General features: G+C 37.1%; 1 protein-coding gene across 2 annotated transcripts; it reads left to right on the top strand.

Annotated features, from left to right (window-relative positions):
- Positions 1-48,049: 48,049 nt before the first annotated feature.
- Positions 48,050-130,450, top strand: GABRG2 (gamma-aminobutyric acid type A receptor subunit gamma2). 2 transcript variants are annotated; one of them, XM_087955506.1, is made up of 10 exons: positions 48,051-48,323; positions 73,488-73,636; positions 79,350-79,417; positions 80,206-80,426; positions 82,854-82,936; positions 84,156-84,293; positions 118,744-118,896; positions 124,585-124,790; positions 126,761-126,784; positions 128,153-130,450. In XM_087955506.1, the coding sequence occupies exons 1-10, from the start codon at positions 48,214-48,216 to the stop codon at positions 128,426-128,428; spliced, it is 1,428 nt and encodes a 475-aa protein (XP_087811632.1). In that variant the 5' UTR covers positions 48,051-48,213; the 3' UTR covers positions 128,429-130,450. The 2 variants fall into 2 exon arrangements, with proteins under 2 accessions (XP_087811633.1, XP_087811632.1); XM_087955507.1 differs by lacking the exon at positions 126,761-126,784 and having other exon boundaries at positions 48,050-48,323.
- Positions 130,451-144,179: the final 13,729 nt, after the last annotated feature.

Here is a 144,179-nt window from a genome sequence, read left to right as displayed (position 1 = left end):
CAAACGGAGCAGAGGCTCCCATCGCATTTTTCTCACGAACTCTAGCTAAAGCTGAAAGGAATTATAGTCAGCTGGATAAAGAAGCTTTAGCTATTGTGGCTGCAGTTAAAAGATTCCATGAATATGTGTATGGGCATGCATTTACCATAATTACTGATCATAAACCACTATTGGGGATTATTGCGGGAAATAAACCAACCCCGTATATATTGTCCCCCAGAATGACTCGTTGGTCTGAATTCTTAGCGGCGTACAACTACACCTTGCAACACCACCCAGGAAAAGAAATTCTCCACGCTGATGCATTGAGCAGAGCACCACTCCCAGATTCGGCTGAAGATCCAGCACCGACCATTACAACGCTACAAATTGAGGCCCTGCACACGCCGCCATTAACTGCGAGGGACATTGCCCTCGAAACAAAATGAGATCCGGTCCTGCAACACATCCTACGCTGGGTTGAGCGTGGGTAGCCAACAGAACAACTATCACCAGAATGGGCGCCCTTTAAAGCCCGCCAAACTGAACTATTTTCCCAAAAGGGCTGCATCTTGTGGGGAGATAGAGTTATAATTCGAACAAACTGCAACGAACTGTGTTAGCGGTATTACACGACGGACATCCGGGCATAGTACGGATGAAAGCACTCGCACAAGCTATGCCTGGTGGCCGGAGTCGACAAGAAAATCGAGGCCTGGGTCGCTACTTGTCAACGTTGCCAAGATGTCAGTAATGCCCCACCTAAAGCAAACCCAACCGAATGGGAAACCCCAAGGGGACCGTGGTCCCGTATTCACATTGACTTTGCGGGGCCTACAAAGGGACACACCTTCCTTATTACAGTCGACGCCTACTCGAATTGGCTCGAGATCCATCGGATGAATACAACTACAACGGACTCAGTTATCAGCAGATTAAATAGACTATTTGCCACACATGGGTTCCCGGACGTTTTGGTCTCGGACAATGGCCCTCAGTTCACTGCATTACACTTTGAACAGTATCTGGCTGATCGGGTATCCGCCATGCGCTGACCTCGCCTGCGCACCCTGCGGCAAACGGACGTGCAGAACGCATGGTACAGTTTGTAAAAAAACCCTCCACAAAATGGAATTGGCGACATCGATGAAAAAAATCAATCGGATTTTATTGTTGCAGCATATTACGCACCACAGCGTCACCAACAAAACGCCCGCTGAACTTCTCATGGGCGGAAACTCCGATCGCACCTTGACCGTCTCCACCCCGCATACGCACCCGAAAAACCTTTCGGCTCCAGCAGCAAATGCCGGGAATTTAAGGTAGGCGATCTAATCTTTGCAAAAAACTTTTCCGGCGACCCTTTGTGGATACCCGCAACCGTCACCCACCTCACAGGGCCCAGATCTTACCGCCTACTAACAGAAGATGGGAGGGTGGAAACGCCACATAGACCAGCTCCGTTCGAGATTGCCACCCAGCGGCCATGCATTCCCGGGTTCCCAAACTGAGGGGGGAGGAAATATCGAGGAAATTGACTTCGATATGACGGATTGCAGGCCAACGGATACCTTTCGGCCCAGGGAAGGACCGGCAAATGAAACGGGGAGGGAGTTGAATTCTCCTGGGGACTTGAACTTGGGGGAATCCGAACTGCAAAACCCCGAAGAACCATTAGTTAGTAGAAACAACCTCAACGGAAGCAGCACGGAAGCACCGTGCAGCGAAACGGAACAAAATAGAGACTATCCAAACGCTCCACCGGAACCGGACTTTGGGCAAAACCCGGTGGAGCCACGAAAATCATCTAGACAGACCAAACGGCCTGTCTACCTTGAGGATTTTGTTACAGCTCCCCTCAAACGGAGCCCAAGAGGGAGGGGTGTTATGAATCAATAAAGTAACTAGCATAAAATGCAAAGTAGGGTTTGAAGGCCTGCACACCTGATTGGTCCTCAAACAACGAACAGGGATTGGTCAGGATGAGGCCACTCCTTATTGGTTATTATTTGAACTTATCACAAAGGTTATTGGTTAATAGGGTAGCAGCCAACCCTATAAAAGGGTTACTGCTGCCTATAGAGTTGCTCTGTTCTATTCCTATTCCTGTTATTATTAAAGAGTTGAAGTCACTGGTCAGATGTCTGGTCTCCTTATTCTTCAAACTTAACAGAGACCTCTGCCAGTGCCTTGAGTTGCTAAGCAGTAAATCAGCAGCTGAGGATAAATCGTTTGACTCGCTAGATGGGCCCATGGGACAGCTCATTAACTGTTTTTCTAACTCAGCTGAGAGGAAAAAGATGGCACTGATTTAGGATGGAAACTTTAGCAAAGGAATGCTGGGGAAAACTCTCTTGATCCTGGCAGAAAAGATCCCTGAACCAAAAGGAAGAAGACAGTGAACGCATGGGATAGAGTTTTTGTAGGGCCACCCAACATCTACAAAAGGACTGCAGAGTTGATACGTTAGTTATTGGCATCACTGCTGTAATCAGCAAGTGACATAACATTGTGACGATGATAATGCAAGAGACTTGAAATTCATTACTATGGGAGAAAAGAAGAAAACATGAGATTTATGAAGATTGATTGCCATAAAGTAACAATAGTTAAAATGAATGTAATTTGCCTCTGGAATCATGTGCCTGCTTCAGAATGCAACATAAAAAATACAACAACCCAGTCCTAAACTGAATAGATTTTCAAAAAGAAAAAAAACGTTTAAATGAGCTTCTCCATCTGACATTCATACTTTCTGCAAACTCCTGGGTGAAAATGAAGTAATGGGAACAATTTTGAGAGAAGTATCATGTATTTATTGATATTAATTCACCAGTAAATTTCCCAAGAGTCTCAGGGAGTTTAGCATAAAAAAACAAGAGGGGGAAGAAGAGTGGAATTTAATGTTTCCAATGTTTCCTTGTAAGAAAGTAGTTTTCACTAACAAGAGTTAACCCATAGGCCATTGTTGAGGTAATTCCTTGTTAGGAGAATGAGCGCATATAGGGAGACATATTGAATAATACACACACAGCACACAGATACGCTGTACATTAAATGTAGAGTTTTACTTTCAATAAAGGTTTAAGCAAAGTTCAAGATAAGCAGTCCAAAGTCATTCATAGGTTAAATCAGTCACTTTTCAGTCCAGGGATAATCCAATAACAAATTCCAGTGTCAAAAACAGTTCAGTATCAGACATCAAATCCATGAATATCAGTCAATTAAGAGGAACGGCAATACTCTCCAACAGAAGGAAACAGAGACTGACTCACACTCTCTTCTGAGACTAAGACTAAGACAAGCCAGGTTTCTGGCTCCATCTTATGGTTGTTTGAGAAACTACACCCAATTACAATTTTATGATTCTCTTAAAGAGACAGTATTAAAATGTCTATCCTGGTTTATATATTGTCCAACCCAAATAGCTGTTAGGTGACTCATATTCCTAACAGCCATTGTTGTCCTAGGCAAAAAAAAACAAAAAACAAACTTTGGGTCTGAGACACCTTGGCTATTGCTAAGGTCTGGAAAGGTTTCAGTCCAGACTATAGGTTACCACCATCCTTCAGTTCCCTTGCTTTGTATTCTCCCAACTTTCTCTTCTAGAAAAAGAGATGGATATGGATACATATCTAAATTTAAATCACATTGATATAAACAAGGTTAAAAGCATTAAAATATAATGTATGCAGGTACAACAACTACCTTCAACAACCTATACACACAGACCCACAGACATACGTGTAGCACACACACAAACATATATGCACATATACATATTGTGTCCTGTTTTCCTAACTTTACTTCAAGAAAATCTGTTGACATTTCTTATAAGCATAGTAGGTCTTTCTGAGTGGTACAGTGGTTGTACTACTTGATTGACATGCTTAATGAGCCTGGTTCAAAACCTAGAAGAAGGTTGGTTGTTGTTGTTTTTTCCATTCTTATTTCTCTGTGCTATTTCTTTTCCTTTTCGTTTGTGACCCTAGCCAAGTTACAAGGATATCAATAGGGTACATTCTGTAGCATTAAGCCATACACTCTCTATAGTATAAATAAGATTCTCTGACACTCTTTTCTCCACATGCTGCCTAAAACCTGAAGTGCTTCAGCAGGATGGTTGTGTGATGCTCTTTCAGATCATAGCTGTAGATGATTAGATAAGAAAACTTGTTGATTATCTCCCCCCCCTTCTTTTGGATCTGCAGGTGTGTGGTATTGTACATAAAAAAATTGTTGTTAGTCAATTGCTCTATCTTTCTTATTGCAGTGATGTGGACAACCAAATCTGGAGATCAAATTAGCTAATGTTATTGATAACATATTTATTATTTATTATTATTGATAACATGATTTACCTGACTGGTGTATCTGACTGATGATTTACTTGACTGGTGTACCAGGTACTCTGGAACTAAACATTGCTATTTTGGGTTTCAGACACAGATACATAATCTATTGGCAGCATTACATGCTGCAGTGCCAAAAATTATTCTTTCTGAAACATTGTCCAAGATAAGAGAAACCATTTCTTTAAACAATTCATTTCTACCTTATAAAAATCAATCTCCGTCTATGCACAGGTTTTAAAATATGCTTTATTGGCAGCCTGAATCCCCCTTTAATAAAAATGCCTGAGCACTTGCTATAAATAGATTTGAAATGAGCTGCATTCACCTGTTGCTTTGCTTTAGCAGATAATCGTACTGTCACGAAAAGTTTAGCTGAAAGGTTCTGCAAAGCTCTGCTGAAGGACTATTGTTTCAGCCTTAGCCAATGAGCACTAAACCATAATCATCATGCTTCACTGATAATTAATTCAGGCTATATCCAGAAGATATTCTTTCTATTTGGGGAAGCTATTTATCTTTTTTTTATATTGACATTCTCCATTTGCCAAACAATCTGATAAATAATCCAGTAATTTATTCACATCCCCCTCCCCCAATTATAACTTGCAATCAAACATCACAAGTTTGTTTCTTAGGCTGTTTTAGGAAGCTGTTGGCTTACAGTTTGTTTTTTTAAAAATCATTTCCCCCTGTAACTGAACCCAAGTGAACTGTGAACTGTAAAGTGGCTGTGGTTTAGCAGCAATAACAGCTGCAATGAGTAAAGTGCATATCCTTGAAGGAGAGGTGAAAGCTTTATATCTTCATGGCATCAATCTATTGGCCCGATCTATCTTGTAGGGCTGACAGTGTTAATAGAGGCAACACTAAGCTGTTCCAAAGGTGTTGATCAGATGATCTTGGATCTGAGCTTCTCTTCTGATACTTCCTATAAAAACCTTGGGAGACAGGATCAAAAGTTGCTTCCTAGGGAACCATCAGATAAGAGACTGCATAACCCACAACCAGATAATAGATAGGCAAGAGGGTCACAAGAGACCTTCACTAATGTCTCAGACTGTAAAGGAGATGGTGAGAGAATTGTACTTTAAGACATGCAAGATATGTAGCATTTCAATCAGTGGTGGGATTCAGAATTTTTTTACTACTGGTTCTGTGGTTGTGGCTTGGTAGGTGTGGCATGGCTTGGTGGGTGTGGTGTGGTGTGGCTTGGTGGCCATGGCTTGGTGGCCGTGGCAGGGGAAGGTTACTGCAAAATCCCATTCCCTCCCCCACCCCACTAACTTGCTTTCTAGCTCCATTCTCCTATGCGGGCAACAAAAGAAGACCGAGCTGATCAGCTGGGACTAGGGAGGCAGAGAATAGATGGGGGTGGGGCCAGTCAGAGGTGGTATTCCAAACTTCTCAAAATTTCTGCTACAGGTTCTACTAACTACTCAAAATTTCCACTACTGGTTCTGCAGAACTGGTTAGAACCTACTGAATACCACCTCTGATTTCAATAATGTTGAATAAACTCATCTGGTTGTGTTTCCTGTCTGGTATACCTAGGAAGGCTGACATCAATATTGCAAGTCTGAAAGGTCTCCCAAGGCCTTTCCCACCCACCATTATACTTCCCTTGCCCTGGAACTTTTAGATGTGTTTCTATAACATGGAATTCTGAAGAAAGTAAATAGAGAATTTTGGAGGGAAAAAAATCCTTCGGTTTCTCTTGCATTTAGGATCATTGCATAAGAACTCAGAAGGATTAAATGCCTTTTCTATACCCATGAAGAAGGAACCTCAATATCAGCATCAAGGTAGCAGTACCACCTTGTTTCCCCCCTAAAATTCCATAGACCTGACCTTCACACACTCCACTGTAAGTGGTAATGGCCTTTTGTCATAAATTAACCATGGTAAATATATCTTAAAGCTTCAGGCTGTGTTTTTATGAGATGCTTATCCATGCTTAACTGAACCACAGTTCTGCCAAAAATTGAATTAACTCAAGTTTTCTAGCTGTGCACAATACAGACAATATACTTTAGCTAAATTGTGGTTAGCCAGTCTAGTTCAAGATATACTATGAACACAGCCCCAAATTCTAGCTAATGGCTTCCATCAGCAATTAAATTCTATGTGTCAGAAGTGGAACCTAATGTTCTCATAACTCATTTAAAGAATGAATCCCTTACCACCTTGCCATTTCTTGCTTGCTAAGTAAAAAGTCAATTGACCTGAATTGAAGAAATTCCAGAGAGTAATCATAAAAAGGTTATATGTATCTTATTTAGCTTTTTTTACTTCCCTGAGAAAAATAAGGAACAATTTATATTAAGAGAGAGCATCAATGAGCATAATGCTCTAATTGAAGTTTACATTCTGCATAGTAATATTTTAAATTCATAACATTGCACTTGTAGAATGAAGTTGTCAATCACACGTCTGGGTTGAATATAGCTGGAAAAAAGACCCTAGATCCAAGCTTCAAAAAGATTGTAAATAAAGTTAAACCAACAAACCTGAAACATAATTCCTTCTCTTCTCATTAAAACAGAATGCAAGCCCACGTAATACTTTCAAAAATAACTAACATGATTTGAGTATACTCTTTTTTAGAAGTGTTGTGGCCAGTAAAGAACAAACACTTTAAAACATTAAAATGGCACATCTGATTATTTTAAGCTATGCATAATGCAAAGGAGGAAATAAATTGTACATTTCTTGTGCTACCAAATTGTTTTAAAGCCTTTTGAAGTCAGAGCTCCTCACTATCCTAATCCCATAGCATTGAAATAAGCCACATACACTTCCTTTCATCTGATTAAACCTCCTCCACTAGTCTATATAAGCATAGAAAGATTCCAGTGCTGTTTAAAAAAAACAAAAAGCGGAAGCTTTTGGTTAGCAATTCTTTCTGTAGAATCAGCCATTTGAAAACTTCTAGGTTAATATTCAGTCTAGTGTTCTCTGAAATAATTTAAGGGTCTATTTCCACAATATCTTAAAACAGGCTATTCTGGTGGGGACCTGACAGCATCTTGCATGGGTTCTTTTTAATGCACCCATCCCTTCATGAAGCCTTCAGACAGTTTCTTCCTTAGTTTAGAGCCAATAATAGCTTCTTTAGATTAAGGGCATGGAAACATCTTTGCTTTTACTTTATAAAGGTATTTCCCTGCTGCTTACTTTTTAAGAAGAATTCAAGAGCTAAAGGAGATCAGGAGGAACTAATTCCTAAGAAAGGAGTGAGTTTGAAGTAACTTTGCATATTTATTCTTGAGAAAAAGAAGACTGGGGGGTGGGGGGGGAGTTATGTCACACCAAAGAAAGTCAAGACCTATCTTCCATTATTCCTGGTCACATGATCAGAATTTGGGTGACTGGCAACTGCCATGAATTTATGAGGGTTGCAGTGTCAGGGGAGCCATGTGATCACCATTTGTAACCTTCTTAGTTGGCTTCAAACAATGGGGGAAGCCAGGTTTACTTAATGACGACATGATTCCCTTAATGGTTTGCTTAACAACTGTGGGAAAAAGATTGGAAAATGAGGTGAAATGGAACTCACTTAGCAATGGAAATTTTGGGCTCAGTTGAGGTGGTAAGTCATGGATTACCTGTACACCATCCAACTATATCCAATGTACCACATAAAACCCCATTTACAGCTCTTGAATTCTTAGTTGTTTGGATCTTTCCCTCATGACTTTCAAACAGTTCTTGCTTTCTATTTTCTTTCTCATTCTGGATCCCCTACTATCCATTTTTTTTGAACTTTTCCAACTCACACAAGAGTCATCATAGCGCAGTGGTTAGAATTCAGTACTGTAGGGTAATTCTGCTGATTGCCAGCAATTCGATTCTGAGTGGCTCAAGGCTGACAGCCTTCCATCCTTTTGAGGTGGGTAAAATGAGGACCCAAACCGTTGGGGGCAATATGCTGACTCTGTAAACAACTTAGGGCTGTAAAGCACTATAAAGTGGTATATAAATCTAAGTGCTATTGCTATTCCAGATAGCAAGATATGGAAGAATGGATTTACTTCACAGGAAGGCATATTGCAACTGAATGGTGTATGTGTGGGGGGAGAATTCCCAACAGTAAAAGCAGTTCAACAGCAGAACCAATTGGGAAAGGAAGAAGAGGCTCCTTTTCACTGGATGTGGTCAAGCAGATCACATATTTTCTCCATGTTGGTTTAATTTGGATACCTGCACTGAATATGGGTTGGAGTCAGTGTCCTAAATTGCCCTTGTAAATTTATAATTCTGTGATTCTTGTATTCACTAATCTCCTTCCCATAGCAGAAATTACATTAGTCATATATTACATTCTGCAATGATATTAGTGAAAATAGAGGGAAGGACAGCTTGAAAATAAACATAAGAGCAATGAGAAGCCTTTTCCAAGCTTTCAGCCTAAACACACGCAAAAGCAAATAAAAACTATGTGAAACCTTTTTTTCCCCCTTTGCATGTATCTCTCTCATTAATATCTGGTCAGTTTGGTCTGAAGTGGAGTGCTTACACATAGAGACTGGAACTCTGCTCATTTGGGACTGCTGTTTCATGGAGGAGGCTACTTGGATGGGCCACCCAGCCTGTAATAATAGCACCATCAGTCACATGGAGTAGCTCAGGGGTATCAACTCGTGGCATCACATTGCCATCACAATGTTGCAATGTTTTCCTTTGCGGAGCTAGGGTGGGCGTGGCCTGTGCATGACACATCCGGCCCATGGGCTGCCAGTTTGACACCCCTGAACTTGCTCCTCCTGCAGTTCTACTTTCTATCTGGTGTTTCTTTTCTTCACAAACACTGAATAGGAGCGGCATGGGTGGACTACAGAAAACATATAACATGCATATAAAATTGATTTTGGGTTGTGTGTAATTTAAAGCAACATAAACCATGTGTGATACACAATAGAAATAATGAAGCACTGAAATTGTCCATCTAAGTGGCCCATGACAATTTCAGTGTAAAAGACTTTCTATGGAGTCTGTGGTGCTTTCTATGGAGACTGGTGTTCTCTTAGTTTCAGACAAAGCAGCCATCATTAGACACATAGCGTTAAACCACATTTACCTGCCACCCAAAAGAGACAATACAAGAAGGAAACAAAAAGACCAGAACACACCCACTCCAGAAGCCAATATCCAAAGAATTAGGGATTAGCACCAGACAAACAAGCAGAAAAGAATAAATAATCAAGAACTATCAAGGAGAAAAAACATACCCCTACCTGTATTGTACATAAACAGGGAGTGAACCCTACACTTTTGGGTACTGAGGATGTTATCTACTTTGGTAATGAACTATCTGTTGCAAACAACCAAGCTCATAGAGCACCAAGGATTCCACAATTCAACCCTGAATTATCTTCTATTAAAAGACTTGGAGTTGAGACCCCCCTCTTCTCTCTCTCTCTCTCTCTCTCTCTCTCTCTCTCTCTCTCTCTCTCTCACACACACACACACACACACATTTTTAAAAAGTGGATTCTAGTTTCCATAGTGACCAGTTTTAGCAGCTCTCTTCTTTTTTTTCTCCTTCTGGAAACATCTTGGATTTTTTTTTCCTCCTAAGATTCAGTACAGAATAGTAAAGAATCTATAATTTGGTATGCTATCATCAATTCCATAAATCTTGATTAAAAATTATGCAGTTTTTGAAAAAAAATTTTAAAAGGTGGAATGTAAGAAAATCACAATCTACTCTTTATGGCGGCTTCATTTCATAGCTAATTAACCAGGCTATGGAAGTGGGTCATTACCAGACAGACTTTTATAAAGAAGACTGCAGTGATGATCTTTTATGCAACTGCATAACTAAATGCATAACTAGATTAGGTGCAAAGTAACTGAACAGTTTACTATATTGTTCTATTTCCTTCGATCTGTCATGCTGCCATCTAGTGGAACTATTTCTTACATACACAAATTTTTCACAATTTTTTTATATTTTTGGGTTAATTGCAACATAGGGAGCAATGTAACCAATTTTAAATAATCTTTAAATAGAGCTCAACTGCATTTTGGGATACAGCACTGCTGCTGGGGGGGAAAAACACCTCCATAAATTAGCTAAGCATTTGATGCTGTCAATCACATTTTCCATCTAGAAGGAAAAGTAGGAATGTTGTAAGAGATATGAGATTGCTATCCAGGGGGAGATAGATTGTGTTTTCTGTAGACATTGAGAAGAAAAAGATTAAGTATATGATAAAATAAGAATCATTTCCATAACTCAAGTAGAAAAAATTAAGAAATAGTTTGATTTAGAAGAATATGATACTTCGTTTTTTGAAAGCGGAAGATAAATTACATGAAATTCCTCCTCCTCCTCCTCCTCCTCCTCCTCCTCCTCCTCCTCCTCCTCCTCCTCCTCCTCCTCCTCTCTTATCCTTCTCCTTCTTCTTCCCTCCTCCTCCTCTTCCTCTCTCCATTTTTATATTATCCCTCTGAATGATCTGGTAGGTACAGATAAATAGATGAATTTTAAAGGTTGACAAATTGAGTGGCATTTAATATTCATCTGAGCTTCAGCAAACCATCATTGTCACACACAAACACACACAGAGAGAGCTACAGTCTTCATGTATCTTTACAGCTTTGACTTTAGAAAGACCTTCAAATAATGGATCTGGATTAATTAAGGAGAGCACAGCCACACAAACAGCAACCAGTGGAACTAATGTTATTACAAAGCCTAGATGTAGCAACTTCAATGTGCTATGGTCTAGTCTAATTTCATGTCTCTTTTTTCCAGTTCCTCATAACCAATAATCATTGGTTCAAGACTTTTATAGAATTTCTACCTCTACCTCAGATGAGCCTGAGCTCACCAATATCTTTTCTGTTTATGGCTAAAGGAATGCACACTATCAGTGTTTATCATATGGCCATAATCCTGGTTTTCTTATTGTGTTAATATTTTTTTTTAATTATTCAAAATTAATCTTTATGCTGAAAGCTAAATGTTGGGTCAAAGTGTCCCAAACCAATTTTCTTTTTGACATGCTTTTTTTCTATGTCCAGAAAGCAATATTCAATCACAAGAGAACCAATCTGTGTTTGTGATGTTATAGAATAAATGCAGGTTTTCCACTGCAGTGAAATGTGACCCAGAAGAATAACATTAAAGGGCAGTGTTTGTTACTTCTGGAGGGTTCAGGTGTTGTTTTTTTAAAACAGTTGCACATGTTTTTGTAATAAGAATCAGTGTGCTTCTCTTCAGTAAAACAAATACAGCTCTGCTTCTGTAAATTGCAGTAGATTTCCAGACACAAAAGAGGTACATTCCTAATACATATATGTTTAATGAATTCAGTTTATTGGGGGATTAACTGATAGAATGTTTTGACAGAACTTAATTATTCTTAGTGTGATAAAGTAACAAATTAGAGATGACTGGGAGGATTAGTAAATAAAGCATTTATTTTCTATAATTAAGACCTTGCTTACAATTAAAAAAATAGGTTACATTATCTACAGATAATTGACTAAATTTTATTTATTTATTTTATTTATTTGATTTGCCAATTGTTTACAAGATAATAAGTATAAGTGTATACATAGTTGTGAATACATAAAATGGGTACATATAAGAAAAATAAAAGAAGAATAAGAGAAACAATAGGACAGGGACGGTAGGCACGTTGGTGCGCTTATGCACGCCCCCTACAGACCTCTTAGGAAAGGGGTGAGGTCAATAGTAGACAGTCTAAGGTTAAAGTTTTTGGGGTTTGGGGAAGAAACTACAGAGTCGGGTAGAGTATTCCAGACATTGACCACTCTATTGCTGAAGTCGTATTTCCTGCAATCAAGTTTGGTGCGGTTAACTTTGAGTTTGTATCTATTGTGTGCTCTTGTGTTGTTATGGTTGAAGCTGAAGTATTCATTGACAGGTAGGACATTGCAATGTATGATTTTATATACCATGCTTAAATCAGACCGAAGACAGCGTAATTCAAGGTTTTCTAGTTCTAGAATTTCAAGTCTGGTGGCATAAGGTATTCTACAACGAGTAGAGGAGTGGAGAACTCTTCTTGTGAAATATTTCTGGACTTTCTCAATTGTGCTAATATCAGATATGTAATGTGGGTTCCAGACTGATGAACTGTATTCGAGTATTGGTCTAGCAAATGTTTTGTATGCTCTGGTTAGTAGTGTGATATTACCAGAGAAAAAGCTACGTAGGATTAGGTTAACAACTCTTAATGCCTTTTTGGCTATGTAGTTGCAGTGGGCTCTAGCACTTAGATCATTAGAGGTGAGTATTCCAAGGTCCTTTACAGAGCTTGGGTCATCAACAAGATCTTGACTATTCAGCTTGTATTTTATTTTCTGATTTTTTTTGCCAATATGTAATTTTTGCCAATATGTAATTTTTGCCAATATGTAAATTTTCTCTGTTTGCTTGCATGGCCCAGTTTTCTTTTCAGAAAACTAAAGGGGTAAATGCAATTATAGGTAGAACAGACCAATCCAGAGCTTTCACCCAAGGCTTAATTTTATACTGTAATGGTTTCTATCGGATTCCTAAATCATTGGCTTCTCTTGAGAAGCCCATAATGCTGGAGAAAGTAGCAGGAAAGAGAATACAACAATGACCAGCAACAAGATGGATGGACTTGATTGCAGTGGTGGTGAGTACATAATTGAGAGACCTGAAGGACCAGGTTGGTGACCAGTTATTCTGCAAATCTACCTATTTGACCACTAAGAGTTGATACTGACTTAGAATCACAATCAATCAATCAATCAACCAAAGCTCCATATAAGCTATATTTATTCAGCTTAAAAATATCAATCCAATGCTACCAAGCATGTGTCAATATAATGTACAGAAACTCTTCTAAAATGCTGATGTCCCAGAATGATTTTCCATCAGATGGGCTGAATTGGGAAGAGGAGCAGGGACTACTTCATAAGATAGTGATGACACCGAAGTTCAAACTGAGTTACATATATATTTTTCTATTGACACAATATTTGACTTGGGATCTGACTTTGAATAAAGTGGAACTACCACTTGTTATCACTTGGAAACTATACTTTGGTTCATACAACCTAAACTTGTATCAGACTTTTTTTGCAGCTGCATCATATTGCTCATACTGATTGGCCTACAATTAATTACTATAGTGGGACTGTTTTCATAAATATTATTAACAAGACATATACTGTCTATCCCTTCTGTGTACTTAATTTCTGTTTCTTAATGTTTCTATTATAGTATTAAATCACACTTGCCTTTGTATACTGTGTTAAATGTTCAATAAAGACAAATGCTCTGAGCATTAATGTATAGACAACAATGATTTTCTTCATTTGTAATTCTTGTCCAAATTATTTTTGAAGTGCTGCACTGCCCTATTATTTATTTATCTGTTGTTTACTTATTGAATTTTGAGGCTGCTTGGCTCCACAACAACTCTGAAGAGCTTACAATTTTTGTTTTCAAAGAGGAGTATATATCAAAAAGGATAAGAGAACATCTAGAACACAGAACCAAAAAGAGCAAAGAGCACAAAACCAAATCAAAGGGATTCAATTTACCATCCTAACTCAAGGCCTGGAGAAAAAGTTAGGTCTTGAGCAGTTTGTGGAAAGTTGAAAGGTTGGGAACAAAACGGATCTCTATTTGGTGTTCAGTGAAAGCATTTTCAACCCAGTCACCAACAATAACAAATAAGTGCAGTAAACTATATTTTCAAGTCTTTAACGTACACTTGATACAGAAAATATAGTGGTCTGGCTACTCTACTTTTATAATCAGTGTGCTATAATCTCTAGTCATCCAGGTGGATATTCACTTGATGATATTGCATTAGATGACAATAACCCTTTGGTTTATAGACATGGATAATTTGTAACTTTTTCAAGGTGACTTCTTTTATTATGGCAAATTGGGAGAACAAAGAGCTGGAACGAAAGCATGGAAATCTTTTCCTATCAACCTTCAACAGGCTGTTCCATGCAGACAAGCCATTCTTTGATTTGGTGGTGGCATGAATTAAAAGCACATTCATCTTTTGGTAAAGAACATTTTGTCAACATAGATTAAGATTCCATTTTGTCATCCTTACTATAGCCAGTGAGTGAAAAAAGCAAGTGTGTACAGCCAAAGAGGAAAAATGAGATTGGAATGTAAAAGACTTTATTAGAAGCTAAAGATCAAAATAAGTCTGAATTGTGTAAATGAAATGTGAATGTTGGCTGCGTACAGATAGTTTCTTTTTCAGAGAAACTTCTTCCTCCAAGAATGATAAAAGTATCTTCCCTGTATATCAACCTTTTGCTGTAGGCACCAGAGATTATTACAATATGTAATTCTGAGGTCATATTGATCTGTGGGATACTAGGAATGACTAAGCAAGTCTATGGACAATTAAACATGTCTGTTTCCACTTAATTTTGCAGTACCTATTCGCTGATCTCCTCCTGGTTAAACCTAGTGTATTTAGGTAATTAGCTTGCAAAATACCCTCCTTAGTTTGACACTGATGTTTTCAAAGGGAAAGGGCAATCTTGGTAAGTTTATTCTAATAGAAACCTATGTTTTACGTGTATCATCACAGGTTTTCAGAGACAGATATAGTAGCTTCCAACTGCATAGGTTTGTCTTCCTAAGTCTCTGATTAAAAATAGTAGGGTAGAAGAAGGAACAAAAAGAATAATGGTATCATATTCTCCTTCCCTAGTCTTCTGCAATACCTCAAGTTTTCCACTGGTACTCAAGCAAACTTGGATTAATCTAATGACTTAATTAATCTAATATGTTGTGGTTCACCAGCAGCAGGTGCAGATGGCAGAGGTCTCTGACAGCGAGGACAAAGGGGAACCAGTCAGGGAGTCTGGCTGAAGCAGCAAGGGTGACTTGGGAGTAAGGCTGGAAGGTGATTGCCCCTCCCATAAGGGATAAAAACCAGCCCTCGGGGATGTGCTCTTTTCAGGAAGCAAAGACGTTCTTTAGACTCTGAGTCCTCGTTGAAGCCCTGCAAACTCCGGTTTGTTTTTGAAACTTCTGTCGGTTGATATTTATCAGTAATTAGACTTCTGTTCTTGGCAGCCTTTTCCAACCTTGAAAGGACTTGCTTTTGTCTCGGACAATTGGGTTTAAATGACTCTTGGCTGGGAATGCAAATAATTCCCAGCACCGCATTAAAAAAAGGTTTGCTTTTACACACAGTTTGTATTTGTTTAATTTGAACAAGAATTGGGTCAGAACACAATATTTTATTGTAGAATCCATTTTTAAATTAGTCAAATTTCTTTTATATCAGCCTTATTGTCTTTCTCCAAGCTCTTACCATATTGGAAGAAAGGGATTTTTGAGGTTGGCGGTGATTTTCTTGATTGGATCAGAAAAGTATGACCTCAGGAATTAAATGTTATGGTGAGATTATGGGCTCTGCTTTGTTAGTTTTGGCAGTAGGGGTAGCTGGTCTATAGCATGGCTATAAATCTCTGGTCTCTCAGAAATGCAAACCTAATTCAAGAATTAGATAGCAGTAAAAAAACATCAAAAATTAACTATTGCTTAGATAAGCTGCTTTGTTACAGACAAGAAAGAAGTTATATACAGAAAAAATAAATTAAAACAGGGATAAATAAGGTTGCTATTGTGGGATAAATTAAAACAAGGAGTGCTATGTAGACTATCTTCAGCTTCTATCCAGAAGACAGAGTATAAGATGTATAACATAGAACCCTGCCCCCTCCATATCTTATACTCTGTCTTCTGGGTCGAAGCTGAAGTTAGTCTACATACTGTTCCTTGTTTTAATTTATCCCTACAATAGCAACTTTACAAAGTAGCTTGTTATACTTTGATCATGAGAGCTGATTCACTCAAAAAATCAATCATGCCTGGAGTGATCAGTGGAAAAAGGAGAAAGAGCTGCCTTAGTACCCCTGGCTGGAGACTATAAAGGATGACACTGGGATGACCAGGGCGGATCTGAAGGAGGCAGTGCAAAACAGAAGGACATGGAAAGTGCTGATCCATAGAGTGGCCAAGGGTTGGACATGACTGAATGACTTAGACCTAGACAACCTAGAACTAGGCCGCCTTCGGTCTGATCTAAGTATAGTACATAAAATTATATATTGCAATGTCCTATTGGTCAATGAATACTTCAGTTTCAAGAGCACACAATAGATACAAACTTAAGGTTAACCGCACCAAACTTGATTGCAGAAAATACGACTTCAGCAACAGGGTGGTCAATGTCTGGAATACTCTACCTGATTCTGTGGTTTCTTCCCCAAACCCCAAAAACTTTAACCTTAGACTGTCTACTATTGACCTCGCCCCTTTCCTAAGAGGTCTGTAGGGGGCGTGCATAAGTGCACCAACGTGCCTACCATCCCTGTCCTACTGTTTTTTTTCTTATATGTATCCATTTCATGTATTCATAACTATGTTTATACTTATACCTGTTATCTTATAATTGCTTGACAAATAAATAACAATGAAAGTAGCTTGGGCTGAGAAACTGTAATTGGCCAAAAGTCACTCAGTGAATATTTATGGCTAAGAGTGAGCTAGAATCTGGGTCTTCCTACTTGTAATCCAACACATATCCACTATACTGCACTGGTATTTTATCACACAGGCTGTCTCTTCCTTTCACTCTGACAAAAATTTAAATCTTAAACCTTTCTCTCCTACACATTTGAGTAAATGGACTCTTGGCTATTCTTTCTCCGACCTTCCGCAGAAATGGCATAGCAATAGCACTTAGACTTACATACCACTTCACAGTGCTTTACAGCCCTCTCTAAGTAGTTTACAGAGTCAGCATTGTTGCCCCAACAATCTGGGTCCTCATTTTACCATGGAAGGGTGGAAGCCTGAATCAACCTTGAGCCGGTGAGAATCGAACTCCTGGAGTGAGCAGTGAGTTAACCTGCAGTATGGCCTTTTAACCATTGCATCACTACACACACACACACACACACACACACACAAAGCAAGCAAGAGAGAGAGACAAAAACAAACATATGGCCAATAAAGTTCCAGAAGAAGTTTGAAGTCATGTTTGCTTAGGGGGATGATAAAAGCATGAGATGGAAGTCATAAATTATGGTCTCTGCATTTCTTGTAAGGACTGCTGCAAATGAGATATTCAATTTAATTACATATTAATTTACAAAGTATTTTGTTACTTTAATTTTAAATGTTATAATTGTAGAGTCTTTGTTTACTGATATTTTATTCTTCATCTATGTCAATTAGTTTTATAAAAAATAAAAAGAGAAAAATCTGCAATTACAGCTTGTAAGACAGGAAAGAGGAAAGATTCTCTAATTCTCCACACAAGACACAGCTTGGTTCTGTAGTGCTTAAGGCACCAGGCTAGAGACTGGGTGACCTTGAGTTTTAGTCTTGCTTTAGACACAAAGACAGCTGGATGACTTTGGACAAGCCACTCTTTCAAAACTAGGAAGCAAGCAGTGGTAAATTATTTTTAAAAAACTTTGCCAAGAAAACTGCAAGGAGTGGTCCAGGCAGTCAGCAAGTATCCAAAACTGACTCAAATGCATCTCCTCTCTCCAAAAACACCTCAGTACATACAGTGTATGGCTGCTTCTGCTATCAAGAAGGTGAAGGCTGTGTTTGGACACTGGGAAGTAGAAAGACAGAAAAGCATATTTTATGTACTTGCTCCAATTCATAATTTATTTTTTCTGATTTATCTCTCTCCCTAATTATTTCTTCTGGAAGATCAAAAAAAAGAGAGGCTAACTAGTGAAGAATTTCAGTGGGCTTACATGTCTTTTTGGATATAAGTCCATGCACTATGGAGAAAATTGGAGGTGTCCCAGTTGTGGGGAGGAGAGTGTGTTCAATTTATAATGATTGTCTGTCGGTCTCTGCCCTTCATTATACAACCAATCCTTCTCAATTTCTTGATAAAATAAAACTAAACCTTTCAATTCTTAGGACTACTTTACTGCGCTGCAAAAATCAGAATGATCACTAGATTGGTAGCAAATAATTAAGAGATTTCATTATCTCTCTATTTACCCTACTAATGCTCCTATATATTTCAGGCATTATTTCAATCTTGCTCCGTCCCAAACTCCATGAGTCACCCAGCAAATTGGAAAGAAGAGGGGAGAATTGGAAAGAAGAGGGGAGAAAAGTTTAACAAATTAAGATTAAACCTAGCCAAGGATAATGGATGTCTACTGCATTCTGAATGGCTATTTGAACAGGAGTTCCTCCAGCTTTTGGGAATTATATTTTGCCTTAGGCTTTGGCAAACTTCCAAGTTGTGATGAGGATGCTTATTTGTGTAATAGGCAGAGATATTGGTGATTTTTTTTTTACATATTCTCATTATGGACTTAATATGTTTAGATTGCATCAAGAACCAAATGTTCTTGTTTGATGTTAGGAACAATTAGACAAGTGCATTGTATGTTTCATTACACATTAAATTAGCTTCAGGGTTGGTAGGCATACCACTGTCTTGTATCCAGTTGTCTGCTGTCATTTTAAAGATCCAGGCTTAAGACATTCTGAGTTTCATTGAATTATGATAATTGGAAGCTCTCAAATAAGATTGTTGGAGAGATTTCTATCAAGGTAGCAAGTAGCACTTAGATTTATCTGCCAGTATCTGCCAATTTGTTTACAATGGGTTCTTCAATTGCAGATAGCAAGAGGCAGGGGGAAGGAAAGTAATTTGTTGATGGTGTGGAAAACAGAGTCATCCAACTTCACTTTCCTGCTGTTTTTCTGGAAAGATATTTAGCCAGGAGGCAAAAAATAGTGATCAATCCTGCAGTAACAATGCATGAGGCTGTGCTCTTTTGGTTTTCCTGGAGCACTTTCTTACTTGGCATTCTTTATGGAGGATTGCAAACTTCTGCTCTTATTTTAATGTCTTCACAGTGACAAAGCTCCTGTGGCTAGATCATTTCTAGGTGTTCCTCTCTGCATTGAATTTAGGTATGGAGTACTTGATGAGCTTTGAGTTTGCTTGTTGGCTTGCAAATGTTTCATTACCCAAATAGGTAATCCCACCAATGTCTGATGATGTTATCTGATCACTGATGAAGTTACCTGGTCTAATAATGAAATGTCTGCAAACAAACGATCATGCTTAGGGAGCACCAGGGACTCCACAATACAGTATGATTGTTGAAATCCTAGTCAAGGCATTCATGTATGTCAGGACTGTCAAACTCACAGTCCATGGGTCAGATGTATCACAGACACAGTCATGATAGGTCACGTGACAATACCATGACAATGCAAATTTGACATCCCTGATGTATGTGAACTCAGTGTGCTTTGTCCTTTAAACTGCATACTGTGTCACATATTACTGTACATTCTGTCTTTCTCCCTCTCCCTTCTCCTTCCCCCTCTTTCACATACACATGGATACATTTTAGAATTCATTTTGGGTAGTGCAGTGTGGGATTACCCACAAACCTATTTGGGGGGAGCTATAGGAAAGAAGAAGCACTATGATTTTAGATAATGGCAAATAAGAATGTAAGTAAGCATACAAATGACAGCTTTTTAAATTAGTAGTTAAGAGATTTTCAGAGTAAAAATACAGAGAATATAAACAGGCAATTACTGTTTACAAGCAAGTGTGGGAAACAAAGCCCATATTATCATTACAGTACAGGGAAATACAGGGAGAGAAGATTCTGGCTTTGAACTAATAAATAAACTCTAATGGATTACAGATTGGAATGGCTACTTTTCCTTAGTTACAGTACAATGAAGAATTAATTCTAGTCATATCAGGTTACATTCCTAGGAAGTTTCAATCAAGCTCATGCCTACTTTAGGACACCCTGACAGCAAATAACTCTATATAACATGATGTTCACTGAGGAAGAGGAACCAATAGTTGAACTACACATGACTATCACTAAGTGTTGTATCTTATGATTCATGATGAATGTATTTATGATGACTACGATCATGATTCATCACATACATCTTTTATGTACACTGAGAGCTTATGCACCGAAGACAAATTCCTTGTGTATCCAATCACACTCGGCCAATAAAGAATAAAGAATTCTAAAAATAACAAAGTCTTATTCATGCAGGTCCTGCATTAGGAATCTCAGATACATTATTTATTTATTTGATTTATTGGTTTTACAAATCTGCCCAGCTCACATTTGTGATACTAGGAATATACATGTTTTGAATAATTCCATGATAGCCACTGTATCTCTAGTTCATTCAAAATTTACTGATATTGTCTTTTTGTCACTCTGCATTTGTTTAATTGAAATGCTAGATGACCTAAATGAAGTTTTTAAAAGATAAGGATGGGTTACATTTTATATTTTTAAACAATTGAATATATTTAATTTGCATTTCTTCATTTAATTCAGTCCATTAATGTATTTTAATGCCATTAATTGTGGGTGTGATAACTATAAATAATGACTTGGTTAATTACACACTGATACCCCACTGGTTTTAGGTCTTCATAAATTATTCATATAATTCAAGCTAATAGCATCATTGTTCTAATATGACAATTTATAATAAATATTCATTGTTCAGGTATGTGGGTTTTTTTAATCCCATCCTTTGGAAAATTCTTTTAGAAACTTACTGCAATGTTATACTTACATGTTTGTGGGGAGAATATTATTGCTTGTCTATTATCTTAAAGGTTCTCATACCTTTCTCGAGAATCCTACAGTATATGTTGTATATTTACTCATTCATTAACATTAGTTTTAATTCAAATATTTTTGTAAAGAGGGACTAAGTGGGAATATACCACAAGTGGAAAGACTTTAATCCTTTCAGCTTTTGAACCATTCAACCTTGATCTATTTTGCCTGTTTTGCCTATTTTGCCAGCTTCTTGTTATGGGTTAGTAGAACTTCTACTACCACTATTCGCCTTCCTAGAAGGAAATATCTGAACAAGCACCTTCATCTTAAACCCAACTTGTGTGAGATGGAGTTCTCCCAATCAAGCAACTCCCCCATAAACTGAGTATAATAATAGTTCTGTTGTTGATGATAATAATAATAAAAATGGAAAACCAATTATGCAGTGTCATATCCTGAGGTAGTTTTGAAGCATGCAGCCAAGGATAGGTGGTCTTATTTCCATATGAGGAAAAGAAAACCTCCCAAAAATATGAATAAACAAATTTGTTTTATTAAAAATAATAAAAAAGAAAATAACAATAACAAAAAAAATGAATTTAGATCTGAACAGTCAATGGTCCAAGCAATGACAATTGGGATGAATAAGTCATGTATGTAAGATGAGCAGTTATATAAATCAAAAATTAATATGTTTGCTATGGGGAGACTGGATGCAGACTAATATGGATAAGGATCTAATGTTTAATTATTCTGATAGAATTATCTGATATACAGGTAGACTTCAACTTCAAATCCAGAAGTGTAAAATTTACTTTATCTTCAAAAGGAAAATGTCTTCATTTTTATTGAACTCTAATTGAAAGACTAAACTTGACGCTTCCCTGATACTCCAAACGTTTATAGTCCTAATATAATAAAGTGCTTTTAAAATAATATAATCAGTGTTGATAATAATATTTACTGTAATAAAAATATGCAGGAACCATGAAACAGTCTATAAAGAATAGCAGTCTATAAATGAAGATATTTTTGCCAATGTAATAACTTCAAAACATTTGTCCTGAATGAGAGCAATGCCTGCTATTAGGTAATTTTCTATTTATATCAAGTAACAACTATGCTTTAGCTATGCCCGGCCCTCTGGCAGAATTGCCCATATGCTACAGAAGTGAGCTGATAGGGTTTCCTCAGGATCTGTAACAGGGCCTCTTGTTACAATTGGTTGATATGGGAGAGAGGAAAGGGGTAAACAAGGTGTAGACCTCTGTAGGTACCATCCTTGTACAGTCTCTGTCATCTTGATTCCAAAGAATGAACATCATGACACAATCAATTCATATAACTTTAAAGAGATTGTTTCCATGAGAAGAAATATAAACCTAAAATATAAACCTCCAACAGGGGAACCTTAAGTGTGGGAACACTTAAGGAAATGATAAAGGAGGAAAGTTACTGAGGTGCCCTGAAAAAAATCTATTTATTTTAGAAAGTAAAACAATGCAAACAAATGAAATATCACAAAATGGTCCCCACAGTCCCTATAGTTTTCTTGGCAAGGTTTTGGAAGAGAATTGCCACTGCCTCTTTCCTAGAGCTGAGAAAGTCGGATTAAGTCGGATTAAGCTAAGGTCATCCATCTGCCTTCATGCCTAAAATTGGATTACAATTCACTAGTGCCTCTATGGGTCATAAATAGAAAATATATTTATATTTTTGATATCATGAACAAGACATTATTTCTTGCAAAATATCTTTATCCTTTATTTTTGTATTTTTAATGAATATTTTTTATTAACAGGTTTTCCAAAGTTTTTTTTTGAAATGAGAGAAACAGAAGAAGAAAGTGAAGAGTAACAAAAAAAAATCAAGAAAAAGAAAAGTATCTAAAGAAGCAATTCCATATCCTACTTGCAACAGTTACAAACATAGCAATCATCATCTCTACCCTCCTCTAAATATCATAAGTCCCTACTTACCATAAAAAACCTTTTAAAACCATAAATATTAACATGAGTAGTTCATTTTTATCCATTTTCAGTAAGGAGTCTACAAAGGGTCATTTACACTTCTTTAACGTTTATTACAATTACAAGACAAATCAGAAATTCTTTTTCTTACTATCTAACTAAAAACAACTAGTGGATATATTCTGAAAAATTATTTTAAATAGGCCACTCTGGTTATATATGTAGTATACATAAAAGCCTATACTATACATCAAGTCTTCCTAAAACTGATTCTAACTGGAATGCCAACATTCCAATCCATTGAAAATACTAATAAGATGAGTAAAATCTATTCCTTTGAGTATGCCAAACAAAGAGTTGAAGAAGCTTCTTGGAAAAGAAGCTAAACATCTTCAAAGAAAAACAAGGAAGTCCAGTTGCCTCTTGATAAAGCACCTTTGGGACAAGCAAGGAGTTCTTACAAATCATTTTGAGCAGAGAATTCTTATTTGTATTGATTAGCTGATAAAATTACAACTAATAGCTTTGCTCCTTGACCTATTTTTTTTAAATGAATACATAATGATTTAGTCATTAGTTTTGCCAGTCAGCCTATAATAATACTGTGAAATATGAGTGCCTTGTTTCTACAGCTAGAGCCAAAAGGCCAAGGGAAAAGCATGGACTTTTATTTGGAGATTGCTGTAAGTGGAAACAAAGGCATTTACTTCCTGGGTAAACATTTACTTAGTAAAGCTTAATTTAACGTCAGTTGTACTATCGCACTTATTAAGTGATTCCTAATGAACCAGAAACATCCATGTGATCAACCCAGAAATCATTCTAATTTGATTTCATTTGTCCCAAGTGAAAGCACCAAAGAGCCAGCTACTTGGTTATGTAATGTTCTGGTGCATCATGTTCAATATAGGATCCCCAGTGGTTTGTCATTAATCCCTAAAACAATTGCCTCATGACAAAATGTAACAAAGTGATAGATGAAATGGCAAACTATGATATAACAATATAGGAAGAAAGCAACTATAGATTTGTTTCAGAAATTATGTAACTACAAGGAACATTTGAAATAGCTGTGAATTGTTATATTTTCCATTTCATGGACTGTAGAAAACTCTGAGGAATAGTCCTACTGCAATATGTTTCTTATGATGAAAGACTCTGTGAATCCATAACATGTTTATTTTCATATACAAAAGAGTAAGTGGGATAGCAATTCAGACAAGGAATCTGAATATTTTTTTTGGGGGGGGGGGGGGAAGTATTTTCCTGATACTGCTGTTTTTTCTCCCCCCAACACCACACAAAGAAGTCACACAATTCTACACACTCCTCAAATCCTGATTTGTTTTGTCTTTATCTAATTATATTCAATTTGTTCATCATTCCTTTCCATTTTCTACTTCTCTATGTTTTTCCCTTTTGCCTTGAGGACATAATAATTGTAATAAATTCTGATAAGCAACCACTGTTGAAAAACTGAGAAGAATGGCCAGTTTTTTCTCATTTTGCAAAGTAGATTACTCTGTGTGCCACGCTGGTATATTGTCATACATTTCAAAGGATACTGTTTGTATTAAAGAGAATTCTATTAGCAGACACAGAGATGGTTAACATTTCAATTTATTGGATAAGCTGAAGTCAATTAAACAAAGAGGAAATGTTCATCAGCCCTAAGAAAGGAACTTTTCAATAAGCACAAGTGAATGCTATTTTTTATAACTGCTACAGAATACATCTATGAATTATGATCAGATCACTAGGATAGCAAATAGGAGTTTTTTGTGTGGAACTTCAATGGAATGGGGGGAAAAGAAAAAAAAGTGGTAGAGCTAAGGAGATATATTTTATTAACTAATTGATGCTGAAGGTTATTACCTGATTGTTCCTGATTGTAGAATTAGATATTTCTTCCTGTTGACTTGGTGAGGCAGTTTCAGGAGACTTACAGGAATGTTACAAATAGTTTAAGGATCTAAATAAATATGAAATAAGATTTTGGAATTAATTATAAGAACCCTTCCCATGGGAAAATGCTATTGTTTTGTGTTCTTTACAAAAATGATATATAACTTTTAAAATTGACACTAGAGGGAATTAGAAGGAACCAAAGATTATAATTAAAGGAGAAACTCAACACATTAATATAGAATGAAGCAAAATATGTTAACATTGGATATATTGAGGGGTATTTTTGAACAATGGACCCAGAAGTTAATTCTAAGATTGTCTGATTCTAAAGATAGATTAAAAGTTGTTATGGAAAAGGAACAAGTATCATCTGACATGATTAGACTGATTTGAAAGTAGATTTAAAAATGATAAGCTACAAATATGATATGGAAAAATGTTACCCTGAACATCTCTAGTTCTCCCAAAAACAAACAAAAAAAGTCTAATGTCTTAATATTTTAAAAGGATATACAAATAACAAACCAAGAAATAATTTTCCTATATTGGATTTAACCAAAGAGGCTTGTTAAATTGTTGAAGAAATTTGTGAGAAGGGACAACAAAAAATGAAAATAAATCAAGTTCTAGGACATTATTTCATCAACACAACCCATAAAAAGAATAACACAGCCATACATAGAACATATCATAGAAACTACCAACAGACTACTACAACCATATGGAATCACACACAAACTAACTAAAGCCCTCAAAAACATCCTAAGTAAACCAAAGATCCATCAGCCCCAGAAATAAAAAGGTGTCGTCTACAATCTATAGTGAAAAGAGTGCTACAGCATGTAGGACAAAAAAGCAGAATGCATCCATTAACAACCAAACTAGAAGACAGAAGATACGATGAAAACTCTTTTTATTTCACAAGTTATGGTCAGACTTAACCATAGTTTCAATTGTAAAACTGTGACTAACCTAGACCAAACCAAGTCCAAAAACACTAGAGAATTGCTGGAAGCCTGGCACTCTGACAAATAGACCATCAATAGACATATAGACATAAAGAACATCTACATACTGTGCAAAAGAGACAAGCCAAAAAGGGATTAAAAGGATCAACAATATCATCTCCATCAGCAACCTAGATAAACCAAGATTAATCATAAATCAAGAACTGTACCCCCATCAAGGAACTGCCAAACAAGCTAACAGTCCAACCAAAAATCTCCAAGACTTCTCCCTCCAATACTAATTGGGCAAGCCACTAGAATATAAATTGAGGGCAAACCCCACTATTTACTAACAATTTTTGGGTAATCAAACATCTGCAAGAAAACAACCAGGCCCAATACCCTTCATTTCAAGCATGAGCTACAAATAGCCGTCTCCTTTATTGGTACTTTTCAGTTAAATTTGTCACAGTAAGAGTACAGAGGTAGAGTACAAGATTTCCATACAGGAGGTTTCAAGTCTTTTTAATTAACATGATTATAAACAAAAATTTGAAATGGGCAGGATGTATAGCTGCCACCAAAACTTACAGTTCTAAGCTAGAGCTTTATCTCAGATCAAGGAAACAGTTTTGATCAATACCCTTTTCCTTATTTTGCATCAGAGAAGGAGAAGGAGAGCATTTGGTTGATTTCAGTTTCTTGCCATTTGTTTTTCTAATGAATTTTTGAACCATTCCATAAAATTTCTCCCTAATGTTATTATCCTCTTATTCTGGCCTGATTAGAAAAAAAAGGAAAATCAAATCATTTTTATCTATACAAGTGCTTTCAATTATGTTGATTTAAGAAGATCACTTATTGCAAGTTTAGTTCCTTTTTTCCTTTTCATTTTTTCAGTCAATTCATACACTAAAAAGCAAAGTCTTTTATAATCAAGAAATTAGCAAACCACTTGAACTTTTTCCATATTTGGAGATAGGGAATGTTTGATTACATATGGAGAACATATTTCCCGCACCTCAAACCATGTATTAAAATACTCTTTAGTAAGAAGACTTTTAGAAAACTATTTGATTTTACTGAAATACAATACAGGGAGTCATACATAGACAAAGTATATTTATGTTCCATTAATATATGATTGAAAAGGGTAAGAGGTTGAACAGATGTTTACAATACTTCCTTTCAACTTACATATTTAAACAAGTTAGAGGTCTGCTCTTTCGTCATAAGTGACGAAAGCATACAAGGGTTAAAACTACTACAACTATAGTTTAACAGAAAACAAATGCCCGAAGCTATAACCAATTCATAAATAATTCAAAGCCACATTATTTATTTAGTAAATTTATATGGCTACACATATACATACACATAGCTAGATAGCTACACAGCTAGATAGCTACACAGCTAGACAGCTAGACAGACAGACAGACAGACAGACAGATAATATATAGATAAAAGATATATCCTCGGTCCCCTGGGATGTCCAGGCCGGATGACCAAGCCAGGTCTTGAAGAACTTACAGAACATTGAAAGGGATGGAACTAAACTTATTTCATAGGAAGGAGGAAGAATGTTCCATAAAGTGGGTACCAAAGCAGAGAAGACTTGCCTCATGAGATCCACAAAGTGTAAGTCCTTAGCAGATAGGACCCAAAGTAAGACCTGTCTGCCTGTAGGGCACAAGCAACCAGAACCACTCATGAATAGGTCCAAGTAGATATTTTATTGCCGATCACTTAGATTACCAGAATCTTGCCAGTCTGTCTGCCTTCTCTTCAGAAATGGCAGATGTACACCCAAGGGTTTGACCTCATTGAACCAATTCCAAGCGGGAATGTCTCTATTCCCTCTAGAAAGGACCTATCTCCTTCAGCCAGTGAATCTACCACACTAAAGGGATTGGCACATTAACCAGAAGAACTTGCTTAACCACATAGCACAAATAATTGGGGGAACAGCTAAATTTACAATGCTTTATAAAAGGCTAACAGGGTCAGAATAATGCTAATTTCCAGAGAGATGCTGTTTCACATGGCAAGTGTTACCACAGAGAATGCATAATTCTGGGATTCAATAAAATATTATTGTTTAATAGAAAGAACCAGGAGCATGTTCTCTCTTCTAGATCTGATGGTGCAAAAAGAGACTATGGGAGATAGGATAGGGGGTTTTTCCCCCTTCTTTTATGTTTTAATAGACTTTTGTACTATTTTGGTTATTTCTTGGGTTGTTTTTTGTGTTTTTAACTTTGTAAGCCACCCAGAGTCCCATATGTGAGATAGATGGTTATATAAATGGAATGCTATAATAGGATGGGATAGGAATATGCAAATAGCCTGATTCCATGTATCTAGAGCTTTATAAGTAGCAATCAGAACTTTGAATTATATGCAGAAACACATGGTAGCCAGTGTAGCTTGCAAAAACAGTGCATATAATAGCATATAACAGTGGTTATGCTCATTTTGGCATAATGAGGAATGGCAAAAGCTTCCCATGCTGCACCAGCTGCAGTTCTGCAAGTTCTTTAAAGGCACCCTCCCCCCCACTTTGTAGCATGTTACAGGAAGTGTCTGCAACATGAGTCACCATGAACAAGGCCTCTAGATCCATTAAAGGGTAAAGTTGGTACAGAAGATGAATCTACCTATGATTGCTACCTGCTCGTTGGCAGAGATTGTGAGTCCAGGAGGACCTTCAAGTTGCACACCAACTCAGACTATGGAAGCAGCCCCCCCACCCCCACAGGTGGTTAAAGATTGAGGATTGTTGGATCTGTAGAACCTTAAAATCCATAATCATTCAATCTTTCCGGGATTTTGAGCCAAAGCCTGTTCTCCCATATGAGAGCCACAAAGTCTTGAAGCATTGAGAAAAAAAAACAAAAAACCTTGATGGCATTGCGGCCCAGGACAGAGATTATTAGTGAGTATTGTCAGTTTAACTGTGCCAACTGATGACCTCACCTGGTAGCTTCATGCAGGTGTTAAATAAGAGCAGAGAGAAGTAGAGCCTTGAGAGCAGAGCCTTAGGCTCTCTCTCTCTGACCAACACTGACTGGAACTGGTCCTGTAGAAAGGAAGAGAAATCAAAGCATTTTGCCTCCCATTTCCATTCCTCTAAACTAACCCAATAGGATACCATGATAAATGGTATTAAGGGCTTCTGAGAGATCACAAAAGATGTATTACTATATCCCAAGCCTGTCAAAAGTCATCAACCATTAATGCTATCTCATTATTACTGTATGGTCAGGTCTGAATCATGAATTAAAGATTAAGACTTTTATAGATAAAAGGAAAAAAATATAAAGTTGGTTTATTTGATCAAAGTTAGAATTAGGTATGTTGTTACTACTGACAACCTTTTATGGCTTTTCTGTTGAGATCAAGGACTAAACAGAGGATGTTAATGGATTTGTTTACAAACAAGAGATAGGAAGTGGGATGAAGAGATAATTGTAATCTTATAGGGGATAAAGAGTCATCAATTTTTTTGATATCTGAGATGAAGTTTGGAAGTCCTTCTTTATATATTTCTTTTTTCTGTATTGATTCTATTCTTTCTTTGTTTTTCTTTGTTTTTCTTTTTCTTGCACTTTTTACTCCATTTTTCTCTGCTCTTTCCTTAAGCTTACTTTGTAATAAATTTTACTATTATAATCAAAATTCTCAATATACATTGACATATGGTTGAGAATGATGAGAATTGTAATCCCATCATATCTGATGATTGCTCAAATTAGGAAATAAGCTCTAGAAAATGATTTAGTTAAACACAATAATAAACAATGCATTATCCTATTGATACATATGTACCTCTACATCTTACTCAGTCATTTATACACATTTTTCCTCATTTTCTTCCTGGCTTTTTTAAAAAAAATCCATAGCTCTTCTTTTTAATAATGTGACACAAAAACTGATATGCACATATTCCAAATTAACATAGTTTAAAGAAAAACATTTTTAGTTTAAAATGTTCTGAAAAGTCAAACAGATTATACTAATCATGATTTAAACTAAATCAGCTAGCTGTACCTGACCACACGTATAAATGGATCATAAGTTTCCTAACCAACATGAAGTAGTAGGTGAAGCTAGGCAAAATCACATCAGATACAGTATCTGAACAATTAGCACAGGAGCCCTCCAGGGCTGTGTGCTCTCTACTTCTCTTATCTCTACATACCAATGACTGAATCTCAAAACTTCTGTTAAAGTACAACAATGATTGGCCTCATTTGAGATAATGATGAATCTGCAGACAGATGGGAGGTTGAGCAACTAGCCTTGGGGTGCAACCAGAACAATCTGGAACTGAACACACTCAAAACTGTATAAATGGTGGTAGATTTTAGGAGAAACCCTCCTATACTACCAACTCTTACTATACTAGACAACCCAGTATCAACAGTAGAGACCTTCAAGTTTCTAGATTCTATCATATCTCAAGACTTAAAATGCACACCAAACATCAAAAATGTCATAAAAAAAGCACAACAAAGAATGTTCTTTCTGCGCCAACTCTGAAAGCTCAAACTGTCCAAAGAACTGCTGATTCAGTTCTGCAGAGGAATCATTTGAGTCTGTCATCTGCACCTCTATAACTGTCTGGTTGGGCTCTGCAACCAAACAAGACAGACACAGACTTCAACGGATAATTAGAACTGGAGAAAAAACAATTGCTACCAACCTGCCTTCCACTGAGGACCTGTATACTGCACAAATCAAAAAGAGAGCTGTGAAAATATTTACAGATCCCTCAAATTCTAGACATAAATTGTTTCAATTTCTACCCTCAAACAACGCTATAGGGCACTGCACACCAGAACTACTAGACACAAGGACAGTTTTCCCCCAAATGCCATCACTCTGCTAAACAACTAATTCCCACAACACTGTCAAATTATTTACTAAGACTATATTACTATTATTCTTCTCATCCTTCCTAGTACCTATTTCTTCCCACTTATGACTATAAGTATGTTACTTGTATCTTTACAATTTATATTGTTTTATTTGTTTCCTAGTATGATTTATTTGCTTCTTGGTAACCTATGACTATCACTAAGTGTTGTATCTTATGATTCTTGATGAATGTATTTTATTTTTTCTTTATGTACACTGAGAGCATATGCACCAAAGAAAAATTCCTTGTGTGTCCAATCACACTTGGCCAATAAAGAATTCTATTCTATTCTATTCTATTCTATTCTATTCTATTCTATTCTATTCTATTCTATTCTATTCTATTCTATTCTATTCTATTCTATTCTAGTCATAATACCCAGCTACACAAATGTTGGTACTTTCAAAAATCCTTGGTTTTAATATTTATGTCATAAACAGCATCAACAATAAATAGACCAGGTCTGGTGTGTGTGTGTGTGTGTGTGTGTGTGTGTGTGTGTGCAAGAATGTGTTTGGATCATCAGTGATACTCTGTTCAGGGTTATTCCACTCATATTGTTCAGTTCTTTTGCAGGGTGATTTCCTACATTTTGTTTTTGAAATGTTATTACTTAATTACATGGTTCTAAATCTATTGTGGATTCATTTTCACAAACTCTCTCCTATTATTATATTACCATCTGCTTAACAAATAGAGCCAAGCCATGTGCTTTTCATTTCCTTAAACTGATTTACTCCTTTGAACTGACATTATAGTGGAAATATACTGACCTCTTTACACATAATTTCAGAGCATCCTTCAAACTGTTACGTGGAAATGTATAACAATTATTAGATTTTCATTATCATTTTGATTGATGACCCAGCCTAATGTGATATTCACCAAATACAGTAACTTAATGTGCCCTCTACATAGTGAGCAAGTTTACAAAACAGAGAGTTCTTATAAGGAAGCATCTCTATGATTTGTCAACATGCATTTTTTTTAGATAGTAATTGTGTGCATACCATACAGTATATATTATTCTTTATGGCCAAAGGGTGATAAATGTTACTATTGTGCAAGGGGCATACCATGCAGTAGGTATTATTCTTTATGGCTAAAGTGTGGTAAATGTTATTATTTATTTAGTAATTTGAATATTACTATTTATATTATTTCTGGACAAGAAGAGAAAAGAATAACTAATAGTAAAGTGGGTGAATTCAATTATACTGGTGATGGATATACTGTTGGAAGACGTAGAGAATCAAATTGAGGACAGATTGTACTGGGGAAAATCTATCTATGTGATCATTGAGAGTTGATATTTTCTTGATAGCACACAGTCAATCAACATTTACAATTTTAAGTCCCTTGAGGCTTCTATGAAGATCTGTTTTTAGCTTCATAATAACTTGCTGGCATACATCAAATGGTTTGGAAATTCATAATGATTCCTCTTTCCTCAATCATTTATCAGGTTTGAATGAATACATTTCTGATTTCACTTGAACCTGCTAAAGAGTCCTATCTCTTCTGATCTTGCTTGCATACAATTTAAGCAAGGTAAGAGGAAATAGGAATGTTTAATCAGCTTGTTCCAAAGTGCCTGCATGTACATATACACATATACATAGATGCATTCATATACAGTATTATCTCATACATTGGCTCATACAGTATGAGCCAATGTGGCATAGTGGGTAAGGCACCAGACTGGAAAGTGGGAGATGGTAAGATCTAGTCCCACTTGAGAAATAAAGCCAGTTGGGTGACCTTGGGCCAGCCACTTTTTCTCAGCCTTAGGGAGGAGGTAATGGCATTTATCAAATTTGCCAATAAAACTGTGGGGACTCATCCAGGAAGTTGCCAGGAATCAACACTGAATAAAGGCATACACACAGACACCCCCCGCCCAAAAAAAACAACACCTGGCATACATATGTGTACACTGTGAAGGAATATAGACCTTGGAAAGATGGAAGGGAGCAATGAAATTTAAGAAAGGGGAAAAGTTTACTCAGCTCTGAGAAAGAGGAAACCATGAGATAGACACTTAAGCCTCTCTTGATTATGTATTGTATTAAGTGTGGTAGAGAGGAATTATGTCAGGCTTTCAAGATTGATATTGGTCTCTCAAGGTTGGTATGATCAAGAAATAAACATCTGAAATTTCACAAATGATTTATATTGAGTAAGATAAAAGATTTGTACCTTTCTGATCTGGCAATGAGTCAAGGTTGGTCCCTTTGATGCATGCTCCAAATTCTTTGACCTGAGCAGAATGTCAACATTTCCTGGAAGGATCCATCCACCTTGTATACAGGTACATTCAGATCACAAGAATTTGGAGTTTCTAGAAAAGTCTCAAAGTCTGACTCAGTGCCAGATCAGGTGAGCACAGTAAAACTGTTCATGAAATCACAGCTGCTTCTGTTTCCTGACCTTGCCAATCTCAAAGACCTGGCAGATATACATTCGCATGCAAACTAACTTTGTATTTTCAAATAATTTACTCTGACACATGCTTTAGAGGAGATGGAACCTTAGAATAATTTTGGTGTCCTTTTTAAAAAATGCATGAGGCTTGAATAGGAGCCTGTGGGAGGTATTGCCCTCCATAGATAACAGAGGCATTGTTTACGGATAATACGTCATGTTTCCAATTTAATTTTAATTTGACATTGACAGCCTAACTAAAATTAATATAATCTTTGCAGCAGCTGAAATTACACTCTTATGATCAACATTGGCTATTAAAAAAATGCACAAAACATTTCCTGGCTTCCCAGAAGACAGTAGAATATTGTCTGAAGATTGAAGACGAACATTTGATACACAATTGATACACACAGATATACAATATCTGGAAAAGATTTACAGAGATGGTGCCTTTCTTCTAACAACAGCAACAACAATCTAATGGAGAGAAACCCTCTCCAATAGACTAAGAGTTCTTGATATCCAACTTACCAAAAGTAATGGTCCATATTTCTTGATCATACAAGTCAAAGCTTTGTTGCTATGAAGATAGACTAAAGAAAGCATATTTAAAGCCCTTCCATTGTAATGTGGTAGGCTCACAGTAATGTATACATTTCAAAAATTAGTGGCATTTGCATTAGTAATTGGTTGTCTCTTCATTAAAGTTTAATCTATAATATCACTTGGACATATCAGATAAAGATTTATAGGTTAATAGGTAAAATAATGTAGATAAGAAAGGTACTAGAAGTCAGGTAATATCTGATGTGGTGATTGATGATGATCGAAACTTTGGGATTTAATGGAGCAATCTAAAATTTTGATATAGCTATGACTATTCCAATACCTAATACCTACCATTTGGATCATAAAAGGTATTTAAATCTTTGAATGACCTAGGAATTTTTATTATTTAAGGGGCTGCCTATTCTATTACAAAGCTTTTAAAATATGCCAGAGAGGGTCTTTTGAAGAGGATTGTAATGTCACAAACTTTCTTTCTGGTCTCTGGAGAAAATCCTGTTCGTGTATGGAAGACTTTCCACTAGAGACTGTCTCTGTGCGTACATATCAAATCTATACATATCTCTTTTTCCCCTCCTGAGGTTTTAACTGTAAAATGATTTTATCATTAATTTTAGCCTTACTGTCAACTTTTATTTTATTTTAACTTTTTTACCTTCCTTGGAAACTTGCAAACAATTAGATAAGGACAATTGACATAGGAGCAAATGACCAAATATGCATCAGGCTGTGGGGGCACAAGGCACATGGCTTACATACTGGTGTAATCAGGACACAAATACAAAATACCAGGCTGTGCAATGTGACATTGCAATGCATGGTTTCTCATGTTTTGTTGTCACAGTTTATAACAGATGCGTATGAAAATAGGCAAGAGTAAGAGAAATACAGTAAAACTTCCTAAGAATCTGTTTAGAAGAAAAAAGCAGACTGTGCAAAGAAGCAGAACACAAAGCAATTCTTGTGGATACAGCTTTTTTTTTTTAGTAAACAAATATTCATATGAGTAGCTTTATTGAGCACATAAATATAAGGAAAAATTGAGATCTAAAAACAATTGTGTGGCTTCTCACAAACTGTAATATTTCTCTGCACACAAGGGTAATATATTGAGATCCCTGGAACCAGAGATGGTATTCAGCAGGTTCTGACCAGTTCTGGAGAACCAGTAGTGGAAATTTTGAGTAGTTCGGAGACCTGGCAAACACCACCTCTGACTGGCCCTGCCTCCATCTATTCTCTGCCTCCCAAGTCCCAGCTGATTGGCTGTATCTTCTTTTGTTGCCCTGCACAGGAGAACGGAACAGGAAAGCAGGTTAGTGGGATGGGAAGGGAATGGGATATTGCAGTATCATTCCCCTGCCACACCCACCAAGCCACGCCCACCAAGCCATGCCATGCCATGCCCACCAAGCCACACCCACAGAACCGGTAGTAAAAAAAAATTGAATCCCACCACTGCATGTCCAATTCAGTCAGTAATGCTTTTTTTTCACTGTCTGTTTCAGAGAATGTATGCTAATTCTTAAATAATATCCATTACTAAAATTTTAATGAAATGTAAATAGTAAATATGTCAGCCCAATATTATAGTGAGAGATGGGTGGTTAAGAAGTTTCATATATAGAATAAATAAATAAAATATTGGTATATTCCATTTTTACCATTATTGTGTTCAAGTTAGGCCTACCAGATCTAAGGTGCAAAAATCCAGATGTCTATGAGATGGCAGCAAAGATTTACAATAGCATATTTTTACTTCCATCTTGTGGGCATCTAAATTGTTGCAACCAGGTGTGGGTCCCTGTTATGGCTATACATATGGCATATGTCAACTTCATAATAAATATTTACTTATGACTAAATATCTGATTAGCATACTATTATTTATATGTGTATATATATATATATATATATATATATATATATATATATATATATATATATATATATATATATATATATATATATTATTTATTATAGAATGAAGATATCCAGAAATTGAACTGCTTTGATTTTTAACTACAAAACAAGGAATTTTAAGAATGTTCATCCACAGATTGGTCATACGATTTGTTTTAACAGCTTTAGATAATAAATATAGAAGCATTTATCACTTTTTAAATGGTGTCTGGAACATCCAAAGAACTTAAAAGAAAGTAGTTTAAACTAGGTCATAAATTATAAAGAATATAAGAGAAAAAGAATCTTTTGCTTATTTTACATTATGGTATTCATAATGTATAGTCCATAGCATAGTCCTTTTCTTTCTACTGAATTTAAATTAATAGCAATAGCAAAAGCATTTAGATTTATATATTGCTTCACAGTGCTTTACAGCCCTAAGCCCTAAGCAGTTTACAGAGTCAGCATATTGCCCCCAACAATCTGGGTCCTCATTGTACTGATCTCAGAAAGATGGAAGGCTGAGTCAACCTTGAGCCGCTCAGAATTGAACTCCTGCAGTGAGTTTGTCTGCAGTATTCCATTCTAACCACTGCGCCACCATGACTATGGGGAAGGTTCTATAATGGGTTTGAATGATAATTTTAATCTTCGGTTGCCAGTAAAATTGTACTTTCCAATATTTGAACATATGCATGGTTCACAGACTTCAATAACCTGACAGCTTTTAAAGGAATAAAAAAAACCCTATTTATGACCTCAAAGCTGTTCAGAATTTGTGAAAGCTTGCAAAAATGGAAACATTCAATTCTAAATAGGATCAGCTGACCTCTTACAACCTACTGCCAACCCTACTAGTTTTAAAGAGAGGTCCAGGCTTCAAGTCCCCTTTCCAAACAATGTTTGTGGAACTCAAAATCATGCCATTTCTATGGCAGGACCTATTCTGTAGAATAACATGACTTTCTAGTGATTTGGATGGCCTCAATCTGTTAGCCTTTGGCAAGGCATAGAAGACCAGGCTAAAACAGCAGGTATTTTAAACAAGTGGATAGATAAACTCTGTTATTATTGATGGGGGGTTTTGTTTTGTTTTTGGTCGGTGGGGTTACTGTTATATTCTTGAGTATTGAAGTAGTGTAGTGAGTTTTTTTGTTAATTTTTATAAGTAGCCCAGTCACTTATGTGAAATAAGAAGCTTTATACATCGTATAATAAATCATTTTGATGCTCAGGGAGTGCTTTTCAAGACATGCTGACATGAAAAGCAGTTAGTGATGAGATATCGCACTAAGTCAAGAAAGAATATGACTCTAAGGATCTGAAATGCTGGCTGACTATATGGCAAATTTTGATCAACTTCCCTATGCACATTACTCGACTCTTGTTAAGCAGTTGTAAATTGTGATTTGTGGATTAGCTATTTCACAAAACCAGACAAATCTGATCTTGTATAGTGGACAATCACTTTAACATGAGTCAGCAATGTGTGGTCAGCAGCCAAAAGAGCTAATACAATTCTTGGTTGTATAAACAGAGGCATAGAATCAAAATCACGTGAAGGATTAGTACCAGTTTATAAAGCCTTAGTAAGACAACACCTGGAATACTGCATCCAGTTTTGGTCACCACAGTACAAAAAGGATAGCAGCTAAGACTATTAAAGGCCTGGAGATTAAAACATATGAAGAATGGTTGCAGGTTTTGGTTTGGCTAGTCCAGAGAAAAGAAGGCTTAGGGGGGACATGATAGCAGCATATTTGAGAGGCTGCCACAAAGAGAAGAGGGTCAATTTATTTTCCAAAGCACCAGAAGGCAGGAAAAGAAACAGTGGATGGAAACTAATCAAGGACAGAAGCAACCTGGAATTAAGGAGAAACTTCCTAATAGTAATGCTAATTAACCAATGCCACAGCTTGCCTTCAGACATTGAGGGTGTTTCATCACTGGAGTTTTTTTTTGTTTTTTTTAAAGAGTCACTTGTCTGAAATGGTATAAGACATCCTGCTTGAAAATGGGAAGCAATGGCTCAGTGGCTAAGACACTGAGCTTGTTGATCAGAAAGGTCAGCAGTTCGATGATTTGAATCCCTAGTGCCGTGTAATGGAGTCAGCTCCCATTACTTGTCCCAGCTTCTGCCAACCTAGCAGTTCAAAAGCATGTAAAAATGCAAGTAGAAAAATAGGGACCACTTTGGTGGGAAGGTAACAGTGTTGTATGCACCTTCAGCATTTAGTCATGCCAGCCACATGACCATGGAGAAGTCTTCTGAGAGCACTGCTCTTCGGCTTTGTAACAGAGATGAGCACTGCCCTCTAGATCTGGAAACGACTAGCACGTATGTGTAAGAGGAACCTTTACTTTTACCTGTATCCTGCTTGAGCAGGGGCTGGATTAGAAGATCTTCAAGGTCTCTTCCAGCTTTATTCTGATTCTGATTCTGAAATGCTGTTTCTTGAATAAGGCCATTATTACTAAATTGTGATTAGCCTACAATATGAAACAATCTGTGAGAGTCAGAAAACAGAGTGAGGAAACTATACCATCTAAGAGACCTCTCATTATCTTTTTATCTTTTGTCTTTTCTTCCATGTTCTCAGCTATCTTCCCAATCCTCACTGGACAAATTCTTCCAGAAAGACAAGTATTGCACATATGGGTATGCTTTCAACTTCTATTAGCTACTAGAGTTCCGGTGGTGTTTGTTTTTTTGTATGATGTACAGCATCGTTCTTTCTGATATTCTAAACCAATTGTCAATTTGAATATCCTGCTAGGCTAAAATAACTAAAATACTTTTGCATTTCAAATACTCCTTTCCCCCAATTAGTCCCCTTTATCGTGCCAATTTGTGAAAGCTCTGTGAATTGGCAAAGCAGACATTTAATTGAAGTGAGTGCTGAACCCAGATGTCCCAGGTATCTGTAAGACAACAGCAGCAAACTGATAACCTGGAATGCTGGAGAACCTGGTTAACCTGGTCCTTAATCTCCAAGCAATGTAAAAGTTTTAAATAAATCATTATTTTCTAGCATAAGATTAACCTACTGGAGAAATAAAATGAAATTGTTATGTGATTACCATGGTGATAGTACTAACAATAACAACTACAACAATAGAAAATAAAAATAGACAGGAACAGAGATTGTGATACCTCTTTAAAGAGGAAATAATCTCAAGTGAAAAGATAAACATTAATGTCTAACATTTTTAGCATATATAATTTTCTAGCAAAGACAGACTTTTTTTATTGTGCATTACATCCTCTACCACCTTCCAAAAAAAAAAACCCACTCCAAAAGCTATGAAAGTAATCAGAGTGAATAATATTAACAGTACTGAGCAATACTAATGTGATAGTTATTGTTCTGCTATCATACATATATTGATATGACCACCACAGGAAGAAATTTGTAGCTTCTCCAGCTTCCTAAGGATGAAAAAAAAACCAAATTCAATTCAATTCAATTGATGAATTAACAATTACTCAATGTCATCATCATTATCACAGCGGAAGCTGGATGTTTTACTGGATAACACTGCTATATAAGATTCCATTGCATAAGTAAGTAATTACAGGAGAGCTGTGGTGGGTACAAATAGCACAAGACACAATGGCAAAACTATTTGCAGGTGACATCAGAATATGACTGGACAACCATTTGACCGGGATGGTATAAGGCCTCCTGCTTTGAGTAAGGCATTGGACTAGAAGACTTCTCTTCCAGCTGTATGATTTTAGGTTCTATATGCTATAATTATGAAAGAACAGAATGGCCACAATGCAGTGGTAGGATTCAAATTTTTTCACTACCGGTTCTGTGGGCATGGCTTGGTGCGAAGGATACTGTAAAATCTCCAGTCAGAGGTGGTATTTGCCGGTTCTCCGAACTACTCAAAATTTCCGCTACTGGTTCTTCAGAACTGGTCAGAACCTGCTGAATACCATCTCTGCCACAATGCACATTTCATTAGTTTGGTACCAGACTCCTATGGTTACATAAGAGATACAGATTTATTTTGCAAAACTTAGAAAATGATTTTTGCAGTAATTAGCATTCTACTTTTGGTTTTTTGATTCCACATTTTTAAACATTATCCTTCACATGCTGTAAAAATTCAACTTAACTACCAGTTTATTTTAATATATTAGAAGTGTAGGTTTGGCTTTTAATAAGATGCATTCAAATACTTGTTAGGTATTCTGTGTGAATAGCTAATTGCATTATTTTGAAAGCATTTAAACATTTAACTACATGAAGCAGAAAAGATTGTTCATATAGTTTTCATTAATCAAATGTAGACTTTAAAGCAGAAACAGTGAACAGCAATTGATGCTAAGTCACTTTCACACCTCCCCCCCCCACATCCAAACTGATAAAAATAATAACAGTTTAAAAAATTGCCCAGGATTTTCTGGATATGGAACTGAGACATGCTGAGGATATAGTACCCTTGATGTGAAGGGGAGTGTGCAATGACATCTAATTAGCATTCAACTGAATCCAGGTAATAGGATTTGGCCTTCATCATTGTAAAGAAAAGAAATGTATGATGATTATTGGATGTTAACTTAAATAAACGTTTGGCATTAGCACAACATAAATAGATTTGTAAGATTCATCTCTGCTTATGATGACTCATTGGATCTATTATGCTTCATTGCACAGTCAACCAGATATTTAGACTGGATTTGGCATCCCCCCCGCAACTATCAAGACATTCCCAAGAACTTGGGCTAGTCAGATGTAGTTGTTTAATACTATTGAAGATATCATCACAGAACGTAAGCTGTTCCAAGTAAAACTGCCTTTTGCAACTGACTGATGATTTTGTCAATTTTGATGGTGTTCAAGTGCTGCTACAGATATTTTGGGATTGCGTTCAAGTCACCTATTACTATTAGTATATCTTTGCTTTCTTTTGTCATAGTAGATGTACTTCTATTTGCAGACCTTTGTATTTTGTTATTTTCTTCAGTTTTTCCCGCCCTTTTCTATTCTGCTGTCTTCATGTATTGCCACGTGAACTATCTGGAGTCTTTTGCAGTCATAATACAGTGACATAAGTCCCAAAATAATAAAAAATAAACAAATCCAAGTGCTTGTCCAGGTTTCAATAAGACTGAATAATAGATTTCAAACAGAGTAATAGGTTACAAAGTGAGGCCAATTTGGAGCTGAATTCTGACATTCTTTATTAAACCACTGACTGTTCATCCATCCATCCATCCACCATCATAATAAGAGGATAGTGTGTTCAATATATTTGCCCTCTTGGTTTGTTTGTAAAAAATAATAAAGGCAGGATAGAAATAAATAAAAATAATAAAAAAACAAAAACTGAAAAATTACGTCTATATGTTCCAGAGGTGGTATTCAGCAGGTTCTGACCAGTTCTGGAGAACCGATAGTAGAAATGTTGAGTAGTTTGGAGAATCAGCAAATACCACCTCTGAATGGAGATTTTACAGTATCCTTCCCCTGCCACGCCCACCAAGCCACGCCCACAGAACCGGTAGTAAAAAAATTTGAATCCCACCACTGATATATACAGTGAAAAATTTTGAGGAATATCCTCCTCCAGGGAAAGATATTTAATTTTCATTAACCATTTATTTATTAAATATATATCCTGGATTTTTTGTATAGGGATTCAAGGTGGTATACATGCACTTCCTCTTCTTTTTTTCTTACACTAACCATCCTGGACTTGGGCTGAGAGTCACCCAGTGACTAGACTAGGATCTGGATTTCTGTGCTCCCTAGTCCAACATCTCAATTGCTATGCCACATAGTTTCCAATTACCTTGAAATAGTGTTGGAAATGAACAAGTTTGATGAAATGAACAGAGTTTTCATTTCATTAAAATATAAATCAATTTTATTTTTTTATGAATCACATTTGTCTTATCTCAAATATTTAAAGTTATACTAGGCCATTAGTTTTATCTGCATAATACTGATGACGTTTAAATCCCCATGATGAGAAAATTTCCTGGGAATCTTCATACTAAAGCAAACAAAAGAATTAGAGCTTAGAATCATAAAATATGTCAAAATCATTACAGAGATTCCAGAGTAACAGACTTAATCAGCTCAAATTTATTGAGTATGTACATGTGATGGCAAAGCAAGCCCACAAATTAATGAAATGCAATTACAAATATGAATTTAAATCTTAACCTGTGCAATACAGCACATCATTCACATGTAACAGAATCTTACATATTACCTTCCTTATTATATTTCTTTTAATATTTCTAAAATTTATAACAGTGCAAGCAAGAAATTCTAAACCAGATGAAAAAGAAAAGCTGAGCATTCATTATAGGTACCACAAATCAACAGTGACAAACCAAAATAGATGTGATTAGTAATCACATAGTACTGAAAAAAAATGAAACATATTAATGCAGAACAAAAAATTAAAATACATAATGTCAGAGTTCATTTCAGAAACAACATTGAAACCATTTCCAGGATCTAAAGAAATAACACTGCTAGATTTTCTCTATTTTGAGTTACATTGATTATATTGAATTAATTAATTACATTGATTAAAAATGCCACATTACCAGACCTTACATAAATCCACCCTCACCTGACCTCAAATAGTTTTAAAGACTAGCTTGTAAACAAAATAGCTATTAAACCTTATTAGCTTAATATGCAGTTTTATTAAAAATGCAGTTTTATGATTGGAATAAATAATAGGATCCTTCCTAAATTCTGAGAATGTAATACTTTCTTCTTTAAAATTAAAGACTGGATTCTGTTTAGAAAAGCTTTGAACTATGTCTCTAATCAAATGCAAGGTAAGAACCCAATATATAGTTTACAGCAATTAGTTGAAAAAACATATGGCTCAGGACCCTTCCCAATTTTAGTACTTTAATCATCAGCAAAAGTTTTTAAAAAGTAAAAAGTAAAAGGAGGCTAGTAAATGGTTGCCCGATTGTAGTTATCAGTAAAGGGAGGTGGTGGTGGGAATCCAAGAATCCATCGATAAAAAATAAAGTTTGAGTTAAAAAAAAAATGTTGATTATTTTTTTTTTACAAAAATCATGGCTTTCTGATAAAATTTTTCTGAATAAATTTGTTCTATAAAAATGAATATTAGCATAGGAATACGGAAGAATAATTCTTCGATAACCTACACAGGAGCAGAAAAGTGTAGCTTTTCAGAAGAATCTTCATTTCTCAAGACAATAAAGCAGCAGTTTGACCATACTCCTTCATAAAGCAAAGCCTTGTGATATAATCTTTCTTAGAATGAAATAATTGAGATAAACCCGCTACCATTTTCCTTCTGTTGTGTAGGTTGTTTATCCAAAATATTGAAGTGGAACACTTTTTTGGATTGTGTTTATGCGCTAGCATTTAATAATATTTACACAGTGTTCAACATTGCTCTGGCCCTAAACAGGAACTCAACCATCTTTGTTTCCCCTGTATTCATAGGGGGAAAAACGTGAAAAGAAAATTGCCAGAATATAAAGATATCTATGGAGTTTTTCAGTCATCCAGGTCATGGTTGTCTCAAAGGAGCTTTTTCAAAAGGCAACTGGACTTTGATTTTTTCCATTGAGGAAGATGTTTCACTTCTCATCCAAGAAGTGAAACCTCTTCCTCAAGGGAAAAACAAAGTCCAGTTGTCTTTTGAAAAAGCACCTTTGAAATGTCCTACAGATTCTGTAACTGAATAATTACATTAAATTCCTCTCACATACAGTATATCCCTTGTACTTTCTAGGGAGTAAAGAAGAACATCAGGTTTTGTCCTGGTAATCGGAGCTGTAAAAGGGTGTACAGGTGTACTGTGTTAGAAGCTACATGCTTCTCCTTTAAATATGATGCACTTGATCAACATGACTGAAATAATAGCTTCATTGGAAACTTGAATTACATCCCTTTCTCAATCTTCCAGCAGAAAGCTTTTGATCTGGTTGCAACAAAGAAAGAAATAGGAAATCCAAGTATTTCTTCCCAAGATTATTTTCATTAGGGTCCACTTTTCCATACCTGTTATCTAACAGCAATCATTTCATCCTTTCATGGCAGAGAATGAGCTATTTGGTCAACTCTTCTGGAGCAATATCTCCATGTGGTTCATCTTTTCCCTAAACAGTATTAATTCATCCTTGTAATGAAAGGGCCTGTACGAGTTTGCTTCTTCTCCTTTCATCTATCTTTTTAAAAATATTTTCCCTGGGTCACTCAAAGTATAGAAGGCAGCACCTAATCCTGAGATGTTGCTGCAAGGATTAAGGGAGTCTTAGACAGGAGATGTTTACAAAAGTTCCTTTTTCCATTCAGATCCAATCTCTACAGAGCTGACTTTTTATCAAATATCTAAGAAGGCAAAATTAAATCTACAGATCTAGTCTATGAAGAGCTGGCATCATGAAAAGTTATTGAAAGTATTTTCCTTGACAGAAATGTCTTGAGTGAAAGAGCAAAGGAATCCAAAGGAATCCAAAGGAATTCCCTCTCTTTGAAGAGTTCTAGTGTTTTGTGAAAGTAGGGGATACTATAGTTTATTGGAGGCTGCATTTATCAAGCAAAACTGCATCTTCCTCACTAAAAATTTTTTGGTTACTTTTGCTTGACGAACCCAAAGGGACATTTCCTTTAGCTCTATTCTGGGTAACTGTCATCTTTTATGTTCACATGTATTTTACAGATGACTCATGTAATCTTATTGCTAAATAATCTCATTTTAATATTTACTGTATTCCTTTGGTATGTTTGAGACCCGATTTTTAGAGTGCAACTTTGTGCAGATATGCATCAGCTGCCATAAAATTAGATTGCAGCAAAAAATTGAACAATTTTAGCAATTGCAACATTAAAGGAAACAGCTGAGAAAGAGTTAATATTTTTAGATATTTTTATAGCATTATTTCCAAGATTTCCCCATTTCTTAAATAAAATAGCACCACCCAGAAACTCTGAATTAGAAAATGCTGAAAGTGAATACAAGTTACTTTTAAGAAACTACTGTAAAGGGATACTGACCCTGGCTGAAGGCATCATTTGTTTATCGGATTAAGTGTTGGGTGGAACTTCTTTTCATCCTAATGTGGTTTAAGTAAAAGAAATCAGGGCTTCCAGAAAACACTAAAAGGCTGTAGTATAGAAATAGTCCTCAAATATAAATCTTCCAGATGCCAATCTTTCTCTCCATTCACATGAGTGAAGATAGCACTCGCTGATTGCCAAATGACAATGGTGTTGAAAGCATGGCTTCACAGTTATGGAGCACATTGTGAAATTTCCTAGCAGGTTGGAATAACTGTTGGCAGTGCAAGCATCTACACACAAAGGGAAGGTGTGAGAGCAGCAGGACTCAGCTCTGTAACACATTTATTCCCGATTAGTAATCTCATGTGAATGTTACAGAGATTCTGTGACCTTGCTTACTTTCAACAGATGAACTGAAAGATATCCCTTATGGAGTCACAACATAGCCTTGACACAAAGTGATTATGTTTTGGCCAAGTCAGCAGGTAATTTAGTTTTCCAGCAGAGAACACTATTTAGTACTGATGCCTGCTTAGATCTCTATTCAGTTAAGATGGGGGAAGTGGTTAAAAGCTGCCCAGAATGATATTATGTGACAAATGTATATTTAAGGTGCTGTTTGGCTTTCTCCATTTGTGATGGTGCAGGAATTGCACTACCTTCTTATCTGAATTCATCATTTAAAAAAAATATGTGGTCTATAATGTTCTGCTGAAATAGAATATTGCTATTACTCAATATGAAATTGACTAAAGTAAATTCCATGGAAATCCATTAAATATTGAAGGAAATATAGTCTGTGTGGTGTGTTTGCTTACTTCCAGGCACCGTCTTGTAGATGTGCAAAAGAACCTCAAGCACAGCATTTGCCAACCTCAGCACTTTTAAGAAGCATAGACTTCATTTCCCAGAGTTCTCCTCTAGCATATAGTTATATTGGTTAGTTTGAGTAAACACTTTGGGGGAATCCATTTGGAAAGATCCAGTGACCTTGGGAGGGTTGTCCATTCACATGTAGCTGCTGCAGTGAGTATGGTCAGTCACAAAATTAGAGTACCCAGATCTGAGTGGTTAAAATCCAAGTGACTGGATAGCACATCCAAACTTTTTCTTCAATGTAATGGTTGTTTAGATATTTTCACTTCAGGCCTACAAGATTTAATATACCAAAAACAAACAAACCTCAAAGAATTTCCCTTCTCACTCTAGTTATCAGGATATAAAAGCAATGCTACTATAAATATACTGGTGGCTGACGCTTTGCTTTGTGGCATGCCCACATCCTAATTAATTTTATTTTTATAATACCGGATTTATATGTTGGATGGGACTAGAAATTTAGTAGGCATTAAAGGGTGGATTACACTGGTGATTGCAAGCTAATTATACCAGCAGCTACTTCAAAAAAAAAGAAGACTTGCTGATTACAAATTTGAGTTGCTGCTTTACTGTATAGTAGTTAAGAATATTGCCATTTCATTTCAAAGTTCAAAATCTAATTTTATACTTCAAAAATTTAACTCAAGTAAAACAAAAGTTGCTGGAAGTTGCTTAGGGCGAAGTAAACTGGCCTCAATAAAATTTCTGGTTTTGTCCTCTCACCAGCACTCTTGAGTGTATAAGTAGAAAATAACCTGTAGGTAGACTAGGAAGTTGAAAAATATTATGAAAGAAGGCAATGGCAAATCAATCTCACATTATGCTGAGCAAATTATAAAGACATGAACATGAAGTCATCAAAGCCTCAGAGGAGGCTTCCCTTAAAAGTGTTAAGCTGTGTCGTGTGGTAAGTGCTCTTCCTGACTTTTTCATGAACTTTGGATCAGGCTTTTCATTACTGAACTAAACATCATGGAAGTGAAAGAAAAACTAAATCCTAAATTAAAATGATGCCTGTCAAATTATCAATGAAAAATGATATATTTTGCTTCTCTACCTAAATGTTCCCAAATCCTGATATTCTACCCCATTGACAGAGTTGCTTTCTCTTTTCTTTACTTTTTTTCTTCCATTTTTCTTCTTTTCTTTTTCTTCCATTCATTCATCTTCAGTTCTTGGAGATTGCCTAGATAAGTCTTCCACTCATGTGCAGCTCACTGGTTTGTTTCTCTCCCTGTCTACTCACAGATGACCCAAATAACCCACTTTACTTGCTCTTCTGCCCATGTCTTACATATTGGAGGAATCTTCTGCAAGGCAAAATTTTGTCTGGACATACCAGTATGTCTGATGTACTATCACTCAAACTTCCTTCCTTCCTTCCTTCCTTCCTTCCTTCCTTCCTTCCTTCCTTCCTTCCTTCCTTCCTTCCTTCCTTCCTGGTTTGTGAAATGTCAGCAAACAAGTCTACTTATTTCAAAATGGAATAGAAACAGAAAACATGTACAATTCTTCCTGCCCAATTTGGATGCCCCTGAAAACAATATTTTTGACCTCAGTGCAACATGTATCTTATAATGTCACCCTCCCTTTAAACAGCCACAAATATTCCTTGAAACCACAAATCCATTTCTGTGCATAATAATCTCCATTATCATGCTTCTCTCTGGCTACACCAGAGCAGATTTATTCCTTTTTCCCACCCCCACTCTCCATCATGCCTTTCAATACACTTGTTTGAACTTTGTGCATGATTCAGGGGACAGGTGATCCTTGGCTCAGGTAGAGGCAGTTATATGAATGACTTCCTGTCATTGCAAAAGCTCAGCAGCCCTGAGGCCTGTTAAATCGTTGGGAGCCAGTAAGAAATCTCAGAACTATGGATTCCATTGGGAACTCAAGAGAAAGACTCCGAAGCTGTTGCCAAGCAAACTTTATAGAGATCAAGAGCAGAATTGAACTGGAAAGAGACCATACTTTTAGTTTACTTTAGAAAAAAGATCGAAAGAGAAGGAAGATTTATACCTGGCTAGGGTGAAAAACCACTCGGTCCTGCAAGACGGCCCGGCACGCGTATGCTGAAAAGGGAAGGGGGACCAATTGCATAGCTGATATTACGCATGTGTTAAGCAGTGCTGCGGCAGTAGCAACAACCTCGGGTACCGCGTCTCCCCCTCTGACCTCGCGACTTAATCCGGGCAAAGGCCTCTCTTTACCCCTCTTTCCGATCTCTTTTCCCAGGCCGATCCCTTCTGGGGTGGGGGGATAGATCGCAGAGAATCCGCTGCCTCTCTCCCTCTCCACTGCAAGTGTGTGTGTGTGTACGTGAGCATCCTTCCCTCACATGCACACGCTCGCTGGCTTCTAGTCTTACAATTTATGCCAACTCGGAAGGTGCCGTCTTTTTTCTTTTGAACCTATACATAAAAAAGAATACGATTTGCTTTTTGAACCCCCCGCCCCAAAAATTAATTCGGCTGAGAGGAAGAGAGCGAGCGAGCGCAATGGCTCATCCTACCAGCGGGACTTGGTAAAGGGAGGGAGGGAGAGACGGGGGGGGGCTCTCTCTCTCTCCACCACCTTCCACTCTACAAATCACTAAATAAAGAAGGGGACGGATTTGTCTGCGACCGAGGAAGCGGAGGCGGGAGAGTGTATGTGTGTGTGTATGTGGTAGTGGGGGGGTGAAGAGAGGAAGAGAGAGAGAGAGGGAGAGAGATGAGTCCTCCAAACCCGCCGAGCCCAGGCAGCTTCCCGTTGCTGGTTACAGCAGTGTCTCCTCTCAAAATGATGCTGCGGACACTACTACTCCTTTCCCTCTTCCAGGGGTAAGCCGCGTTTCTGTTTTGCTACGGAGGGCTGGGGAAAAGCTGGAGGGGGGTGGGTGGGTGCGAAAATGAAGTGGGGGTGCTCGACGAGAAATACATAAGGCTGGAAGGAAAATGCTGGAGAGCGCCTGCCTCCGATATGTATTTATCTGCTTTGGGGTGAGCCGTACGTGCCATTCCTCCCCATAATCCGAATGGCTTACATTTGCTGTTTATAATGCTGCAGAGGCGAGGGAATCGAAGGAGAGGAAGGGGAGCGGGGTTCTATTCCAGGGAAGGTTACCCCCACCCCCTCTACTCACAGCATTTTTACCCGGTGCTTCAGTGCAAGAAAATCTACTAAAGCTGGCAAGGGAGGGAGGGAGGGAGGCGGCGTGGGGTTGCTTAAGGCGGCCATAGCGGGACTGCGTGGTCGGTTTTTTTTTTTTTTTTTTTTAATTTTTAAATCCGTGCTGCAGCAGCGTGGCTTCTTCTGGGCCAAGGGCACCTCTCAGAGCCAACCATCTCTCCCAGAACAGGGACGCCGCTTCTTGCCGCTAGAGCCCGCAGCCGTAGTGATGGCATGCGCTGCATTAACCTCCCAGCCTCTTCACTGTGGGGAATGTTGACGCGGAGACTGGAAGGATGTTTGGCTTTCTCATAGATTATACATGGCATATGTGTGTGTACACGCGTGTATGTGTGTACGGTGGATGGGTGTGTGGCCTTAATGTCAAAATAAACAAGCCCAAAGGTTGTAGTTGGGAGTTGTCAGGCGACGGAATGGGACACGGGTGTTTGCTACTCTGCTTAAATAAAGGCTGTGCTATAGGACTCGGTGTCTTACACTTAAAACATTGTGGAGTCTCTGATTAGCAGGCTGGTGTCAGAAGTAGCAATGCCCTGCCAAATACAGAGCTGGACTTATCCCAAGAGCCTTGTCCATAGTGCTGCAAGCTCTATCTTTCCTCCTTCCTTTTGTTATAAATATTTGGCAACAGTAAAGCAGATGCTTTAATGCTTCGTTTGCCTTTCACCTGCCATATTGAAGAAGAGCTAATGTGATTCTTTGAGAAATAGCCGATCCTGGCATGCTGGGCAAGAGTTAGAATTTGAGACCAGGAAACACTCATTATTTGCCTCAGACCCATTACTTCCCATTTGGACCCCACTTAACATTTTTTTTCCAGTCCTTGCTTTTATTTCTCCCGTTTCTCTATCATGTTTAATAATGGCAAACCTATAATGGAAGTTTTACTTTAGAAATAAATGCAACAGGGAAAAAGGATCCCCCCCCCTCAAATGGCTGTTTTAAGCATTGATTGGTTTTCCTAATGTCATATTTTGGTTACAGGGCCTTAAAGATTTAGGCTAGCTTTTGGCTAGAAGGTTCTGCTTGTGTTTAGTTTGAAATTTTTTTACTGATACTACAATTTCCCCATTCTAGTTTGGAAAGATTTGCCTTCTGAATTGTGCAGTTAATAGTTCCAACTTAAAAGACAAATTAATACGTGAAAATTATATGTAATAAATGTTCTTGTAGCCATTTCAAATCTATTCCTTTAATCTGATAAATTTTCAGAAATCAGTTGCCTGATAAAGTTATAGGCCTCAAACTGCAATTATCATCTCCCTTTGATACCTTTAATATCTTTGATATTGTAGGCAACTTTTTCCAACATTTAAAAAAACAATCATGATTGAAAATGTAATAAATACTTTGTATACACTTTGCATGGGGGCTTCTGTTGAAATTCGTATCTTTATAGTCATCACATTTTAAATTGTTGAAGAGGCAATATTCAGTGAACCATCTTGAAAACTTGTAGATTCTCAACAGACTAATTTTAAATTTGCTCATTTTTATCTGGACTTGGTATCTTACTGGAGTAAAATTGTATGGCTGTTTTCAATTGCAAGCTGCTCAGAGTCAATTGAGTGGGTAGCTGTTTAAACTTTATACATAAACACCAAAGGAAAAAAGAGCAAACATTGTTAGCCACCTTGAATTTAAGGTAAACCAACCTGTATGTTTGTCAGAAATTTGCTTTTCCACATTAGAATTCCTTAAAGATTCCTCTTAGAATGAATGAATAATCCCAGGAAACCAGCTTTTGGACATAATTAATTTTTTATCCTAATATGATTTGTGCTGATACACCTTCCCATCAGGATTGGGGGGGGGGGGCTTGCACTATATCTAAAAGAGTCCAGTTAGTCTGTGCAATATTCACTTTAAAGTTTTGTATAAAGGATTATTTTACTTGATTATTTAAAAGGCTAGATGTGCACTGGTGTGCCATCCTGGTCCCAAGAAGTAATGTTAATCTGATTTCTTAAATAAACTAAGTTTTGTTTCCAGATTGCACCTAATCATGGCACAAACATGCCCTGGCAGCTTCCCCCACCTTTTTTTTCTGCTGTGTCTCTGTGACATTACTTTCATCTCACCCTAGCTCATGAGTGAGACAGGCTTAAAGTTGTCCTTAGCTATACCTGTGTGGCACAGCAAATTTCATCCTGGAATAGTTTTATCCTGGAGTAGTTTCTTGCTGGAATAGTTGGGCTGTGAGCATTTCACCAAAGGAGTTAAAAAAAAAGGCCCTAAAAGGTAGCAAACATTAGCTAAGCCATTTCTTCTTTTAGCATTTTCAGTGCTGTAGATTTTCTCAAAAGTCTTCTTACATACCAAAGGACTTAAGAGTCCTTAAGATTCAGTATCTTTCTTTTTCACTGGGTGACCACCCCCCAAAAATAAGCCTTTTTTTCCCCTTGACTCATAAATGGCGCCAAAGCAAGGAACCTGACTCTTGAGTTTTTTCTAATCTAAGAAGGGTTTTGCAGATGGGTAGGTTTGTAGTCATCATGAAATGTACAGGACATGTTTCTATCCATGAATTATTTGAAAACACCCAGATCTCAAGAGAGAGATAGACACCCAAAGGTGTCTATGGATATTCTCAGTCATCCAGGTCATGGTTGTCCCAAAGGTGCTTTTTTTCAAGAGGCAACTAGACTTTCTGGTTTTTCTTTGAAGAAGTTTCACTTCTCATCCAAGAAGTTTCTTCAGCTCTGACTGGATGGTGGGGAATGGAAGGATTTAATAAAATAACTGGATACTTTCTGGATAAGAAGTGAAATGTCTTCAAAGAAAAACCAGAAAGTCCAGTTGCCTCTTGAAAAAAGCACCTGTGGGTATCCCAATGGTGTTTTGTCAAAAGGCAACTCGACTTTGTTTTTCCTTGAAGATATTTCACTTCTCATTCAAGAAGCTTCAGTCAAAACTGAAGAAGCTTCTTGATGAGAAGTGAAACATCCTCAAGAAAAAAAACAAAGTCCAGCTGCCTTTTAAAAAAGCATATTTGGGAGAATCATGACCTGGATGACTGGGAATCTCCATAGACATAAAGAAAGGATTGTGCAGAAGGCCCTCTACCAGCAAAAGGTCTTTTGACACTGCTTTCTATTTTATTACAAGGATAGTGAACAATAAAATTAACAACTCAAGCCCACTCTTTTTTTTTTTTTTTTTTAAAAAGTAAGATAACATTGTGTAGCAAATCAAAATGTGATAAAAGCAGGTTTTTGGCAAGACATTCAAAACTCACCAGTGTGGGAGTCAATTGCACTTTCCTCAGGGAAAGAATCCCCTGTTTGAGTGTTAATACCAGTGCTAAAACCAAGAAGGCCCTTTCCTACATCCTCACACTATCATAGCATACATTGATCCAATAAGAAATATTCCAAATTTGGTGAAATGCAAATGCACAAGTCTACTTTGTACACAACATGCATTTTCATGGTAGTATCTGGCTATCCTTATACATTTAAGTTTATGTATAGTATGTGTTAGTATGCTAGTTTAAGTGAACCAGGAAGTATGAACCATAGGATAACAGACTACAGACATATACTCAAATACAATCAAGATCACAAAAGAAACCAAAATGCCACACTGAGGAGCTATCTATAATCAAAATACTCAAAGGATTTAGGAATGCAATAAGACCGAGAAAGGAATAATTGCTTTATTATTATTATTATTGATGCATTTGAGTCAGTGTTGTCTTCTAGTGTTGATTCTAAATTGGAAAAGTCCTGAAGTATTTTTGGCAAGATTTCAGAAACGGTTTGCCATTGACTCCTTCCTAAGATTGAGAAATAGTTTAAGGTCAGCTGGTAGGAGTACTAGGACTCGGGATCTTCCCATTTCTAGCCTGGTGCCTTAATTACTATCCCAAACCTCAACTCTTATTAAAGTTTAATTCAGTATTGCACAATCTCTACATGGCCTTATTATATATGAATTGAACTATTTCATCTTTAGTTTCTGCAATACTCACCTTATAATGTTAACTTTCAGAAACATTTGAAAATGTTTGAGTTCATTTGGATGAACTTGAGTTACATTTTCCTTTTGTACAGCTGTACGCACAATATTGTTTCTTTGCAATCAGAGTTGCAGCAGAGTCATCCACATGCAGATGCTTTTCATCTTTTTTTAAAAAAATATCATTTGCTGATGCACAGTCCACAGATATGCTGGTGTTGTGGATGTGAGCAGCAGATGTAATTCCTTCACGTTTCCTGGCTCACTGGACATATTTAATAAAAACAGTTGAACAAGGTTTAATTCTAAGCAAAATAGCTTATTTGCTGGATATTCTAGAATATGGAATGTGAGAACAGTTTAAAAGTTCATACTTGAATCCTGCCATTCAAATGCATACTATAGTGACCCAATCTCAAAAATATTAATGACTACTTATCTTCATTTATTATATTTACATAATGAACTCTGTAAGCAACCAAGTTCTTGACTTCTGACTCTTTTGTAGTGGGTGAGGTGCTCAGGTGATAGAAAGGAAGGTCTTGAGTTCAAACTAAAGCCTCCTAAAATGTTTAATGCTTTTGCACCAAAAAAAAAAAAAAAAAAATGCAGGATAGTTCAAAACATAGTGAAAAAAATCTCTCATCCACTACTGTTCACATCTGTCCAATTTGTGTGCCATTTCACAAAATAGTTGTGGCCTCTATACCATTTTTAACCCTAATAAAATGGTTCCTACCCCCAAAATATTCTGCTGCATTAGGTGATCCTACTTGAAAAAAGATCACACTATGAATGATAACATATCATAGAATTATGGAGCTCCCTGGAGACTGATGACATGAGTGGGAACAATGAAAGATTTATGTCCTCCCTGTGAATTTCTGATAGCACTTTAATCACCCAGCTCTAATTGTGGTGTAGAATACACATAAAGAGAAACAAAGCCCAGAAGAGAAATATAAACACTCACATACTTGTTGAAAGACACATCTGAATGCATACTCAAATGCACATAGTCCAATACTTCAGTGAGACAAATTAGGAACAAGTTGCCAAGACAATCAAAATGCATTATTTTTAGTTTTTTTTTTAAAAAAATTATGTTCATAGTAGCTATGTTTACACATCTGGGATACTTGGTTATTGTCATGGTTGCACATTGTGAGATACATGCCATATGGTTTTGCAAGATACTTTGATTAAAAAGGAATTAGGTGTTGGTAAATTTACCTGAGAACGCCCTTTCTATCTATGCTGCTAGAGAGCCCAGGATGGGTATGACTCCTCCTGATGACATCATCAAGCTGAGTCCGTCTAGTATAAAAGTAGCAGCCTGTGGGAGAAACCCCTCAGCTTTGGCGAAGATACTTGACAGACTTTAGTGAGTGTCTCTGAAAGCCAAAACAAATCGTGAACCATAACATACCTTACCACAATCCGGATGCATTAAGGGAGGGGCTGGGCTCTCTAGCAGCATAGAAAGAGCATTCTCAGGTAAATTTACCAATGCCCATTCTCCTCCATGCTGCTGCGAGAGCCCAGGATGGGACATACCAAAGCCTTCATGTCCTCAGGAGGATCCTCATCCGGTCTCTCACTCTGAAGTAGGCACCACTAGCTGAAGAACCCGTCTGCAAAAAGCCGCACTTGTGGAGGCATAGGAATCCAGGCGGTAGTGTCTGATGAACAGAGACGGGGATGTCCATGTAGCCCCTCTGCAAATCTCCTCTAGGGGTGCCTGGGTGGCCCAGGCAGCTGAAGTTGCAGCACTTCTAGTGGAGTGTGCTGTCAAGCCATGTGGTACTGGCAGAGCTTTGGCTTTGTAGGCCTGTGAGATGCAAGCCCTGATCCACCTGCTTAAGGTGGCGGGAGTGGCCTTGTTTCCCCAGTGGGAAGGGGAAAAGGATACAAACATAGCCTCTGTCTTCCTAAACATTGAAGTGCATTTGATATAAATTCTAAGAGCGACCCCCTCCCCCATGAAAGGGCCGTTTACCCACAGCTTGTTGTCTGCCGGTAGCCTCACAGCGTTGATCTTGATGCTGATAATACGCTCTCTGAGGTCTGGAGAAGTGAGAAGTGTTTTCAGGCCTGAATGAGGGAGGCCTGTATGGGGTAGGATGGAAGTCTGCCCTCTTTCCTGTTGATGAAAGGACTTTCCTTTTGTCTTTTGTTTCAACAACAAATGGGTCAAGGGCATCTCCAAACAGCTTCTCACTGGTACATGGGGCAGAAGCTAGTTTCCACTTCTGTCGAGGCTCTGCTTGCCAATTTTGTAGCCATAGCAGTCTCCTAGCTGCCACTGATGACACCATGGCCCTGGAAGAGAACTTGGCAGCGTTGAGGGTGGCGTCCACCAAGAACTCTGCTGCTGCTATGATCTTATTGAGGTCTTGATGTGACCTACAGTCTGATGGAGGTATGCAGCTTGAAGTTGGCATAGCCAGTGAATGGAAGACCTTGTAAAAATGATGCAGCAGTCAAGGCCCGGATGGCCCAAGCCGAGGCTTGATGGTTACGCTTCAGTGTTTGTTCGGAGCATTTGTCCTCTGCCTTTAGTACATCCTCAGGCTCAGTTGGAGTGCTTGAGGAGAAGGAGGCCACAACTGGGCCGTCTACTGGGGGAACTTCCAGAGCCATAGCTAAGGAAGGACCCACGTGGTAGAACCGCCTATCTTGGGATGATGGGGGGAGGGGCTGCAGTGGGGAAGGCAAATTGTTCCTTGACTAAGTCAAGAAAGATGATGGGGAAAGGAAGGACCTCCGAATGAACAATGGGTTTGGAGAAGAGGGAATCTCCATGCCCCGATTGTACCACTTGAGGCTTGGGGGCAATTTCCTCCACTGACAACTGGGCTGTTACCAGTGCCTTGTGTAGGAGAGGTTTGAATAAAGTGGATTTGAATACAGAAGCTGAAGGAGGCTGATCAGGCCTCAGGTCTTCCTCTTCATCCAAGAGGTTGGGGTCCCAGATTTCACCCTCTTCCAGATCAGAATTATGGGAGGGGCTGCACTCAGATGATTCCTCATACTCTCCCTGAATGAGGTCCACTCCTTCTGTATAGGTAAGATGGGCCTTTTGTTCTACACGGCAAGGTAGTCCCCTTTGGGAATCTGCGCTAGAAGAAAAGCTGGGAAGGAAGGCTGAAGTCTGTCTGAAGGCCTGAAGATGTGTTGAAGCCTTTCTGCCAGACCCTGTCTGATGGCTAAGGAGACTACTTCGTTGATGTCAGAAGATCTGCCACTCGATGGAGGATCCGGGGGCGGAAGACCTGCTGCTATTGGAGTAAAAGTGGCCTCTGGGCTTGATCAAGAGCTGCTTTGGGCCACAGATGGGATAGATGAAGAAGAAAGATTCCAAGGAGTCTGGGCGAAGTTGGGACCTGACCTGCTCAAGTCTTGAGGTCCTGGTTGGATTTCAGGTTGCTCTGGGGACCAGGATTGGAGGTGGCTAAGAGGAGCTGATGTATCTTTCCTCTTCCTAGAAGTAGCTGGCTGAACCACTAGAGGATTGGCTGATTGGAAAGCCTGTTGTACTTGACCCCTCATTTGTTCAATAGTTTTGTTGAATTGCCTTTCTAAGGCTGCATGCCTTTGTTTCTCTGCCTTTAATTTGGCCTGGGATGTTTTCTTGGGGCCCAAAGCTTTGGCCCTAATCTTGGCCGCCACCTCCCTTTGAACAGACTGAGAGAATTGTCTCCTTCTCTTTCTTTTGCCAGCTTGGGGGCCTTGAGAGATCAGGCCTGAAGGCTCTGTGTGGACCTTGTCTTGATCAATAGTATGCATAAACAGACACAAAGGTGCTGGAAGCGATCCTGACTATGTGTTGTCTATGCAGTAGCCTGAATAGGAGCTTATGAATGGTAGAAGCTGGCCTTTGGGGGATGATGCCACCTAAAATGGCCACTCGCTACTTTCTTTAGAAGAAGAGGCTTTCAAAATGGCCGCTTGCCACGTGCAGTTGAAGAAGAAGGTTCCAAATTGGCCGCTCGCAAGAGCTACAGGCTAATCAGAGGTTAAATCGCTCCTTAGGCTGCAAACAGCCCCAAACAGTGAAATCGGCAATAAAGTGAAAACTGCAGTTTTAATGATCAGCTGAGAGGTGCTGTTATCGCCGATGCAATTTTAACGATCGTGGCGGCCAAAATCGCTAAGGGAAGACTGTGGGGGAGGATCAAGGGTTGCTCCCTACTTATCGTCTCCCTTGGATGAGAAACGTCAAATTCTCGGTGTTTCAGGAGAGTGGAGCCCCACTCTCCTGAAGGCACAGCTAGACTCTCATTGGACTAAATTTGTATGGATGTGCAAATTGTTTTACATGTCGCACAAACTTGTACATATATATTATGTAGTTTCATATAATTATCTTCTCTAGGTCCTTGGAAAAAGAATATTAAACAATAGATTCTACCTCTGTTCCTTATTGGAATAAATATGTGCAAAATTGAAGCAAAGACAGGTAATGATGCATATGTAAACACACATTTAGCATACATAGCAAATCCCTTTAGAAGAGGCTGATAAGCATGTTTAGGCAAATGAACATGTTATCAGATGCTTTGCTTATTGCTGTTCCTCATCACAGGAGAAATATCTAAGCATGTTTACTCTCAACATTCATTAAGTCCTCCACAAGTGGAGCTGAAAAGTATTGTATAGTCACTTAAACATTAGCAAAAAAGGAGAAATTTTTCATCCTCCCCAAAACAGAGGATGCAGATTTTCTTTTAAGTCTAAAAATCTGGGTGCAGATTTCAAGACTTCTGGAGTCTGGTTGGTTCTTTTATTTGTTTTCTTCATACTTAGATTGAACAGATCTTCAATAGAGGACTGTCTTCTAACAATTCTTCACACAGAACATAAAAGAGAATGCAGGGCCTTCAAGAATTAATAGCCTTATATTTTATCTATATCTGTCTTCCCTCTATTATATTTACCTTTTCAAATGGATGAGAGAGAAGATAATAAAACCCCCAAAATTACTGATTTAACTGAGAAAAAATTAAGAGTCAGTTTTCACTCCATCACTTTTTATGTGTGTGCATGCATACCACAGACTGACAGCATAAATAGGCATATTATTCTTTTGCTAAGCTGAATCAAGTACCTCCAGCAAAAGTCTTTATTCTTTAACAGGCTGGGAATATGTAGTAACAAGCATTTCCAATTGCTTAGTCTTTTACCATAATATCAACTTATCAAGTCTTGTTAAATATAAAAATGACAGGTACAGTAGGTGAATTAATTGGAATGTCATATTCTTCCTGAGAAATGTAAACTGTTCCAAATGACCTTGTTTAACAGTAAAATTGAGGGTTATGAATGGAAAATAGTATATTTCTGTTCCTTCTGTATTTCATATATGCAAGTATTAGAAGAGCTGTGATACATAAACATCTATTACTAAAAAGTTTGTATTGCACTGAAAAGTCTATAGTTCTTTGCTTTGAAAAACAGGAGAATTTTCCAGAATATCACCAAACTTTGCCACCAGGGACAGAGCCAATTGTCTTAGTTCATGGCGACATCAATAGACCTGGATATACAAATACTAATAATATCAGATAGAGAGTTACATAGTGATTAAATAAAAGTAAAAAGACTACATGTTGAGAAGAAAGTAAGTTTCATGTTAAAGGGACTGTTTAAAAACTGTCAGATTGCCTTGCTTTGTACTTCTTTGAAGCATCTCTCTGTCAAATATTGTTTTGCTTGCCAGAATTATAATTAAATCTACTTATTTATTAATAAAGGTCTGGAGCTGCTTTTTGCATATTAGATGATAATATTTATGAACAGTTAATCAAGCTTTGTGTTGACACACACACACACATTACAGCAAGTTCAGAAAGTCTGTGAATGCTGACATTCCTTGGTAAATCCTACATTATAATGTAGAAGGCCAGTGGGAAATGTTAGAATATGCAATGGTGGCGAATATCTATACCTTGGCTGTAGGATGAGGATGGAGGTTCATTCTCTGAGCTTGTGGGTTGGTTTCTGAATGTTTCATTATCAGGCCTACTAACAAAACATTCGGAAACCAACCCACAAGCTTGGAGAATGAACCTCTACCCTCATGTTAGAATCGACAACGTTTCCCAGCCTATCTCAGCAACAGTTGAACATAATTGACAAGCAAGGTGTTTATGTTCTTACAGTACAGTAATTTTTAACATTTCAGAATAATTATATATCATATAGTGACAAAATTTCCACCCATGGTCACTGACATACAAGATGTTGACATCCATATGTTTCTTTTGCAGGGTTACAATAACTACCCTTTAAGAGCCAGTTAAGAAGAAAATATATATTCTCAATTTAATACTCTGTCCCTTTTTGTTGAACGATATGCAGTTTGGAAAGAAAGTTTTGACAGCAGGGCTGACAACCAGTTTTTTTCAAGATAAAGGACCAACTTAAGGAGAAATAGTAATGAAAAAAATGGACTTTCCAGATAGATTTTAAAAGGTTTGCATTGTGCTTGTAGAAATCCACTATCATGATATTGGATTCCAAGTAATCTCTATGAATCAAGATAAGGAAAACAATATTTTATGTTTCTGATGCTTTTTCAATAAGGATAAATTATCCAGAGAAATATTATCCATGCAATATATATTAAATATTCTAAATTTTGTCATATTTTATCATAATATTGTCATATTAAAATCAAAGCATCATGTTCAAAATCACTTTCTGTATTTTATTTGAGGGAAAAGGTTAGTATACATTTAGACTTAACATATGCAAAAAGGTTACACATATTACAAACAATATCAAAAAAATCACATGCTTATTCCAATATTTAATTCTAAATATCAAAAGAAAGAAAAGAAAATATTATCTGGATATATATTTTATATAAAGAGCATGAAAAAATATAATTTATTTTAAGTGGACATTGTTTTTAAAAGAATGTTTTCACAATCACATACCCTCTACCTGTTATTTTATATCCCTTTCTTCATGTTATATTAATAGCATTTAAAGACCATTATTGTACTGTACATTCACAATGAACAAATACATTTTAATGATTGAATTATTTCAATTACACTTTTCATATATATTCACTTTTCATATATATTCACTTTTCATATATATTATATTTTAAGAGTGACCCTTAAAAGAAAAATCAGAGTGAATGCAAAACGCATAATATTTACGTAAAGGTACCTATCAAGTTTTTCTTTTCTTGGAAATCTAACTTTGGACAGAGAGTTCCATGGATTTCTTATTATAACTGAAAAAGCAATGCCAAGATTATTTGTCATTCACAAAGCTACTACAATAAAAAAAAATACAATAAGTGTTTCTGCATTTTGAAAACATAGTGGATATAACTTTTCTTAGAATTGGGTGTCGTTTGTGAGAGATACAGACCATTGCCTCAACAGCAGCTGTCTGCCGGACTGCATATCACAACCACTAAGTAGTAATTATGAGCATGGCAGGATTTTTGAAGAAATCACTAAAACATCATAATGTGATGTAATATATCAACCAATTTTAAAATATTACCTAAATTGCTGAAATTTTATTTTTAAAACTTTATAGGATGATACATATAGAAGTGAATGTAACTGGAAATACTGAGCATCATTATAATAAAACTGTGGAAAGAAAAGGAAAAGAAAGGAAAGGAAAGTCACTTTTTGAATAATTTTGCATAGGATCTCATCTGCCACATTTAATTAACTTCATGGAAGACTTGTATTTAGGAGAGAATGTTTTCCTCTGTTGCAAAAACTCTTTTTGGGTAGTTGATTCTTGTTTTAAGGGGCTAAATAGGATACCCCACCCATGCCCCCAGTAATGCAAGCAATCAGAAAAGACTTTTGATTCTGGACTGCAATGCAAAAGACCTCCTCCTTCACTTTCCTATTTTCCTGAAATTTCAATAATTATTGGCAGTCTTGATGATGGCAGATGAGATTCTGCCGAAACGTTGCTACAATTTTAAAAGCACAACTATAATGACATGGGAAAATACTCGAACAAAGCTGAATACCATACATGTAAGTACCCGCGAAAACTTAAGAAAACAAATATATATATATGCAATTTTCCCCCAGATGCAAGGGAAATCATTGCCTCTTTATGCATATGATACTTAACATTTTACATCCTCACCCTGTGTTCTTTCCCGCCCCTCCCCTAGTAATATCAAACATTGTCCCTTATTGTTCTATATGTTTACTTTCCATACAGTTGGAGAAATTAGAATGATATCTATCAATTAATGGTATAACTGTCCTTGATTTATTCCCACAATTGAGATCAGCTTTTCTATTGTTGAGCAAGACAGTTGTTAAGTGACTCATTCCCAATTTTACAACCTTTTTTTAAATAAATGAATCAATGCCGTTGTAAAGTGAATCCAGCTTCCCCTATTGTCTTTGCTTGTTGGAAGCCAGCTGGGAAGATCACAAATGGCAATGACATGACCCCAGGATGCCACAATTGTCATAAATACATACCAGTTACCCAACACCTGAATTTTGGTTGTATGGCCATGACAATGCTGCACCATTCAAAAGTACAAGGACTAGTTGTAAATAATTTTTCTCAAGTTGTTAAACAAATGGTTGTAAGTCAATGATCACCTGTACTGCAGAGCATGTGCAGAACTATATATGTTAATCGCAATGCAAACAATGAAAACCATTACTTCTTACTGATCTAACCCAATTTACTAGTGCAACTTTACATAAAACAATAAATACTTTCAGGCCTCCTTGGGGATTCAAATTCCAGATGCCATGACAATTAATTGAGAAAGAAGAGGGACAATTGTATTCATATTCGTTCTCAGGTCTGTCATATGAGGGATAGAGCAGTGGAGAACTTCTCTCATAAACAGCACTCCCTGCTTACAAATGTATCTCCGGTTGTGTAGTTGTCAGTAAGTCTGGAGATGGGCTATGGCAGAAAGACTAATTGCTAACCTGTTGTAAATTTTGAGTTTACTGCAAATGTGAAGTTAAGCTGGAGATATATATTCCCCAGGCAAAAGCTTTGACAGAGATTGATTTAGAAAGAATCAGAAATCCATCTAGAGCCAGATTTATAGTGAAGTAATTAAAGCCCCTAGCCCCTACTTAGGAATCCCTTGTAAATGGCTATGTCTCTTTCCTCCATTTTTAAGAACACAACTCAGATGTATCTCTCCCCTAATATTTCATGCTTCATAACTGTTTCTATCTTCTCAATATATGAGAGAAAGTGTATGAGAAGTTCCAATTTTTTTTAAATAGTAGTACTTAGACTGTATGTAGTTTTGCATTTTAAATTTTCTTAGATCATAATAACAGCATAGTTGCAACTGAGTTTGTTTCTGTTATTCTGATACTAAATACATTTACTAAGCACTAGATTATCCAAGAACAGGATTATATATTTAAAAGTACAATAATAAAACAAACATCTGTAACTATGTACATGCCCAGATGATTCCTCCTTCTCCTAAGTATAATTTTAAAAATGAAGAGATGGTTGCTACAATGAAAGTATTGGCTTAAGTAGACTCTACTCAGTTGATTATGCTGCACATGTTTATTATTTCCCAATGCTCTCTAGGTATCATTTGTGGATTTTAGGCACAAGCTCCACTTGCATCACTAATTTGATGCAAGACATAACTTGAACACTGGGCCCTATCTCGTAAAATGAAATTCAGTGGTGAGAAAAATAACATTTATACTTAAGCAGGAAAGAACAAAAACAAATGTACATGTACAGAATAGGTGGAACCTGGCCCCATAGCAATAACTACAAGAGGCATTTAGAAGTCCTAGTAGATAACCACTTAAATAGGAGCCAGCAGTGCACTGCAGTGACCAAAAAAGCCAATGCAGTCCTAAGCTGCATTAACAGAGAGATGGAATCAAGATCACATGAAATGTTAGTATCACTTTATAATGCCTTAGTAAAATCACACTTGGAATATTGCATCGAGTTTTGGTCACCACAATATAAAAATGATATTGAGACTCTAGAAATAATGCAGAGAAGACTGACAAAGATGAATTGGGATCTGGATGCTAAAACATATAAAGAACGGTTAAGAAATTGGGTATGTCAGTCTAGTGGAAAGAAGGGCTAGGGGTGACATGATAGTGGTGTTCCAATATTTGAGGGGGTGTCACAAAGAAGACAAGGTCAATCTATTTTCCAAAGCACCAGAAGGCAGCAAAATAAACAGTGGATGGAAACTAATCAAGGACAGAATCAATCTAGATCTAAGGAGACATTTCCTGATAGTGAGAACAATTAACCAGTGGAAAGGTTTGCCTTCAGAAAGGTTGTAAGTGCTCCATCGCTGAAGTTTTTAAAGAAGAGATTGGACAGCCATTTGAAATGATAGAGTCTCCTGCTTGAGCAGGTGATGAACTGAAGATCTCCAAGGTCCCTTTCAACCCTGTTATTTGTTTATTTGGGAGAACTTCAGTGGTGGGTCCAGAAAACTCAATATGATTTCCATCAAACTCTCAGTTTCAGTAGAACATTAGGATAGGGAAAAGGAAAAGGGAAAAGACTGAACATAATCTTGTCAGCTTCTGCTTCTAATCATAATTAATAGTGTTCTAAGGGAGAGACGTTGAAATAATCACCATCCAACATTCTTCACTACTCTCTTGAGCATGAACAATAAAAGTACTCAGTGATGTCTATGGTGCACATAATAATATAATATTAAAAGGCTTGGAAAATGTTGGCTGATCAAACTCATTCACTTATTATAATGTGTACCACACTCATCTGCCATGATATTTATGGCAATTTAAGAGAAAACAAATATTTTTCTCCTTCACCATTCCCCAGTTCCTTCTATTAGCCATTTAGCTTTCACATAAGGGGAACAAACTAGGTATGTACTATATTTGCCAACCAACTAACAAATATATGTAGGAAACACACTACAATAGAAATGGGGCATTTCAATTACCCTGATATCAATTGGAAAACTAATTCTGCACCAAGTGAGAAATCAATTAGGTTCCTAACCAACCTAGCTGACAACTTTGTTGTCCAAAAGGTAGAGGAGGAATTAGAGGGACAGCCATACTGGACTTAATTCTTATAAATAGAGAAGAAGTGATAGGTGAAAGCAATAGATTTCCTTGGATGAAAATCCTAAAGAGGAAAACAACTCAAGAATCTTGGGAAACTTTGAAAAGTACAATCATAAAAGCCAGCACAAAAGACCAGCACAATACCACTGAGAAAGAAAAACAAGAAATCCAATAAGAAACCAACATGGCTGCATAAAGATCTCTCTGAAAAATTGAAGGACAAAAAGAACAAGTACAAAAATGGAAAGAGGGACACACAACTAAGGCAGAATATCAGCAGATAGCCAGAATATGTAAAGACAAAGTCAGAAAAGCAAAGGCTCAGGATGAACAAAGACTTGCAACAAAAGTCAAAGATAATAAAAAACATATAAATAACAAGAAAAAATAAAGGAAACAGTCCACTAAAGAGAGAAGATGGCAAGGAAGTAACAGGCAACAGAGAGAAAGCAGAACTGCTTAACTCATTCTTTGCATCGGTCTGCACGCAAAATGAAACTATAGCCCAACCTACCAAAAACATAACTGTAAAAGACAGGCTAGAAATAAAAGTTCAAATAAACTAAAAAATAGTGAGAGAATACCTATCTGATCTTGATGAACACAAATCACTGAGACTTGAGGGATTACATTCCAAAGTTCTAAAGGAGCTGGCAGAGGTCATCTCAGAACCACTGCACCACATCTTTCAAAAATCCTAGAGCACTGGGGAACTACCAGATGACTGGAAAAGAGCTGATGTGTTTCCCATCTTCAAAAAAGGAAAAAAAAAACTAATCCAGGAAACTACAGACCAATCAACATAACATCAATACCCAGAAGGATACTGGAAAAGATAATAAAAAACCAGATCTGCCAACATCTAGAAACAAGTAAAGTAATAACTAGCAGTCAGCACGGGTTTGTTAAAAACAGATAATGCCAAACCAATCTTATTTCATTCTTCAACATAGTGACTCAATTAGTAGACCAGCAAAATACTGTGGACATAATATACTTAGACTTCAGCAAGGTATTTGACAAAGTAGACCACAACCTAAAAAAAGTGGGATAGATAGCATCACCCCCAGATGGATTTGCAACCGGCTAATAAACCATACTCAATGAGTAGTCCTTAATGGGTCTAAGTCTACATGGAGGAAAGTAAGCAGTAGAATGCCACAAGGTTCCATCTTAGACCCAGTACTCTTCAATATCTTTATAAATGACTTAGCTGACAGAAAAGAAGAGGAATTTACCAAATTTGCATATGATACTAAGCTGGTAGGAATAGCTAACACCCAAAAAGATAGGCTCAAGATCCAGATGGATCTTGACAGACTTGAACACTGGGCCCTATCTAACAAAATGCAATTCAACATAGAGAAAAGTAAAGTCTTACACTTAGGCAAGAAAAAACAGAAGTACAGATATAGACTGGGTGAAACTAGGCTTAATAGCAGTAACTGCGAGAGGGATCTTTGAGTCTTAGTGGACAACCAGCTAAATATGAGCCAGCAGTGTGCAGCGGCAGCCAAAAAAGCCAATGCAATCCTAAATTGCATTAACAGATGGATTCAATCAAGATCAAATGAGGTATTAATAGCACTCTATAAAGCCTTAATAAGGCCACACCTAGAGTACTGCATCCAGTTTTCGTCACCACACTATAAAAAAGATGTTGAAGCTCTAGAAAAAGTGCAGAGAAGAGCAGTCAGGATGATTAGGGGACTGGAGACTAAAACATACGAAGAACGGTTGCAGGAACTGGGTTTGGCTAGTCTAGTGAAGAGAAGGACCAGGGGAGACATGATAACAGTGTTCCAATATTTGAGGGGCTGCCACAGAGAGAAAGGGGTCAAGCTATTTTCTAAAGCACCCAAAGGCCAGATAAGGAATAATGGATGGAAACTGAACAAGGGGAGATTTAACCTGGAAATAAGGAGTAATTTTCTGACAGTAAGAACAATTAACCAATGGAAGAGCTTGCCTTCGGAAGTTGTGGGAGCTTCATCACTTGAGACTTTCAAGAAGAGATTAGACTGCCATTTGTCAGAAATGGTGTAGGCTCTCCCGCTTGGGCGGGGGTGTCATGCCCCTGGTGGAGACTGACTCTGAGGGAGAGGAGGAACAGCCAACAGGAAGTGGAAGTGTGGCTCCAGAGGTGGTGGAGGAGCCTGGGGAAGGACAGAAGCCGGCTGAGCAGTCAGAGGAGGACCCAGGCCCATCCTCTCTCCATCCTAGGGCATGCAGGGAGGAGAGGCTCAGGGAAAATGTGGTCTACTCAGGAGGAGAGGGCCATGATCCTTTTCATGGGTTGCAGGTGTGAGATCTGCATAAGAGTTTGGACCTGCGTGCTAACAAACGCTGGAGACAAATTAGTGTTTTATTCCTGGATGAAGTTTATTGGATGGCATTCTTCCAACGGACTGTACCTGGTCATCTTCCTGAAGTTTGTAATTATTTATCCTGGTCTGTCGTGGAACTTTCTTCAGTGCGGTTTGTTTTTGGTTTTTGCTTCATTATCTGCTCTTTGAATTTGAACTGTATTTCTTTCGTTTGGAATGTTGTTTTGAAAATAGTTTAATCTTCAGCTGTGAACAATAAAACAGTGAAGCCAAGTTGAAGGCACCTTTATTTACGTTTTGGTTTTTGTTATTTTTTTGATGCACTCTGGGTCATCACAGGGGGATTGGACTAGATGACCTACAAGGTCCCTTAATCTGTGAAATCTGTAAATCTATATTTGAGAGATTATTGTTTCCCAAACTTCAGTGATGCCTTTATGTCCTTTAAAGCCATAAAATCTCTGCAGATGCCACATCATTTTGTGGCAGTAAAATGTCATATTTCTAGGTTGAAGACAGGAATTATCAGAAGAATGATCTACCAAATGCTTAATGAATTTACATGACAACCCCACTTCCTAATAGTTTTGATGAGATTACAGTTGGGCCAGAAATAAATGTATATCTCAATTCATTTTAATTATTCAATTTTAATGTGTATATTTCTAGGGATTGTCAAAAATATTGCAGCTGCCCATTGTGGACATGAACAGGCAAAGTGTTCGTTTGTGTATCAGTGATGGGATTCAATTTTTTTTTACTACCGGTTCTGTGGGCATGGCTTGATGGGCGTGGCAGGGGAAGGATATTGTAAAATCTCCAGTCAGAGGTGGTATTTGCCGGTTCTCCGAACTACTCAAAATTTCTACTACTGGTTCTCCAGAACTAGTCAGAACCTGCTGAATACCACCTCTGGTTGTAATAGTATAGCAGAATGACCTTGGGAGACCGGAGGAAGAGGCCCAGACTAACAACAGTCAGACAAGTAGTAACTGAGTCCACAAAAAGAATGAGGCTGTAGGAAACATCTCAGAAGGGATTCTTCTTAGGTTCTTTGAATATAAAGCAAAGGGTAATAGGAATGACTTTCAGACTTGCAAGTTCCTATTAATGTAATCTTACAATAAAGCTAGATGTAGTCTTCCTGACTGTGTTTCTTGTCTGAACCAGAAGTGGTATTCAGCAGGTTCTGAACAGTTCTGGAGAACCGATAGCAGAAATTTTGAGCAGTTTGGGGAACCGGCAAATATCTCTGACTGGAGATTTTATAGTATCCTTCTCCTGCCACACCCACCAAGCCACACCCACAGAACCAGTAGTAAAAAAAATTGAATCCCACCACTGGTCTGAACTACCCACAATCTGATGGGGAATCACAGCAGCAAATGCTTCCATTTCTCCTGCATAAGACTGACTTACAAATTTAAAATAAATTTGTATGAAATGTTTTACAAAAAAATAAAAGCTAGCACAAACTAACATAAAGTAGAAGCAGAAAAGAAAGGAAAAAAGAAAAAGAAAGCTAAAGTACAGAAAGAAAAACTAAAAGAAATAAAAAAGAAGATTTTTTAATGTAATGTAATGCAAGTTCCTCCCTTTAAACTTACTCATGATCAGCCTAGGAAATCCTTATTCACAACTGAGAATCTCCAGTTTAAGTAGTTGACAGAGAATGACAGATATTTGCTAGACTAATGAAAAGAAACTCATTCCCCCTCTTCTATGAGCTATGTCAGCTTAGATTTCTGAGTTAATGTCTAACATTGCAGTAGCTCATTTCAATCAGGCTGTGCAGATCTATGTGAATTATTTTCCCTTCATGAAGGTTTGAGTGACAAAACACATAAAAGTATGTAGGCCTTTTGCTCTGAAGAGCACCTTTGCTGAGCCTAAGTGCTGGAGTCTCAGAGGAGCAATTAGAAAATGCAAACACATTCATGGAGGTGCACTGCATTTACCTTTTTACCTCAATAAGAATCCCTGCATCATCTTTGCAATGTGAAATGTCTTAGCAAAGCATATCAAATCCACTTTGCACATGGATAATCCGCATTATTTTGGTGGGAAGGAACAAATAATAGCACAAAATTTGCTTCAATCTGACGCTCATCCTCCTCTATGCCAGATTTTTGAATTTCAGGCATAGTACTACGTCTGATTCTAAGCATGTCTAAGTCGAAATACTGGAATGTCTCCAAGCATTATAGCTGATATCACGGTCATTTATAGGGATTTTACAAGTCTGTCAGGTTTTTTCACCTCAATTCAAGACCATATCCATGTAAGAAGCTTTTTTTAAAAAAAGGACCAGAATTACTGTTTTCTTCCTACCTAATAGATAATAACCGGTGATATTCATATTTTCTTAGTTTAAATAAAAGAGCAAATGGAAGGGAAAGAATATAAAATGACAAAGAAAAAGAAGGGAAACAATGTTGACTGAGTCATGTTATGATGTCAATGTTTATGAAACAGACCTCTTACTAATACAAGTTCGGGAGGTGAAAAATGGGCAAAGAATGCAAAATTGCAAAGCCAGCAAAGGTGAAGGGAAGATGTAGGGATTTAGTTAAAGATGCAGTTGATAAAGATCGGATGGGGTCTCTTATTGTTCATTTGGAAATCTGTTTAGTATGTTCCTGAAAAATGCTTCCAGATAAGGAAGGAAGCTTGTGGTTGAGATTGCTGTCTATACTATTAAAATTATTGGTCCTTAAACTGGGCAAAATGGTGCATCACAAGGCAGCAATTTTTGAATCCAGGTACCTCAAATGGGTTAACTTACAGAATCTGCCCAAAATCAGTGATACCACGATTCCCAAGGGACTGAAAATTGAGAAAGTCATAGCTGCTTTAGTGTTACCAGGTGTCATGCCCCTGTTGGAATCTGATTCCGAGGGGGAGGTCGAGCAGCTGACAGGGAGTGGGAGTGTGGCTCTGGTGGCTATGGAAGAAACTGGAGAAGGGCACAGGCTGGGCATTCAGAGAAAGACCCAGGGCCAGCCTCTCTTCATCCTAGGGCACACAAGGAGGAATGGAGAAGGGAGCAATGTGAGTTACGGCAGTTATGAGGGAGAAAAGGGTCCTGATTCCCTTCATTAGCTGCAGCTTGGAAAACAGGATTTAAAAAGGGCATTTGCGCACAGCACCTTGCTGGAAGCAAAGCATGAATTATCTTTGTTTGTCAAGTATTATTTGGGTTCTGGCGCCCTCCCAACTGTGGAGGGAGGGAGGGAGGAAGGAAGGAAGGGAAGGAAGGAAGGAAGGAAGGAAGGAAGGAAGATTTCTGATGCTCCCTGCTAGGTTCCCTCAAGAAAACTCAATGGAGAAGCTGTCAAAAAGATGAAGCTTCTGTCACTCCCATTGCTTTTTTGCAGTGATCTGTGGTCATTCTGTTTCTCTGTTTAGGTAAAAAAACAACAACTGAAATGATGACCTAATGGGGCATGGGCTGTTATCTACCCGGCAAAGGAAAGACTCTCTGGGTCATAGGGTATTCTATTGGAATCTACCTTCTAGTATTATAAAAAATAAGGTGTAAATTTCAGAAACTAAAATGGCAGGTTGATCTTTGTGGAGCTATGAGCAACAAGAATAGCTCACATTTTAATAGTGGCAAACAACTATGTGGCAAAAAAGCAGCTTTGAACACAGAAGCACACAGAGACTGCCTTCAGTCTCTGACATAGGGCTTGGAAAGCTTCTTGCTAGAGATCTTAAAAATTGTTGTCAATCAATGTCAACACTATCCAACTAGCTTAGTCAATGAAGTGAGTTATTATCAGGTAGTCATGTTCATGATTTGGCATTTGGAAGAACTCAAAGATTAGAACACTGAGTCCGCAAAAGTTGTTTCCTTTTTCTCCAGATTTATTATATAGTCATTTTGGGGACTTAAGGCAGAGAATAACTTTCATTGCTCTCCAATTAGTGGACAATGCTTTTTGCCAGAAATCCAGGAAGTAAAGAAATTTCAATGGATCTAGTAAGACTTGCAAGGAAATAGCATTGGATCACTCTTGGAGAAAAAAAAAAACATCACTAAATACTGCTCTGTGTGGTTTGCTCCAAATCTATCATCCATTTCTGTCTTAGATTTTCTATGGTGTGCTATTTATTCTAACTTTGCAGTCCCTGCATGGATCTCTCTCAAAATTTGCCCATTTTTTGCACAAATACTTTACATTTTTGATCCACATTTATACAGATTTCTAAAAAATATTCCTTATCTTGCAAACAAAACAGAACCAAACCACTGTCCATGTTCATTTGAAAGTGGGAGAGATGCTGAGATCAGGGTATGTTTGATACCATTTTAGTTGCATAGAGATTTTTTGATTATGGGAAACTACTAAGTAAGTCCATGTCATGGTTTTGGCTCTCTTTGTATATGCATTTTCCTGCAGAAGGCTGTTAATGCATTGTGTGAATTCTTTTCATTGTGTCATTTGAACCATATGATAAAAAAGGGAGAAAGCTGTTTATACAGCCACCCAAGCACATTCTGCTATTTGAACTGAGAATAGAAGCCTTTAGTGTTGATAGTGCAATTTTAGATAAAACATGCTTATACGATTTACTATAAGCCATATGTTAACATTTGCACAAAATGGCATACCTTCTGAAAAAAAGAAGACAGTCTTTTAGTGAGGCTTTTCTGTTTGCTTGAATTTTTTTTTAAACTCCTCCTATCTTGGGATGATCATCATAACATTCATAATGAACCCAGCTGGAAATTTTGTGTTACTGCACTGATCATTGTGTTCCTCAGCTTTGAAAGAATTACATACAGCTCTTAGACACTAAGAAAAAGCCTTTGCATCCTGTATAAATGTCATAGCTACAGGAGCAAAATTCAGTATTTGTTCAAGTAATAAATATGTCATGTGCTTCCTCATTTGGAGCTTTACAAGAGTTTTTAGTAGCTGTTAACTTCTTATAGAAATGCTTGTTTTATTTATTCATTAGATTGATACCATGTGTTTCCTCTAAATGCTCAAGATACAGCACTCCTCTTCCAACAACAATTTTGTGAACAAAGTTGGGCTGATAGACAATGATTAAAGTCATCTAATTAACTTCCATGATTGAGAATCAGGGGCTTCCTACTTTTACTCCAGAACTCTAAACACATTTTCACACTGCCTTTCAATATTTGATGTTTATAGATTATACAAATCCATTCATTCATTCTGTGTATTCTCTCAGTTTGGGGAGAAAGCGATGAATATTCATATCATCCTATTTCAGCATTCTTTGTTTATTTCAAATTATTACATATCCATGCTTGTTAGTACATGCAAGTGTTCACCTCCACTTTGCTATGTGTTTGGACAGGTAAACCATACTTACTGTTCTTCACACATGAAGCAGGATTGAAGGAAAAACAAAACAGGCTTGTGGATCAAAATCATTTTAAGATATGTGGAATTCTCCTTTGAGAGGATTTTGGGAGTGGAAGTCCATATATCTTAAAGCTGCTGAGGCTGATAAATACTTAACTACAGGTCCCCTCTTGACTTCTCCTGGAGCTTGCACATTCTGACCTAGCGAGGCAACTTGAGCATTTCTACCCCTTGCTTTCCAAAAATGATTAGACTCTATTCTCTGTGGTAGACAGAGCAGCCAGTGCCTGGATGTTCAGGGATTCCACAAGTGGGACCCATGGGAAGGAAAACCTTCATTTTTCACTTGCTATCTCTCATCTGCACTACTACTAGTAGCTCTCATCTGCACTCCTACAATTGGCATTAGTAAAAAAGATTCTACTTTGTACTAAATGGGCAGTATTGCTGTTTACACATGTAATTAGTATATGGGATGATGGGATGAAAGCACAGGATTAGATATTCCTCCCCCTATACTGGAATTTCCTCCCCCAATGCTGAAGTTGCAGAGCAAATCCCAAAGGTAAAGATTTTTTTCAAAGTTTATTCCAGGCAATTTCATGAACACATCTATCACGTAGCTTTGTTGGGCAACATTTGAAAATGGTTTCTTACTGCTTCTGCAGGAAGGTCTCTAGATTTCCCTGTTTACTTTATAGATTTGGGGTTTTCCAGGTGATCTCTCATTTAATTTAGATGAGATTTTTTAAATAATTCAAAATTGGCTAGATATTATCACTTTCATTGGCTTACAAATCCCTCTAATGATTTCCTTGTTAAATCAAGGTTAACATGAAGCCAGGCCTTTTGTTCTACTTCTGAAGACCTCAAACCCTTTTGAATCAGACTAATAACTTTGATAGAACAAATCCAAAAGCAGGGTTTTATAATTTAAAAAAAGAGTCATTATTTATACAAAAGCTTTGTTTCCATAGCAAGTTAGGAGCGTTTTCCATTGACCGGACCTGTGGCACTTCCCAAAGGATGTCTGTAGAAATACATTGGATTTTAGTGTAGTCTGACTCATAACAGCACATTGCCCTATTTTATCTTTGTTTCCAGTTATATTAATACAGAACCTTAAAACTGTATCTATTCTTTTACCTCTGTTGTATTTTTCCAGTTTAGTTGCTGAGATAAATGTTATTTTGTTGTGGGATAAAGTGTACATTGGATAATTTTGTTTTAAAATGAAAAATAACTCCTCCATTAAAGTTATGAACCATTACATTAAAGTGACATATCCACTTTGCTAAGCATGCAAATGTTTGATAGGTTTTGTATCGTGTGTCATCTTAACTCAGAAGTAGGCTATGTTGTATAAAAAGCTTTCAATAAAGGAGGATTAAAAGGCTTTTTTTTTTCAAGTTTTAAAGACTTTTGACTTAGGTTACCTTGCTAAACACCTGTTCTGAATTTGCTTATACACTATAATGTCTCAATGGTATCAGTTGTATCTTGCTTATGTCAAGCATCTACTAATTTCTGTTGTTCCAATTATTATAGTCGCTATTTGTTTTAATATTTAATATATTCGGCACAAAGTTATCAAATGAGTCTCACAGACAGTGGAATATTGTACAATATATATGCATGGGTTAGTCATTCTTCTACTTTTACACAAATCATATATTTCATTGTCTATAAATATCCTAAACTAATATGATTCGTTTAAAGATAAAAGCAGGCTGTAAAGTATTTTGCGCGTGTAATTTAATAAAGAGTTTCAGAAAAAAAAGATTTAATACAGAGTAGCCTAACAAGCTAAGCTGAAGTATTTTGTTTTGTTAACAAGTAGAATATGTGAATCAATGTTATATATTAACTTTATAGACAGATCTTACTTTCAAAGGCATGGCTTGGATTATTCATATTTTTCTTCATATTCCATATATATGAATATACACAGAGAGATTTGTTCAGAACTGCTAGCATTTTAAAAGGGGAAGATTGTAGTCATAATGGATTCTTCTGGAACTGTCAAGGAACATAATTTTAACTTTCTCCAATCACATGATTCCAGTGCTCTTTTCCTTTATTTTATTTTTTCTAAACAGTACTAGCCAAAAAAGTGATGATGATTATGAAGATTATACTACCAACAAAACCTGGGTGTTGACTCCCAAAGTCCATGAGAGTGATGTTACCCTCATTTTAAATGGCCTGCTGGAGGGCTATGACAACAAACTGAGGCCAGATATAGGAGGTGAGAGTGTTGTGTTTTATTTATTTATTTTAAAGGTAATTATATGGAAAAGGGTAAAATGTTATCTATGTAATGTTTGGCAATCAGTATCTTTTGTTAAAAATCAATGTGTTCTTTAATAAATTTATATCTCTAAAATGTGACAGTTCATATTGATTTTGAAATATTAACAGCATCTTATTGTACCCATGTTGCTGTTCACTCATTGATCTAAGGACTTCGAGCCTAAACAGTAAAGTGGGAATTGGCTTCAGCGGCAAGGTATAAGTTTGAGAAGGTTATTGTAGAATTCTGAACGGTTTTTATCTCCATTGAACTGCATCAAATAAAGCTGACATTGTTCATGATTCAAACCATAGAACCTGGACTTAACTGGTCATGCTATATCTTTGCAAAAGATGCTGTACGCAGGGAAATATTTAACTGAATTTAACAACATGCTCTCAGTGGTATTAGACTATAATAATAATATAATGTCTGGGATAGAAGAGAATAAGGAATCATGGCAAAAAGATTGTATTGATCATATAGCAGTGTGGGGGAAAATGAAGTCAGCTATAACACTAGGACTAGCAAGAGCAAGAGCACCTAGACTTATATATTGCTCCATAGTACTTTACAACACTCTCTGACAGTCAGCATATTGCACCCAACAATCTGGGTCCACGTTTTACCGATCTTGGATGGATGGAAGACTGAGTCAACTTTGAGCCAGTCAGGATTGAACTCCTGGCAGTGGGTAGAGTTGGCCTGCAGTACTGCATTCTAACCACTCTCCCACCACAGCTTTAAAATGAAGTCAGTTTTATTTTAAAAAAACCAAATAAACAAATATCTATTCTAAAGTTGTCAAGGAAACAATGCACTAGCATTGTGTATTTGTCCTGACAGCCTTGGGAAGCCAATAGCATGGTCATAACAAACATATTTTTCAGAAAAGTCACCAAGAACAGAGTAAGGTGCTTCTCAGATGATAAACAGGAACTGTTATAATAATCTGTTCCAAAAAGATGTAAGTAACAGAAAAAAGCTAGGAAATGATTATTAACCATTATCAACTAATGTATTATCCTAAACAACCATTAGTCAATGCAAAACACATGAGAATGGGGTAAGCTAGGATCTTTGGCTGCCAAGCAATTAACAAGGGTTTCACTTTCTCCCATTTCATGTTCAAAACCAGTGTGATTGGCAGATGAATTTACTTCAACACTGCCAGTATCTCAGTGTCTTTCACATTATTGTATAAGCTGCAATAATGTAGAAAGTCTTTTACATCTAATTCTGCTCTTTGCAGAGCCTTGCATATTGCTGGTCCCTGGCAAACATGACCTGAACAGCTCAGTGGCTGCAATAAAGCTGGCATTTCTTCATCCTATTAGGATGCAAGAGCCTTTTTTTGTAGAAAATCTATTTATGAATATGTGGTTAAAAAACAGTCCTTCTTTCTGCAGCATGATGCCCTTCTGGAGGTCAACTCTTTAAAGGTAACAAGAAGAATTTGCAGCAGGAGTAGGGATGTTAAAATAGTTTCAAATGAGTTAGCAGTAGAGAAAGAAAAGCCAGAGGTTTCAACTATTTGTGTGTATATTTGTTATATTTTATTGTGCATCAACTAGAATCATTGCTGTAAAATGGGAGGCTATAGAAATTGTATTTATCTATCTATGTAAAATAAACCTTCCTCTTGCACATACCGACTCTAGGGGCCGGTGCTCCGTTTCTAAGCCAAAAAGCCAGCACTGTCTGATGACGATTCCGTGGTCATGTGGCCAGTATGACTAAATTCTGGAATACTGTTGCCTTCCCACCAAGGTGGTTCCTATTTTTCTACTTGCATTTTTATATGCTTTCAAACTGCTAGGTTGGCAGAAACTGGGGCAAGTATCAGGAGCTCACTCTGCTACACGGCATGAGGGATTTGAACAGCTGAACTACCAACCTTTCTGATCAACAAGCTCAGTATCTTAGCCACTGAGACACCATGTCTCCTTATCTATCTATGTATAAATAAATAAATAAATAGCTCCTCCAATAACTTGTCAATGATAAAAGTCAAAAGAGCACAATGGATGACACTAAAATTAACTATAAAGATCAGATTTGTGACAACAGGTACAATCTTAGATTTGACAATGAAGAAAATGAAGTAGTAGGTAACTTCTGCCTTTTATGATCAAAAATAAAGCCAACCATCCACCAAGAAATATGCCACAGATTGGCACCCCATAGAGTAGAAAACCGTGGAAAGGACATTAAGATGCCAGACTGTGTCTATGCATAAAAAAATTCACAATCATGCAGGAAATTGTTTTTCCTGTGACAGTCTGTAGAAGTTAAAGTTGGATTTGGAAGAAGCAGTTTCGGAAGAGTATTAACACTTTGAACTCTGTTGTTGGAAAAGACTCCTGTGAATATCAAGGATAGCCAAGGAAACAAACAAACAGATTATTGAACATATCAATCCAGACTTCATACTTGGCACAAATGACCAACCTGAAATTATCCTAATTCAGAGACATTATGTGAAGATCTACCTCTCTGGAGACATTCATAATGCTAAGAAAGATAGGAAGAAAAAGAGGACAACCAAAAGCAAGGTGGACAGATAATTATAACACCAATGAGTACACTGAGAAGACCCAAAGGATGAGACTAGTTTCTAGGAGTCAGTGCTAGTTTGATGGCACATTGGATAGGATAAACTGGTTGGGATAGACAGAAGAAGCTGAAAGAAGCGGTTTGGCATTCTAGCCCAGAAGAAAGGAGCCAGGAGAAGAAGGTGAAAACTCCTACCCTGGGACTCTGTGCAGCCAATTGTAGTGTGTTATTTTGCCAAGAGAGGGGGAAGAGCTGGGCTATTTAAACATGTATTGTGCTTTTGAAATGGATGGTGCCTATAAGGAGGCTTATATACTCTATAAGAAGCTTCAGTTCAGGACACGTGTTCATTGTAGACACTGAGATTCATTCTGATTGAGATGAATACCTTAATGTTGCTTAATGTTATTATTGTATCTGTGTTATATGGTTCTGGACAGTTTCCTAATGATATAACAAAAATTTGTAAAAAGTCACAAGAGAGGGGTTTTTTTAAAAATCTTATTGGATGTCACTAGGAAAGAAGTTGTCTTTTAAAGCCTTGCTAGTGGAAGCTTGGGGAGCAGGGTTTTATTTTTTTTACAATAAGAGCTGAAAATGAGGCTGCCTGGGTAACTACTAGAAGAATCAGCTATCAAATCAGGATTTCTGCTCTGGTAAAGCAGGATCTATATAATTATTTAATTTAAATGAATAATTCATTGTAATGATGGGATTATGATAAACATGGATGCAGGACGTGGGTGAGAATAATGAAGACTAAAGAGCCAGAACTACAATATGAGATGATGCATTGAAAAAAAATGAGGGATTGATCAAAGAAGACATTTTATTTGTGACTGAGTTATCTTAATTCAGTGGCAAGAAGTGGTGATTGCTGTGACTAGAGGAGAAAATTCCTGTCTTCACATTTTTTATAGAAAATCCATTCCAGGTTTTAAAAAAAGCCACTTGAGGATTAGAAAATAGATTGACAGCTGTCCAGAACTGAAAAATTGAGACTTGTTCATTCACGTTTAGCAGAAAGATGCCATGTAGTGTTCCAGTAGGGAAGTATTGGTAGATATGAGGTGGCTGTTTCTCCTGATGGTTTCTCTTTTCCTTGCTATCAGTGGGACAGTCATGCTGTGTTAATGAGAGCAGCAGAGAATGGAATACTCCAGTATCACATTTTTTTTAGGAGAGACTTACATGTGAATCAAAACTGAAATCCTTTTGTGAAAGTTAATAAACAATGTGATTGATTAAAAGAGATTATAGAAACAAAATATTATATTTTAATATTTATTTATTTGATTAAAACATTCATATAGCCACCAATCTTATGTTGAACTCTAGCTATTACCAATCAAATATAAATCCTGACATAATTTATTTTAGATTGATTAATGGTACACCAGGATTATTACTTAAAATTATTATTTCTAATTAATTATGCAATAATACAAATGGGATGAAAATCCATCCCACCCAGACATATTAGATTTTAGTCTAATTAATAATACACTATGATTATTTATAATTATTAATTCTAATTCTAATTAATTATGCAATAATGCGGATGAAAATCCATCCCACTCATTTAGTGCAGAAACTAATTTACATGTTACAATATTAATATTGTATTTGCTGATAGAAAAATATAATATCTCACATGCTTCAGCTTTGTATTTTCTCTTCTTTCCTTTAAAAAAACATGGAATTATGTTTTTTGAACATAGTAATGTTTCATTTAATATTCTTTTAAGCAATATGAATGTTGATATTTGTAGGAAGAATGATTTGTAACTACTGTGGTATATTTGTCTAGTAACCCCCTAGCATGGCATCCATTTTTCTCTGGCCATCAGAAGTCTGGTTCCCCTACCATAGAATCTCCTCCTAGTGTGGTGTCCTTTTTTCTCTGCCAACCACAAGTCTGGTTACCCCACCATAGAGTCTCCTCCTAGCATGGAGTCCTTTCCTTTTCCGATCAGTGACAGGGAGCCACAGCAGAAAGAGCCACATGCAGCTCCAGAGCCGTGGATTGCTGACCCCTGGCCTAGACAAGCTGACTTTTCAGGCAGAGGGGAAAGAAAGGCCAGTTGTATCTTATAGCAATAAGACTTTGCAAACACAAGCAGATAGCTACTTTGGATGTTCTGCCTAGACAGCTTGTTTTGATAGAGAAGGGGGAAATAAAGTTTTTTTCTTAGTTGTAATGGTTTTGAAAATAGTAGAATTTAGAACATCTAAGGGGGAATTAACTTCTATTGATTCCTTATTAACTGAACTCCAAGTGCATAATTGAGGTTTATGGATTAAATTAGTGTCAGAATTTTATATATACATTTGCTATTTAGTTCAGTATGACACTGGGCACAAAGCTTGTTAAATCTGAGTTGTGAACAGAAGTCCAACTGGTGAGCTTAGAATTGCAGTGAGTGCCTCTTAACTAGTAAATCATTAAATGTATCTAACCGTGTATCATATTGACAGTATTAAAAGTTAAATAAGAGAAAACTGCCTTCAAGTGCTTTTATTTTGACCATGTTTATCTAGAGGGATATCTGGTTGTTTCACTTATGTTGTCAGTTGTTTGAGAAAAGCAATCAGGACTAAATTACCAATTTTTATTACAAAATTATCACATTTATAAGTTAAAAATATATCAGTAATTAGAATTATAAATATACTAATTATAAATACATGTATAAATTAAACATTATGATATAATTTTATAAATTATCAACTTTTATGATCAAATTGCCAACCTTTTATTATCAAGAAATGTCATTGTTTACATGGAAAAAAATTCTTCTGTCAATCTTATATTCCAAAACCATTGCATTTCTCAAGGGCTTTCATCTAATTTTAAATTTAAGTATTTAGAACAAATTCCGAATGTTGTAATTTCAGGATGATGAGAAAGGTCAGTCCTGTTTGAAAGGCAGTCCTTTCTTATTATTGTTTATATTTTCTTTTCTTTAATTGAAGTAATACAGATTTTTTTTAAACATTCATTGGAGTGTTGGGTGCTTCATTACTTTATTAATTTGAATGGCTAACAATCATTAATTATTGTTGGAATTGTGTTTAATTTACAGTTTTACCCTTATTGTTTCTGTTACAGTGCAACCAACAGTAATTCACACTGATATGTATGTCAATAGCATTGGCCCCGTGAATGCTATCAATATGGTATGTAATAGTTCTTCATTGATTTTTGTCAGAGTTTATTGAAGACTGTTTGTCATCAGTGAATTCTGATCATTACTACATGTAAATAATATATATTAACATGCTACTGCCTTAGACACATTTATAGAAAAAGAATGAGCAGAAATTATCTTTCTTGCCTGTTTTTCGATATAAGAGTTTGCTGTTTTGGGGACTGAGTGGGAAGTGTGGGCAATTCCATTGGTGGAAATAAAATGTCCTTTAATTGATTCTGTTCTGTGATCAACTTGGTTAAAAGCAAGATGAAATTTGACTGGTTCTGTAAAGTTAGATAAGAGTATGCTTGCTAGTTGAATAGACAGAGCAATAAAGATGATTAGGAGATTGGAGGCTAAAATATATGAAGAATAGTTGCAGGAACTGAGAATGTCTAACAAAAAAAAAAAAAGACTAGGGTTGACATGATAGCAGTCTTCCAATATTGTCATAAAGAAGAGGGGCTCAACTAAAACACTTGAAGGCAGGACAAGAAGTAACAGATGGAAACTTATCAAGGAGAGATCCAACTTAAAACAAAGGAGACATTTCCTGTCAGAACAATTTATTAGTGAAATAACTTGCCTCCAGAAATTGTAGGCACTGCATCACTGAGAGTTTGGACAGCCATTTTGTCTAGATTGGGATAGGATCTCATGCTTGAGCAAAAGGTTGGATTAGAAGGTCATAAATACTTTGTACTGAGATCTTCATAAATATTTTGTACTGAGATCTTGCAGATTTTCCCTTAACACATTCTGTTATTACTGCAGGAATATACAATTGATATATTTTTTGCCCAAACCTGGTATGATAGACGACTAAGATTCAACAGCACCATAAAAGTTCTGAGATTGAATAGCAACATGGTGGGGAAGATCTGGATTCCTGATACATTCTTTCGAAACTCAAAAAAAGCAGATGCACACTGGATAACAACACCCAATCGAATGCTCAGGATCTGGAATGATGGCAGGGTTCTCTACACCCTCAGGTATTTTCATCATTAATTGCATTATTTCCAAGTGCTCAGTGCTTATTGGTTGTGTCCATGTGAATAAAGAAGGCATCATACATAGTGACTATCCAATGTCTTAAATATTTCAGCCAAAATTAAATGAGCATTTTTGTCACTCGAGCAGAACTAAAATGATAGAATAGTTAGAACCTAAGGATCAGAGCATGAAGTAAAGTATTTGCTATCTCTCAAACTGGTCCCACAGCATTTTAAGGAGAATAAAATGATGTCAACCAATGCACTGCCATCTAATGAAAAGATAGAGTGGACAAGTCCTGAAAGCATTTCCTCCTCTCTAGCTCACCCCCCCCCCCAATTCTCTTATCTTAGTATGCAAACAACTATCAGTAGGATAAAATGTGCATTTTAAATGGAGTTTCTCTGCAGCATTGGTATGCGCCCATCTCCTTTCTCTCATTGCTTGACAGGAAACTAAAGAGCACATGATCTGCAGCTATTTGAAGGCTGCTTGCAGCACTGTAAACAAAAAAGTAATCTCAATGCTAACAACCTTATAAAAAAAATCAAAATGTCTTAGGTTTTGCATGGGAATAGTTGTAATTGTTCCAAATAGCAAATATTGCCAATTCCTGTATATCTGTAGAGTAGTACAGACTCACAGACCTAAAAGATTTATAAGAAGTAAATACAGGAATACAGTTTAACATAGCTGTTACAATGTGTTGTGGCCCCGATTCCCGAGCCTATGCTGTCAGAGGAAGAAGACCTGGAAGATGAGGAGGAGGAACTGGGAATGCCTTCCTCCCCAGGACCTTCCTCTCTGGCAATGCCTTCCTCCCTGATAATGCCTCAGATTTCATCAGACAACTGAGAGGAACAGCCTGAGATTAATCAGGAGGAAGGCATATCGGAGCAGCCCCTGACAGGGAGTAAAGAGGAAGAGTGTTGGCTTGATCCTAAGCAGAGAAAGTAGAGAGAAACATGAGCAGCAACGTAGGAGGAGTGGGAGGGTCAGAGAGTGAGCTGAGTTATTGAGCCACACCCCACAGGGGATAAAAGTGGATGTGTTTTCAGCTGGAACTTCAGACTTGGCTCAATGAGTCAGCTCACTCTCTGACCCTCTCACGCCTCCTACGTTGCTGCTCACGTTTCTCCCTACGATGCTGCTTAGGATCAAGCCAACACTCTTCCTCTTTACTCCCTGTCAGGGGCTACTCCGATATGCCTTCCTCCTGATTAATCTCAGGATTAATCTCAGGATCCTTGGAATACCGGATATTATCAGTTCCAAAGAATTAACTCTGTGAAGTCTGAGCCAGCTTGCCTGCCTGTGTTTGTGTGAGTTTGTATTCTTTCATCTTTTGGGAAAGAAGAAAGTGAGACAGAACACAGTGCTGTGCAGTAACTATTCAGTTGATTCTTGTCTAGAAATAAGTTGATTATCATGACCTTCATGATATTTCCTTGGAAGCCCACTATAAGAACCACGCTTGCCATGTTAGCTCTAAAAGATAGCCAATTTAACAGTAAGTTTCAAAAGTCATGGAGGTGAAGAAGACAAGCATGATTTATACACCTAAAGAGCCTAGATAGGCAGGACATGTTCCTGCTGGTGAACAGTTCATAGTAAAATCCCAATTGTGACTGTGCAGAAGTTATTACACTGAGTTAAAAAGTCTTTACCCTCAAGTAAATATATAGAAGCCTTCATCCATTATGGAATAACAAAGATAGTACAAGAAAGAATGATAGGTGCACCATATAGTAATCAAAATATATTAAAAGGAACATTGGAAGGAAGGAATGATAATGGAGAAATTAATGTCATTCATGGTTTAATTCTTTTGTACTGAAATTGTGTAGTGAAATGGTTAGAATATAAGAATATGGACAATTACTTGCAAAAAAATCATATAAAATGTATACACAGTATGTATGATGCATATATATGTATCACATAACAATTTTTTAAAAAGTATATGGCACTGATGAGGTTACCTGTTTAGGAAATGAAATCTCTGTAAGCAAACAACCAAGCTCAGAGGGCACCAAGGATTCCACAGTTCAGCCCTGAGTTACATACATTCTCTTTTATTAAAAATTGCATATATTAAGACAAGTTGTATTAAGAGAATTGCATACAAAAATGCATATGGATTTTCAAGCTTCTTTTTACCCATTCTCAAACTAATATAAAAATAAAGTTGGGACAAATTTCTGATCCAGACGATTCAGAATTATAGAAAATGAAGGTGAAGAAATTGTCTACAAAGAACAAAGACTGTAAGAATATTTTATGTACTCAAGGAACACTTCTCAGGGATTTAGCAGAGAAAAAGTATTGTGCATGAACACATATTGACTATTGTCATAGTTACAGTAAGGATTGGTAGGCTGAGAATAATACAAATAGAAATAACATCTGCCTTTGTTTATTTTCAGACTGACAATAGATGCAGAGTGTCAATTACAGTTACACAATTTCCCAATGGATGAACACTCTTGTCCCCTAGCATTTTCAAGCTGTAAGTAGTCAACAATGAGATTATCCTTATGAAAGAGGAAAATAGTAATAATAATAAAAACAAAAAGCTTAATATCACAATAATCAGATAAAGATGACAATGTAATACATAGTATGTTTTTGTGTCAATGTATAACAACAATCAATAATAAAATTACTGTTCAGATTAACACACATTATCCATTGCTCATGATTTTTATGAAAAATTTAGGGCATTTGTCTATAAGTCACTGGAATATTTCCAAACAATAGCTATATAATTAAATAAATATGAGACTACCAAGTACTGTTGAACTCCAACTAAGGAGAAACATTGCTGCAAAAAAAATAAGCTAATTCAAATCTCACATGTTTATAAATTCATCACATCTGTCCCAACCTTCCTTTAAGCTCAGGAATAGTTAAATAGAGTTGACTTTACCATTCAATGGATTGAATGGAATGAAGAGATTGTCTCAAATGACAGAGGTTTATGTAGCCATTGCCCTCCATTCTCTAAACTCATCTGCTTTCTCCAAACATGATTAATGCTGAAAGTTTCGTATGCCTTTTGTTCAAGAGTAAAATGTCTTAAGCAAGGCTTGGGTTCCTCCTATTTTACTGTCATGTATGTCAGCGAAGTGAATTGAACAGGGGTAATGAGACTGACTCATTAAAATTCACGGCTAACTGGGGAATGGCATCTAGAAATCCTCACTGCCAAATCCATTGGAGGGTCCACAGCACATAATATCTGCAGAATAAAGCATACACAAGTGCACATTTTATGTTTTTGGTTATTTAATTTAATAGTGGTTCTCTCAGATATCTAGCAGAGAAATTCATCTTTACAGAAGGGCGTGAACATTAGCATACATATTCCTGATAAAATCCGTCACTTTTAAAAAGCCATTATGAGGGTTGGGGATGAGTATTTAATGAAGTTTCATTTAAGAAAAAGAATGTTTTCAATTTGATATATTGGAAACTGTCAGACATTTGACATAGTCATGCTTTTTCCATAATGGTTTGTAACTGTAAAATCCTTTTCTGAAGTTTTTGTTGCTTTGGGTTTTAGATGAATTCAATAAGTATTGTGTAGCAAAATGGCTGAAAGCCATACAAGCGCATCTGTAGTATCACTGAGATCCACACATAAATAGGAAAGTACTAGTATGTAAATAAGGAAGCACTAGCATATAAAAATATATTGATGTAATCCTGATTCCCTTGGTTTGAAGATGGCTACCCAAAGGAGGAAATAATCTATATGTGGAAACGCAGTTCAGTGGAAGTGGGGGATACAAGATCCTGGAGGCTCTATCAGTTCTCATTTATTGGACTTAGAAATACAACTGAAGTGGTTCCAACAAGATCAGGTAAGTTAAGTATATTTTCATCATATTTTCACCAATTTCATGAATAAAGATAAAGGAGTCCCTGCAGATTTTACTCTGCTAGTTGTTGATGATTATAGGGGGCTGACCTTATCTCCATCTCCATTGAGCCAGCCAGTGGCAGATTAAGGCTCACTGGTGTCCTAAGCACTGACAAATCTTGGTGCCTCCCTCCTTTGTACATACTGTACAAATGAAGCCATATTCTCAACTTTGTGATGCCTGGTGCACTAAGCACGTGCTTAGTCTGCTTAATGGTTAGTACACCACTGGAGCCAGCATTGTCAAAAGACATTTCCAGGGTCATGTGGCCAGCATGATGTCATGGAGCACTGTTACATTGCCACTGGAGTAATACCTAATTATCTACTTGTATTTGCATGCTTTTGAAATGCTATGTTCGCAGGAGTTAGGGAGAGACAGGAGCTCACCTTGTCATGTGGAGCTTGGGTCTGAAATGTTGGCTGCCAGCTTTCCAGCCAACAAGCCCACTCAGGGGTGGGATTCAAATTTCTTAACAACCGGTTCTGTGGGTGTGGCTGAATTTGGGGGGCTTGGTGGTCATGTGACTGGGTGGGCATGGTTTGTATGTAAATATTATAAATATTTGTGTAAATATTGATTTTTTTAATAAAAAGAATAACTTTTACCCAAAACTAGTCAAAGCAGGCAGGCAGGTTGAGTTGCTCACAGAATCACAGATTCATTTAGAGATCTATTTATCTGCAATTGGCTATCTGAGTCTGTCACATAAAATTTGCTTGCAAGCAAACTCACAAAATTAATTCACAACACACCATGTATGTAAATATTGATTTTTTTATATATAAAAAAGAGCAACTTTTACCCAAAAGCAGGCAGACAGATTGAATTGCTCACAGAATCACAGATTAATTTAGAGATCTTTCTATCTGCAGTTGTCTACCTGAGTCTGCACTGAAAAGCTTCAATCCTAAGGAAGGTTCGGCTCTGCTTTTAGATTAGCTAGAAAGCAAGAAATACAAGGATTTCTTGCTTTCTAGCTAATCTAAATCTCCTGGCAGAGCAGAACAGCTGATGATTGGGGGGGGGGGGGAGGAAAAATAGCAAGTTACCAAACCAGGCAAGTTGGATGGCTTGCATGCCAGGTAAGGAATGAGTGGGTGGGGAGGGGAAGGGCCAGCCAGTGGAGCAATTTGCTGGTTCTCCAAACTGTGTACAATCGTGTGTGCAGCGTTTGCAAGAAATCATCAGCTGTGCCTCCTGGACAGCTGACAAGCACTGTGCTCGAGTGCGCAGCATTTGAAAATCCTCTTGTTTCCTGCTTTTTCAACCTCAGCTGTGCCGCGCAAAGCAGCTGAGGAGGGAAAAGCAGGGAACAAAGGACAGCCTAGAGCCTGGGCAGGTGGGTGGGCCAATCACCGAACTGGTTCGGTGTCAGCTGTTCTTCACAGCTACAGGTTCTATAGACCGAACTGGTAGCATCCCACCCGAGCCCACTGAGTCACCATACTGCCCTGTTGTCATGAATAATCCAGATGAATAGTAGAGGAAATGTTATCATATTTGCAGTTCATAAGAAACTGGGTGGGGTGGCTAAATAGAACATAGAAAGAAAAACTAGTTTAAGCTTTATAAATTAGAGAAATTAGCTGAAAATAAACATGTGAAATTTAATATACACCAATGCAAAGTGTTTTCACTTAGGGAGAAAAATTTAAAGGAACAGGTATTTTTTGGGGGGTGGGGGAGAAAGGGGTGTCTTGAACAGATAATGAAATGTATTTGTGATACATATTTTGGAATAGTGGTTGGTTACAAACAATCTAATATCACTGGGGGGGGGAAGCAAATGCAATTTTACTGTGATTTCTGAATCCTGGGAAATAGTACTTCCACTTTATTTTGTTTTGGCCAGATTCCATATCAGTCACAGTGTCCAGCTCTGTGCACCACATTTTAAGAAAGACTTAAATAAACTGACCAGTGAAGAGATGAGTAGCAAGAATGAACTAAGAACACTTAGTTTAAGAAGAGCAGACTAAGGAAATTGGATAAATCCATGAGAAATGATTGCTGGGGAAAATGATATATTTCCAAAGAGTAGAATGGTTATCTCAAAAAGAAAGACCTGTTGTTCAAGAAATGGAGCAATGATTCTAAGTTACAGGATGTAAATTAACATTAAATGAAAGGTGTGAACCCAATGTGTGCATTTTTTTTCAATTAGATATGTTAAAACTAAAGATAGGCAGCCATTGATGCTTTAATTTGAATTCCTGGACTGAGCAAATATTTGGACTCCTTTAGTGGTCTCTTCCAATTCTATAACTCTTTAATCTATATCTCCCAACCCAACCACTGGCAATATCAACCTTAGTCTTTATATGTTTAGTTTGAAGAGAAATGTTCATTTTGATTAACATATTCAGAAAATGCTTTGTAATGGGGAGCCTGCTTCTAATCTTATTCATCCAAACATTTATGGAAGATCATTTCTAGCTTGAAATTTTGGCCCTTAAAAATAGAAATAACATTCCAAGATAAACATACTACATAGATGATGTTTACCTTGCCTTGTAAATTATGGTTGATAATGAAATAAATGATGGAAAACCCAAAGGCTGAGGACATAATTATTTCTTGATGAGATTTACGGGGAGAGAGAGCAATCATGCAAAATGAATAAGGCCTCAGCACTTGATATTATAATTTCCATTCTTTAGTTTCTAAGAAAGGATTTGTTTTGTTTTATGGTATTAAACCTGTAAAAGCAATTTAAAATGAAATTGGAGTAAAATACAATAATTTGATATATAGATAAGTGAAGTAAGATAAAATTATATTTCAGTATCACCCTTACAGTATACCCCTATCAGTCCCACATAAGCCAATCTCAATCAAACCATTTTACTCAAGTACTGTGCTATATTAAATGTTGTTTTCAAATTCTGGCTGCACATAAGTTATTGAGAGTTTTGCAGCGATAGTTCAGCACCAGAAAAATAAACACAGACGGCTGATGCTTCATTTAACATTTTTATAAACATAAGTAGATTTTATAAACCAGTTGTAGATTTCTCCAACATGGAGCAAACTCAAACAGAAACACATTGCAAGTTCAGAGAAGAACTCCAGTCTTCAGCAAGCAAGCAAGTTTCATCTTCCATGGACAGACTCAGAACTCAACATAGCTGCAGAGTTGCAGAGCTTAATATAGCTTCATGCTTACGCTACTTTTAGTTTCAGTTTCCAGCCTAAGCTACTTCTAGTTTCAGTTTCCAAACTGTTCTCATTGCTATGCCTATTCATTGGCTGACTTTGTTACCAAGCTCTATTCCATAAGTTATGTTGTTTTAATATGGCCCCCAGTGGGTCATTCATATGAACCAAGGTACCTGTCTCTTACCTTCTTATGCAAACAACAATCAAATAGTGTGTGAGCCAAGTTTTCTACCTCTGTTGCTTTGCAAATGCAGATACATCCATTTTATGGTATAGAATGGAATTGCCCATATATGACCATTGTTTCAAGCTGTTCGAAACCTACTTAAAGATTTAGACTACAGCTTTCATGGACTTTTCATTTCAAAATTACCATCAGTGTTTGGCAGTTATGGCCTGGAAAGGCATTGGGAGATCCAAGAATGGTATTGAGGTCACAAATTGCTTCACTTGCTTGAATTGTCATAGAAAATATGGAAAACAGCAGGCAAAAGTATAAATTCTAAGCACGAATTCAAAAGTTTTAATTTAGGATAAATCATCTGCATTCTGAATATGGTTGTTTCTTTAGCAATATGAGGAAGAGAACACATGAACATGATTTATTGGAGTCTGTCATCACAAAATGGTATTTTTATCCCATTTCACGATAGAAAGGTATTCAAGGACCCCTCTTGGGATTCAATGCCACGACTCCTTTTCTAATACACTTCTGGAGTGGCTTGTGCTTGGATTGCAGCAATAAATAGAGCAATCACTTACTAAATGATGATTGATTTTCTCTGCAGGGTAGATAAGAGGTCTTATAGTTACATCTTCCCATTTTATCTTGCACTGTATGATCTTTAGTATGCACATGTAATAGGCTCTGAAATGACAAAAGGTTAGCAGTTCAGAAGGGTTAGCTCAATACTTTATCTGAGAAAAAAAAAAACACCAGTTAAAAAATCCAGTTGGTGACTCATGTATTCATCAAATTATTGTCTTTTATGTGCCATAGATTCCTTAGCTTGGAAAGCACATTTTAAAAATAGAGTAGGAAGAGTAGGATTCATGCTTTTATACACTTGATCTTGAAACCTATTATGGTATCAGAACAATGTTTGAACTTGGAAAGCATTTTTTTTTAAAAATCTATGTCAGTAATGATGATAGGAATAGGGAGGAGGAGGGAGGAGGAGGAGGAGGAGGAGGAGGAGTTCAACCAACTTCTTGGAAGCAACAAGTTTGAACATGTGCTCTGTATCCCAGAATTGTGATACTTGCAGTATTTTTGGAGAGAGAGGAGTATGTGGAAATTTGCCAATCCATCATCAGATTAATCCTTTAAAGGCAGCCTTGCCAACCAATAAATTATCCATGGTCATATTCTGGATAAAGAAGGGATGGTTGCAACTAAGTGTAAGACTTTAATTAGCATTGGTACTTCTGAAATATTTCATTCCAGAATAAACATAGCTTTAATTAGCCTAGGAAGAGGGTGAAATCATTGTATTTAGGGAAGCAATTATAGAAAGTGTGCGTTTGATAAAAAATAGCAAAGTCTAACTTGAAGACCTTCTGCCCTCAATGAAGGCATATTACCGTCGCAACCTTCTTTATAGAGGAAGGATTAGTAAATTCAGACATTGGTTAATTATATCCCACAGTTTAGAATATGAATATGAAAAAGAGACAAACAAAAGCCTTAACTTGTTTTCTCAAGTTGGTAATTATAATGTGCAAGCAATATTTGGTCCAGACCCATATTTTAAATATATATTATTTTAGTTTTTAGAACTGCAGAGAAATTTCTCCTCCTTTTTTTGTTCAGTGATTTGTTTTATTGAGTTGTTTCACAGATGTTTAAAATCCTTTATTTAACACCTTTCTAGGAGAACAACCACCACAAAAAGGCTGAAAATCAAAAATGTGGATTTTATACCCAGGTTCAACTACACAATCTGGGGGTGCTCTGGCATCACAAAATGGAAGACAAAGGTTGCAATTGTGGTGTTAGTGAAAGATATAAAAGGATTCCTTGCATAAAGTATCTTATTTCTGGCTCAGTTTGAGAGTTTATTTGGAGAGAAAAAATTACAACAAGAGAGGTGTGTTCTATCTCAAAGTCTTATTTTTTCTCATGGAAAAAAAACACGGAAATTTTGGAAGAAATAGTTTAAATTTTAATTCTTTTGTTTCCTTCCCACACAACTATCAGTTCACATTAGCCTTGTGTGGCCATCCAGAGGGACCACTAATCTAATTGCAACCCACAGTAATAGTCTCATATTGTTGATGTAATTGAAAGATTGTATTTGTTATGAATGCAAAAATGCACACAGTCCAGTTCTACTAAAAGTGATAAATGTATGTATTGTGTTTTTACACAAATAGCAACTCACGTTACCTAAGATTGTTACCAGCAATAATTTAGTATGTTTTCCAAAATAATGTAGTCATATTCATTTTTGTCATCTAGGGAAATATTGCAGATTTCAGGAGCAGTTTGGCCTTTGATCTTTCTGTGAAGATTTCTACTTGCATTTTACCATAGGATAAATTCACAACCCTCCATATAAAGTAGGTAAAGAAGCAACCAGAAATTGGAAACTTCCTTCTATGATCAAGAAGAACCCAAAGAGTTACAAGTAGTTTATTAACATATTTCGAACTCCCATCAGGCTTCATTTTGTCAGAACGTTCAAAATTATTCCAGTTTAGTGAGATTGATTTTCATGGTATTATCTCTGAAATGCTGCAATTTTCAGTAATAGCTCTAATCCTCTCTAAACATCAACACTTGCTGATTCACGGATTAAATTCTTATCTATGTCTTTATCAAAGGCCATTTGCCACTGTCTCAGAAAGGCTAACTGCAAAAGCTTTATTCTATATATAATTTCTCCATGTGCCAGAGTTTCTTTCTAGACCATATCAGATTTATTTGTTTACCTCCTGAATCTGTTGGTTCAGCTCCCTTGGTGTGGGATCCACATCCTGACTGGCTGAGGCTACCTGGTGGATGACCTGTGTAGGGTGTATGCATCCTTGAGACCAGTGGCATTCCACCATCCCATAAAGAGAAAGTGATCTGACTCTGCTTAAAGAAGAGTACTGCTTAAAGTCTATTCCTAGACTTGATCAGTGATCAACTTTAATTTAAAATTAAATATTTTTGTTTGTACTTACCAAATCTGAGCAAACTTGTGGTAGCACACAAAGAATCATCTACAATAGGGGTCCCCAACCACTAGGCCATGGACAGGTACAATCTATGGCCTGTTAGGAATTGGGCTGCACAGCTGGAAGTGAGCAGCCGGCTTGCAAAATGGCATACGCACAAGATTTAAGTTGCACGTTCCTCCCTCCCTTCCCCGAGTCCATGAAAAACTTGTCTTCCACAAAACTGGACCTGGGTGCCAAGAAGGTTGGGACAACTGATCTACAAAGAACAATAATTATTATAAATGGAATACAATGTAACAAAAATAAAATATCTAGAGGAGTAAACATCCACAGTAAATCACCTATAAACAAATAGTACTAGAAATTAAAAGCTACAATATAATGCAGCTACAGTCACTTGATAATGCTAACAACAGCACTTCAACAGCTACATATTTTAAACTGAGGATGACATTTATACAAGAAACATACACTGGATATTTGAATATTCAGAGTAGTTACAAAAGAGAATACATTTGCACTTCACTTCTAAGGGAGGAAATAGTATAGGACTTTTCCTGGCAAAAAGCTGGTATTTTCTGTAAGGACACAAAGAAATAACGTGGAAATTAGAAATTGGGCAAGAGAGAAATGTGCACGGTGCTGGAACTGATAAAAGAATCTACTTCACTGCAAGATTGCATTTTAGTAAGAATTAATTCTAATGTGTAACTAGATATACTTTATGCTGCTAGGAAAAATGTGTGGTGGAAATTAGAGATGTATATAATAATAGTAGTAATAGTAACAACAACAACAAAACATAAAGGAGTCCCTGCAGATTTTAATCCACTAGTCAGTTCTGATTATAGGGGACGGTGCTTATCTCTATTTCAAGGCCATTGAGCCAAAGCTGTCTGAAGACATTTTCATGGTCATGTGGAAAGCATGACATCACAGAGCGTTGTTACCTTCCCATTGAATGGTACCTATTTATCTACTCATCTTTGCATGTTTTCGAATTGCTAGGTTAGCAGGAGCTGGGACAGGAGCATAGTCTATCACTTGACCCTCAGGTCTCGAACCTAGGCTGCCAGCCAACAAGCCCAGTATCTTAACCATTGAGCCACCATGCCATTCTAATAACAATAACAGTGTGAGATCATAGCTGCTAGTTCTTTAGCTGATGTTGGCCTTCATATGCATTGATTTTTTTCCCCCAAGAACCTAGGATATTGTAATGTGTATATTGTAATTGTGCATATCCTTTTTTAATTGTCAAATAGAAATTTTGTCAAGGCATACATTTTCTAAATACTGTCCACATTTTTTTTTAGGATGGTACATAGTGTGCTGACAGCCATGGTTAGTTTATATTGGAATATTTCAAATTTAATTTTCAGATCTTAATACTTTGTGGTCTTTTGAAATTCAATTATCCTCTGATATTGCCATAACAGTTATTCACAGTTTCTTCTTTTCAACCACATGTTGTGTTTTGAGCAAAGACTTTATCACTTTATATTCAGAAGTCTCACAACGTTTTAGCTTGCTCATTTTTTACTATTGTTTCAATTATATTTAACTGTAAACCACTCAAAGTCATTTAGACAGTGAGATGTTTAGACTGGATTTGGCACTCTTTCCCATCTATCAAATCTTCCCTAAGGACCCAGGATAGGCAGATATTGTTTTTTCAGGATGTTAAATCAGAGGATACTTTCCAAGAAAAGTTACCTTTTGCAATTGACTGATGATGATTTTGCCAGTGCTGATGCTCTTCAAGTGGTGCTGCACATATTTGGAGATTGCCCCCAAAGTGCATATTGCTATTGGTACTATCTTTGCTTTGCTTTGCCACAGTCATTATACTTCTTTATAGGTCTTTGTATTTTGTGATTTTTCTCTAGTCCTTTCTCTTCTGTTCTGCTATATCCAGATACTGCAACATCCACTATCCAGATTTTTTTTTGTCTTTCTTATCGACAATGGTTAATCTGGATGTTATGGAGCAGGTGTTTATGTATTTGAATTCTAAAGTCACAGTGCATTTTAGCTACTTCATTTTCTGTTACTTTGTCTATCTTGTGGTCATGGGTTCTTGCTTGGGGGAAAATGGTAATTCTTACAGGTATTCCATTGTAATATCCTGTACTTCAGTCTCCAGTAGCCAGACATTTTATTTTATTTTATCAACAATTGTTGAGTCTGAGATGTTGTGTGACAGGTGCATCTATTTTAACAGCTATATATTCATATATAAAGTTAAGCAGGTTATAGTTGATTAGTTTTTGGCTTGGCATGATGCCTGATTTGAAGTATTATGACTTGTTAAACTAACCATTGTTTTTAAAAAGTCTGGCTTAGTATTCTGCTATGCTCTATGCACTCTGTTCAGCATTGAAAAGGTCATGTTGTATCTACTTGCAATACATAATTAATTTCATTAGAGGTATGAAACTTTTCAAAAAAGCAAGACTTGGCAGCTCTAATTCAGCATCATATTTAATTCTTCACAGTGCACAAACATACATACAGATGAACACAGATGTTTGCATTTCTAGATTCTCCCCAGGGACATAGCTAAAGTGTTCATCAGAAGAGACTTCATTAGTTCAGAGTGAGGTGGTAAAGTGCTATTATGCAAAGGAATAATTTGTAAATTATATGAACACTTGACCAGGTAAGTTGATAAATAATGTTTCAAATTTAACTTCATTGAAGAAGCAATGTGAATAGAAATTTGAAAACAACAAGTGCAGCCTGGATGTTAGAAATAAAATTTAGATACTAAAGGGATAAAATACTAATGAAGTCATTTACATTGTCAGGCTTTTTCTAGTCACACCAGATTAAAAATGGTTTGAAATATTCACTGTTGACAGAAAGGTGACTCATTTTACATACCAAAAAAAGAAAAAAGAAAAAAGGACTGGGTTGTTCTATTTGAATTATGATAAAATGGTTTCCAGCAAAGTTGAATGCAACAATCTACCTGGCTTGAGATACTGCTTTTAGATATGTTAAATGTTTCTATTGATTGCACTGCAAACTTATCTCAGTTGAATATTTTAAAAAAATTAGCCTTCCCGTCATGATAAAATATTGTAAGTCTGTATCATAGATAAAGACTACATTCTTGATGGGAAAGCTAATAAATTAACAAATGAAAATGTAATATCTATAACCTAAATGCATTTCTGTCTAAGCTGTTTAGTCCTAAATTGTTTTTAAAAGAAAACTTACAATAAGCCATATATTAAGAATAATTTATATTAAGATGGAAATTAAAAATATCTCAGCATTCTTAGTTTTGGTTGAACTAAGAATCAGGTACTATTCATAATTAATGACATATTTTTTTTGAAAATTTCATTGTCTCAGAATCTATGCACTTTACACTGAAATAGCAACTAAATCTAATTATTGGTTTTCATTAAACTGCTGCCGTTTCACTTACAAAGTGTGCTCTGATTTCATCATTGCAGCTTTCAATTGGAGAAAGTCATAGCAACATATTGTGATGGATAATCATGACCCAAAAGAGATTATAAACCTAGTTTAACTATGGAAACAATATTCAATCTCTCCAGCAAAAAAGGCACATGCCTCCTATGCTGAAATAAAATTTCCTAAAGTAACTTTAATGCATGTCTTTCCATATGCTATTGTATGTCATGCAAAGTCACTTTTTGTGAGCGAGATACCTATTTAATATGATTGATAAATATGAATGCTAAATATGCAAGTATGGGTTCAGATTTAGAATCCCTGCAGAACATAATTAACAAACTATAATGTAATTATTTCAGAGCATTGTGTACTGAATTTGGTTTCTTGGAGAATTGTACTTGATCCAGGCACCTAGCAATAGACAAACTGCACCTACTGTATCCAAATATTATTGTGGAAAAGTGATTGTTTGGTAATGTCCACCTTTCAGTTTCCTTCTTTCAGAAGCATGTTGTTACCTTAGTTACTGGATTTAAATATTAGAAGTATGTTTGAAGTATGTTAAATTAAGATTCAGGAAAGAAGAAGCACCTTTTCTGCTAAATTCTTGTCTAAATACACATGGATTCAGCGATAACTTGGATAGTTAGTTTACATTTGTTCAGATGTACAGAGAAAGAGGCCTGCCTAATCAGCACTCAGTTCCAAATGGAACTTTGTTCTTCCCACCTCCTCTGCTATAGAGGAGGTGGGTTATTGCTAAATGACACTTTTTTTTCTTACAATAATAAAACAGAAGGGATGTTTCTAGGCCATTCTGATGAAGGGGTACTGCTCAAACATTAAAAAAACACAAGGGGAAATATATTCATAAAATAAAAAGACATTGGCTACATCTTCCATAATAAACAGTGATGCTTCCAAGGTGGTTATTGCTCAGTGAATTCCTTATGCAATGCACAGTAACTGAAGGTGCTGCCTTCTCAACTTAAGGTTGTTATGTTGCATTTTGGTAACCCACTTAGCTAATTTGCAAGGCCCTTGTCTCCCATCTCAACTGTTTCAAGAAATTTTAATTGAGGGCTGGGTGAAGAAGAAGCAGTATAATTGGATGCTCAAGTCACCCAGCAGCCCAGATCACACTCTGGTTAAATCAAGGTTCTTTTGTTGTTGTTGTTTTGGTTTGAGTTGGTAACATTAGAAGAAAAGGTAGCTAAAATAACTATAACACTTTTAAATGTTGTTACCAGCTGCAATAATATACATGAATGCATGAAACAGCATGCTCTAAAAATCTATTGTCAAACAAATTTGAGCACCTGAAAGATTGAGATTGCCAGTGACTCTAAATTACTAAGGCATAAGTGTTCTTTTTGCTCTCTCTTTTCCTCCAAAAAACAAACAAACAAATGAAAGATAAAAATAACTTTGAGCTGAACTTCAGCCTTGATGACTATATCAGCACAGCCATGCAGTTTTCCAAGCAATTGTAATACTATTAACTATTAATGCGGTATATCAATATTCCACATACCTTAATTGCATTCTCTTTGGGGTGGATTGTAGTGCGCGAAGGTCAGAATAGGAGTGTGAATTAGCAGGAAGAAGAAACTTAAGGCACGAAATAAGGCAAAAGAAAAGAGGAAGCAGAGCTAAAATAATGTATCCAGCACCCTTCACTATAGCTCTCCATATCTTTCTATTGCCAATGTTGCTTTTACCATATCATATACCATTTCAAGATGCTTGCAGCATGGAAGTCTCCTTTATGAGTTTTTTTTCTCCCCAATTTCCCAATCTACCCTGGATTCTCTGATGCTCTTCCATTCAGTGCTAACTAGATCCAAACTTACTTAGCTTTGAGCGCAGACAGGATACAACTTTCATTATAGAATGATGTATTATAATGTTCTGTAGAACAGATTGCTTTGTTTAAGAGTTTAATTTTTAGGCTTTGCTTGCTATATAATAGATATTCCTTACAATGAGTAATTTGTGGATTCATTTGTGGATCCATTTGTGGATTGCGGATTGGTTTTCCTTGCTTTAATTAAACAAATTATTTGAGGGATATATTGCTTTTTCCCAGACATGATAAAACATATTTTTATCATTTCATACACTCAATACTACTATGTAAAATGGGATGAAAAGGATTTAAATATTTGTTGGGCAGTATTCAATCCTGACAGGGAGGAAAGATAAAGTGTGGGACAAATCTAGTCATTGCATAACCATAAAAGTGTCAGAACTGACCCTCCCCCAGTTTCTTGGAACTTCATCTAATTGTTCCCAGAGAAGAGCTGCCAGACAGGGGAGATTCCTATATTATAGCAGAACATAATAATTAGCTGGAAGTCTATGCATGTGACTCTGGTTGTTCACACTTGATAGTATTTAAGGTGAAGCAAATAGTTAAAATTAAATGACAACTGGAAGGGGACAGAGGGAGAGAGAGAGGAAAAGTTATTGATTAGAAAAGGAGCATTTATTGATTTTAAAAAAGCATTAAAAAGTATCCTAGAGAAACATGGTTCCATTTTTCCAATTCAAAGTATTTTTATTTGATGCTTCCAATTTTGACACGTTATGACCATTCAGACAGCAAAAGAAACTGACGATAGATAGATAGATGATAGATAGATAGATAGATAGATAGATAGATAGATAGATAGATAGATAGATAGTTTCTTTTGCTATCTGAATGGTCATAATGTGTACACACACACACACACACACACACACTCATAGATCAAGATCCAGAAAAATATGAGACTATGATAATTCCCCCAAACTTAACAATGGGCTTCCCCCAATCCTTCTCCAGTACATCTGTTTGTGATTCTAAGATTTCTAGAAGAAACTTCCTTATTTTAAGCATCTAATTCTGTTCAGTGAAAATGCCAAGGACTGGATGTGAACTTACATTGTGTGTTTTATCAATGAGCTACAACAGGGGTGTCAAACTCGAGGCCTACAGCCTGGATTCAGCCCTCAGAGTGCTTAAATATGGCCCATGGGGCCGGCCTGGAAATAGCAAAGGACCAGCCTGCAGTGCCTTTGGCAGCCAAAAAGTGTGCCCCCCATGCCCCCCTGCACCTCATTTTGGCTGGCAGGGTGCTGCAGGGGGGTGTCCATCCTGTCTCCTGGCCCCTGGCCAGCCTGTGGAGAACTACAATGCTAATCTGGCCCTTGAAGAAATCCAGTTTGACATCCTGAGCTAAAGCCTCTTCCAAATAATTTTTGCCCAGTTTAAGTGGGTGGTGTATGATGATGTCATACATTTGAGGGCTTTCTCATCTGCAACATTAATTTTATTCAAGTATATGCAAAGTCTGCATACTTCAAATCGGCAATTAGTTTTAGATATTATCCAAGTTGTTACAAAATGTTGAAGAACTGAATAGCTGTACATCTCTAGGTAGAACTCCCTTAATATTAACAGCTTCAAATCATGTCTATCCAAAATGTCCCAGTGCTCTGAAAAACTAGATATTATGGTTGACTGGACTTCTGCACAATAAATTGCATGTTCCTGTAGTTTTATATTCAATAGTAACAAAACCAAGCTGCAGAAGCAACTCCCCTCCCTGAAATAAAATATTCAGGTGGTAAACTCTTTCAGTGCCAGTCTTATATTGGCAAATTTAAAAAAGGCAGCTGAAGAATACAAACAGTGGTGAGATTCAGCTGGTTTGCACCACTTTGAGAGTACCAGTTGTTAACTTTCTGAGCAGTTTGGTGAACTGGTTTTTGGAAGAACTCATCAGGGAAGAGAACCGGTTGTTAAATTATTTGAATCCCATCACTGAATACAAACCATCATTTGTTGTCTCTAATTTTCTCTTGTTTTGGAAACAGGTGAGCTTGGCAAGATTTAACCAATGACCCAAATCTTAGAAAAAGTAAAAAACATTAAAGGTTATCTCATTGAAGGTTATGATTAGAATTGACTAGGGAATGCATGATTAAACCCAAATCATCAATTTATAGTAGTTAAGAAAGCAGCTTAGAATGTTGACCCCAAAGGAACCCTTTGCTATGATGAAATTATCGCTTAGGGTCTCCAAGAACATGGCCAAATGACATCAAAATTTTTGTCACAGAGGAGCCAGCAACCTTTCTCCAAAGTTTAGTTCTTTTATTAGGTAAATCAGTGTTAGGTATTAGTATTAGGTAAATACAGTATTTTACAGTTAGGAAGCTGTGGAAAGACCTGTATATGTTTTCAGCTGTAGACAGAGAGAGGTACCAACTGAGCAAAGCAGTCTGAGATTGCATTAATGCTGCAAGTGAACACTTCAAGTAGATTTGCACTTGATGGTGATTCACTGGTTGCTTAACTGCAGTATGCTGAATAAACACAGTTTGTTGAGCTCATAAAAAATACTAACCCAAAAGGAAACAAACCAAATTATTTCCTGTAGCCTATGATGTGTGAACTAGACCAGTGAGGAGGCAACTGTATGAAGTTTAGCAATTCAGAGAACAAAGTTATAGAATTATGACTATATTAAACTGTATGATTATCACTAATTTAATGGAGTTGTGTTTCTCACATTATTGCTACGGAGATAACTCCTTATAATTGTCACCCTTTTGCCTTTTCCATTATGAATAACTGGAATTACAGACTGTTTATCATTTTAAGATGTACTGTTGTAGATGTTCTGCTGCCGCACAGTAAGATCAACCTGTGTTTTCTTAGACAAGCAGGTGGTATAACAGATGATATTTCCATATGGGCTTTTTTGCATTAAATCAGTCCTGCCTTCTGTGTTGTCAGCCCATTGACAACATTAATTTATTTCTGGCTGAATTGGTTGCATTTGGAATTGAAAAACAAGTGAACATTTCATCTGTAGCACTGCAGGTTTGAGGAACTTGTTGATAGTCTACTTATCCATTGATGCTGCCTCATCCTGCTTCCCAGTTTTCTTACTTCAGAGGAAGTTATGGATTCTTCAAGTAAAAAGATGATTGGATGACTTCACAAGGCTTCCTTCACAGCAACAGCTTAGAGCAGGGGTGTCAAACTCACATCATCACGGCAGCGTCATATGATGTATCAGGACTTTTTCCCCTTCACTAAACTGGGCATGGGCATGGCCATTGCATGACGCATTCAGCCTGTGGCCAGGAGTTTCAACCTGTGGCCTGGCTTAGAGAGGTTTTGGTGGTTTTTTTCCTTGTCTTTTTTTTTCATATGACTAAGTAAATTCACATAACCTTTTAATTCCACATTAAAAAGCATCCAGGTTTAATCTGGGCTAAATTGACTGCTTGCAATTCTAGCAATTGCCTTTTGTGGGGAAATCTAAACAATAGCACTTACACTTATATACCACTTTACAGGGCTTTACAACCCTCTCTAAGTGATTTACAGAGTCAGCATATTGCCCCCAACAATCTAGGTCCTCATTTTACCTACCTCAGGAGGATGGAAGGCTGAGTCAACCTAGAGCCAGTGGGATTCGAACTGCCAAATTGCAGGCAGATGGCAGTCAGCAGAAGTAGCCTGCAGTAGTGCATTCTAACCACTGTGCCATCACAGCAATCCATGTTCTTTCTTGGGTTTGTTGTTTGCAATGCTTCGATGCTGGATAAGGGGAAGATGTAAAGTGTTATCTGTAGCAAACCTTATTATGCTTGTCCTTCACCATCACAGACAGCAAAATGCTCTTGCATATAACAGAGGTATCATGTCTTGGTGGTTTTTCAGGTTCCTTTGCTCTTTTTTTAAAAAAAAAATCAACAGAACTAGATAACCACATACAATATGTTCTGTAAATGGAAAGAGGGAGTGGTATCCATTTCTTTTTCTTTCTTTATGAAATGTTGATAAGAGAATATTTTGTAGCAACAGTAGGTCTGGATTGGGTACTTTTCTGCCCTCATTTATGGACCCAGTGATGAGTTCATTGTGGTCTTTGCCATTTTGGGGACAGAGGATGGAAAACGGTTTAAAAATTATTTGTAAGGACTGAAATGTGTAAGAATTTATAATTTATTACTCAGAATAAAATATAGATGCTTCTTACAGTTTTGGCTTACAAACCTTGGGATAAGGAGGAATTCTAGAACTTTTGCCTTTTATCATTTTCGTGAGTGCCTCACCTCATAAGTGCATAAAGAAAAGTGTGATATTACATTTGCTTTACATTTATTTGTCAGTACATAGTTTTAAAATAACTACATATTTAAGATATTCTTGGAAGTCTTCTGAAATAGTCCAACCTTAAGGACATGTGATGCCACGAAAGTACCCCTTTCAAATATCAAGGAAACAAATGATCAAGACCTTCAGCAATGAGTTGCATAGTGTGCTAAGGGAGAGAGTCACTGCAATCAAGTGTATAAGTGGCCTTTGATAGATCTCATGTTGCTAAATGTAAATTGAGCAGTTTGTAATGTTTGCAATCTGGAGCTTCTTCAGCTTTAAGGCATAATTCTTCTTCTGTTCTATAGAACCCATGGATTCAAAAGAACCTGATGGGTTCTATTAAAAATTGCAGAGGAAATAAATCACCAAATGCAGCCACAAGAATTTTGTCTTTTAATCAAGAGCTCTGGAATTTTTTTTAACTAACAGATTCTGTCACTGGAATAAGCTTAAAAATCCCTATTCTAAGGAACATTTGATTATGGAACAAGCATGTTTGATCCCAAAGACTACATGCAACCAGTGATAGCAGGCTAAAAAGCATTAGGAAGGATGAACAGAAAGGATTATTATTCTCCATCATTGGTCTGCATTCTGACCTGTGTTATCATGTTGGCTGACCTGTGTTGGCTGACTGTTTAAAACTTGGTTGATAACTAGTTTTTAGTTGGAACAATTTGTCTAGGATTCTGAAGATCTCTGATTACATTTGTTCCATAATTACAGATGACCTGTTAAGCTGCTACAAAGTTTCAACTTGTTGTTCCCTTGCAAATGGTTCTGGGTCATCTCCTCGCTTGCTCTTTAAGAATTGTAATGGGATTGTCATCACATCTTAGAATACAAAGCATCTTATTTCTGCTTTAAGGCAAGCCACAATGATACTTGGCACAACAATTAGTTACACAAGGATAACTCAAGGAACTATGAAAAAATAAGGCCTGTGATTATGTTAGTATGTACATAGAGTCTCCCCAATATCTGTCTAAAATGTTTTTTTAAAAAAGCTGAATGTTTAATCTTTGTCTTTTAAATGCTAAATCGGGTGAAAGACATAATTTTCCATAGAGTAGTTTCTGAGTTTGAATGTCTCATTTATATTCACACTTTTTTTTCTGTGCAAAACTTCAAAAACATGGGTATCTACAGGGAGGAAAGCAGATAATGGCAGATGGACAACCAGTACACAACTGGCTAAGCTTATGCACTTGAATCAAACATTGGAAAGGAAATGCATAAGATCAGGTTTTTCATGATGATGTCATTGTGATCTTTAGACATCATTATGATTTGATACAGATGCCAAATTCCAAAGGAGGCTTTTTTCAATAATTCTATAACTGAAGAGCTCTTTTCAAGCTGTTTTATAAAGCAACATGAGCCTTCTAAAAGCAAAGGGAGATAGTCATGTTATTTTGCTTTACTTGGTTGGGGTCTTTTCTGACCAATGTGGGATCTGGAAGTCTTTACAGACAGAGATTCATGGGCTTACATGTTAATCACCTGGTTTTATTTCAGTAGCCATTAATTCAAAATCCAAAAATTACAAAGACTAAGATACAGGAAGAAGGTTCAAATGACTTTCCTTTTTCTCCATTTTGTGCAATATGATTTTGTGCAGCATTACAGACTAAGAGCTTCTTATTTTTTAGTAGGAAGAAATGGTTGACTCCTCATTATAGGTAGTCCTCAGCTTGCATCCATTCATTCATTGACTGTTCAGATTTACAATGGTGCTGAAAAAAATTAACATGCCCAGTTATGGTTGTGGTTATGACATCACGGCAAAGCATATCATGTGATCACTCTTTGTGATCTTCCCTACTGGCTTCCCACAAGGATAGTTCAAGGGGAATCTGGCAGGAATGTACCAAGTTGCTCTTCCAACTCAATGACCCACATGATCCTGGAATTTCCATATGATATTGCACTTTCTGATCATAACACTTAGCAAGGCAATCATGGCCCCAATTGCCATCATAACCCGAGCAATTATGTATATTTTATTGAATATTCTGGTCTCAGGTTTTTGATTCTGATCTTACTCATCCAATCCTTAAGACTGCTTCCTAGGGCAGATCCATTAGCAAAAAGACGTGTCTTATCATATACACAAAATATGACATGAAGGTGAATCTAAAATACTTCTCGCCAACCTTAACAGCTAATATTTAGCCACTGGGAGAGGCATGACACTCACCAACATTTTTGAGAATCCCCTGAGCTAGCCTGCTTTGCATTTTATGCTTGCCTGATGCAGCCTGAAATGCTTGTCAGTAGCCTGTCAGATTACAGCCAGCTTCCAAGAAAGCTGCAGTGAATCTGGACTGTTTTTTGCTTTGCCCTCCAGTCTTTTGAATAAAGACAAATCTTGCTTGTTATTTACTGTTCTTAGAGTCCTTTCCCTAGGGGAATTTGAAACAAAATGTTCTAGCAAAACTAGGGATGCAATTTACTGAGACATTTACATAAGATAAGTAAAAATAAAAATGATAAAATTTGAGATATGGAAGGATTTAATGATATGAACCTGATCAGCATAACATTTTTCTTCTTGCTTGTATCTCACAATTCTTCTAGCCCTTTACTTAACAGAGTAAATGTGCTAAAATCAACCTAATTCCTACTTAGTAGCTTCCTGGGGTACCCAAAGGTGATTTTTCAAGAGACAACTGAACTTTCTGGTTTTTCTTTGAAGATGTTTCGTTTCTCATCCAAGAAGCTTCTTCAGGTCTGAGTGGATAGTGGGTAATGGAAGGATTTATACTTCTTGCAGGCAGATGGTCATTTGCATTTTTTTAGAGAATTGTTGAGGCAACCTGGAGGTTTATCAGGGTCACCTGAGTAGTGCAAATGCATGTGGAGCCTTCTTAGAACTGTTGAAAGGACTTTTTTGTGGACTGAAGATAGATGATGTTGTATCTGTTGAGAAAAGCTGTTCAATTTTGACAGGGTTCTCTCACCCCTCTTTCAAACCAGTGGTCTGCTCTGTCCAAAATGTGGACTTTGCTGTCTTCAAAAGAGTTTCCTTTGTCTTTTAAATGCAGATGGATGGCTGAATCTTGCCTTGATGGATTTGTTCTCCTATGTCATGTAATGCATTTATGAAGTGGTTGTTTTGCTTCTCCAGTGTACAGATTTGCACATGGCTCACTGCACTGTACTGCACATATGACATTGCTCAGATTGTGTCTGTGTGTTTTACCCTTGGGGTGGACAAGCTGTGCAATGGGTTCACCTGTGTCCCCCATTGTGGCCAATATTTACATGGAAGAGGTAGAAACCAAAGCCCTGGATTCCTTCACAGGAATTCCATCCACTCACTGGTGTAGGTATGTGGGTGATACTTGGGTCAAGATCAAAACATAGGAATTGAAAGCTTTCACCAAACATATCAACTCTGTGGACAGATACATCAAATTCTCACGGGATGATATTAAGGAAAATAGTCTAGTCTTCCTGGAATGTGCAGTACATTAAGGAAGAGAGAAACCTTAACATTGAAGTTTACATAACACCTAGCCATGAAGATCAATATTCATATTTTGATTCTCATCACCCACTGGAGCATAAAATGGGAGACATCAGAATTCTACACTGAGCTGAAGCCCTACCTACCAGCAAAGATGGGGGGGGAAAGAAAACAAAAACACATTAAAGAAGCCCTCTAACCATATGACTATCCCAAGTGGGCCATCATCAAATCTCAAAATCAATAACTCCTCCATAATAGATAACAAAGAGAACAATAAATGAAGCAACATTGTCATTCCATATATTTCAGGAATATTGGAAAAGCTCAGGAAGGTCTTCAGCCAACATAACATATGTGCACAATTCAAACCCAAGAATATACTAAGGCAGAAGCTTGTCCACTCCAAGGATATAACACCCAGACACAAACTGAGCAACATAGTATATGTTACAATGTACAATGCAGAGAGCTATTGCAGATCTATACATTTGGGAAACTAAACAACCACTTCATAAACTCATGGCACAACATAGAGCAAACCCATCAGGACCAGATTCATCAGGCCATCTACATTTAAAAGACAAAGACCACTCTTTTGAAGACAGAAAAATCCACATTTTGGACAGAGAGAACCACTGGATTCAAGAAGGATCAAAGAGGCCATCTTTGTCAAAATTGAATAGCCCTCTCTTGTTAGACGGGGAGGAATATAACACCATCTATCTCAAGTCCACAACATAGTCCTTTCAACAATTCCAGGAAGGCTCCATACCCATTTACACTAGTCAGGTGACCCTGGTGATCCAGATAAACCTCCAGGTGGCCTGAACAACTGTCTAAAAGAATGCAAATGACCAGCCGTCTGTAAGGAGTAAAAAATTTCCATTATCCACCATCCAGTCAACTGAAGAAGCTTCTTGGATGAGAAATGAAACATCTTCAAAGTAAAATCAGAAAGTCCAGTTACCTATTGAAAAAGCAACATGGGACAACCATGACCTGGATGACAGAGAATCTCTATAGACATCTCCCTGGGGTAGAATGTCCACTCTTTTAATCTAATGGTGTCCCTTGCCTTTGAAAGTAGCTGGAAGTATCTTGCTTTCTCCTTCCTTTACAGGGTCTTTTACAGGACTGCTCACTTAACATTTTATCCTAGCATAAGCAATCCTTAGAACTGATGGACCAAATGCTGAGTATTAACCTGCTTGGCTTCTTCTAGAATGGCTCCGAGATGACATTTATTCTTGGGATCATTGCACTTACAATTTGGCAGGCAGTTCTGAGGTGGGCAGCATCTGGAATTCATGTTTCTTCTTCATATATGTGATCAATCAATTAACTTTAGTGATTGGACATTGCCTTTTACTAGGGGGTTTCAAAAAAACAATTTGTCCAAAAGGTCCTTAGAACAGAATTTCCCAGACTTCCCTTTCACAAATGTCCAGCAATTAATATATAGACATGAAAAGCAAAAGTGAAGCAATACCCTGCTAAGAAAAGTTGTCACTAGTTGGGAAGCATTGGGGATGACAAGCTGGAATGTTGTGATAATTACTTTACTTATTTCTCAATAAAGTCACTATTTTAAGGATAGAAGTTTTACAAATTGTATGAACTTTATTACAGTTTCAGCAATTTGAAGAAAATGGTTGGAATAGTTCAGGGGAAAAAAGATGTTGCCTCAAAAGTAAATACATTTATTTGTTGGATTTTATCTTGCTCTTTCTGGCATATATAAAATACCTTCCTCCATTTTTTTATCCACAACAACCACTCTGTGAGGTTAGGTGGGTAGTAGATTGAGTAATGAGTCCAAACTCACCCAGAAAACTTTGGGAATAGAAATAGATAGTAGGTAGGTAGGTAGGTAGGTAGGCAGGCAGGCAGGAAGAGAGAGAGAGAGAGAGAAAGAAAGAGAGAGAGAGAGAGAGAGAGAGAGAGAGAGAGAGAGAGAGAGAGAGAGAGAGAGAGAGAGAGAGAGAGAGAGAGATTGGATGGATGGATGGATGGATGGATGAATAGGCTTTAACATAAACCTGTGCATTCCTAATCCAATTTCTTAACTACTACTTTATGTTGCATTCTTTGAGAACTCAGTTGTAAAAATGGCTAGGACATAATGATGAATAATAATAATAAATAATAATGATAGCCTATCCCAGGAAGGACTTGACAGGTGGACAATAATGCTAAAGCCAGCCTAAACATCTGGCTGGCTGTGCAACCAACCATAATAATAAATTTGGAAAGACATGAATAACGCAAAATGTGCATCCTATAGAAACTAATTAATGTTGATAGATGAGATCCTCATCTTTTATTTGTCATATGTTCAAACATATTGTTAAAACTATTCCTTTTATTTGTCATATGTTCTCTGTTTCTCTCTGTCAAATGAATTAACCCATCCATCAAAAGCACCCAGTTCAGGAAGCAACCAACACTAGTTATGTAGAGAAGAATTTGATTTATTTTCTTTTCTTTCTTGCACAGTGCTAGTTTAGATCTTAGAAACTCAAAAGCCTCACTGGGACAAGGAAACTATTATTAAGCCAATAGCATATTGTAGTAGAGTGCCCTCTTGTCTGAAACAAGCACTGGTGTGACAAATGTTCTTTAGAATATGATTTGACACTTTCCCCCTTTTAGACATGTATATAGATCTGTTGATACAAATATAAATGAAAAGCACATAATTATCTCTTCAAACCTTGACTGGGCTGTTTCACTGTGGTTTTGGGGATGGAATAAGAAAAAAAGTAAGGTCACCCTGGGTATAAGGGGGAAAGCCATATTTCCCCTTAACAAGCTCTCTGGGAATTATGCTTTGTTATTATGTTTGTCTACCAGAGGTGGTAGAACAGCCAATCTACTATTTGAATGGCAACGAAACTTGTCTCTTTTGAATTTTAATGAAAGAGAAGGAATTCAGTTACCTCAGTTCAGTGAAAGGTAATATTATCACTCCCTATTCTTTTAACTGCTTCTCCAAACAACTCCTAGCATGTTTCTTCTGCTAACCTCAGTTAACCCTTTTTGTTGTTGTTGTTGTTGTTAAAATGAATAAGAGAGGGTTTTTTTTTAGTTCTGTATCCATGACAGTCAGTTTGTATGGTGGTTAAGGCATCAGGTTAGAAATTGGAAGAGTGTGAGGTCTAGTCCTGCCTTAGGCATAAAGACAATTGGATGACCTTAGGTCTAATACTCTTGTTTCGCCCATGGAAGAAGTCAATGGCAAACCACTTCTGAAATCTTGCTAACAAATATGCAGTTGCTAGGAGACAAGACTGACTTGAAGACAAAAAATGGTATTATATAGGCAAATCACTCATATGCAATGGAAGGATCCTTTTCAATTGAAGCTGAAAGTTTATTCCCAAAGCGTATGGAGAATAAAATCAAAAGCAATCTTCATATCAATGACTTTTTGGCCTTGTTGCTTTAAAGTACCTTATTCTGATTTCATGTCAACTCTTGTTCTATGATCAAACAGCAAATAAATAAATCTACTAATAACTTATTTATTTATAGGAAACCTTGTTGCAGCTATTATTTATCACTGTATAATATGGTTATGAGGCTTATGCTATGTATTTGCTATTATAATTAGTTAAAATTAATATTTCCTCCCTTGAGTTAAATCTATGAAAATAGTTTTATATTCTGTTCCAGTTTCTGTTTGCATGGCAGATGGCATTATACCTTCTAAATTTTTCGACAGTATTTGAAAGAAAGGTGTAGTGAAGAAGAGAATGATTAATGGATTGCTTCAGAAAATATTGAAGAAGCTGATGTTTGAATTAAGTGTCTTCAAGTTGGCTCAAATCTGGATGTTCTTTTTTCTTATTAGCGATATGTGAATTGAAATATTACACCTTTAAAATATAATATGATTCACAACCTCAAAGCAATTTTCTTAAATGTTATTGGAATAGTAGTGCACTGTGTAGGTTAATTGGGAAGCAAATATTTTAACCAATCTGAACAACTCAAACAAGAAAAAGGAATTATTCTCTCTAGTGGCTGCTCATTGGAGAGAAAATAAAAGGAGGCATATGCATCTTCATTTGCAGATTATTTACACATTGGTGAATAATGGTATCTTCAGAGCCAGTTCAATCAATATTTAAGTTTAATGCTGAATATCAATGGTCTTTTTTTTTTACAGGAATATTAATCTTCCCAGTACCAAAAACAAATTTCTGGCAAGTCTTTAGTAATCTCCAGGGAAAGTTTGCTCCTTTTGTTCTTACTATTTTTTATGGCCAGTTCATTTTTTCTCATATCTTATGTAAATTCTGTGTTGGAAATTGTTTGGATCAGATATAACAGTTCTGGATACACCATACTGTTTTATAAGCCTCTTGAGAACTAAATGGGTAAAATATAGCTCAGTGCCATATGTACACACAATCTCCCTCTCTTCTTAGATTTGTGGGCATATGCATTGCCAGGGAGCATATTTTGGAGATCAGCATGATGCTCCTTCAGTTTTAAGTAAGCTGGCTTTGCAGAATGCTTCTATGAATTCTGCTCATGACTAAAATTTCACTCATTTATTGCAACAAATGAAATAGTTCTTCAATGGGGTAAAATGTGAGTCCCTGAACATGAGAGTAGCTACACTGAAGCTATACAAAAATGCAGCACATTATAGAAAGAAATTCATTTACCATAAGAATAAATGGTATAAAGAATACATTGTTATAATATACAATATGGCAATATTATAATAATACTAATTGCCCAACAATAGTCAATATATAATATGATAATATACACTGGACATGTTTTTAGAAATGAAAAGAGTTTCCATGAAAATTCCATGACAACACACTGTACACAATCTCTTATGTAAGGTTTTCTCTCTTGATGTTGGTTTTGATATAATTTTGTGCCTCTATAGCAATAGCACTTAGACTTATATACTACTTCACAGCGCTTTATAGCCCTCTAAGTGGTTTACAGAGTCAGCATATCTGGGTCCTCATTTTACCAACCTCAGAAGGAGGAAAGGCTGAGTCAACCCTGAGCCTGGTGAGATTCAAACTTCCAAATTGCAGATAGTCGGCAGTCAGCAAAAGTAGCCTGCAGTACTGCATTCTAATCACTGTGCCACCGCATCTCTATAACTGAATAAAAGATGCCAATAAAAGGGAATATTCTCAGAGAGCACCAAGGACCCCACAAATAGAAGGTGATTTAACGTACGCTTGAGGGTGAGGGGAATATGTTTTCAAACCAGTGATTTTTAACTTAGTTACAATGTCACAGAATACATTAGCTAAATTCGAAAACCTAGCATACATAAGGACTCTGAAATGAATTCCATTGAAACCATTATCAAAGATGTATCACTGTATCACTCCATTATGTAATGAAACCCTAATTGTGGCTTAGATAAGAATACTTGGAAAAAAGACAGGACCGATAGAGGTAACTCTCACATTATGCTAATGCTGGGCAGCTTTCTGCACAGCGGATAGATTTACTGTGTTCCAGTTGTCAGCTGCAGTTTCGGAGATACTAAATATAATGCTAGAAGCAAGGCTTTAAACATGTATCCAATATTTGGATCCAGTCCTTCTAGGTAGGAGAAGCTGATTCTCCTGAGATCTTTCAAGTCAGTTCTCCTCAGCTCCTTTGCAAATAAATTTAAACAAAGCCTGGCAGTGATTTCTATTCCAACCCCCTCCACCAGAAAAAGAGGAGACTCTTTTTCTGGTGGAGTATTTTTCTTCCTCCTACTCTTTGCAATATTTTTAAACCAAACTAATCATAAATGAATAGAACAGCTTTACTTCTTGTTGTAAAAAATAGCAACCAGTTATATAGACCAGGGGTCACTAACCTTTTGGACCTCAGGGACCACCGAACTCATAATTTTAAATCCCGTGGACCAGAAACCCTGGGAAAATCCCAAAAAAAGTCTGCAGGAAAATTCCCCACCCCGTTTTACTACTGATCAATCATTCTTTATTTTGGATTGCAGGATACCATCTCCAGCTCCGTTCTCAGGGGGAGAAAGAGAGAGACTTTTAGCTTCATGCAAGGAAAGCAGCAGAAGCAGCAGAAGTCTTTCTTTCTCTCCCCCAAATTCTGCAAGAAATGAGTTTTTGTGAGACTTGTGCCAGCACAGCCTCTTGGAGCAGGATGCCTTGCAGTGTCCCATTTCTGGCGGAGTTTGGGGGAGAGAAAGAAAGACTTTTGCTGCTTTCCTTTCATGCAGCCAAAAGCAACAGAAGAAAGAAGTGGAAAGAAGCAGCCCAGTGGTAGGTGAAGTGCATGGGGCAAGTGGAGCAAGTTCCCCCCCCTCTGCCCTTTCCTCCCTTCCCTCACTACTTCATGTTGTTCGCAATACAAATGATACAAGCCTTATGTTCCCACGGGCAATGTGGGCGGTGCAGCCTTGTGTTCCCACGCAGCCTGGATTAATTGCTTTGGGGGGTGCTTTGGGGGTGACATTTCTTTGTGGACCACCAAAATTTTCTCGCAGACTACCAACGGTCCCCGGCCCACTGGTTGGTGACCACTGATATAGACCATACCACATGAGTAAATATTAACCTTGGCTACTTAACCAAGTTAGTAAGCTATTTAGCTTTACTAAGTTATTTAATTTGTTGGGATGATTTTCTTTCAGAGAGTGTTTACTAAGAATCTACTAATTTACCTTCTTAAAGGTGAAAAATATTTCTATCCTTCCCTTTTTCAAAATATACAGATTAACATCTAGCTGTTTATGCACCCTCTCCACTTGCTCCTGTTTGGATCTTTCCCTCTGCTGACCCCAGTTTGCTTTTCCATTGGAGTTATCAAGTCTTGATTTCCCCCTACCCCATTCACCAATTTAATGATGAATTACTTGCAGGTAAAGCTGATAGCTTTTATCTTCCCCATTGCCTGAACACTAAGGAAGATTTTTATAGACTACCCATGTCTCCATGTTTCTCTTATCTGTTAGGGAGTAGAGCTCAGCTGGATTGATTTGCAGAAAAAAAAATGCTCAGCCTGCTTCTGTTTACCTTTTGGGTACTTACAATTAGCCATTTTTTTATCCTTATCTCTCTCTCTGTGTCTCCCTCTCTGTCTCCCCCCCCCTCACTCTCTCTTTCTCTCTCTTCAATTTTGTCTGATTCTTGAATGCTCCCTGGACAAATTCCTATAGTTTTCTTGGTAAGTTTTTTTTTCCAAAAATGGTTGACCATTGCCTTCTTCTTAAAGCTAAAAAAAGTGACTGGCCCAAGATCATATTTGTGCCTAAAATAAGACTATAACTCATGGTTTCCTGACTTCTACCATGATACCTTCACAACTATACCATTGTTGTCATCTTCCTCCTCTTCCCCCTTCCTCTTCCCTAGCCTTCTCTTCCTGCTTATCCTGCTCATCTTCCCCATCCTCATCTTCCTCATCCTCTTTTTCCTCTTCTTCCAATGGCTCCAGGCTGGACTTTCTCTCCTCATTTTTATGTCTCTACTATCTATCTTGTATACAGCATCAGAGCTTTTTACAACTTTTTAAAAACACTTCTAAGGGTTTTTTTTAATGCTTTTCTTCTCCTTGAGACATTATTTTTCTTACCTAGAAGTCACCAATTCCAAAATCCTTAGGGATTCCAACATGTCTAATATGAACAATTTATATTTCTTAATCTCCACCAGTTTGTTCTTTTGGGGGGTTATTTTTCTCTTATTCTAACTTTTTATAGTCTCAGATCTTTGGCATCCAGGTATTATCTATCTATCTCTGTCTCATGTGTCTATCATGCCTGTCCATCCACCAGAAAAAACTCATTAACTCTCTTACCAAAATCCTTCCATGTTTCATCAAACTTTTATTCCATCACAACCTTCCTACCATAGTAGCATACAGACAGATCCTGTCTCTGAATGAATCATTTTATCTGAAAATATACTGTGTATATTTGCTCAGATTGTTAACAGAAGCTGATACAATAAGGAAGAGAAAATGTTGTTGATTTTCCCATTCCCCATTTCCAGGATCCCATTAAAGTACATTTATCCAGTTGAATGAACTGAAATTTTAAATAAATCTGTGCCCATCCCTTGCTTTTCTCATTTTTTATCTTTCCACCAGAAAGCAATAGAATTCATTTTAGGACAGCTGGTGTATACATGCCTGCTGATATGCCATGTGTGCATGTGCCAATAGTATAAGCTGGTTCACATCTCTGTAGTGACTCATACTTACTTAAGCTGTTAGACATTTGATCAGTCTTTAAGAACAATTTATTGAATCAATCTGAACCATTTTTTTCACCATCCAACTGCTGTTCTGGCACTGCTCATCACTAAAATAAATACAGGGAACTCCTAGCACATGAAGAACATTGATGCCAATTTTTGATGTCTTGATGTTTTAATTCCAATTTCAGACTTGCTCATCTTTAGGCACATAAAATAAAAGGAGCAGTTAAGGTTCTTCCTTCAATAAGGAAAGTTGGCTGGTTGTGAAGACATACATTATGAAAGATGAAAGATGTCTTTAAAATTCTGCTTTGCTCCATTCAGTGGAAGTGAATATCTTGTTAATTCAATTCCAGTTAGTCTATTTTGATCTCGCATTGCAAGTTCATGCTCCATACAGTAAAGAACAAAATATCTAAAATGTTTTATATGCAGACATGTTGACATATTAACTGTGTTGTTATAATCCTAACAATCTTGATTTCTCTCTATAGTTACTAGTTCATTAATGGACTAACTCAGTACTTTAGTTATCTTTAGAATTCAATGTTGGAAGCATACAGGCCCTACTGTATATTGATCTGTTAAGGCCATATTTTGCTCTAGCTTTTTTACGTAATGGAATCTGTATGCTATATTCCAATCATTGAACTAGTCCTGTGACTTCTCTATTCTTTCTTTTTGGAGAATGTTTCAGATCCCCTTTACTGTCTATCACATATGTTGCATGGTTCTGTAAATAGAGACAAATTCCTATATGGCTTAATATAATTTGACTTTAAGGATAGCTGAGGCCAGTGAATTGTTGGAGGGCCAAGAAATCAATGTAAAAATATACTGTAGTGACTTCCATGAATGTTCATAGAAAGACCAAGATATAAAAGTACTCTAGGCACATTTGCTCTGTATAGGACTGTCAATTTCATTTTGTGACCCTATGAGCGTAGATTGACCATAAGTCTGAAAAGAGATGACAGAATTGCAGAAAATCATTAAAATAACCACATATTTTCCCTCCCCTGAAAAAATGAAAGATTTCAATTCTATCTATATTTGAGACATGCTCTCACCCATTTTTCATAATTATCTGGCCAATGCAGCCCATAGGTATAAAAACAGTACTGATTGGTGCCCTAGTAGTCCTCACCCAATTCTTCACTTTAGACTACAACTGCTATATATATGGAAGAAAATGTCCACAATCATGCAGGGATTAAAAGTAAATTTTTAATTTGCAGGAATAAAGGATCTCACTTTTTAAAAATATATATGGTGGCACAGTGGTTAGGATGCAATATTGCAGGCTGACTTTGCCCGCTACCAGGAGTTCGATCCTGACCAGCTAGAGGTTGATTAAGCCTTCTATCTTTCCAAGGTCAGTAAAATGAGGAGCCAGGTTGTTGGGGACAATATGCGTTGTAAACCACTGAGAGAATGCTGTAAAAACACTGTGAAGTGCTATATAAGTCTAAGTGCTATCGCTATCTCTATCATCTATCTATCTATCTATCTATCTATCTATCTATCTATCATAATCAGAGACAATGAAGCAGTGATCTGTCCCTAACCTGGTCCTTCAGTTATTCCTGAACTGGTTCAGTTCTCCCAATGTGTATTCATCATCACCGTATCCATTCACTATACAATTAGTAACCCCATTCTTCTCTTTCCTTCCACCTTTCCCAGCATTAGAGCCTTCTCCAGAGAGCTAGGTCTTTAAATAATTGTCCATAATGGACTAATTTGAGCCTAGTCATTTGTGCCTCAAGTGAGAACATTTTGTTTGTTTTCATGACTGTCCACAGGATTCTCAAGAGTCTTCTCCATCAATAATAAAGATGGAGGGGAAAAAAAGAAGCATTTCCCCTCCATAATGGCTCCAGTAGGGATCAGACCACAGTGTATTTACACTGTAAAATAAAAACAAAAGGTAGTCATAAGATGCCTATTTAAGCATCCTATGTGTTGAAGGATCACTGAGCTTCATAGCTTAGTCTGGAGACTCTTGGAACCACTTGTGCTCATATATTTTTTCTTTCTGTCTTCCTTCATGCCCCTGAGGAAGAACTGAGAAACTTCAGCCTTTGCTTTTCAATTACCCATTAATAAAGTGCCCTTTATGTCACATGTATTAGCAGAAAGCCAATGTACAAAATATATCTTTTGCACCAATGGCATGTATCAATTGAAGCTAAGTACAAATATTTTGTCACTCATTTGGTCTGCATTTGCCAAGGTAAATATATAATTATCCTCTATGTTGCTTCTATGGTTGGACAAAAGGCAAGTATAACTGCATTGCCAAAATTAAGGGGACTATGCTAAATGTTTTAACATGCTGTACATTCTAATCAAGATGTCCCTATAGGTTTATTGTGCTGGGTTAACTGAAGCACTTCATTATGGTTTTAACCAAATGCCATAGCAGCCGTCCCAGGCAAAAGCACAATTTTTAATTTCAAAAGCACACTGGTCCAGTTGTTGCTTTGAAAAAGGATTTGAGTTGTGAATGTTAAGTTTGTATACACTGGTGACTGGAGGCAGGTGTTTGTTTGTTTTCATTGTGAAGACCACTACACAATGAAACAGCTTGGTGTCTGCTTTACTGAGTTACAGATGTGATGCCAAACATTGGATTCTGTTGTAAAACTGCTAACTGAATGAACAGTCTTATTGTTGCAACTGCAACATTCTTACTCTTTTTATGCTTGGGTCAATGTTGTGATGTTTTTTGTTGTTTCATACTTTCTCCTGAATTTTTTTGGACTGAAAGGCAAGCAAGCTAAAAAGTAAATGGAATTCTGCTAGAAGGAAGAGAAGGATTTGAGCTGCAATACAAACAGGATTAACATTTTAAAATAGTCATAATACTGTATACTTCTAAGCATTAGGGCTGTGAGAAGCTTTGGTTTGGATGCTTTGGTTTGAATCAAATAATCCCTTCGAATTGAATGTTTGCATTGAATTACCAAATCAATTTGACTGACAAATCAAGTTAATTGATTCCAATCTGATGTAAATATGTGTTAGAATTTTGCAAAAGTGCAAACAGACATTTAATTTGATCAAATATTTGAATCAAATTGATATAATGGCTTGAATTGCACAGTTCAATCAACTTGAATTTCAATCAATACGTCTTTGAACTGAACATTGTGGTTGAGCAAGGTTTATGGCTAATTCACACACTCCTACTAGCATATCTCTTCAGAATGAAGTTCCTCTTCATTTGCAAGCCTAGGCCTATGACAAATTGTATAGGGTTGCAGCTATATACTGCAAAATTAAAAAAGGGTATTATATTTTGATAAATTAGGTTTGGTTTTGCAAGCCAGCATGTTATAAGGAAATTAAGTGCATCTAAATGGAACTTACATAGTTTTTGTTAGTGTGGAAGTAATATTTCAAGTTCAACTTTTCTGTGAAGTATTGTCGATACAATTGATGTTTGTGGACATTGTTTTGCTCTTCATAACATGGAGAGTCGATTGTTCTAAACTGCAGACATTGTTCTTTGTGGTGAATTTGCATGAACAAACAAACATGGAATGTTAGAGAACCTGATAGATTTCTCAACATCTCATTTGATGCACCAATATCTTCTGCTTCAGCAAGGATCCCATTATTGGATTGCACAGTTTTTCTGATAAATGACTATTTATTCCCAGAAACCTTTGAAAGTGTGGTTCTTTTAGTCGCCCCTAAAAGAGCTATAAAGTAGAACCTCTGGTCACGAACGCTTCTGACCATGACCAAATTGAGTTCCAACCAAAAAATTCACATTTTTTTTTCCCATGGCTGATTTCCCCTTCTGTGCCATTTTTTTTTTTTTTTTTTTTTTGTAAGCATCAAAATTCCAAAATTAGGTTCATGTCATGACCAAATCGGGTTGTGACCAAAGTTATGGAACAAATTATGGTGGTGACCAGAGGTTCTATTGTACTTTCAAACAGAAATAAACATTTTCCTCTTGCATAAAGGGGTTTTCTGTGGCTACCATAAATCTTGTTGGTTAGGACATTCAAGGGATAGGTGAATCTGTCAGTCAATTTTGCTTAATTGCTCAGTTTTGTGAGGCTTTTTGTTTTTAGTATAACAATTCATTAAATAATGGAATCTCCTATAAATTTGGAAAGAATAAATACTCATGTAAAAATTTACATGAGACAGATTTCTCAATCATTCCATAAAAGCAATTCGCAGATAAATAAACAAACCCTAAAGCAGAGGGTGAGAAATTGAAAAGATTCTTAAAGGAAACACATATTGTAAATGAATAAAAAAATCAGTATATTCTAGATACCTGCATTTACGACAAAATTTGGTTTCAGATATGATTTGGTGCTTTTATTTAAATCAGGTCAGAGTTTATTTGCTTCATCTCAGGGCAAATATTGATCTTGGTGTGTATGGCAAGTGGTCAAAGGATTAAATTTGTAGGAACATTTACAAGAATAGGTTGCAGAGCTTTTGGAATTAGACTCTTCAGTTTTAGGCTTTTGAAACATGAACAAAGTCTGACATTTGTTTACTTGGGACAAAATTAAATGACATTTTTATCACAATTATTGCAACTGCAAGGATAATCTTACCAAATTTCACATAAGTGAATTGTGAGTTTTAATTATAGGTTTGTTTGGTTTTGTACATAAAGGACTTTGCAGTAAAATATTACTAATTAATCTTCCCCTTACCAATGGTCAATGCCAGGGAATTATAAGGTGGGAAGAGGCACTGGCTTCCAACCTCTTTAAAAATATATGCCAAAATCCATAGGATTCCTGCACCACAAACCTAGCAATCAGCAGGCAGAATTGCTGATCTAGGAGGGGAAAATAACTCCTTAGTAAGCTACTTGGAAAACAGAGGTGGAGGAGTTTTGTTGGATATGTACCAAACCTTTCTTGATATTTTCTTTGAACATATCTATTTAAGCAAATGCAGGTAGTCCTCGAGTTATGACCACAATTGAGCCCAAAATTTATGTTGCTAAGTGAAACATTTGTTAAGTAAGTTTGCCCCATTTTATGACTTTTCTTGCCACAGTTGTTAAGTGAATCATTGCATGTGTTAAGTTAGTAACATGGTTGTTAAATGAATCTGGCTTCCCCATTGATTTTGCTTGTCAAAAAGTCACAAAAGTGGATCACATGACCCTGGACACTGCAACTATTGTAAATATGAATCAATTACCAGGCATCTGAATTTTGATCATATGACCATGGAGATGCAGCAAAGGTTTTAAGTGTGAAGAACGGTCATAATTTTCATTTTTCAGTGCTGTTGTAACTTTGAGTGGTCATTAAATGAACTGTTGTGAGTTGAGGACTACTTGTATTTCAATTTGCAATGGTTCCTCAATCTCACTAAACTAGTTATTTGCTGCTAGATTTTTTTGGCTGAGACCTTATAGCCCTATGAGTGGAAAATTAATGGATTAGTTCGTTGTTGACTTTGATCTTTTTCTCCTTTTATACCCTACGGTGCAATTTAAAGAGAGATTAAAGAGTGCTTTCCTGAGAACTGATACACAATGTCTAACTTCTGGAAATAAATCTGATAAAGAATTTCATGCATTCTTTATATCATGTCTGACTCGTTGCTTTCAACCTGAGTCTGTAGCATCTGTTTCTGCAGGGCCCCAAACTTTTAAATTGTTCCCAAAGCCTCACAACTTACTTTGTTGCTCCAGAGGGCATCTACTTTGCATTGTTAAGCCACAGGTTTTGTCCAAGCCACCTACATCTGGTCAACATTGAGGGTCATCTCAGGCTACCACAAGATGATGGCAAGAAAGCTGTGCAGACAACTCTTAACATTTTGCTGCCATCTAGTGATAAGATGTACTTTGCAGAATTGGCCTGGTATAGTTTTAGAGGTATCTGAATTGATACATGCCTTTTAATTGAATGCTCTGCCCTAACCTCAGGGTACATGTAGTTCTGTGAAGCCAGCACTGTCAGATAAAAATATTACTAAAAAACCCCAGGTCTTTACTTGGTTAGTAGTTATATATGCATTTTTTTTACATCTGACCAATTGCCTCATTCTCCAAAATTACATAGAAACAGTATGTGCCCATAGTCTTCTAGCATGGGATTGTTTTTATGGAAAGAGCCTGAAAAGAGAGAATCAGTTCCAATCTGAATCCCAGGATGCATTAGAATCTGTCCCCTTCATGGACACACCAGCTTTTTTTTTTTTTTTTTTACTGAAGCTCTTAACTGAAACTGATGCGTTCATGAGGAAAAAAAATGAATCAAAGGGAAAAGAAAACCAAAAGAAGAAAGGTTATAAGAACCAGGGTGAGTTGAATGGGACGCTCTTGTGGAGTTAAAGTTAAAATAAATAAATGAAAACAAGAGCAAGTATATTGAAATCGATTGGTTAGTCACTAACCTGACATTGAAGGATATGCCGTCCATGGAGAAATGTAAGTTAAGCTGGCTGGATATGATATACTCCACTTTGCTATCATTTGCTAGCTTGTGGTAGATAGGAGGTTAATTGCACACTGATTATCTAGACTCATTGCAATTAATGAAGCAATTCTCTTAAATGTATGTGGATCAGTGATGGAGGTACTCTTGCACAGTTTTCAATTAACTTTCTAGTCCAGCTGGAAGGAACAAAGGTCCAGTGAACGGAGATGGGGAAAAAAGATTTGGCACCGAGAAATTCACTTGCCTTGGGTCCACTGTGCAATGCATCAATAGACAGTAATTTGACTGTATAATGTATTGTGTGTATCTGTATCTCTTTATATACATTTTACAGGAGACTATGTGGTGATGGCGGTCTATTTTGATTTAAGCAGAAGGATGGGCTATTTCACCATTCAAACATATATCCCCTGCACACTCATTGTAGTGCTCTCCTGGGTTTCTTTCTGGATTAATAAGGATGCTGTACCAGCTAGAACATCTTTGGGTAGGTCATTGCTTCTTTATCTTTTTAGTAGTCATAACCTCTGTAAAAATGTGTTAGCTTATACAAATTGCCTAGATGTGTGGATCCAACATGACATACATTTAGAATGCTGCTTTGAAACTTTTGCCCTATTAAAATCTAGAGAAGCACAATCTAATGCTCTCACTGGAATTCTCCAAATTGGCTCCAAGAAACTCAAAACTCTATTACTTTCAGATCAGCACACTAGAAATGAGAAAGTTTGTAGTTTTGTTTCTCTGTTCTCTTGCTGGCCTTGCTTTTTTTTTTAAACATATACTTTTATTTATATGCAATGGGAAAACATCATTTTGACTGAGCCAGTAGAATTTCTAGGACAAAGTTCTGGTATGGTATGTTTAATACCCTTAGCTCCTTCCCCCCATTTTATTTCTTCTGCTAACCTTTTTATTTATTTATTTGTTTGTTTGTTTGTTTGTTTGATTTGTCAATCACTTACAAGATAATAGGTATACATATAAACATGAGTAAGATACAGGAAATAGGTACAAATAAATGGGAATAATAGGACAGGGATGGTAGGCACGATGGTGCATTTATGCATGCCCCTTACAGACCTCTTAGGAATGGGGTGAGGTCAATAGTGGATAGTTTGAGGTTAAAGGAGTGGGGGTTAGAGGATGTAACAACAGAGTTAGGTAGTGCATTCCAGGCATTGACCACTCTGTTGCTGAAGTCGTACTTTCCACGATCAAATTTGAAGTGGTTTACATTGAGTTTGTATCTGTTGTGTGCTCCTGTATTGTTGTGGTTGAAGCTGAAGTAGTCATTGACTGGTTGGACATTGTAGCAGATAATTTTATGTGCTACGCTTAAGGCGGTGTAGTTCAAGGTTGTCCAAGCCCAAAATCTTAAGCCTGGTGATATAGGGTATACTGTTGTGAACAGAAGAGTGTAGTACTCTTCTCGTGAAATACTTCTGGACTTGCTCAATTGTATTAATGTCCAATATACAGTGCAGATTCCAGACTGATGAGCTATATTTGAATATTGGTCTAGAAAAACTTTTGTATGGTCTAGTTAGCAATTCAATATTTCCGGAGGAGAAGCTTCGTAAGATTAGATTTACAACTCTTAATGCCTTTTTGGCAATGCTGTTACTGTAAGCTCTGGCACTTAGGCCATTTGATATGAGAACTCCAAGGTCCTTGACAGAATGAGGATCATCAATGAGGTCATATCCGCCGAGTTTGTATTTGGTGTACTGATTTTTTTTACCGATGAGTAGGACAGAACATTTGTTGGTCGAGATTTGAGTTGCTAATTGTTTGACCATTCAGACACATAATCAAGGTCGCTTTGAAGGACAGTAGCATTGTCTGTAGTGTTGAATAGTTTTACGTAGTCCGTGAAGAGAATGCAGTTGCTTATAAGGTGATCACAAAGGTCATTTATATAGAGTATAAAGAGTGTGGGTCCTAAAATGCTGCCTTGGGGAACATCGCTGTTAACTGGAGCGGGGTTTGATATATTACTCCCTATTTTTACTATTTGTTGCCTGTTTGACTGGAATGCAGTAATCCACTTATGAAGGTATCCAGAAATGCCATAAGAATTTAGTTTTAACAATAGCACAGGATTTCCAAATTAAGTTCCCAACTCTGAAAAGATTCATTCTTGTGGGCTGGAAAGAGCCTGGGTCCAATGTAATGTTCCTCTTTCTTGTATGGCTTGTTATGGAATACTAAACTAATTGGTCTACGTTTACAGAATAGCAATATCTTAATTATAATAAATACTTTTTTTATCTGTTATAATTTGTGAGTCTCTGAGTCAGTTTTTGACTCCTGGCAACTACTTGAACAATTCCTTGCAGTGTTCTTGGCAAAGTTTTTTGGGAAATAATTTGCCCTTGTCTTCTTCCTAAGCTGAAAGAGAGAGTGGCTTGGCCCAATGTCACCCAGCTAGTTTTGCACTTAAGGTGGGATTAGAACTCGTGGTCTCCCAGTTTCTAACCTGATCCCTTTAACCACTACATCAAACTGGCTCTCCAATATATATTATCTCCAAATTATTTTCAAGAGCATTGTATACAACATTAGACAGACTTAACAATAGTTTAAACTGGGAAAACTATGAGCATCCTAGATCAAACCAAGTCCAAAAATGGTAGAAAATTCCTGAAAGACTAGCATTCAGACAAATTGTCCATCAGAAGAGACATAAACAATATCTACATACCATGCAAAAATGACAACCAAAAAGCCCAAAAGGAGAGATGAAGACACTTCCCCTGCAGCAATCAACATCCAGATGAGCAGAGGTTAACACCAGGATTAACACTAGAGCAACAATCAAGAAGTAAAGAATACCTCAGTCAAGGAATTATCAACTCAGACAAACAAGCTAACAGTAAATTATAACCTAATCCAAGATCACCAAGATCACTCCCATTTACCCTGAGAGGCAAGCCACTAGCATATTTAATGAGAACAAAACTCACTCCCTTGTAGCACTGATGTTGTTACTTAGTTTGGTAATGAAATCTCTGCAACAAAACATTCAAACTCACAGAGCATCAAGGATCCCACAATAGTGTTGCAATCAGATTTCACTGCCTTTATATGCCTTGATTTGCTCATTCAATAAGCTATATGATTCACTTTATCTATGGTTATAGTATATTGTCAACATTTGATATTTGATCAATATAGTAAAACAGAAGATGTGGTGTTAGAACCTGATCTTCAGCTAAAAAAGAAAATTTATCCCCTTTCTTTCAGAGGTTATTGTGTGGAAATGTTGCCCTATATATTTACATCTTTGTGAACATATTTTGGAGTAGATATGATTGAGATGTTTACATATACCAGCGACCCATGCATAGATTTAAAGGAAACATGGCTGTCTGGAAGCTCAATCAATGTCCACTAAGGGAGAACATTCTCTAAGACTCATGCCATGATTATGATGATTGCTTAGTTTGTTCTGAAGTATTGGAACTCCTGCTCATATGTACTAAGGGCTTCCCAATAAAGAGTGGAATTAAATGGTTCACATTCCCCCCCCCCCCAATCATTCATAGGGGGGAATCTCATGGAATTCTGCTGGCTAATCATACACTTTTATTTCTAATAGTTATGTTTGTCATCAGTATGACTATGTTGGTATAGGTGTGTGGAATCTTCCATATGAAGCAGAATCTTGGGTCAATCAGTACATTGTGACTGTACTCTTTTTAATTGCTGCCAAACCCATGGTTGCTGTACATTGTAGCTGGTCCATATGTCATTAAGGAGGTGGAAGTTATCTTGGTATGAATTGATGTATTCTTTACCTATGTTTTAAGGAGGCTCATCTAAATACCTCTATTTTTAGTAAGAAAAAAAAAATAGTTACAAAGGCAATATTCCCTTTGTAAACTTTATGTATTAGAACAAAAAGTCAGAGATTCTTCATTCAGCGAAGTGGACCTGGTATTTTATCCATCCATAACAAGGATTCTAACTATATTTACTTGAATGCAGAGTGAACATCTCCCTGCCAGCTTTGTTTTTTTAAAAAAATAATTTTGGAAGATTATGGGTAAAGCTCATGACGATCAGGAGTGAAACAATATGATAAACAATACAAGAAGGGTTACCTTCCCACCCTCCTTGTGCATTTGAACTGATGAAGAAAAACTTCTGAAGGGATTAGTAACTCATGACTTGCTGTCAGAGAAGAATATTCTATCTTTGAAACCTTTCCTTGATCCAAAATGTATCTAAGCCTTACCATAGCTGAACATATAGTTCAGAAGTACAATTTATTTCTGAGAATGCAAAGAACAGAACGCAGTACTTAAAAACACATGGAGAGAAATGTGGCTTGAAATTTGAAATCAGTTGACTCTATCAAAACTGTACTGTCAAATGTTCTGAAATTCCACCATGTGGTATTCCATGCCCTTGAGCTATTCCATTTGTAAAGTGGATGTCAAATATTAATAGATGTTTAAGATAGAATGAGTTTTAGTTTCTGTCAAAAGCAGTGATGTAGTTTAAAATGCATATATTACCCATACGTGTACCCAAGTCTGAACCAGTTATTCTTTTTTTTTTTTTTGCCAGAGGACAACAGGATAAAGCCAAGCTATTCACTTCTTGCCAACTTCTTGCCAACTTCTTGCCAACGTGCCTACCGTTCCTGTCCTATTGTTTCTTTTATTTATTTTTAAATTTTTCTTTTTTGTATCCATGTATTCATAACTATGTTTTTACTTATACCTATTATCTTGTAAACAGTTGACAAAAATAAATAAATAAAAATAACTGTGTAATAAACAGCATAAAATAGCAATTAACTCTTTAGGTTAAAAGCTACCTTCCAGACAGTGCAGGATTAGCTGCTCACAAGATGGACCTGAATAGAATTTGCTTCCCCACCCCCAGCACACACTAATCCTTGTTTTTCTAGTTCTGTGTTATTGCATTTGGCTGACTAAAACTAGGGCTTTGTTGTAGAAATTGGCCACAAACTAATTACATTCAGTAGGAATCATAGAGGAGGAGACACTAAAGACATCTGCGAGTATGCAAAAACAAATAATGGTTTGTCAAGATTTACTCCACTCTCCCTTTCACAGTTCATGGTATAGGCATATTATAGCAAACATCCTGAGGCATTAACACCATGGATAACACTCACAAGGGAGACTGATTACAAGGGATCTGAGCACTATAAGTTGCAGATCTGAATAAGCCTAACAAAGCAAGCAAGCAACTATACTGTTTTCTTGTTATCCTTTGGGAGATCAACTCAGAAAGTTGAAGGAAGAATCATATTAATAAACATTTATTTAGTTGCAGATCTGTTTATTTATTTAATTGAAGCATGCTGCAGGTTGGTTCCAATGAATCCCAAAGCTAAGCAAATCTGTTAAATACAATTAATCAATTTTCTTATTTTTCTAAACTTCTGAATATGAAGCCATTCTATATTTGGCAATTATTATTTTTAAATTATATGAAAATTATAACTTTCATTATATGAAAATTCATACAGCTTTTTCTACACATTTATGCATGTCCCTTTTATGTGCAGATTCCTCTACATTGGGGTGTTTGTAGATTTGGGCATATCTGCATTTATTATCTGGATAAAATGGACATGTACATTGAGAGTCAATGTTGTGTAGTAGATAAAGTTTTGGAATTTGATTTTTCTATTGACTCCAACTTTTAGTCCTCCATCAGTCAAACCACTCTTAGTCACAAAAGCTTATTAGGTGACCTTGGGCCAGCCATCTTGAATCTTCAGAGAGAGAGAGAGAGAGAGAGAGAGAGAGAGAGAGAGAGAGAGGGAGGGAGGGAGAGAGAGAGAGAGAGAGAGAGAGAGAGAGAGAGAGAGAGAGAGAGAGAGAGAGAGAACAGGTGTACTTGCATTAAAAATCAAGTGATTTTATTCCAATCTCATTTTAAATTGTATTTTATTCCAATTCCATTTTAATTTTTTTGTTGGCTTTTAATAATAATTTGTGTTTCAAATTCTGCACTTTGATATGGCCCATGGGCTAATCAATAAAGTTAACTAACTAACCAAGAATCAAATGAATTGATTTCTGTTTCCATCTCTGCTGCATGTCTTGCTTTGACAAGCATGGGAATTCTCTACTCATGCAACAATATATTTTCTGTATTTTTCTGTTTGTTTCTGTTTTCTCACTAGGTATTACAACTGTCCTGACAATGACCACTCTCAGTACCATTGCTCGCAAATCTCTTCCCAAAGTCTCTTATGTGACAGCAATGGATCTCTTTGTATCAGTGTGCTTCATTTTTGTTTTTTCCGCACTGGTGGAGTATGGGACTCTTCATTATTTTGTTAGTAACAGAAAGCCAAGCAAGGATAAAGACAAAAAGAAGAAAAATCCTGTATGTATTTTATCGAAATATATATAATGTTATAAACCCTGATTTTAACCATGTTTTCCAGAAATAAACCCTTTCTTGTTTTTTTTAATAGCTATATCAGAACAGAAAGTGTGTGTAGAAAATTTGCTTTAATAACCAGGCAAGAGTAGGGCTGTAAATGGCAGATCTTCTTAGTGTCCAATATAGAACAAAGATAGACCATAGATGGAGATCCAAGAGAAATGGGAATGAGGGAATCCTTATAAAAGCACATTGAAGTGGATATGTTGGAAATGATGAGACAAGTCAAAAACGTAACAGTGCACTCATTTTCTACTGACTCCACCTTCAGTGCTGCTCAAATTTTGTGGAACAATCAGATAGATCATGCCAGAATTGCACTCTGAAACTTTTCTTATGGCCACTCTGAAAGACCTTACTTATTTTCTTTATGGCTATCTCAGAATCTTCAATTTATACTAACAGATTAAAAGAAACAAGGGTGGTACTTTGCATGGGGTGCTCATTATAAGATTGTATATCTTTATTTTAATGTATGTCAGTGGACTTACATTTAGACATTGTTCTTCAAGTCCTGCATTCCTAAGCATAGAAATTTCTTTTTGGAACAGATACAATTTGTAGATCTGGAAGCTTCAACATTTCTTCTCCAATATAGATCTTGTTAACCCCAAGAGTATAGAATTAACTTAATAAGGTTGGAGGGAAAGACTGTAGAATGTATGTGTTATGAATTTTAATTTTTAAAAAATAGTATGTCTTTTCTTGTCTATTTTTTCCTGATTATCATCCTTCCTTTTTTTAATGGTCTATATTATCTCCCTATTTTTCTTTTTACTTTCACTTGTTTATCATTTGTGTGTTTTGTTAATACAATGTGAAATTGTCCTCTTGTTAAAAATTACACATTTGTTAGTGAGTTTATATGTGCTTATCTGCTTCAAGGATTCATTCTATGTTAAAACAGTTAAGCCAGATCACGAGCAAATATTGTGTCCAATGTGTCACTATTGGGTTAAATATAAAATTCATGGACCTACTCCTCAGATGCCAGGCAGAACAAGTTTAATTTCCATAAACTTTTGAAATGAAGATGGCAATCTATAGTCAATGCCATTTAAATCATCATAGAAGAACTCAAACTCTGTATGAGGTCACAAAGAGCTCTAACTTGAGAGGAAAATAACTGAAGTGAGATCCTCTCTCCTTAGTCCTCTGAAAGCTTCAGTGCTGTTCCTTTTCTGACAGCAGAGTTCTGACAGATGTAAATGTGGATGGACTAACAATGGAAGATTTTAGACTAGTTGAGTCTCCAAACTCTCCAGTTCTCAAGAATATCCCTGGTCAGGAATCAAACAAACAAACAAACTAGGCTAGACTTAATCTAATGGAAGGAAAATTGTTATTATTTACTAGTATTATTTTAATGGTGGGAAGGGTAACAAAGACTGGTGTTTCATAGTAGAAAGAGACTTGATCTTTCATAGCTTTGTGTCTGTTTTTTTTTTTTAAAGTAGAACAGCTTCAAAGTCATTGCTCAAAGTACAAGATAATGTTTTATATACATAAGATTTTCTGCTTTCTTCAACCCATGTTGTGAACTAGCATGTAGAAAGACAGTGGATTGAATAAGAAAAACAAGAGAGGATGGGTGGGGAAGGTAGAACAGTGCTTAGAAATCTGATCAAGTTAGTTTCTACTGCTAAATGCTTACAGACAAATCATAGCTTTCTTAGTTTTAGAAATAGCTTAAATAAGAATTCCAAAATGTGTAATTTTGATTCTTTTTTACATACTTTCTTGCTTAGTAGTCTATTTTAAATCATTTTTCTGTTGGTTTTCTTTTAACTTGCTATAGTTTCAAATAGAAATTTTAATTTAAACTACTTTTTGTCTCCTTTTCCCCTCTTGTTCTTTTCTTTAATTTAAAAATTCTGATTTTATTTTTTTTTTTGTCTACAAAACCAAAGCTTCTTCGGATGTTTTCATTCAAGGTATAATATTTTTGGAATAGAAATCCACTGCATGTGACTGCTGAACTGAACAATTAGAGCTGCGCTAGAGGTTTATAAAATAATTTGTGCATTCTACTTGAAAAAGCCTTATGGTGAAGTAGAATGGATAATATTTAGAAATGAGCATCAAGATGATTCAGCAGCCCAGGCACTAATTCACTGCTGTTTTGAACTTATGCTAAGTTCAAAGGATTTGAATATTTGGATCCGCATGCATGAAGAGATCCTTGTAGAATATCCAAAACATCAATATTACTCTTTCACTCTTCTTACGTTATCCGTGGAATCCAATCCAGTGTAATAAAAACACAGTAATACACCATAAATTCTTTTAGAATTTATTTCTAAGCTTTAGTGATATCTTCTGAAGATTTGCTAGCCAGAAATCCTTCAAAGATGTAAACTATTGGATGCCATTGGATGATCTTATAATTATTCTTACATATGCCAGCAGAGTTTTGAAGGCTATAACATGCTTATATTTACTACTGTCACTAGCTCTCAAAATCCAGAGTGGAAAATACAGGGTAGCTGTATGTCATTGTTAAATATGAAATAGAATTCTGAAATAGATAACTTTTAAAATATCCAAGTAACAGATTAAATGAAATATTGAAATGATCCTAATACATTTGAAATATTTTTTTCTGTCTCTAGCCTTTATTTTAATAAAATAAAAAATAAAAAAATATTTCATATGCTAGCTGCTGGTTTTAAGCAGTTTTTCCCGCTCAAAGGGTCAAAAATCATTATCAGTAAAATGTGATTGAAGTGATTGAACATATACAGCTGCCATATTTTGACATGATGAAGCTTTTAGCTAGTGAACAGTTGTTAATGGAAAACTGCATGTTATAAGAATGCTCACTTCCAAAGATTATTAAAAGCATCACCTAACCTATGTACAAATAATTCATCTGGTAGTATTCCACTTCCCAGTAACCAATTTTAGCTTATTTCACTATGTAGAAATATAAAGCATCAACTTTCAAATTGATGGGGAAACAAATGTGATCACTTTCCTCTATTGAACAGTCATTTTATAGCTAACAAGGGAAACAAATCATGGTGTTCCTATGGCTTCATTCCTGTTTGGAATTAAGTCCTGCTGTGTGGCTGCTGTTCAGTAACATTTGGATTTAAGGTATTAGTGTTGGATTGTGCCTTTCCATCAATTCAAAATGATGAGTTCATCACTGTAGTAGCAAACCAGACCTTTAGTAAGCTGGTCGTGTGTCTGTTCTGTAGAGCTACTAGTTGCTTCGCACCAATTAGTGGAACTTTTTATAGCAAAGCGACAACCGTTCATCGTTGTCCTTTGTCCTTCTTGCCCCTTATGTATCTTAGGCACCAACAATTGATATCCGTCCAAGGTCAGCGACGATTCAAATGAACAATGCGACACACCTCCAAGAGCGGGATGAAGAGTATGGCTATGAGTGTCTTGATGGCAAGGACTGTGCAAGTTTTTTCTGCTGCTTTGAGGATTGCCGAACAGGAGCCTGGCGGCATGGAAGGATACATATTCGCATTGCCAAAATGGACTCCTACGCCCGCATATTTTTCCCCACGGCCTTCTGTTTGTTTAATCTGGTCTACTGGGTATCTTACCTCTACCTTTAAACAAGCAGAAAGGAAGTCGATGACATGAGCCTTATTGTTGGGATTTTATTAGAAGATTGGTTTCCTGTATGAATTCACTTCAGTGCCATGATCTAGTGGGTTCGGTGCATATGAGGGGACTTAAAATAAATACATGGACTATCCTGCAGGCAGGAGCCATCCCATTCTCTTCTGCCCCAGGGAATGCACTGCACACTTATCATTATTCATGCATAGCATTCCTTGACCTAAGGAGGGAATGGCTCAGCCCTGGTCTGTTGAGCATCAAAGTTTCATGAACTTTTCAATTTTATAACATGCTTTGCAGTGATCTGAATTCTTTAGTGCCATAACTCAGTAAATACCAACCATCAGATCATTTGCTGAAGGCTACTGTAACACTATTGTGACCTGGATGATATCATTCTTCATTTTTAAGTGCTATGATCCAACAAAGAGCCAGGATCATATTGAAGGCCACATGAATCTGAGAGGAACCAAGCGGAGAGAATCCACACCAACTCTCGAGGTTTGGGTGTCACCATTTCAGTTATATACGACAGCAGGTACAATCTGGGGTAAATGCTGTCTTGTGCATTAGCACTGACTATAAATGTGTGGTATTTTTTGTCCTCTGTAGGCTTTTCTTTTTGGAAGAGTCATCTTTCATTTCAGATCAATGAAACTAGTCAGCAGTGAGAAGGCAGCTTTTCTTCTCATCCAAATTTAAAAAATAAATAAAAGGAACTTCTGGGTGTCCTTCCTTAGAGCACATGTACAAACATTGTAAATATTTCACTAGCTTGTAGCACTTGGGTCTAGTGCATGAAGATTTTATTTGGGGTGGGTGGGTGGGTGAAATGAATGAAGCAAAGATTTCCATATATATAACTATCTTTTATTTTAGATCCCTGCTTTGCTGAAAACTGTGGAGTAACCATTGCCTTCTTTTTATTTGTCTGGCAGAAATCCCTTCTCCCTCATGCATGGAAGATTTGAACAGGCAGCACTTTTTAATGTTAGACAAATCCTAAACATTTGAACAGAACACACACAGGTCCATGGACAGGCTAAACCAGAATGACCAACTTTAAAATTCTGTAATTTTGTTCCCAGTGTTAGTTCCTCATTTTCAACAGCAATTGGGATTTTCATTTTCAACAGCAATTGGCAATTACTATATATATGATATATATGATGTATGTGTATGTGTGTATGTGCACGCACACACACACACACACACACACACACAAGTATATATCAAGAATGAGGCTGTGGTCTTTTGAAGCCTTGCTCGCAGGAAGCATCTCCTCACCTACTTTGAATACTGATGATTGCTAGAATGCTTTTGCTGAGATGCACAAACTATCTGAAATGAACCAGGCTGAACATAGTTCTAGCTACATTTGCTTTTTTTGAGATACAGCAAACATTTGTTTTACAGGCAGCGGTTGGTATATTTTCATTTGAAATACACAGACCTGCAGTTCACCATGCATTAGTGCAATAATGTTTATGCTTCCCTTCTTTTTGTCTTGCTTTTGGTCCCTTGATTAAGATAAAGGTCTCCACAGTTGGCATGCAAGCTAAAGACAACCAAAATAAATGAACAGACCAAAATGAGAAAATAATCCATCATAGTATGGGGGTGCTCCAGCAACAACCAAAACCACCAAGATAATTCTTGAAATTCATCAAGCTAGCAACTGAATTTGAAATATTCATGCAGTGCTCAGTTATGCAATCTTTAGCACATGTAAATATTTCTGACATGTTTATGGTCACAAATGGTAAATATCAAATAGGTTTCCAGCCGGGAATGAGGAATAGTCTATGTGTATATTATCACTGCAAAAATCAATGACAGCCAATACAGTCCTAAGGAGTTGAAGTTTCCCAATGTCTGTATAGTTTTAAAAATAAACATGCATATAAAGGAATAACTGATTCCTGATCAATTGTTCCTTATTTAATGTACTTGAAAGAAGGAAATGCACATACCCGTGGTTTTTTTTTTCAATAAAATTGCTGCATTCAATATCACTGTTGTCTTTGAGTGTGACTTCACTAATAACAAGCACATACAGTATGTTTGTTCAGAAATGTAGAAATAAAATTAGCAGATTAACAGAATTGGAAGGGATCTTGTGGGTCATCTAGTCCAACCCCCTGCCCAAGCAGAAGACCCTATACCATTTCTGACAAATGGCAATCCAGTCTCTTCTTGAAAGCTTCCAGTGATGAAGGTCCCACAACTTATGAAGGCAAGCTGTTCCATTAGTTGATTGTTCTCACTGTCAGAAAATTCTCATTATTTCTAGGTTGAATCTCTCCTTGATCAGTTTCCATAAAATGAATCAGTGTATGCAACAAACATTTATGATTATGCATACAGTGGTTCATCCCAAACCTTCTACTCACTGTGAAATCCCCTCTCCCAAATTCCCAGGCACTAAATGTGGTAGCCTTGAAGCTTCCAAGAAAAAAAATGGCTTCCAAGGCTGACATCATCAATAAAAATTTTAAAAACTTTTTTGAAAGCTTTAGTTTTAGTCCCCTGCTTCAAAATGTCAGTTGGTCCAAGAACACACTATTTGACTTTACTTTTTCAAGGCTTAGGTTTCTAAAATATAGTGCATTTTTTCTTCTATTATATGCAGACTTATTTATATGTAAGGCTATGTTCAGAATATCTATGGAGATTCTCAATCATCCAGGTCATGGTTGTCCCAAGGGTGCTTTTCCAAAAGGCAATTGGACTTTCTTGGGTTTTTTTTTCTTTTGAAAATGTTTCACTTCTCATCTAAGAAGCTTCTTTAGTTCATAGTAAAAACTCAGTGCTTAAAGTAGCAATAGCAATAGCACTTAGACTTATATACTGCTTCACAGTTCTTTACAGCAGTGGTCGCCAACCGGTGGGCCGTGGCCCACTGGTGGTCCACGAGAAAATTTTGGTGGTCTGCAGAGAAATGTCACCCCCAGAGCACCCCCCAAAGCAATTAATCCAGTCTGCGCAGGAACACAAGTCTGCCCTGCCCACATGGCCCTCCCTCTCCTCCCACTCACTCCTTACCTGGAAAACTTGCCTGCTAAGTTGCTATTTTTCCTCCCCTCTCCCCGAAAATCAGCTGTTCTACTGTGCCGGGAAATGTAGATTAACTAGAAAGCAGGAAATCATTGGATTTCTTGCTTTCTAGCTAATCTTTAGATCTCCCTTAGGACTGAAGGTTCTATTATTCAGTGCAGACTCAGATAGCCGATGGCAGAAACACAAATCTCTAAGTGAATCTGTGATTCTGTGAGCAACTCAATCTGCCTGGCTGCTTTGCCTGATTTTGGGTAAAAGTTCCTCTTTTTTTATAAAAAAAAATCAATATTTACATAAACATTTAGAATATTTACATACAAGCCATGCCCAGCCAGTCACATGACCACTAAGCCACACCCACAAATTAGGCCATGCCCAAGAACCAGTTGTTGAGAAATTTGAATTCCACCCCTGCCTCTGTGTATGTGTGTGTTTGTGTGTGTGTGTGTGTGTGTGTATGAGAGAGGGGGAGAGAGAGGGAGGTTAGATCATACACACATACACATACACACACATCCCACCAATGTCAGCAGGCCACTGTCAGTCAAAATTCATATTAGTGGTCCCCAGGATTTAAAATTATTAGTTTGGTCGTCCCTGAGATCCAAAAGGTTGCCAACCCCTGCTTTACAGCACTATCTAAGTGGTTTACAGTGTTAGCATATTGCATCTGGGTCCTCATTTTACTAATTTCTGATGGATGGAAGGCTGAGTCAACCTTGAGCCTGGTGAGATTCGAACTGCCAAATTGCGGGCAGCTGGCAGTCAGCAGATGTGACCTGCAGTACTGCATTCTAACCAGTGAACCACTGCAGCTCTCAAAGTACCTGATAATGCCTGTAAAAGGTATGAATGTTAGAAAAACACAGCTAAAGTTTAATGGAAAATAATGTGGATGAATGTGAAAAAACTAATTAGTGGGCTTATGATGTTTCCCATACTAGTTTTTTAAATTGTCCAATGGCTTCAGGATGCTGTACTCACTAAAGATAAGATACTGAAAAGGTCCACGTAGCGTCATAGATATAAACATAACATTGTTTATACTGCATGTTCTCTATTTCCGCCATTCACTACTTCAGTAAAAAGTTGACTAAGTCATAGTCAACCCTCCTGAAAGACACTAGTAAATCTTGTTTTGGAGTCATGCAGAATATGCCAAGTTGTGCAAGATAGAAGCAACAGCACCAAACAATTTTGGCCATTTCAGAAGCCCTCCTCCAAAATGCACCATTAGATACAGAAAGTATCTCAATGGTAGGGAGATGGGATACTAGGAAATCAAGAGGAAAAAGGTCCTTGGGGTTGAAAATTTAGAATGTTCCTAATAAGATTAATAATTTCCAATCATATGCCAATCATAAGAAATCAGGAGCCAGAGCAGTTTAAATGAATAAAGATTTATTGCATGCTAACACTCGCCACAATAATTTGAACTAGTAATGGTCAAAGCAAATTAGTGGTAGACAACAGCCAACTGAACTCAAGTAGGTTGGACTTAGATCTCTTGTGGGTGCAAAGGGACTTTAGACTGATGTCCTGGTTTATTTATTTATTTATTATTTCTTTTGTCAAGCAATTATAACATAACAGGTATAAGTATAAACATAGTTATGAATACATGAAATGGATACATATAAGAAAAATAAAAAGAAACAGTAGGACAGAGACGGCAGGCATGTTGGTGTGCTTATGCACTCCCCCTACAGACCTCTTAGGAAAGGGGTGAGGTCAATAGTAGACAGTCTAAGGTTAAAGTTTTTGGGGTTTGGGGAAGAAACCACAGAGCCAGGTAGAGTATTCCAGACATTGACCACTCTGTTGCTGAAGTCGTATTTCCTGCAATCAAATTTGGTGTGGTTAACCTTGAGTTTGTATCTATTGTGTGCTCTTGTATTGTTATGGTTGAAGCTGAAGTATTCATTGACAGGTAGGACATTGCAATGTATAATTTTATGTACTATACTTAGATCGGACCAAAAACGGCATAGTTCTAGGTTGTCTAGGTCTAGAATTTCAAGTCAGGTGGCATAAGGTATTCTGCAATGAGTAGGCCCCTCCCTTGGGCTCAACCTGGTCATCTCCTACACCAGGGTGTCAAACTCAATTTCATTGAGGGCTGCATCAGAGTTTGGGGGGGAGAGGTGGGGGGGCTATCATGATGTCACTCATGTTGGGAGCACCTGTATTGGCCCGAGCACTCTGCCAGCAAAAATGGGTTCCTACAACCCTTTACCAGTGAAAATGGAGCTTGAGGGGGCATGCACGGCCATCATGAGTGCCGTTTTCACTGGCAGAAGCATCGTGGGCCGGTCCTTTGCTATTTCCAGGTTGGCCCTGCTGGCCAGATCTAAGCACCCTGTGGGCTGGATCCAGCCCCTGGGCCTTGAGCTTGACACCCCTAACCTACACCTTATTGGGGACGCATGACATGAATTTATTGATGTATTATTTGGTATTCATTTTTAACTAAACATTTTTTTAAAAAATAAAACATACACATTACATGTTGTAAGTAAACTGCATACTGTATTCTGAAACAAAAATATTTGGAGATAGATGTAACAAAGTATACTTTATTGGACAGCTTACAGTAATCATTGAGCTTCTTGCCAGCAAACAGCAGGAGAGAGAGCCCTGAGCAAAACACCTCCTCCAATTATATATGTTTACTTAATTACATTTGAAACAGAAAGATAAAAGGCGTAATAGAATTACACTGTGATCCTGCCTTTGGAATGCTTCTAAGCTATTGAAATGACTTCCCTGTTGTATTTCATACTTGCAATAGTCTTCCTGAGATTATTAATATGTACACTAAACAACATTGTTTACTTTAATGTCTCTTATTACACCATCCTGTTCCTCGTCCCTAGAAGGGACGTCTCTTATTTATGTAACAGGAATCTCTGGACCACAGCCATAATTCTAGGAACTAGGTTACACAAATATACTACTGCCTGTTAACTTCATAAAGAAAAAGTTGTATGTGTTTAACAAATTTAAATGTTATTATATTCCCACAAACAGAAGGCAAAATATCTAATGTATCAATGGCCTTTGGATAAAATCTAGTATATTTATAAAGATTTTTAGTCCCTAGAATAATGGCTACAATGAAAAAGAATAGACAATTTCATTTTGAAATGGCCAAACAGATCTATAATTTAGCCAACAGCTGCATTGGCTGCCAATTGTTTCCAGTTGAAATTCAAGGTGTTGAATTGAAGCCATGCATGGGCATGGGTCCAGGTTACTTGAAGAACCGTATTGCCGCTATGGCAGCAGAGGAGGTATGCTGAGGATCCTCTCTGTCAAGGAATTCCAGCTGGCAGGGTCCCAGAGAAGAGCCTTCTCTTCTGTGGCCCCAACCCTTTGGAACATCTTGCCCTATGAGGTGAAATTGGCTCCCACCTTTCTGACTTTCTGCAAGAGCCTGAAACTTGGACCTGCCAGTTGGCTTGGGGACCACAATGAGGTAATATCACACTGGAAGTGATCGATCCATTTAATAGCAGCTCCCACTCCCCACCCCTATATATTCTGTTTCTTTTCTCCCCATCTTTTAGTTATAATTGCTATTTTTATAATGACTTTATTCTGATTTTATACATTGGTACATATGTTGGTGATTTCATTTTGATGTTATAAGCTGCCCAGAGTCCAGATTAATTAATTAATTAATTAATTAATTAATTCAAAGGGATCTAATACAATGGCGGTCATAGAATGGTCACAAGATGTTGCCTTTTCTTTATTTTATCATACAAAGCACAATATCTAATGTTGTTTATTTACCTCAGCAAATTTTAAAGCAGGAGTATGGAGCAAGAATCTTTCATTTGTCAAAAATGATTAGGTTCAGAGGAAACTCCATAGTAGGATACTAATAAAGGAGAAAACTGCATTTATTATCCCTTTCTTAAAAGAATTTCAGATGAAATAAACAGTCCACAGAAAAATCCAATAGCTCAAGTTATCAATTCTCTATTAGGGAACTTGGCCCTACCTTTTGCCTTGACAGACTTCCAGTGAAAATCAAGGGTTTAGACCTGTAATTTTATACCTGCTTTCCTGATGAATCACAAAAATTATCCTGAGTCCTACCAATTTTGTTAGTTGATTGTACACTGACTTCTAGGATGATTTAAAAGTATACTGTACAATATAACTACTGAGCTTTTCTCTTTTGAGGGAGGACTGGATGAATATGCAACTTCCTACTGGCTAGAATATTCCTTGCCTGCTTCAAGTGATTTTATCACGTTTAGCTCCAGTACAGTTCAATTTGGATTGAAAGAAAGACCTGAGCAACTTTAAAGTCTCCCAATGTTCTCCTGATCTTATTACATGTAGGCTATTTCTTAACACTGTAGATAAAATAATATAGAAAAAAATGAATGGTAGAGATAGGAATAGGGCTATAGTTAGAGATGATGGAAGCTAATTTGATGACCTCTGAGATTTCACCATATGGTTGGTCTTTTGTGTGGAACATAGACTTTAAACTGAAAAATGCTCTGGACTTTCTTTTATGGGAAAGCTGTGCATGGAGAAATCTCATGCGAGTAGTTCTGGTCCTCGTAAAGAATGCATGCAAATGTTGGGATATGAAAAGTTTTGAATTGGAATCCCTTTTCAACCCAACCATAAGCACAATTTCTCTAAATTTTTGTTTGCATAGGGTTTGTCTTCTACAAAAGAGGTCCCCCAACTCCCAGTCCATGGACTGGTACCAGTCTGCTGCCCATAGGGAACCAGATCACATAAATGGTGGGCAAGCATGCGAACCATTTATGCATGTGCAGGATTAGGTTTCATGAGTGAAACCATCCCCTCCCCCCCATTGTCACTGCTGCTACTTGTCAGCAGAACCAGAAAGGTTGGGGACCGCTGTTCTAGAGATTTGTTTTGGTTGATACAACATGCATACTGAATTTATACATTTTCTGGATTCACAACTAGTCTGAATTACCCAAACAACCACATACCCCCCCCCCAAAAAAAAAACAACTAGCAAAAAAACCGTTAAGCTCAGTGTTTAATGTGAATGCAGTTGTTTGTTTAAAAAAAACAGATCTGGTTAAGTGCACTGTGCATATGATAGAGACTATACTATATATTTGTCAGGGATATGAGTTATTGGAAGCACAAACAAACATACTATTTCCTTGATAAGGTAGCATCCTTAACTTTCTATATGCAATGGCATGATGGACACTTGGACCATATGGAGAAAGGAGAGCCTGCATAGCAGAATAATGATTTGAAGTTTCTCATCCATTGAAGAAGCAACTGAGATTCATTGTTTCATGGTGTTGTGCAGGTGCCAAACGATACACATAGCCAAAAAATCCATTCACTAGAACATACAAATGAAATCACAGGAGATTGTTCCAACTATATCCATGTGTTCTGTTATATAGAAAATATATTGAAACAGAGGTATAGTATTCACCCTGAACATGAGTATAAAAAAACCCTGAATTATTTTGCTAAAATAAGCTGTTGTGGCCTGTCGACTTGTTAGATCGGGTAGATCGGTTCCCACAGAGAGGCGAGACCAAAAGTGTTTATTCAGCTCTTTATTTGGTATATAGTCTAGTAAAGGACCTCGGAGCCGCGGCAGCCCTTCATATAGGAAGTGCTCGCAGCTCGGCAGCCAATGACAGCGCTTTGAATCTCCCGCGATCGGCTCAGCCAATCGTGGTTGATTCTTAGCGCGCTAATCACAGCCGTTTAGTCGGCCAATCAGGTTGCGGTCTGTGTGGACCAATCAGGATTCAGGGTTTGGAGTATGCTAATATAGAACAGACTGCCAGCCCCTCCAGCAGCCAAATCAGAGGAAGAGAAAGAAGCGTGGGAGTCAGGGTCAGCATCAGGGCAACCTGGGAGCTCCGAGGGGGAAGAGGGAATGGAGCTGGTAAAGGGAGAGAGAGACAGAGACAAAGGTGGAGCCTGGGCCATTCGTCAGCCCGCAGATGGAGAGTCACAGCCCCCAGGTCTGTGGTGGTTGATGAAGAAGAAGAGGAACAGCTGGGTCCAGTGCTTGATGACCAGATGCACAGAAGGCAGAGAAGGGGAGAACAGTGGAAAGCCATGGGCCGATCCTGGGGAAGGAAGAATCATTGTTACTAATGAGGCCCCACCGTAGCTCTAGGGATAAAAGGCAGGGGGCAGAGATGAATAGTTTCAGACAACTATTCATCTTTCAGCTAGATGGACTTGTTAGCCTGCGAGAGAAACTTTTTGCTGGGGCTGTCGGCATTCTTAATAAAGGAATCTTTTGAGTTCACGTCAGAGGGTTTGTTGTGTTTGGGGAGCTGGGTCAGAACATAAGATAAATACAGCTTTTTGAATCTTAAAGTGTTTATATTGCCCTCCTAGTGACTCCAGATCTAGCCCACTCTGCTACTACAGCACTTTTTCCTATAGCAAAATATTTCTTAGGATAAGTTTCCATATTTTTGTTTTTGTTCATATATGTCATGCTGTATGACTATATTTGTAAGTATCTATTATAACATAACTAGAACAATCATTTTTGAAACTCAAAATTCTTGCCAGATTCCATATCATATTCTCTTCCAGTTCTTAAACAATGGAAAAACACTTCGAGCAAATCAAAAACAGTGTTTCAGAGTTGCAGGTTTCCACAATAAATCTCAATTTATTTTAGCATAAAGTACACATCTATGGCTGTCTACAAAGAATAGTTAACAAGGTTTCAAGCATGCATCAGAGCATTATGAAACAGTCCTTTGTGGATTTCCAAATATCTCGTTAATTTTTTCTCTCTCTCTTTTACTAACTAAGATGGAATGAAGGAAAGGACAAACAGAGAAATAGAATTGAGGAATATATTCCTTCCTGAAAACACAGCAATTGGATGTACTGCTTACCATAAACTCTGTTTATTGTCATCAATGCTTTATACAAGTTTCTTTAGCTCCCACTGAAATGTGTCCTCTGTTCATCTTGAAACATTACCTACAAGTGTGCTCAAGGAAAAGTCATCTGTAGGCTAGCTTTACAGTATTCTAATAAAACCTGAAATGTTTAGTACCTATGAAAGTTCTTTTTCATATATTTGGAGAAAACAACAACTTCTCAAAGTCTGTAAAGCTGGCCTTCAGGTGTTTTCTCTTGAGCACACTTATTGTATGTTGTAGCAATGTTGCAAGGTGTATAGAACATGCTTCAGTTAATGCAGATCAACTATATGACCAGGGTATGCATATTTTGGTAAATAGATATAGGAAGCTTTTTTCACTGATCTGGGGCTAACTCTATGAGGATTATTTTTTGCTTTTAGAATCAGTTGCCCTTGTTTGCAATATTATTTTTAGATATATTATTATCTCAGTTAATTATCAAATATTGAGCAAATATTAATTCAAGGACCTCTTCTAGTCTTTACTGAAATTTTGGTTTACTTATTCCAAGATGTTCATTGGCTTTCTATATTTTTTCACTTAATTGAGTGATTTGAAATAATCAAACATTTGCATTTTGATTTTTTTTAGAGATTTAAACAGATATTTTATTGAGCATATGATTGAGTCTTCAAATATGCTACCAGCCTTCCTCTCTAACTTGCTCTCAAGAGAACATATACTTTCCAATAGCAATACACATTTTTATACACTGAAAACAATGAATCCAGTCCCTGGCACTTCCAGCAGGACTGATCAAATTCAAGCAGTTTCATCTGATTTTGTCACTTTGAAAGACGGTTATTTTTTATATTCACAACTTTTCATGGATATTTCCTGCCTCCATTCACCAAGTAGGCTTCAGTGATTCTTTGGCAGGAGTTAATATGAACAGCCTCTTCCCTTCCAGGCTCTCAAGGGACTTCCTATTGTTAACCTAGCTGCTGGCAGAAAAAGTATATAGTGCCATTAAAATGGAAACCATTCAACCTTCTGACAGTTGATAGAAAGAGCTATATAAGCCACAAACTTTCTATTACTAACACTGTAATGTGACACAATGTAAGCTAATTAGCTGAAGTAATCCATGGCAAGATTTCTAGGATATAAAATAAAAAAGTCCTCAAATTCTAAGGTTTGAAAATATAATCCTATAATTAGCAGATATGTACTCAGTAATTGGCACAATATTTAAGTGATACTTTCTATCTTAATTTACATAGTCACTAATCCAGAATGGGACCTATCAATGAAACAACGAGAAAAAAAGGACAAAACAAAATTTACTGTTTATATAAGTATCCATTGCATTGATTAGGCAGGTTAGACTATAGAAAAAGAGTATTCTAGTGTAACTTTAGAGATTAAAATATAATTGTACTTTTGACTGCTGTGAATAATATAGATAGATGAGAGATAGAGATAGAGATAGAGATAGAGATAGAGATAGAGATAGAGATCATAGAGATAGAGATAGAGATATATAGATATATGTAGGTCTAGGTGTGTTCGGGTCTTTTTCCGTGTAAGATTAAGAGTATCTTGGTGAAATTTTGACGAGGTCCCACTCGCCATCCTCAGGCTGGTGCTTTTGGCTTCATGCCAGTGCAGGCAGTGTGTGATCGGAGCTGCCGTCTCTCTATAAATACTGGTGGTGGGGGCTTATTTATAGTATTTATAGAGAGACGGAAGCTCCGATCACACACTGCTTGCACTGGCACGAAGCCGAAAGCACAAGCCTGAGGATGGTGAGTGGGACCTCGCCAAAACATCGCCAAGATACTCTTAATCTTACATGGGAAAAGACCCGAAGACACCTAGACCTACATACCTGTACCTGTGAAAATCTACGAATATATGTATGTATGTATGTATGTATGTATGTATGTATGTATGTATGTAAGTATATATGTGTATGTGTATATGTGTGTGTGTGTGTGTGTGTGTGTGTGTATAGATAGATAGATAGATAGATAGATGATAGATAGATAGATAGATAGATAGATAGATAGATAGATAGATAGATAGATGATAGATAGATAGATAGATATAGATATAGATCTTTGGTTATTCGGGTTTTCTCCCACGTAAGATTGGAAGTATCTAGGCAACATTTCGATGACGTCTCATTCATCATCTTCAGGCTTCTGTCTTCAGCTCTGTGCTTCTCAGAGTGATGTGAGCTTGCAGCTGCTTCTTCCTTTTAACTGCTAGTGGGCGTGTGACTTGATTGGGTGGGGGCTTGGCTGTGTTCTGATTGGGTGGGGGTGTGTTCTCATTGGTTGGGGGTTTGGCTGTGTTCTGATTGGTTGGGGGGTTGGACATGTTCTGATTGGCTGGAGGTGTGTTCTGTTCAGGTGGGGGCTTGGTTGTGCTCAGGTTGGTCTTAGTTACTGGGGGATTTGAGCTGGTGAGCTGTGATCTTGCTGTTTGGCTTCGAGTTCGTGGTCGTGCTGCATCTTCATGGTGGGGGTCAGTTCGCTTCATGTATGGCTCAGAGGGGTTTGAAGTGGGTAGTGATGCAGCTGCAGTGCGGCTTCTGGTCTGTGGTCATGTCTCATCTTCTGTGTGGGTGTGAGTCTGCTTTTTACGTGGAAGTGTGGTGGTGGCATCTTGTGTGGCCTTCGTGGGTGTGGGTCTGGTGTCATTCATCATGTTAGGTACTCATCTGTTCATGAGGGCGGTTTTCCAAATGGCTGGTAAGCGGGAGGTGTCATCTCTTTTATTCATGCTGTGTGGGCATTTTTCTATCTCTATGTCTTCTCTGTCATCGCTAACCTCTACATGGAACACTTTGAAACACAAGCTCTAGAAAAATATGATCACAAACCCAAACTCTGGCTCAGGTACGTAGATGACACCTTCATAATCTGGCCACACGGGAAAGAAAAACTGAACAACTTCCTCACACACCTCAACAGCCTACACCCCAAAATACAATTCACCATGGAAACAGAAGCTAACAATCAACTTCCCTTCCTAGATGTCTTGGTATACAAAAAACCCAATGGCTCCCTAGGACACACCATCTACCAGAAGAAAACACATACAAACCGCTATCTACACGCACTCTCACACCACCACCCAGCACAGATCAATTCCGTAGCTGAGACACTCATCTCCAGAACAAAATGCTTAGCTGATGAACAACACCTAAAAACCGAACTAAACACTCTCACCAACGTACTAACAGCCAATGGATTCCAAAGAAAGAAGATTACCCACCTAATCCAAAAAGAAACCCCAACCAAAATCCAAGACAGAGAACAAGAGAACGGCAAAGCCCTCCTCCCATATATAAAAGGCACCACAGACAAAATCAGCAAGATCCTCCAAAAACACAACATTAAAACAGCATTCTGCACAAACAAAAAAATATCCACCATCCTAAGAAACCCTAAAGACAAAATCGAGTTAGAAAACCAAGGAGTATACGAAATCCCTTGCACCGCCTGCCCCACCACATACATTGGACAAACTAACAGAAGAATAAGTGCACGCGTTGAAGAACATAAGAACTCAATCAAAAAAGAAGAACCGACCTCTTCCTGGTCCAACACCTCAAAGCCACAGGACATGAGATTGACTTAAAAATACCAGAACTATCGCCAAAACCGAACATTTCAACAACAGAATAATCAGAGAAGCCATAGAGATAGAAAAACGCCCACACAGCATGAATAAAAGAGATGACACCTTTTACAGTGGTTTCAGATTTAAATTTGGGGCAGCCTATTGCTGTGCCAGAATGGTTTTTTCTTCATCCTGATTGGTTGGGAGTCTTGGTCTGTGTTTATTGGTCTCGGAGTTTGCTGTGTTCTGCTTGATTGGTGTCTCTAATATCTTCTGTCTGTTTTTTGGCTCTTTTTGTATCTTGATTGGCTGGCAGCATTGTGTTACTTTATCGGAGGCCTTTAGTGCAGCTTGGCTTTGGGTAAATGGACGGCTATCATTAGTTAGGAAGCTGGGTTTCATCTGGGTGCCTGGTTGGGGTGTGTTTGAGCTGGAGGTATCAAGGGAGATCTGTTTGTGCCCAGGTGTTTGCCTGGCTTGTGGTGTGGAGATTTTTTTGTTTGTGAGTGCAGGCTTCCAAATGATTGACAGCCTGGTGGAATCATCTCTTCTATTCATGCTTTCTGGTCTTTTTTCAATCTCTATGGCTTCTCTGATGATTCTGTGGCTAGGGTTTTCTATAGTGGCTAGGGTTTTAGTGCCATTGAAGTTGATGCTATGACCTGTGGCTTTCATGTGTTGGACTAGTGAGGAAGTGTGTTCCAGCTTTTTGACTGCATTTTTGTGTTCATCCAGGCGGGTACTTATTCTTCTATTGGTCTGTCCAATGTATGTGCACAGGGGACTTTGTATATGCCTTGATTTTCCAGGTCAATTTTATCTTTGGGGTTTCTAAGGATGGCTGCTATTTTTCTGTCTGTTTTGAAGGCAGTCTTGATGTGATGTCTGTGTAGTATCTTACTAATTTTGTCTGTAGTACCTCTTATGTAGGGCAGGACAGCTGTTCCATAGGTCTGTTCATCTTCTGGGTCTCTATTATGTCTCAGTGTGTTTTGTTGGATCAAGCCGGTGATTTTGCTTTTGTGGAAGCCGTTGGCTGTCAGTACTTTGGTCAGGGTGCATAGTTCAATCCTAATGTGTGTCTTGTCTGCCAGGCATTTGGTTCTAGTAATTAGTGTTTTAGCCACGGAGTTTATCTGTGCTGGGTGGTGGTGGGATTGGGCGTTGAGGTAGCGGTTAGTGTGTGTTTTCTTCTGGTATACGGTGTGTCCTAGTGTGCCATCTGTTTTTTTTTTGTAGATTAGTACATCTAGGAATGGTAGTTGTTTGTTTGTTTCCGTTTCCATGGTGAACTTGATTTTGGGGTGTGTGCTGTTTAGGTGTGTTAGGAAATTGTTTAGGTTTTCTTTTCCATGGGGCCAAATCACAAATGTGTCATCAATGTATCTTAACCATAGTTTGGGTTTGTGGATGGCATTGGCCAGGGCTCTGGATTCGAATTCTTCCATGAGATTCTGCTGAAACGTTGCTACAACTTTAAAAGCACAACAAAATGACGTGGGAAAATACCCGAACAAAGCTGAATGCCATATATATATATATATATATATATATATATATATATATATATATATATATATATATATATATATATATATATGTTTTCTGAGGTTCTCGCGGGTATTTGTATGTGGATCTTTGGTTATTCGGGTTTTCTCCCGGTAAGATTGGAAGTATCTAGGTAACGTTTCGATGAAGATGATGAATGAGACTTCATCGAAATGTTGCCTAGATACTTCCAATCTTACTGCTGGAGAGAAACCCGAATAACCAAAGATCCATATATATATATATATATATATATATATATATATATATATATATATATATATATATATATATATATATATATATATATATATATATATATGTTTTCTGGAGGTCTTGCGGTATTTGTATGTGGATCTTTGGTTATTCGGGTTTTCTCCCGCGTAAGATTCAAAGTATCTAGGCAGTTTGGCGAGTCCCACTGCCATCTTCAGGCTGGCTTTCGGCTTGTGCCAGTGCAAGCAGTGTGTGACCGGAGCTGCCATCTCTATATATACAAGTGGTGGGGGATGGTGTGCTGGGCTGGTTGGCTGTGCTGCAGCCTCTTGATTGGTTGATGGAGTTGATGTTGGTATAATGGGCTGTGTAATGGCCTTTTGTTGTAGAGATATCCTGGATCTTGTGCTGT

Source organism: Notechis scutatus, chromosome 2 (assembly GCF_049901735.1).
Source record: "Notechis scutatus isolate UNSWTSFEM ecotype Mainland chromosome 2, rNotScu1.2, whole genome shotgun sequence".
Lineage (NCBI taxonomy): Eukaryota > Metazoa > Chordata > Lepidosauria > Squamata > Elapidae > Notechis > Notechis scutatus.
The sequence above is the reverse complement of the archived record's forward strand: the minus strand, read 5'-3'. Positions and strand labels throughout refer to the sequence as shown.

Excerpts from the sequence above, each read along its gene's own strand:
- GABRG2 (XM_087955506.1), top strand. The coding sequence starts at position 48,214 with ATGAGTCCTCCAAACCCGCCGAGCCCAGGCAGCTTCCCGTTGCTGGTT. Across the intron at positions 84,294-118,743 it reads AGTGGTTCCAACAAGATCAG|GAGACTATGTGGTGATGGCG; the intron begins GTAAGTTAAGTA and ends TACATTTTACAG. Across the intron at positions 124,791-126,760 it reads ACAAAAAGAAGAAAAATCCT|CTTCTTCGGATGTTTTCATT; the intron begins GTATGTATTTTA and ends ACAAAACCAAAG.